Source organism: Peromyscus leucopus, chromosome 10, assembly GCF_004664715.2.
Source record: "Peromyscus leucopus breed LL Stock chromosome 10, UCI_PerLeu_2.1, whole genome shotgun sequence".
In the NCBI taxonomy this organism is placed as follows: Eukaryota; Metazoa; Chordata; class Mammalia; order Rodentia; family Cricetidae; genus Peromyscus; species Peromyscus leucopus.
Window position 1 is genome coordinate 15,117,832 of NC_051071.1, and position 144,179 is coordinate 15,262,010.

Below are 144,179 nucleotides of genomic sequence, written 5' to 3' on the forward strand. Positions count from 1 at the left end.
CCTGCTGTTCACCTGACACGCCCTGGCATCATCCCTGTTAGATCCCCAGGAAGCCTCGCACTCACATGCAACGTGACTACAGCTCTGACCAAAGACAGGTCACGAGCAGAGGGCCGGGAGAATGTTCATTAACCGAATTTTCCATTAATCATGAGGGAAATCTACTGGGCAACTGCCAAGCATATTTTTCAAACTCAGATATGTGTTTGAGTGTCTGAATTTTACCAGGGCAGCATACACTGGCAGCCTGTCTTCTTTGAATTATTAGACTCACTTTACTAATTTTTTTAAATTAAGAATTTTTTTTTTTGTCTCCGAGACAGGGTTTTTCTATGTAACAGCTCTGGCTGTCCTGGAACTTGATCTGTAAGCCAGGCTGGCCTCGAACACACAGAGACCTGCCTGCCTCTGCCTCTCAAATACTAGTATTAAAGGCGTGTGCCATCACCGCCATTGGAAAAAAAATTTTTTTGAGACAAGTCTCACTCTATGTAGTGAGACCTCCAACTGGCTGGCCCCAAACTCACAGAAATCCACTTGCCTCTGCCTCCTAAGTGCTGGAATTAAGGGTGGGTGCCACCCTGTCTGGCACGGAGGAGCAGTATGTTTTGTGCTGGGGAATGTACCCATTTCCTAGACACACTAGCTGAGGCCTACCTCGAGCTACGTCCCCACCACTGCAGTCTGCATGCACTTGGCTCTCTCTGTCATTAGTTCCTGTGACTTTGGATCAGAGAGCTGAAGAGAAGAAAGCACTTTGGAAATCACTCAGCTCATCACATCCACAGTCAGACATAAAGCACTCATTGTTCCTGGAGGAAAGGTGAGCAGGGTCAAAGACAACTCAACCATTAAAGAGATTAGCACCAGCGCAGGGAAACCTGGCCTTCTGCACTGAGACCACAGGAGGCTGTCTTGAAGGCAAACCACGCCCTTCGGAGGTTCCATCCTGTGCCTCTCCAAGTCTCCTTCAAGGGAGAGTCAGCTGAAGAGGCTCTTTGAGCCTCAAAAGCAGTTGCCCCAGAAGGCGTTTCCCCAGAGCTGGCACACAGAAGCCGCAGTCTGGGGGTGGCGGGTACAGGGCTGCTCCACCCCAGGCTGGCTGCAGAGCTTGGCAGTGCAAGACAGGAAAGATGCAAGACTGAGAGGTCGTGCAAAGCGCGCTGAGGCCAGACACTGTGTGGCAGGGTCGGGTCCCTTCGTTTCAAGCACCTGGTTTAGGCCTCAACTCATGGGGGCTAGGATGGGGCTGTGGGAGCTCAGTATGTAGAAGGCCCTAGGTTTGAGCTCCAGAACTCCCAAAACAGGAAAACAAAGGCCACCATCTCATTCCAAAAGGCCTGCAGTGAAAAAAAACGCCTGTAGCCGAGGGTGTTTTCACAAGCTCTGGTGTCCGTTTACAAGCCTGCTTGCATTCCATGACAAATAGCAAACTGCCCCTCCGGACCCCTTAAACAAAGCTTCACAGCCCATGCTTTTCCTCTGGAAATGGACTAATTTTGGGGATAGATGTCCACCACTGGGGGAGGGGGAGCAGTGGCGACCTCACTGGAAGAACATCACGGAAGAGGAGCAGAGGCCTGGCTTGGGGGAGAGCACCCCAGAGTCCACACAAATGTCCTGAGTTCTGGCAGACAGGGCTCTGAAGCTGGGCAAGTATCTTTGAGCTGGGACCAGCTCTCTCCACAGAACGGCTTAGACAGAGGCACTCACTGCCTTTTTCCACGTTGCACATTCTGGCTGCTCAGAATCCAGCCAGCTGTGAACCTCTGCAGGCAGTAGCTGTATACCTCTATGGGCAGCAGCTGGCTGTTCGGGTATTTGGAAGGGTAACCAAACTGAGAATTGTAGTTAGAAAAAGAAGGACCGAGTAAGTTGCCGATGGACTTACAAAATGCCCGCCACATGCTTCGGCCTTGGGTGCCTTGAAGCAAGCGAAGTGGCCTTTTCCAGTGGCTGATCTTCCCTCAAGGCCCAAAACAAACAAGGAACCAAGGAAGTCATTTGCCTCCCGTGGATCACATTACGGAATCACCACGGAGGGCACGGGTAACAGTACCCGTTGTCAAGCCAGAGTTCACACTCTGTCTCACCTCACCTGGCCCATTTTCCACAAGTAGGCTGAGGTTTGTTTTCTTTGGGCAGCCACTCCTTCAGCCTCCACGTGGAATGGACGGAGCAGAAAGGGGAAACCAGTCAGGGAGATGGCCCCAGGAAATAGCGACCTGTTCTGAGATTTGCAGGGGTACAGAGCATCTTGTGACTCGTTGATGAGGACTGGGTGTGTCTCTACTCACAGACCTCCACTGTGAGAAGGCCCCTGCTAGCCGGCACTCCCGTTCTATGTAAATCTTTCCTGTAGGCTTCCTGGAAGGCTGGCTTTGAGCTCAGGTTGCCTTGAACTCACTATACAAGCCGACATTGAACTCAAAGCAATCCTCCTGTCTCAGACTTTTTTTTTTTTTTTTTCTTTCCAAGACAGAGTAAGAAGGGGGCTGGAGAGATGGTTCAGAGGTTAAGAGCACTGGCTGCTCTTCCAGAGGACCTGAGTTCAATTCCCAGCAACCACATGTGGCTCACAACCATCTGTAATGAGATCTGGTGCCCTCTTCTGGCATGCAGGCATACAGACAGAACACTGTATACATAATAAATAAATCTTTTTTTTTTTTTTTTTTTTTTTATTTAAAGAGTGATCTTTCACATGGGTGGGTGTTAGGAACCGAAGCGGGGTCCTCTGTGAAAGCAGCAAGCGCTGTTGACCTGAGTGGGGTTTTGTTGTTGTTGTGTTTTTTTTTTTTTTTTTGTTTTTTGTCATCTTTGCCTCAACGCATTGTCTCAAGTTTAAGGCTCAATAATTGTCAGTCACTTTAAAGGTAAGTGTTTTGCATCACTGAATAAATTCAACTAAGTGGGAGGGGCAGAAATGATGATGGGTTAAAAAGGTGGCTGAGTGCCTTTCCATAGAGTGTAGTTCAGTTTCCCGGCACCCAGGCTGGGTGGCTCACAACTACTTGTAACTCTAGCTCCAGGGCATCCGATACTCTCTTCTGGTCTCCAGGGACACTTGCATATATTTACATCAATACATAAGTAAAAATAAAAAATAAATAAATAAAACTTCAAGCATAAATATGAAACTTTAAAAAAAGTTAAGGTGCTATGTTTTGTGGTACAAAATTGTTCCAGCTCCACTTCCTTGACAGGCCAGCTCTGTAGATTTAGAACCCCAGTTCTGGTAGGGTTTTGTCTCCCTTGGGGGTGGGGGGGGGAGAACAAGGGATTGGATTGAATACTGTAACAGTTATGCTAGAAGAAACTGAGAAGAGTAGTCATCTGCCTGAGGACAAGTGGCTGGTGATGGCAGACTACTGTGACCAGGTGACATCACATATGTGGGCCTCCTTCTTCGTGTGGCGTGAGCATGAATGTTTCATTTTGTGGAGGCTAAAGGCGAGATTCATAGCCAGCCTCGTTCCTGGTACTGAACTCCTGTGTCATTCCTGAGGCAGTCTGGGCGGGTGGCCTAGTCACTCCGAGGTTCACTTTCCAAGCAGGGAGGGACCCAGAAGCTTGGGACAAGGCCCTTTAAGAACTTGGCGTTTGTCCCTAGGCAGCCTGGCCAGGCCCTGCCGTGAGACTATGGAGTCACCTTAGTTTCCATTCTCACAAAGAAGGTCAAGAGAGGCCTTACGATGTTTCCCCCACACCGGCTCACCCGGGGTGACTGGGGCACCCCCTTTCTTGGGAACGTTAGAAAAAGAAAGGAGTGGCGGGGGGGGTGGGTGGTCTGTACACCTCTTTACCATTCTATGGAGAAGCCTCTTTTCTTCTGTAACCCTCAAAAGAGCTATTTTATCTTCTCCTGGGGACCGCCTCGTAGCTTTGTGGCATCCAAAAGATCCATTTGGAAAGTGGGCCTGGAACCATTGTCGGCTGAGAACTGTCCCCACCCCCCTTCCCTCTGCCTGGGCTTCAGCAGGGACAGTGGAAAACAGCTCAGAGAAAGGAGAGCCTCTCTGAGGCGTGCTTGTGGGGAAGAACCTCATAAAGACAGATCCATGGCCCCCTCCCATCCTTCGTGAGGACCCCAGTCAGACAAAACACCCACAGCCAAGGGTCTGATAGGTTGTGTTTATATTTACACGGTACATCTTAAAGCAATGGCTATGTTGGTCATACATATTAGAAACCATAAAAAAAGTTAAGAACTAAAATGTACATCATACACTTGTACATATATATATATATTTATATATATATTTTTTACAGAGGTAAAAAGGCTTATTATAAAAAAATCAATACAACAGGGGTTTTAGTATACAGGTGAATGAATTATGCTCAGGCACTTTAATTTGTTAATGTGAGCAAATAGCTTGGGGAGTTAGGGAAACTTCAGAACAGGAAATCTTTTGGCTAAGTTTTGTTACCACGGATATAAAAATAAAATCTGAATAATTTCTCTCAAATGATTGACGTCAGCACGGCAAAGCTGACTGGGAAAATACTAGACACTGTTCAGCCGCAGTGTGGCAATTAAACGTATTTACATAAATGTCCTCATGGCTGTCTTTGTGCCCTTAACCGCTGCCTTCACAAACCAAAAACGATGTGCGGAGTAAGACTGACTAGCAGAACTCTTAAGAAGGGTGGAAAGGAGAGGGGCAGGGGCAGAGCCAAGGCAGGAACCGGAAGCAACCGAGACGCGGGTTCTCACCGAAATAAATAGGGGCACTTGAACTGAGGTCTGAGGAGACGGAGATTAGTGTTGTGCTTTGTAGAGAGGCGACTTGGAGAAAGTCCCTCGGGCCGGGGACAGGCAGTCTCTCCACAGCACTGGAGGCTGGCTGGAGGCAGTCCGGATGGTCTCCTGGAACGGAGAACCCCCCTTCGACAACGATGGTAGCTCTCTGCACCTTTTCTACAATAGATAGCCCCCCCACGCAGTCATCCTAACAAAGGAAACCGTCTACCAACTAACTCATTATCTACACTGATGATCTGTCTAAAGAAACCTGGCAGGCTGTCACGGCGAGCAGAAAACTTTGCCACTAAGGTAAGCATGGCTAGCATTTTCCCAGTATGGCCGACACACTGGAAAAAAGTCCTTTTCCTTGAAGACTGATGTCCTGTGTGCAATAGGGGGGAGGGGAAAAGGGAGAAGGGGCTGAGCCTGCCTTCCGCTGGGAATTACCACGGAAAGGTCTCGGTGGGAAGAACAGTCAATGGTGACAAGCATGGCCCCTACGGTCCCCGCGAAGTTCTGATTGTACTATGCTAGGTACAGGTAACCACTTCCACTTTCTTCTTCAAGATTTGGCTAGTCCTTGCAACATATTTTTAAAAATGTTCTTTTTCCTCCTCTAGCAAATCAGAAGCCTTTTCTGTGGCTCAGCCACAGGTCGAGTCAGTTGGTGATCTACCCTTATCTGTGCACCCCAAGCGGCAAGTCTGGGTGCGGAGTTGCAAGAGAAAAGACACTTAGGCATTGGAAGGGTTTTTATATATGGCCTTGTTTTTTCCTAAGTATAAATGAATTGAGCCCTAAATTAAAACAGAAACATAAGCCTAAACAAAATGCAAGCCACCACTAATTTATGGTATTTAAAATTCCCCCTGAATGATATAAAATAGTTGCAGGGGGGCGGGAAACAGCTACAGTTTTATTCACAATTTTTAGTGTTTTTCAACTGGAACTTGCTCCCAAAACACTGGTTTGCGCTTGAATAAATCCACTTGGTTTTCAAAATAATGAGTGAAATTTACTTCACAATTCTAATATTGCTAGGATTTTAGAAGTGGCAACACAATTCTAAAAAAAAGTCCTATCTATCGTAGGGGTAAACTGGGCAGGCTCATAAAAACCCAAAATCCCCTTTCTAACCCTGGTCCGAGAGGATGCAATGCAATTTGAGGAGTTTTTCCTGATTTTCACACGTTAATCTGAAGTTAAGGCTCAATTCAAGTCATTTTAAAGGTAACTGCTTTGCATCAGCGAATGAATTCCACAGGTTGGGGGTGGGGTGGGGGGGGAGACGATGATGAGCTGAAGACAGAAACTGCAGCCAAGGAGGGAAGTCTGGCTTTAGGAGTTAAAGCCCTATTGTTCTGTGGTAACATTGTTCATCCAGCCCACCTCCTTGAGAGACAACAACACGCTGCACACTACAATACTTAGGGTTTCACCATTAGGTCACATCTCCGAGGAACCCGTGCTTATGGGTGACAGGCAGGGTCCACCCGGAGAAAAATAGTCTCCGGGGGGAAAAATCAACTCTAAACCCCTCCGGATCTAAAAGCTTCTACTGCAGATTCCTTAGGACTGGGAAGGGGTGGGGAGGAGGGACAGGAGATGAACACGGGGTTGAGACAGCATGATCACAGGCTGGTAAAATACACGCGTCTACGCAGAAGGCTCCTTTCTTCAAAACACTGCGAGAGTACGGGTACGGGCTGACACAGGGTGGCAGCTTACCAGGGTTTGGAATGATGTCGCAAGGGACCAGGGAGCCTGGGAGAAGACGGGGGAGGGGGGACGGGGAGGGGTAATGCAAGAGACAAGTTCCCCGTGGCTGTGGGTGGAAGAGGGGTCAAGTGGGAAACTGAGTCACACGGCGGCTTTGTGCTTCCCGCCGCAGCACCTGCACATCACTCCACAGTGGTAACAGGCCCGAAGGGGAAGGTAACAGCACATACAGGGGGCCAAGAAGGACAAGGCAACGAGCGCCAACCACCGGAGGCAAAATTTCTCGTCGCTGGTGTCGCACGAGCAAGGGTCCGTGTAGTCTCCCTCGGGGTCCGACATGCAGTGGTAGAGCATACTGTCCGCGCACCACATACAGCTCACGCGCCTTATACAAGTTCTCACAGCATCCGGCGCATCCTGGCAGTGGCCCCTACGGTTCTCCTCGTGGTTGAACATGTCCCTGCAATACACGCACCGCGAGCGCTCGCCGTCCTCCTTGCGCCGTCGGGACTTGCCCCTGGCTGGCTGCGTCTTGATCACACTGCTACCATGGCTTTTAGGATCCTCGCCGAAGCCAAAGTCTGAGGAGTCTACATAAGGGTAATTATAGTCGTGCTTGGGGACCTCGCCCTTGGCGAAGCGCACGTAGGAGTCCGCGTCCTCCGCGGTATCCAGGTATTTGCTGCGCACTGGAGCGTGCCGGTAATCCTCATAGCCGCTGGTCATCCAGATCTTCTCCCGCGGGTTAATGCGGACGATTTCCTCGTCATCCTCTGGGAAGGTGACCTGGGGGTAGGACCGCGGCATCCGCTGTCCAGGGAAAAACCAGATACTGTTACAGCCCCGGGACTCCATGGACAGCTGCCAAAGAAAAGATCTGCTGGCCCTTCCTTCAAAGACTCGCCGAAGAAAAGATCTGCCGGCTCTTCCTTCCAAGATTTGTAGGAAGAGCTGACAATCTTTTCCGGACAGCTTGTCACTCCCAGATGCTTTTCACATTGTGAGCCTCAATTATGCGAGCCCAGTTTAGCAGTTTTGCCGTTTTCGTTGGAAGGTCTGCCCATCTTAAGAGCAGGTTGAACTCAGATGGTGAATTCTTGCCAAGCAAGTAGGAAGTCCTGAAGTCAATCAGTCCCCTGCATCCCATTGCCCAGGCGCCACCCTCGCCTGGAACCCCAGCAGTTGGGAGATGGAGGCAGATTAGTACATTCAATGTCTTTCTCTGCTACCCTGGGCTAAGGAAGACCCTTGCCTCAAAGGGGAGTATGCCCACATGCTTTTAATCCCAGGCAGAGGCAGGCAGATCTCTGTGAGTTCAAGGCTAGCCTGATCTACAAAACAGGACAGGCTCCAAAGCTGCACAGAGAAACCCGTCTGGGAAAAAAACAAACAAACAAACAAACAAAAAAAGTAGTACAGTTGGTTAAGTCCAGCATTCTCACATGAAGAGCAAAAACAGGTCCTGCCTCACTTGCAATCTCCACCTTCTGTGTGCCTCAGGTCTGCTGCACTCAGGTCGCCCTGTGCTGAGCCAACCTCTAACAGGGTACTGCAGTTCTGTACAGTTTTTATATAGTATGCACTCATCGGTACAAACACCAGCTGTGTATTTATTTAGAGACAGGGTCTCACTGTCAAGCCTGGATGTCCTGGAACTCACAGAGATCTGTCTGCTTCTGCCTCAGCCTCCTGGGTGCTAGGATTAAAGGTGTGAGCCACCACTCCCAGGGAGGAAAAAAAAAAGAGCGAGTACACAAGGTCCCCTAGTCCGTGTTGTAACTATAATCTGATTGAAAAGATAGATGTATTAATGTGAGAAAGATAAGAAGCTTCCAGATGCTGATCTTAATCCTACAAGCATCCTTGATGGTTAATCCACTGGTCAACTTGACGAATCATTAGGAAGACAGCCTTGTAGGGGATTATCTTCTTTTTTTCTTTCTTTTTCTTTTGGTTTTTCAGGACAGGGTTTCTCTGTCTAACAGCCCTGGCTGTCCTGGAACTCACTCTGCAGACCAGGCTGGCTTCGAACTCACGGAGATCCGATCCCCACCCCCCACCCCCCACCCCGCCAGTGCTGGGGTTAAAGGTGTGTGTCATCACCACCCAGCTGGGGGATTATCTTGATTAAGGTAATTGAGGTAGGAAGACACACCCACTGTGGGAAGAGAGATTCGCTGGGCTGGAATCCTGGACTGTATAAAAAGGCGAGCGTGAGCTGGGCACAAGCCTTCTCCTGGCTGCTGATACAACGTGGCCAGGTGCCTCAAGCTTCTGCTGCCGTGACTTTATCCACCAAGAGGATGGGCTGTGAGGGCCCTTGGACGCTGCCCCCCCCAACACACACTTTAAGGTGTTTGTGTCACATAGCAACAAGCTGCCAAGCGTGGGGATTGCAGGCCTGGTTTAAAATCAAGTATTTTGTTGTTGAGTTTTTCTGTTTGTTTAAGATGGCTCTCACTTTTGCCCAAATTAGTCTGGAACTCACCATGTAGCCCAGGCTGGCCTACCTCAGCCTCCCAAACTTAGGATTACAGGTGTATGCCACCATGCCCAGCTCAAAAATGAACATTCTAGTGTCACAATATGAGGAAGCACACAGTAAAACCATCTTAAAACAGCAACAAAACCCAAACAAAATCTCCCTGCCCAGTACTTGCTGCTTCTCAAGTCAGCCAGGAGGCCACATAATCTACAGAGGCGCTAGTCTATTCCCCACGATTTGGGAACCTGTTCCACAAACAGCCACTCAGTAAATATTTGTTGAATGACTGAATTCAGACTGCAGTTACATGCATCCCCTTGAGCAAGACTGGGCCTGCAGCCCGCATGGAAGGGATGCAAGCCAAGGGTGCAGCATTCCTGGACTGGGGGCCCTGGGCTTTCACAGCCACGAGGCCCTCTGGATAGAGGAACAGGGAGGCCTGGCCCCCTGTGCAAGGACTGTGGGCCTGGACCTCCTTCCCCCGGGCATTCCACAGCTCTACCACGTTCTCATCTGTAAACTAGGGATGCCAACGCCCTGCCTCACGGAGTGATTGGATAAAAGCAGGCAGAGCATACACAGGGGTGAGGCAAGGGGCCGTGGGAGGCTGAGCTGGGACCACCAGAAAACCTCCACCGTGGCTGTGGGGAAAGTGGCTGGGCCTGGGGAGCGGGGAGAAGGCCATACACAGCTGTCCTTATGTCCCCAGAGGGATGAAGTCCCCTGCTCACCTGGTCGGGGTGGTAATGGTCCATGGGGTATGGGTCAAGGGTGTAAATCCTCCGGTGCTCACACGATGTGGGGGAGGAGATTGTCCTCGTATGCTGCTCCCTCTTCTGAGAGGAATTAGAAGAACTGTCTGTGGCTGTCTGTTTGGAGAGAAGCAATGAAGAGTTCATTTAAAGAGAAAACAAGACCAAGAACCCACAGGGCGTGCCCGACGCTCAGGCTCAGGAGGTGAGAACGCTTTGCTGTGCAAGTCTTGACCACCTGACCTCACCTCCTAGTACCCGTGGCAGGAGGGAAGTGACTTCCAAAAGCTGTCCTCTGTCTTCCTCATTTGCCATGGCACACACAAGTACACACGGGCATGAACTCACGCTCACAAATAAGTAAACAACCACAAAACACACAAGCTCTACCATGCACTATCCAAACACCACCTGTTCTTCCTGGACCTTCCAATCCCTGTTTATTTTTAATGATTTTTTTTTTTTTTTGGACGGGGTCTGGTTATATAGCCCTGGCCTGCCTGGAACTCATCATACAGCCCAGGCCTGCCTCTGCCTCTCCAGCATTGGATTAAAAGTGTGCGTTGGGACAGCTCCACTGCCTGTGACTCCAATTCTAGGGACCTGATGTCCTCTTCTGGCCTCCACGGGCACTTCTATGGATGTGGTGCACATGAAACAAGCAGGTATATGCACATACACACAAAATAATTTAAAAATAGAAACATAAAAAGGTGCGCGCCACCACATCTCACTTATTTCATTTTTAATAATGTGCATGTGAGTGCAGGTGCCCCTGGAGGCCAGAAGGGGGCACTGGACCCGCAGAGCTTTCAGGGAGTTGGAGGCACCTGAGCTGGGCGCTACGAGCAGTTAATGACGCTTTTAACCTTTAAGGCGTCTCTAATCCCAGCGGATTCTTCTTTGTTTTTGGATACACACAAACAAACCCAGGGTGGCTTGAACTTCTGACTCTACCCCTTGCTGTAGGGTATTTGTTCACCGTGTGAAGATAGAGTGCTGTGGTTGGCTTAATAAAGAGCTGAATGGCCAATGGCTAGGCAGGAGGTACAGGCAGGCTTTCTCCAAGGAGAAGGAAGTAGAAAAAGGAATCTAGGTGTGTGGGGATGCCAGGGGACATGGAGAGGAAACAGGAGGTGCAAGATGGAAGAGAGGTAACACCATGTAATAGAATGTAGATTAATATAAATGCGTTAAGTTATAAGAGCTAGTGAGGAACAAGCCTAAGCTATCGGCCAAGCTTTCCTAATTAATAAGAGATACACATTAATGAGAGATCAGTACCAGCGATCGCTCCGTGATCTCTTGCAGAAGAAGTGGAATCTCTTCACAGTGAGAACACAGAGCTGGCCCATGGGAGACAGGCTATACTTTGCATGTGCAGTAGGACTTGGCAAATAGTCTGCAAGCACCGTCCAGGTAGAACTGGTTTTGAAGGTGTGAGGTTGTCATGGAGAGTAGCTGAAGCTTGGTATGGCGGGCAGTCATCAGAGGGGCCACTGGTGAAAGGCAGCCTCAGCTGTGATGGAGACCCCGGGATACCAGAGACGGACACCAGGAGAGCAGCAGGTGTTAGCGGAGCCAGTTTCAACTCCGGGACAAGCTGTGCTTGCTGCCGATGGCGGGGCTGGACAAGTGGGACCCCCTAAGCCGGCTAGAGCCAGAAAGCTACACAATGAGGGAGTTCCAGATGCCAGACATCAAGCTACAGGATTTCTGACGGTCACTGCTGGGTTTTGTTTTTGTTTTGATCTAATCATTTTTATGGCCTGGTTCTTCCCTTTTGGAATAAATATGAAACTTATTTTTAGTTTTATAGGGTCCCAGAGTTAAGAGACTGGGTTTGTAAAGCTGGAGTACATTTATATTGTGATATTAACACAAGCTCTTGAGACAAGGCTACGGTTTAAAGTGACATGTTTCTCTGTCAGGTTGACAAGTGTTGAGCGTCCCAGTTAGCGTTAACTGTCAACTTTAGAGTCCAGTCACCTGAAAAAGGAGTCTCGATTGAGGGACTGTCCAGACTGGACTGGCCTGTGGCCATGAATGTGGGCGACTGTTAACTGATATGAGCACCCAGCCCACCGTGGGTGACACTGTTCCCTGGGCAGGTGAGCCTGTGAGCCTTTGTGGTTTCTGCTCCAAATCTTGCTTGTATACTCCTTCCCTGATTTTCCCCAACGATGGACCGTGATGAGGAAACGTGAGCCAAATAAATCTTTCCACTGTGTAAACGGCTTTCGGTCACGGCATTTATCACAGAAACAGAATGGGGACTAGAATACAAGGAATGCAAGAGAGGTGGGGAAGGTCAGAATTTATTTCAGGTCTGTGCTAGCAGACAAATCTTGCAAAGTGCCGATATGTATGACAGAGACATGTACCTGGGAAGAGGTTCACCCATTATCCTGTGGTTTCCAGAGGGCAGGGTAAGTGTCACACAAGGCGCGCGCGCATGCATACACACACACACACACACAAGTCAGCAAGACCCTGAAGTATTCCGGTGACTCTGCCAACTTCAACTCCAAGACCTGACCGCCGAGGCTGTTTTTAATCTGCCTTGCTCTGGGAGAGGTTTCACTAGACGAACTTCAGGGCTCCGCACTCGAGAACAAAAGTGAAGTTCTCTCTTAATTACTCTGGGCCTGGGACCCGAACTCTTAGGAGAGGCGGCTTCTCCAACAGGCCTCCCAGTGAGTGAGCGGAGGCAGCGTTGGGGTTAGAGCCACCTCACCAATGCCGCCGGCTGTACCCGGAAAGCTGGGACTGGGCACGGCAGACTCCTCTGGACCCGTAAGCCTCTGAATGATTATTTTATAAGCAGCTGCGGGACCTCGGGTGGAGAGACTCCTCTGGACCTCGGGCTGGACAGGAGCGGAGGAACTTCAGGCTCCACTCCTCAATGCAGGAAGCACAGCCCTGGGCACTGAACCACAGTGGACTATGATGCTGACAGTAGTGGGTTTCGGGTTTTTTTTTTTCTTTTGGCTCAGGTAGGCTGGATTTCAGTGATTCTCTACGCATTAGTAGGTAGAAGTTGACCTCTTAGTCAAGCTGACTTCTTAACTCCAGTTTTTACATTTGTAAAATGGGGCTAAAATCCTCAAAGTTATTTTAAAAATGAAACAAGGCTTAAAATGTCTGTATTAGTTATCCTTCTATGGCTGTGACAAAACACAGGGACCAAGGTAACTTATAAAAAAACAAGAACAGCTTAGCGCTCACATCCCAAACTGAAGGCAGAACCCAGAGACTGAGTGGCTCCTGAGACCTGAAAGCCCAGCCCCACCCCCACCCCGACACACTTCCTCAGCAATGCCACACACGCCTCCTCAGATTTCACAAACTTCCCACCACCTGGGGACCAAGTGTTCAAAAGCTCAAGACTTACAGGGGATTTCCTATCCCAACTTGCCCATTCCACTTCCTGGCCCCATAGACTCATGGCCATATCATAACATAAAATGCATTTAGTCCAACTTCAAAGTCCCCAGTCTTTTGGTCTCAACATTGTTTAAAAGTCTGAATTTCAAGCCGGGCATGGTGGCACATGCTTCTAACAACAGCACTTGGGAGGCAGAGGCAGGCAGATCTCTGTGAGTTCGAGGCCAGCCTGGTCTACAGAGCGAGTTCCAGGACAGCCAGGGCTTATGTAGAGAGGCACCATCTCAAAACAAAACAATAACAATGAAGTACAAAGTTCAAATCTCTTCCAATCAAGGCAACCTCTTAACTGTAACATCAAAAGCGAATCACACACTTCCAACATACAATGGCACAGAATACATCACCATTCCAAAAGGGAGGAGTTAGGGAACGGAGAGGGAGCACTGGACCAAACAAGACCCCAATCCGGCAGGACAGACTCAAACTCCTGTAGCTCTATGTTCAGCCTTACATGGCTCTGTCTTCTAGCTCTGCTGCCCACAACACACGTGTCTCTCTCAGGCTAGCTCTACCCTCTGTGTGAGCACGGCTCCGGCACCGCTAACATCTTGGGGTCTCCAGTTCGATTCTGGCTTTGTTTTCGTGGCTTTATACAATGGCCTCTCAGGGACCACCCTGCTACACACTGCCTGGCCTTGGTGGCTCTCCTTCACCACAGAGGACGATTCCACAGACCCTTTACTCCTGTATACCCTGCAGGATTCTAAAGCCAGGACCACGTGGACGACACTGCCAAGTGCAGCCGCCCGCCTGGGATAGAGCCCCAACCCCGATTTACATCCGCCTTCCCTTTGTTGCTGTTCAGGAACAGAATTTCTTTGGCTCTTTCCTTTCACAAATGAGAAGCACCTTCCCTTTGCTCCACTGCACATCGGGCCTCTACCTATCTGGTTTCTTTCAGCACCAGCCTGGTCTTTCCCCCAAGTGTATTTCTGCATTTCTTTCTGCCCATTTGATCGTTTTTAATTGTAGACCTGCATAAGAGTGATTATGAGTGACCAAGTGACAGAGTCAGTATTAGGCTTTCTTGAAATCTCTTTTGCCAAAGAAATTAGTCCATTGCCTTTTTAACTCTAGCCTCAGGCAAGTTCTTCAGACAATGGCATAAAGCAGCTACATTCTTTGCCAAAATATCCCAAGAATCGTCTCCAGCTGTCTTAATTTGGCTTTCTGTTTCTGTGAACAGACACCATGGCAACTGTTATAAAGGAAAACATTTCATTGAGGCTGGCTTACAGTTTAGAAGTGTAGTCCATTATCATCATGGCGGGAAACATGGCAGCCTGCAGGCAGACATGGTGCTGGAGAGGGAGCTGAGCGTTCTGCATCTTGATGCACAGGGAGCAGGAGACTGCCATACTAGGCTTAGCTTAAGCATATGGGACTCCATAGCCCACCCCCACAGTGACACACTTCCTCCAACAAGGCCACACCCCCGAGCAGTGCCTCTTCTTATGGGCCAAGCACTCAAACACATGAGTCTACAGGGCCATTCCTTACTAGAAAACTTACTAGAAAAACACCAAATAAATCTACTCCATCCACCACACAGGGCTCAACTTGTTTTATCTTCAGGGCTCTGTATTTTGCTTCTGCAAACTGATGATTACAAAATTCAAGAAGCTTACTGAATCAAAACTGAAAAGCAGCACCATTTACAAATACTCAAAAGCCCAACCAGGACAAAGCAAAGCTGTATCTCCTGGGGTAGGTGGGAGGGGGCCGAGAAATCCTAAGGGGCAGCTGCGGTAAACAGCCAGCAAGTCATAACCTGCTAGCAAAAACCAGGATGTTACAGGTTCAAGCACAGGGCCTGAGGGTGGACTGTTTTCCAGTCTGGGGAAAACATGGACAGAAGTGGAGTCTGCTGGGGAAAAACAAAGGGTCATATTTCCCGTGTGAAGGGAGAAACCTAAGGGCCCAGGAACACCAAAGCACACACACGCTGTTCGTTCGCTCCTGCTGGTCTCTGGTGCCGACGCCTCACAAGGCACGGGACCTCTCGGTTCAGGGAAGACCAGTCCACTGTGGGTGCCCTTCTGAGCACGCAGGGGAGACGCAGATGTGCCAGCATCCACCGCTCTGCTTGCTGTTGCCTTTGCTTCTTGCTCTCCAGTACATTCATCCTGTTGCAGCTGCTGCCATGCATCGGAACCCAGCCTCTCTGCCCTCTAATGTAAACTAAGGACCAGCAGGCCTCTGAGCATCCTCCAGACCTCAAGCACCAGACTGGGACTACGGTAAGATGTGCAGCTACCCAGTTCTCAGCAAGGAGTGGTGGGTAGCTCCTGCCGGGCTACCCAGCCCACAGTGTGTAAACCAATCTAATAAATTTATGATTGATAGTCACCCCATTAGCTGTGTTCCCCTAGAGGACCACGAGGAACACGGTGTGGTAGGCCTCCCTGTGGTCCAGCCTTCGGTAACGGTTTTCAGATTTCAAGGGTATAACATTCACTGTAGCAGGTCTTGAGCCCACCACAGGACCAGGATATGAGGAATCACTGACCAATGCTTATCTCTTTCTAAATAACTAGAGTCCAAGACAATGTTCAAACACGACTCTTGGATTTGGTGGTTATTTAAAAGATGGAGTGGCTGCTGCCTGTGGCAGTGCACGCCTGTGATCCCAGTATTTGACAGACGGAGGGAAAAAGACCAGCAGAGTTCAGGGCCATCCTCAGCGATACAGCAGCTCAAGGTACCCAGCCTGAGGTTCCCGGCTATGTGAGACAATGTCTCAGAAAACGAGGGCCCGGCGTGGTAGCTCATGTTTTTAATCTTAGCACTCAGGAGGCAGAGGCAGGAGGAGTTCTGTGAGTTCAAGGCCAGCCAGGTGTACATATCGACAGGCAGCCCTACAAAGAGAAACCTTTATCTCACACAAAACAAAACAGTAACAACAACAATAACAAAATAAACTTAATTATTCAATCAAGGAAGAGAACAGCACTAGCGACTGGAAGGGTTACTAGGTAGTACTGGTTGCTCGTCCACCATGAACCAGCTGTGTGACCTTATGTAAACTACCCATCTGAACCCTGGATCCTCCTATCAGTAAAATCATACACAACTACTTTATTTCCCAGAAACAAGGTGGCTAGAGCAGATGAATTCACCATCCTCTGCAATCAAGATCTGGCTGAGGCAGAGGTAGAGGCATATGCCTACAGCTCTACACATCTCTGAGTTAGTGCCTATCACTTATCTATCCATCCCCACCCCCAGACAGGGTTTCTTTGTGTAGCCCTGGCTGTCCTGGAACTTGCTCTGTAGACCAGGCTGGCCTCAAACTCGAGATCTGACTGCCTCTGCCTCCTGAGTGCTGGGATTAAAGGCGTGCGCCACCACACCGGGCTCACTCATCTACTTTTAATGTGCTATTATTTATTTATTTGGTGGCTGTGGTGGTTTGAATGAAAATGGTCCCCATAGGCCCACAGCGATTGGCACCATTGGGAGGTGTGGCCTTGTTGGGGTTTCAGATGCTCAAGCCAGGTCCAGTGTTACCTCTTTTCCTGCTGCCCGCCAATCCAGACACAGAACTGGCTTCTTCATTGCCATGTCGGCCTGCACACTGCCATGCTTCCCGCCATGCTGACTGTGGACTAAACCTTTGAACCTAGAAGCCAGCCCCAATGAAATGTTTTCCTGTATAAGAATTGACCTGGTCATGGTGTCTCTTCACAGCAATAAAACCCAAACTAAAACAGTGGCCACACAGTGGACCCCCTGAAGGCACAGGTTCTACATTTATGGATTCAATCAACTGCTACTGTGATCACGGGCACCTTGGCTTACACATCTGAATAGTCTCGCTGAGTGAGACCTTGTCTCAACACCACACCACACCACACCACACCCCCCACCACAGTAAAAAACAACCCAAGAATTAGAATAAATAACAAAAACTCATACAGAGCAGTAGCTATTCAAGAATTTCTGGTGGGGGCCCTGACAGGAGAGACGCGGACAGGCACAGGCTCGGGTAAAGAAACGGAGGGGACAGGCTTGGGAGGAGTGGGGGACAGGGAGAGCGGACAACAACGTTGGCAGATGACAAGAATGTAGACAGGGACCTTCCCACAGGAAGACAGTCCTGTTTCTCATTTGGAGAAGTGACTAGGACAAGCTGATTCCAAGGGACCACTGTGACCGTTTGAAAAGTGTCCGGGCAGCGGCAGCCACTGCTCTGTGAGCCCACGAGGTCACACGAGCACTCCACAGAACGGCATTACTCTCCTCTGGGGGGGAGCGTCCTCAGGGACCTAACCCCTCCTCGCAGGCCCCATTTCTGAAAGACTCCGCCAACTACCAACACCGTCACATTGGGGACTGAGCTGCCACACGTGAAATCTCGGTGTCCCCAGGGCGAAGTTCAGCCATGTGCGGGCTCTCAAGCACCCCGTGTCCCCCAAATCCCAAGGAATCCTGAGAACTAGGGAAACCTCTGGCTCCAACGGCAGAGATAGAAAACACACACGCCTGACATCTCCGCTCACAACTCTGAGGGCTCCAAATGCAAGCGGTAACCTCTGAAAACAGCTGTAATTCTCAAGAATCAGAAGAGGGGGGCGCTCAGCAGCGTTCACACCCTTTCTGACAGGAATTCCAAGTTCTAAACATTTGTCTTCCGAACCCAGTTTGAGAGCATTTTACCCACTTGGGAAGCGTGGGGCTCAGGCTGTGAAGTGGCCGCCCGCTTCCTTGGCTCACACTCCGTTACTGCCTTGGGATGGAATGTCTAGTTACAGTGCGCTGGTCAACGAACAGGAATGCGGCATGTCTGCACCCCCCCCCCATTTTCCCACAGCCAACAGCCTGGGAATTAATATGGGCCTTTCCTGGGGAAGGGAGGTTCTGTTATAAATAGGCCCGTGTTTGTAAACAGGCAAGTGACCCTCTATGCCAGGTCTACACGGAATGCAGTCTGTCGAGGGCACCTTTAACCCAGTGTCAGCCGTTCCCAGAGGGAGGCTTCCAGGACGAAACCGAGAGGATTCAGGTTTCTATCACCCGGTCCCTTCTCACCCCGCCTCCCCGGTCTATAAATCACTTCTGGCAGGTAGCTGGGAAGCAGCTGCGAATTACGATTCTGCTCCGGCTCACAGGAAGCCACCTTTAACCTCCCTGCTGTTGTCCGTCTCCCCAAACGTGACAAAAGCACAGATGTGAGCACATGCCAACTGCTGAGAGGCTCTGCCTGTTCGGCCAGTCTACCAGCCGCTCCAAGGAAGGCCGACCGCGTCATTCCTGACGGTCCCACTACACGGCCTTTCTGCGACGTCTGCGACGTCCGGACCACGACACCCCACAGCCTCCGCTCCTCCGGCAGGCTTCGCCCCAGAGCTCCCTAGACTAGATCCCTTTCCAAAATGCTGCGCAGAAGCCAGGGAAGGCACCCCTCCCAGTGAAGTGTTTTCCGACCCCTGACCCCTGCCTTCCGTGCAGACGGCACCACCTTCCACCGTCTGCCTTCTGCCCGTTCTCAGGCTTCCTGTGGGTCACACTCATCTCTGCAAGCCCTACCATTGGTTCTGTGACTGCTGGTGCCTTGGCTTACACACCTGCATAGTCCCAAAGCGGTGTCTTTCACACCAATGGCCACAAACCATAAGTGCAGAGAAATGATTTAATCAATTACTCCCCATGTTTTAAAATGTGAGACTGAAACAAATAAACAACAGCTTACAAAAGGCAGTCTCAGGGGCAACTGGGTAATTATTAAGGAGATATTAGACAACGTTCTAAAATTTTAGTGCTTTATGTAGAGGAGGCCTCGTTATAGTTAAATACCTTCATTCAACTTTATTTCCTATTTTATTTTAGGTTTACAAACAAAACTGAGCTAAAGGTACTGAGATTCCCTGTACATTCTTTGCCTCAAACCATGCAGCTCTCCTATTAGCAATACTGCCCGCCCACCATACTATGTATTTGTTAAAAATCAATGAACTGCCCAGGTGTGCTGGTGCCCTCAATTAATCTCAGCACTAGGGAGGCAGAGACAGACGAATCTGTGAGTTCAAGGCTAGCCTAGTCTACAAAGCAAGTTCCAGGTCAGTCAGGGCTACCCAGTGAAATCCTTTTTCAAAACAAAACAAAAACCCAACTACAACCCACAAATAATCCAGACTCTCAGATCCTATGGGTTGGGATAGCTGTACAATGACATGTGTCTACTATCAGAGCATCAGAACAGATCAGCCACCCTAAAAGTCCTCTGTGATTGCTTTTTATGGGGATGCATGCTAAAGACATTAAGAGATGGGCTGGGATGGGTCAGTGGGTAAGAGCACTTGCTGCTCTTCCAGAGGAAGTGAGTGTGGGTCCAGCATCACGCTGGGTGGCTCACAACCCCTTTAACTACAGCTCCAGGTGATAGGATCCCCCTTCCTGGCATCCACGGGCACCAATTACAAGTAGTGTACATGCATGGGCACACATACACGCAAGCATATATACACAAAAATCAACCAAGCAATAAAGAAGAAAATTAGAGGAATTTACACTGAACTGGATTAGTTAAAAAAAAAAAACAAAAAAAAAAAAAACTCTCTCTCTGTATGTGTATTAAGACACACTGGCACTCTTATGGCCAACTCATTGTTGGCCCGTGAGATAACTGTCTTCCAGAGAAGTGCTTGCCATGAAGCCTGGAGACCCAGGTTTGATCCCTCAGAGCCCACGTAAAGGTCGTGGGAGAGAACAGATACCACGTAGAACACCGTGGCACACACGCCCCCCGCCACGTCATACGCAGACACAAACACAAACACAATAAATATAAAGGTAAAGTATTAACTGTCAACCTGACAGGCTCTAATCAGAGACTAACTGTACCTACTAGTACTTAGACTCGGTTATCCTCTGGCTGTGCCTGTGAAGCTTTATCCTGATGAGGCTAATGAGAAAGGAAGATCCACCTGAGTGTGGGCAGCGCCATTTCCTGGCTGGGGTCCTGCACTCACACTGAGTAACAGGATGACGGCGATGTCTAGGGAGCAGCAGCATCCATGGTTGGTTGCAGATACAGCGTGATCTGCTGTCTCAAGCTCCTGCTGTAATGACTACCCTGCCACGCTGGCCTGTAACAACCACGCACCGTGAGCCAGAAGAACCCTGTCTTCCTCAAGTCTCGTTTGTTAGGACACTTTAGGGGAGTCACAGGAACATAACTAGCAAGTCTACCGAGTCTAGGTGCTGTATACAAACAGTCGCCATGACAATTCTTTACATTTTCCATGAAAAAACAAAAAAACAGGAACGGAATCAGACGAAACCAAAGTACAGTATGAAGGTTAGCTTTCAGGTGTCCACTGACGTGTATACGCCTGCTGGGTCACAATAATGCCCTTTTCATTGTGGGTCAAGGTGCTCAGCTTCAAACGCCGCTTGACACCCACTCACCACGACTCCAAGCATGGTGGACGGGGGTCGGGGGAAGGGGAGTGTGGGGAGTCGGGGGTGGTGGTGGCCTTATTCCTTTGGCACCAGTGTGTTCGTAGAAGATTGTGAGGAAAAGGGCCAACTGTCCTGGTCTACCTGGGACTGTCCTGGGCAAACCAGAGCAGCTGGCCCCTGAATGTGCCTGTAGCCCTTAGGAGCTGAACTTTGATGGTGTGGGCTGCACAGTGGGCCGTATCACTGCAAGTCTGAGCAAGGAGGTCAAGACCAGAACGTGAAACACTGGGAGGACAGAGTCTCCTCTAACAGCAGCCGCAAAGCAACTTCAATGCCACATTGTCCTGAACGGGCAACTTCTCCGATACTCATCTAATATGGGGAGTAAAAGGACAAAGGAAACTTACTGTAAAAACGTCATCATCGCCAAGCTCGGCTTCGTTATGAATAGTGGAAGATGAGGTTGTCGAACCTAAGAAGACAAGAATGTAATTAAATCAGTCAAGTTGTGGATGACTGACCTCAATCATCTAAAAGTGTGAAGTGTGGTGGCCGGTTTTTGTTCTGTTTTCCTTGAGTGCTGAGGACTGAACCCAGGACTTTGTGCCTGCTAAGCGGGTCACATCTACCTGAGTCACACCCCCAGTCTTTGAAAGCGTATTTTGTCTTTCTTCCTTTCTTTATTTTGACAGTACTAGGGCCGACCTAGGGCCTCGTGTACATCAGAGGCACTCACCACTGAACTACTGTCCCCAGATGTTATCTTTTGCACTGGAGGGGGCCATGGAGGAGGTGAAGAGAGCCTGCCTACTCCTCTGAAAGGTTTGAATCAGGCCCAGGCTCTCGGTGACCTCAGAGTCTCAGCGGAGTAGGGGAAACACCAAAGATGTCTCAATTAGACCTACCCAGCCTCAGAGAAGCTGGGCTTCCATTTCCCTGATCTTCTTTCACTTCCTGTTGAGGAAGTCTTAATCCCCCCCTGCACTCCCTGGCCACATTACAGGAGCTGTGTTGTGAGCAGATGCTAAGAGTCCCAACAACTTGGGCTTTGCTTTTTCCAGGGCAAAACTAAGTTTTCTGCTAGAAATCCAGCTAATCCCATCATGAAATGATCTGGTGGTTCAAGTTCAACTTTCTTGTTCACCTCTTTATCCAGTCTGCGCATGAGTACAGCACCCACCCCTAACCTCATCCCCAGCTCTCCCACCAACAGGAGCCAGGAATGTGGAGGTCAATTCAATAGATGCACCTAAAGAGAAACAGTGTTTATGAAAACACATAAAATATGTGTGTGTGTGTGTGTGTGTGTGTGTGTGTGTGTGTGTGTGTGTGTGTGTAAGAGAGAGAGAACAAGAATGCCATGGCATTCCTTGGTAAGAGGACAACCTGTGGAAACTGGTCATTTCCTTCCACCACGTGGGTCCCAGGAATCAAACTCCGGTACCGAGGCTTGGTGGGAATCCTGACTTTGGTGTTACCATGCCTCAGGGTCCCAGTACCTTAAATACTGATCTGTAACTGAATTGTGCAGAAGTGGAGAGTCTGAATGTTTGTGGCCTAAGGCCTTTCCAGGCCGGTCGCGGGGCACCTCCTGCATACAGGGCAGCGAGGGTCCTTTCGATCTGCAGCAGACCCACTGTGCTGTCTCTGCACGGTCCCTAACAGTTAAAAACGGGCTGAATTACCACGTCATGACGTCAGCGGTTCACTATCTTCTTTTCCTCAAACTTTTTGTTTTTTTTTTATGTCTATGGAGTGTTTTGCCTACATGGTTGCATACTAACTGTGCATTTGGTGTCCTGGGAGGCCAGACGAGGATCCCCTGAAACAATGTGGGTGCTGGGAATCAAACCCTGATGCCAGTGGAGGGCAACCAGTGCCCTAAACCACTGAGCCATCTCTCCAGCTCCATTTCACTACCTTCTAGTCACTGCCATAAACTCAGTAATAAAACGCTCTCTTTCTTAAAGTATTTCTCCTGTATAAAACAATTCATTACTATTAGTAATATCTGGAGGCCATTGATAACTGTAAATATATTTCAAAGCACTTTCTTTAAATAATAAAAAAAAGCACCTTCTACTTTGACTTTTGTTAACTTTTGCTCTATTTATTATTAGCATGTATGTGAGCATGTGCAGGCATGCCTATAGCACAGAGATTGCATATGGAGGTCAGACGGTCAGTTACGGGAGTCCCTCCTGCCCCGACTGCAGGTTCCAGGGAGGGTCCCCCCTCCCCGTCTGCGGGCTCCAGGGATGGGGGGTCCCTTCCCTCCCCCCCCTGCGGGCTCCAGGGATGGGGTCCCTCCACTCCCCCTCTGCGGGCTCCAGGGAGGGTTGTGAGGCCGCACATCAAGTGCTCTGACTGCTAGGGAGCCCCACTTCATGCTTCTCTTTTTGTTTTTCAGACAGGGTCTCTCTACAGAGTCCTGGCTCCTGGCTATCAGTGGGAACTTGTTATGGAGACTAGACTGGCCTCAAACTCACAAAGATCTTCCTGTCTGTGCCTCCTGAGTGCGGGGATTAAAGGTGAGTGCTATAATATCTAGCACTTCACACATTTAAAAATTTTTAATATTAACTTGAAATAGTGTAAGAATCCCGTTCGTAAAAATAAAACCCAAAGGAAAAAAGGAATCTGACTGTTTATGTGCATTTGCACACAAGAGAAGTAATTTATTCTTGCTGTGGAGTTCTAGCCTGTTAACCTAGGTTTCAAATGAAGTATTTGGCTTAGATTCTTTTTTCTTTTCTATCGTCCTCCCAGCCCCCAAGACAGGTTTCTCTGTGTAACAGCCCTGGCTGTCCTGAAACTCACTTTGTAGACCAGGCTGGCCTTGAACTCACAGAGATCCACCTGCCTCTGCCTCCCAAGTACTGGGATTAAAGGTGTGCGCCACCACTTGGCTTAGTTTCTTTTAAAATTTAAAAAACAAACAACAAACAAACTACATGTACGGGTGTTTTGCATGTAAGTCTGTGTACCACATGTGTGTAAGTGCCTGTGGGGGCTTCCTTGGAACTTGGGTTACTGGTGGTCATTAGCCAACTTTTAGGTGCTGGGAGGGAGTGCTGGAAACCTAACCTGGATCCTCTGCAAGAGCAGCCACAGCCTTTAATGGCTAAGCCACCTCTCCAGCTTAGGTTCTTCCAACGGACTCCTTTGTGCTACACACCAGCGACCCACGTCACACAGCAAACAATCTCCGGAGCAGGCACATCCCTTGCGGTGGTCAGCACCGGTGAAGGGGTGAGCCCCACACCCACACGGGAAGCCAGAGCTGCCGGCTGGTTTCCCAGCACACGCTCAGACAGCTGGGCCACGCACTCCGAACCCTCGCCTTTCCCCTTAGCTGACTCCAACTGTTCGCCTGGGGTGTTCTGAAAGTTTCGACATCTCACGATCTTCCAATGGTCCCAAACCCTGCTATAAACACGCCACGGATGTAAGCTGGCAGACCGCGGGAATGAAAAAGAACCTGGGACATCCCACAGTCCCTCTAAGGGTGCAGTGACAATCCAGTACCTTCTATCAGGTCCTCAATGGCTTTTCTCACACCCCTGTCAAAGGCTCGTGCGTCCGCAGGGCTCTGGAAGGTAAGACCAAACTTCCTATCGTCGACCTTCCAATGATGAAATGTCGGGTTGGCTTTGGTGTAGACCAAGTCCTTTCTGACGTAGCACTCCAATACCACCTACAGGGTTGAAAACACAGGCTGGTTACATGTGGGACAGCCATGGTGGTGTCCGCTGTAAGCCTCACTGAGAACCACCGTGGACGGGAACTAACCAAAGGACACCGGCCCCCGGTGTGTGCCTCTCTACTGGGGGAAAGAGTTGCTTCCTGCTGACCAACCACCTTCTCTGGTCCCTGCACTCGGGTTCTGCTAAGTTCCACTGTCCTGGCTGTCTTCCTGCACATGCTCCTCTTCCTCCTGCTCCCAATGGGGGCTTCTGTTGTCTGTTTGCCTCCCCTCCTGGTCCCCACGGGTGTCTCCTTGTGTCCGTGAACTCAACAAGCTGAACATGACTTAGTCTCTCCCAACTTCTTCATATCTATCCGGCAATGCCCACACTTGTCTGTTCATTTGCTCTGGCTCAAAACGTCTGGTTATCTTTGCCGCCTGCTTCTCTGTCCCTCTAGGCCGTGAGTCACCGGGTCCACTTCCTGTGCACACGGCCCCCATTTCGGTTCTAATCTGGTGGAGTCACTACTAACTGTACATTAGGATTATTTGCACACTCTCCACATTCCTAATGAATAAATCTAAGGAATGGCTTTTGGTCTTTGCATCAAACCCAGTCCTGTTTACCTAAGACGGAAAACACCTCCAATGTTATCAGCAAGAATGTGGTCTGAAAACACTGAAAAACCGAACAGCGTCGTCACATGGACTCCCCAGGTCACCTCAAATTCTACTCGCTACATTCACAATTAATTCTGTACCTGATCCAATAGTCTCTAACAGTTTCTTATGCATTAACCTTATTCCCCTAGTTAGATGGCAAGATGTGTTATAGCGCAACTGCCCTTCTAATGCAGCTCTCGATGACAGACACGAACGTTTAGTTCATGTCACAGAAGTTTTGCAACCAAGCAGACATCAACTTCATGTTCTCATTAATAAAAATCCCAAACTATTTAACAGCTTTATCACAAACAGCAAAGTGACTCTGCTGGGTTTTCATAGCCTTGACCTCGTTTTGCAAAGCCCTGCCATTAACACAATGTGAGATTGTTAATCTAGGCCAAATGAAGGGCAAGAATAAAAGTCTACCTAAATTAGGGTAAATCTAAATTTAAGAATAAATTTCAAGAATATGTCAAAGCAATAAGAAATAAAATACTGCTCACTAAATGTTCCCTAAATTAATAACAATAGTCAAATTGGCATATTAATAGCAGCACTGAATGGTAATTTTATAACATCGTATTGAAGAGGACAGCCTCTTATAATTCTATTTATGATTAAATTGCTTATCATGGTCATTTTCCCCTAAGAATAGCACAATGACTAAATGCCAGCCCAGCTTCATTCCAAATTGGGGAAGTCCAAATAATCAAGGCTTTAACTAACAAATGTCATCCAATTCAGAATCCAAAGGCTTCAATTCAAAGTCTCAAGTTATTATTGCTTATTTTTTTCTTTGCCAAAACAAAGAGACTCAATTTTCCTGTATTTTTAGAATGAAAAAAAAAAAAAATCAGCCTTTGGTTATCATTGTCGAACCATTTCTTTTTGGTAGCTTTGATCTCTCCATGTATTTGAAGATGACCTTCCAAATCCTCCTCCATGCTGGGATTACAGGTTGTGTTATCATGCCCAGTTCAAACCATGCTGGAGACGGAACCCATGGCTTTGTGCATGTTAGGCAAGCACCCTAACAACTGAGCCCCTGGCCCAGCCTTTGAGTTAGGAGATTTACGTGAATGCCGGAAGGGCTCCAGCCTTGTTTCCCACGGTCACGGTGGGCACAGCCCTGGCCCCTTGCTCCTTCTTTACATATGTACAGAAATTTGTAGTTCAGCAGAACCATTTCTATCAATTGATTCTGCAACTTGTCTTTTGTTTTCCTTAAAAGTATGTCTGGGGGGGCGGCTGCAGAGATGGATCAGCTGTTAAGAACAATTGTTGATCTTCCAGAGGACCCAGATTCACTTCCCAGCACCCACATGGTGATGGCTCACAATTATCTGCAACTCCAGTTCTAGGGGATCAAAGATCCTCTTCTGACTTCCATGGACACTAGGCACGCATGCAGGATGCATACAAGCAAACAGCAAAACATTCATACACATAAAAAAAAATTTAAAAAGCATGTCTTAGGGAGCATGTGTGCATCCGTCTACGCAGCGTAGCGGAAGAGCATGTGCTTTTAACATGCCCAAAGCCCTGGATTTGATTTCTAGCATGGGTGTGTGTGTGTGTGCGCGCGTGGCATGCACGCGTGTAAAAACCAACCAAAGACCCTTAACACCCTAGAGACAGGAGTTAATAACGGTTCTTCTCAGAGGCTGTGTGATAGATGTTTCCCTGTACAGATATGGATTTATTTAACCAGGGTCCACACAAATGGCTCCTCTCACAAACAACACTACCACCTACACTCTCACATATAAATAGTTTCCCAAATTTGATCTGTGGGCTTCCGAGAGCCTTCTTAATCTCCAGCCCCTTTCTGGCCTTCTGAAGTGGGAGTATCACAGTACCATTTCTGCCATCTCCACTCTGTGGAGACATTTCTGCAGGAAAGAGAGGGCAATGTAACGGCCTCACGGCAGCATGGATATGGCATCATGGCAGCAATGAGCTACTAACAGCCATCACCACACGCAACACCAGCTTTATTTACTCAGGGACGTCCTTAACCCTCTGCATCACGGCGTGATCTGAAGTACACACTACCGGATCCTCACATTAGCTTCTCTATACTCAGCGTTCGCTAACATGCTGCTTTGGTCGGTAACAGTGGCGAAGAAAGGCCGGCTTGGACAGATGCACAGTCGGAACAGGGCAGGGCTCCTACGCCTCTCCTCTTCTGATCAAGGAAGCAGGGCGACTGTCACTGGGCGGCTGGTATGACGACCTCATTGGTGAGCTGGGCTCTTTCATAGGCTGAATCAACTTTTTTCATTTCCCCTCCTTTTTGGACAGGGTCTCTCATGTAGCCCAAGATGGCCTTAGATTTGATAAACAGCTGAGGCTGGCTCAAATTCCTGCTCTCCCTGCCTCCACACTCCAGGCGCTGGGACTGCGGCGCGCCCTCAGGCAGCTGTAATCGCACGCGCACTCTCTCTGTGAATCATCATTGTTATTAAAAGATCAACCAGTAGACCAGGTATGGCAGACTGGGTATTTGGCAGAGATTTTCTTGGAAATGAGCTAACTGAGCTTGCTGCCTCACAGAGGAAATAACTGGAGTCTCCCTAATGATAAAATCTGAACTTACAAGTTTAAAGATAAAAAATCAGAGTTCTGGACAGTTTACCAATAATTAAACACTCTCTTTTGTTTCGATTATTGTTTTCCCTTATGTGTATGGGTGTTTTGTGTACATGTCATGTCTGTGCACCCTGTGAATGTCTGGGGTCTGTGGAGGCCAGAAGACAGCGTCAGATCCTCTGGGACGGGCGTTACAGATGGTGATGAACTACCCTGTGGGCTTTGGGAATTGAACCCGGGTCCTCTCTGCTGACCCACCTGTCCTCTGACTTGCATTTAAAAAAAAAAAAAAAAAAAAGATTTTATTTTTTTTAAAGTGCACTGGTGTTTTGTCCACGTGTATGTTGGTGTGAAGGGGCCAGATTCACCGGAATTAGAACTACAGACAGTTGTGAGCTGCCACGTGGGTGCTGAGAATTGAACTCGGATCCTCTGGAAGAGCATCTCTTAACTGCTGAGCCATCTCTCCAGGCCTGTCCTCTGACTTTCAAATACCCATTGTGGTATGTATGCATGCACCATGCACATGTGTGTGTGCAAGAGCACACACACAATGCCATTAAATAAATAACAAGAGGAGGGGGCTGTGGACTGGGGGTGTGGAGCAGAAATGGTAGCACATGACTGTCATCTAGCACCAGGGGGGCTGATCCAGGAGGACTGCAAGGTCAAGGCCAGGAAGGGCTCCGTACTGACAGCTTGTCTCAAAGAAGAAAGGGCTGGGGCTCTAACTCAACCCCTGTGCCTTCCGAGCCACCAAGAACACAAAGCTAAAAGAAACCTTTTTTTATACAGTATGTGTCACCATCCGGAAGACTGGCCTAATCCCAGCAAACCCCACGTTCGCTTCTCCAGGCAACCAATTCATGATGCTACAGAATCAGGCCTGAGTAAGACATTCACTCAAGGTGAAGGATTAAACAGTTTCACGGAAGGCAGCATGGAAGGAAGGTGTGGGCTGGAACGCAGCTTCGTCTGAAGGAGGCTTTCCTATCATCCAAGAAGCCCCGGGTCCCCAGCATCAGATAAACTGGGCACAGTGGCACATGCCTGTACTCTTGGGAGACGGAGGCAGGAGGATCAGAAGGTCAAGGTCACCCTCACCTAAGAGCTTGGGCCAGCCTGGACTACCTGAATCCCTGTCTTAAAAACCAAGGCCGCCAGAGACCCGCCACACAGTGGTGGCACACACCTTTAATCCCAGGGCTTGGGTGGCAGAGCCTGGTGAGCCTCTCTAGACAGCCAGGACTACAGAGAGAAACCCTGTCTCCAAAAACCAAACCGAACCAAAAAACAAAGGAAAGAAAGACCATGTGACCGGCTGGGTTCTGACAAACACCCTAGGGAGAACACCACAATCATAAGGAAAGGGGCAGGTGTGGGGGCACAGACCTGTGATCTCAACACCGTTTCTTATCCAAGCATTTGGGGGGGTGGAGCGAGGATGATCAAGCCTGGGGCTGAGGTCAGCCTGGACCACAGCGTGAGTTTTGGGCCAGCAGAGATGCCAAGTGTGAGTTTACATATAATTTCTCAGGACAACTTGATTTTCCCTATTACCAAAAATTCTTTGACAGCTTATGAATGGGTATGTGTAGGAACAATGTCAGTTAAACTCACAGGCTCCAATACAGAGTGCTCTGCATGAGCGTGCATGCGCGCACACACACACACACACACACACACACACACACACACACACACTCAAAATGTGCTGACTTCTAGAACTCTATTACCTGGAACAACTCCCCACACACTCCTATGAAAAAGCACCTCGTGCCCCGCTGAAATACGGGGAATTAGGGCCTCCATGTCAGGCTCAGCCAAGCACCACCTCAGAGTCCCCTCACCTTTAAAGGACTTCCTCCAGCCACCCACCCCCTTTCAGAACTCCCCCAAGCTCATGGGCTCCAGCGGGCAGAAGCATCGCCTTACGGAGCAGGGAGATCACAGAGATGCCGCTGTATCTGCAAACCGTGTGGGGGTGGGGGTGGAACCCAGAATTTCCCAGAGTGAAAGGGACAACGTGGGGGTTAGAAAAGCACAAGCAGGTGTACGGGCGTGTCATTTAAACGCCACCGGGTACCCAAGGCCAGAGTGACAGCAAAGGGAGCAGAAGAGGGATGGAGAGATGCAGAAACGGACGGTGGGTAAAGGTACACCTGGAAGGTGGCACCATCCCATCATCTGACGGCATCCTCAGAAGCCATCAGAGGCTGGCCCACAATTCCATGGGAGGTGGATACGGACAAGTGGCCCATGCTGGACTCGGGAAGCAATGCACTACTGTAATGTGGAGACAGTTTCTTCCCCTTTCAGATGAGGCATGAATATAACGGAGGTTTCCTGGACAAAAAGGGAAACGTTTGTAGTTACTATGTATAAGTCACTGGGAAGACACAAATTCATAATGCAGTTTGAAAGGCAGGCGCTGGGGCTGACAATCCCACCATTTTAAAGCTGGGTGTGGTGGCCCACGCCTGTAATCCCAGAACCTGGGAGGAGGAGATTAGGAGTTCAAGGTCATCCTTGGCTACAAAGCCAGAAATGGAGACCATTCCAGGTTGACAATCTACAACAAATCAGAAATAGCCCTAAGGGTACAGAACCCTTCACGTGAAGACAGTCTCCAAGCAGACTAGAAAGGGGGGTACAAAGGGAAGACTCTCTACCCAAGTTCTGCAGAATAAGAATACCGATGCAAGCGGAAAAAGACAAGAAACAGATTATTAAAATCTATTATCGGTAAAGAAGGCAGGTAAGGAGAGGGCAGGACACACATGAAGAGTAAGTTCCAGTCGGTCAATACGAAAAGGACCCTGGCAGATAACTCGGTTCCGATGAAGCAGAAGAGAACCACACTTCTTTTTGTCTGTGCCTGTGTGTGAGGCATGGAGGTCAGAGGAGAATCTACAGGAGTCTGCTCTCTCCTACTCTGCAGGTCCCAGGGATTGAACTCAGGCCATTGGGCTGAGCTGCTTGTGCCCGCAGACACTGAGCCATCCGGCTGCCTGACTGCCGGTTACACTTTTTTAATAAGCAGGAAAACACGAGGTCATTCATAAGTAATCAATGGAGACCACTGCCATTCTATCAAAATGACAGAGATTTAAAACATATGACTTCAAAATGTTAAAGGAAAATCTCACATAGCAGCACCCCTAGGCACTAAAGGTTGTGAAAATCAGACTACAAATTCATTCATTCATTCATTCATTCATTTCTTTCATTCATTCATTCATTCATCTCTTCCTTTTTTTTTTAAAAACAGGGTTTCTCTGAGTAGTTCTGGTTGTCCTTGAACTCAGAACTCAAAGATACACCTGCTTCTGCCTCCAGAGTGCTGGGATTAAAGGCATGCACCACCACTGCCCGGCTCCAAATTATTTCTTAAAAAACATGAAATGTGGAAAATGCAGTTAAATGTGTCTTCCTAATACTACGGTGATGGGGGCGGGGGGGAGACGGACAGGGACGGGGGACTGGACGCTAAGGAGATGGTCTAATATCACATCACATTAGTGTGAGCAAGATGGGAACGTTCTTAAAGAGAATGTAGGTGACAGGTAAGTGAGACGCAAAGCTCTTTACAAACTGACAAAAGGCAAGTGAAGATATGCTGTGTGTTGTGACTCTGCTTTGGTTTGGGGATCTGTGTACTGCTGTATCAAATACGGTCCTCAAGAACAAGAAATCATTCCCAGGGCATCACCTAACTAATGGGCTAACCCTGTGCCAGCTAGAAGTACATGCCGGCACACAGTAGCAAGCCACTTTTTTCTAAACTCTTTTTTTTCTTGTGTGTGTGTGTGTGTGTGTGTGTGTGTGTGTGAGAGAGAGAGAGAGAGAGAGAGAGAGAGAGAGAGAGAGAGAGAGACAGACAGACAAACAGACAGAGAGAGAGAGACAGAGAGACAGAGACAGAGACAGACAGACAGACAGAGACAGTGAGAGAAAGGGTCTCACTATACAGACTGGCCTGGAGCTTGCTGTGTAAATCAGGCTGGCCTTGAACTTACAGAGATCTGCCTGCCTGCCTGCCTGAGCCTCCCAAGTGCTAGGATTAAAGGTGTGTACCACCACACACCTGGCACTTCGTTTTCTTTATTGTGTGGTCACACTGCCTACACTGGGAGAAATTTTAGGAATGAATTAAGTGTAAAGTGGCATTTCAGTTCATTTATTTGTGATATTTACAAACTATTCTGTCTTATCTATTTGGTAATTCTCTTCAACCACAATAAGTGGTTGAAAAAAAAAAAAAAAAACAAAAAAATAGTATCTACACATTTCACACATAAAATCTGTGTTCAATCTTGAGCAGAGAGTAAGGAAAGGTGAGTAGCTTGGACGGGGGGTGGGTGTGTGTGTGTGTGTGGGGGGGGTTCAGTGTTAAAGCACATGCTTAGCATGCATGAGGTCCTAGGTGTGAGCTCTGGCACCCCGCAAAAAGAATAACCTGGACTTGGATGGTCCACATTCCTCCCTATCATAAACCGTGGTGTGACTGGCCATCCAGGTTCCTCCGGGAGACTTCATGGAATCCCACCCTTGGGTAAGACTCACTTTCCCATGGACTTGTTTCCAAAGCTGCTGTTCTTCGTGATTTTCCTCCACCACAGATGCTTTCCTAATTACTCACGAGATAAAAGCTGGACGTGTTTGTGTGGTGTATGTACACTTTTGTGAGTGGAGGCCAGAGGAGGACATCAGGGACCCTGCTTCCCCACCCTTCATCTTGTTCCTCTGAGATGGGGTGCCTCACTGATCCTGGAGCCAAGGCCGGGTCTGGAAGCCCTGGTGATCCTCCTGTCTCGGTCTCCCACAGTGCTGGGGTCACAGGCCTGCACGGCCACCATGATTTATGTGGCTACAGGAACCCAAACTCAGGTATCCACGCTGGCCTAGCAAACACTCTGGGCCACCTCCCTCAGCCCAGGCTCCGGTATCTTTCAGACAAAGGTTTATTTAGGAGGAATAGGTGATGCTGTCTCACATGTTAACTTCCTCCCACCCACGCCTCACATGGAAAACCCCGATTCCGCAGTGTGTTGTTATATGACTTGTAATAATAAAGAACAGGCTTTTGCTTTACACACCTGTTACAAGGGCACACCTTAATTAATGAAAGATGGCAAACAAGACAGCCAAACACCCTTGTGACATGCATTCTGTATGTGGCCGAGGGGCTGCACTGGAAAGGGAAGGCTACATTAAAACTATGAAAGGGGGGGAAAAGGGCTGTAACTTATATAAAGAAATCAGTCACTGCTACGTTAACTCCCGCGGTGTGTGTCTGTCATTACCAGTTTGTCTTTCTGTCGTTCACCATGGATGAGAAAGCCGCTTCGTCCATTGCCTTCAGGGTGCATGACCTTACACACCCCCACGCGACTGATCCCGCCTCCTTCCTGTGGGAACCATCCCCCGCTGGAGTCATCTCTGGTCATAACCACAGCCTTGACGCGCACAATATAGCTGTCACTAAAACGACAACAAGAAGGGGCATGACAACAGTCTGGCAGCCGCAGAGCATGCTTCCCGGGGCAAGACACTACTCTTGGTTGGTGCGCAGAAATATGGCTGACATCAGCCCGGAATGCGAGCCCATCTTGACATTTAGTAAAGCAACATGTAATACAATATAAAAGTCCATCTTCAGAGAGACACCCACTAATTACCACATTTTACTTCCGAGTCTCTTGAAGATACACACGGGCATACTATTCTCCAGTTTCTGGGTGATAAATATTCACTGAATGAATAAGCTAATCTCTAGAATGTGACATCAGTCGGAAAGTCAGGCCTAGTAACTTAAAAGGATGTTACGACTTTAATCATTTAAACTCAGTTTACAATAAATGACCAAGCTTTAACATTTTATGAAGAATCCTATTCAGCAAGCAATATAATAATCCACTTCTGCATTACAAAGTCCCCATCCCATTCACCACTTCAGTAGGCGGGAGACATTAACTCACCTCTCCACACCCGTAACCTCTGCTTATGACTTCCTTTTCCTCTGTCTAAATACATGATTTCGCCCTAAGCTCTACTGTACTGTTGACAAAAATTGTTTTTTCTCCAAAGACTGACTTCAGTTCCTTTTCATTGTTGGTTTGAGGGAAATTAAATTCTCACTTGGTATTTTCCTTCTTTGCATACAGTTCTTTGTTTGACCCATTAGAGCACACATTCCCATCTTCTGTATGTCAGGCAGGCACTGTGCCAGAGTTGAGGGGAGCAATCACAACAGTTGGGGAGTCCCTTTGTTCTCGAGTTCCACCTCAGCACTCAGGGACAGACGCCACAATCTCAGAGACACCCTGTCTCCTGTTCACCTCTCACCCAGACGTTCTGTGACCTGCTGCTGTGACTTCACTGCCTTCCCACACCCAGGCAAGGCCTCCTCCCACACAGAAGTCCCTTTGGCGGAGGATCGCTCAGGCAAACCCATCCTTGCCCCAGTCTGTGGGAGACGTGTGTGTTGTTAGTCCGTTCCCTACCTGCCTTCAGTTTTCTTCAACTCGGGGTTCTGCACCCCACCCCCCATTCCATGAAGACTTTACCAGTCAGGCAAACCACCCCACCCCTCTGCACACAGCCCAGTTCCGTCCCCAATGCCCCCGAGGAGGATTGTTCCGATCCTCTGCGCATCTTGCTTCTGGGACTCTTCTCTACAATGTCTTTGCACCCAACCACAGCTCTCCATGCCCAGCACACCAAGTCAACCCCGGAGCTTACCAGCAACACGGGCACTACCTCCAAACCTCCCTTACTTTCTTCTTTCGGACAGTCTCACGAAGCCTTGGTTGATCTCATACCACACAGACGAGGCCGGTTCTGTTTCCATAGCCTCGATTACATACAGGCGTGAGCCATCGCCAACATCAACATCACCAGCATCTGCTCTCCAACCACCACTGACTGCTCTCCCAGCTCCCTCCTCCAGGCTCTAGAGCTCTTCTCCCCACCGGGGCCAGGGGTCTGCTGCGGACTAGCTCTTCCTGCCCTAGCTCTCCCTGCCCCGCTCTCTACACCCCTGTACTCCACTCTCGACCTCTCTACTCAGGCTGCTGCATTCGGTCAAAGGGAAACCCCAGCGCACTCTGTTCACAGGGCTTGTTCTGAGCCGCAGTCACAGACCGTAAGTGGAGCACTCCGCTACGTCTGCCCTCTGCCCAGACGACTTCAGAGAGCCTCCCGCTTCCCGGTTCTAAGGTGATGGATGTCTTCGTGTGGTTGGGAAAACCCACCCAGTCAGCTGGGATCTGCCCCCATGGCTGTCATGTCTGCACAGCCTCTCCTGTCACACTGTCTGAACCGCTCCCCATTCCTCCACCTCAACAGGGCTCTACGCCAACAATGCCTGTGTTCACACTTTTACCTCCCACCTACCAAGATCGAGACCAATGACAACAGCGGATGATGACATGTCTCTGCTTACATGTCTAAGCCATCTCAAGCAATACATGTTAGGTAGAACTCTTCCTTCCCAAGGTCTTCCCACCCTTTTGGGGTTCTCCCTTCTTATGGCCAGATACCTCTTTTATTACCCCATTGTCTCTATGCTGACCCGACTGGTCATCCCTTGTCCTGAGGCTACTGCAGTGGTGCCCTGCAGCAGGAATCTTAGAAGGTACTTATTAATAAAATCAAACCTGAGGCCAGTTATTGGGGTGAATGCTGGAGGACCAGAGAAGTAGAACAAGCCACAGCTACCTCATCTTGCCAGTTCCTCAGCTGGTCCTGTTTCCTCAGACTGGAAGCCTCTGAGTCCTCATCCAAATGAATCTCAGCTGAACTGCTGCTAGAAGCCTGAAAGCTTAACCAGCCAAATGCTTCTAGTTTCTGGTCTCCACGACTTATATACCTTTCTGTTTTTGCCTTCACTCCCTGGGGTTAAAAGGCTCACTTCTTGGGATTAAAGGCGTGTGCACCATGCCTGGCTGTTTCCAATGTGGCCTTGAACTCTCAGGGATCCAGAGGGATTTCTGCCTCTGGAATGCTGGGATTAAAGGTGTGTGCCACCACTGCCTATCCTCTGTGTTTAATACTGTGGCTGTCCTGTTCTGGGCCCTGATTGGCATCCTATGTCCACGTTTATCCACCTTCCCCCAAAACAGAAAGGTTAGTCAGACTTCATCGTGTGTACTAACAGCTCAGATCCATAGCCTACGACTGACCTCCTGAATGCATCCTTGCTTCCCACCCACATGCCTGCTTCAGGGCCTTGCAGCTGACCTTTCTTCTCATCTCACTTCTCACCTTTCTCTCCACATATCAATCATGCATATCCTGTTTCGCTTGGGTCTCTGCACAACATATTCCATTAGAGAGTTCTTTCCTGACCTCTGTATAGGCAACCCCCAACCCCACCTCTCCCAAATCTCCTCACACTACTGGCCCTGTAACCATTTGCCCACCAGGGTAAAACTAGGTAAGGGGGGGGGTGGGGACTTTGCCATTTTCCCCACCACTACATCCCTAGGACCCACAATGGTATCTAGCTTGTCAATAGGTTGTAGGATCAATGGACTGAATATGGAATATAAATAGGTTTTTAAAAAAATCAAAACCAGCAAAGTCCTTCTATCGATTCTCATTTGCTTATAAACCACAATAGCTTAACTGAGATATGACAGGAAGGAAGGAAGGACGGAAGGAAGGAAGGAAGGAAGGAAGGAAGGAAGGACGGAAGGAAGGAAGGAAGGAAGGAAGGAAGGAAGGAAGGAAGGAAGGAAGGAAGGAAGGGCTCCCCAAAATGGCAATTATTGCAGCATGTGCAGGAAAAGACCAATGACACTGAGCCAAACTTGCCAGACTGGGGACCTTCCCATTTAAACGTGGTTTCTTAAGAAAAACCCCTTACGATCCCAACATGCTAACTAGTTTGTCCTACAACCCCTCAAAATGAAAAGCAGGCAGGTACCAACCTATGGCAGGATTAGAATGCAAAGAAAACAATTTCAAAATGGCCATGGCGATTTTACTCAGACTTGGAGCAGGCCAGAAGTAAACAAAGGAACTCCAGGAAGTTGTGACGAGCTGCTCCTTGTCCTGTGGAGGATGTGTGCTCCCAGGCCAGGCTGGTCAGCACTGGCGGACCTCCCTCAGTCGCTGAGGACACTTCTTTGCATTTCACTGTTTTTTTAAAAAAAGGAAGACAGAACCCACCCTGCCGGTTAAAGGCAGTGATAGAGGCCACGTGTCAGAGCCACAGTGGCTTGGGAAGCTGCAGCTCACTGCTTTCGCTGGAAGGCTCGCTTTAATCACAAAGGTGGAGTAAGTTTGCAGAGAGTGGGTCTTGCCAGCTGTCAGGCACCTTAGGGGACAGCACCTGAGACCACCAGCCTCAGCAGCAGACAGGGTCATAAAAAACCAGGATGGATGGTGCTGCGGCACACCTGCAGAGGGAAAGGTTCCGCCTGCCATCTGTGACCCTCTGCCCGCCCCCTCTTCCTACAGGGATGGAGCCAATTTCATACCCCCATAAATCCTTCCCAGCACACCCCATGGCCAGCCCTCATCTGATCACACAGCTGCTGTATCTCTCCATCACGCTAAACATCAGGCTCACTCCTCCAGCCCCTTTACCTCTCCCCCAGACCTAGGGAGGGATTAGCCAGGTCTCAGACTCCCCAGCCCACTTCCCAGATGCCAGCCGAGCCAAAACACCAGCCTCTCCCGGAGCCAGGCACACTTACTTTAATCACAGCCCTTTGCCCTAGTAGCCCCCCTTTGTGCCTACAGATTGACAAAGGCACTTAGATTTCACCAAATTGCCCATATATGTGTATGTTTATGGTGCATGCCTAGTGAGTTCTGTAAAATTAATCAGCAAGATACTGTGGCAAAGGTAAATACGTTGAGAAGCCAAGGTGCTGGTCATCGCCCACTGGCATTGCGCTTTCAAGTGTTCATCGTAAGTGCCAATTACTTAAGAATTCATAAAAGATGGCTGCCCTGGTTTTTAAAAAATCATATATTCTGAACTTGATGGGTGAGAAAAGTTACCCATGTGGTTTTATGCAAGGCGGCTACATGGTTTGCTGCTCTGTACTAGCCATCCAAGGCATGTTTAAATGCATGGGGAACAGGGGCTCCAGATTAATGACTTAAGCTCGTACTACGTGCATGGTCAGTTAGCCTACTATGGAAAACAGTATTAACCCTCCGGATGATTCAGTCGCAAAGATGCCATTTCTGGCAGGGTTAGTGAGTCTGGAAGGGCAGCAGCTCTCCCTTCAAGACACCCACAGGCAGGCTTGGTGAAGGGGTCCTGGTCCTTTCTGAACTGTTTGCTTCCCAAGAGCAATGGCGTCACCAGTGTTGGTTAGGGAAGCCGAGAAGTGGGCTCCAGTCACTTCAGAAAAAGGCTGGCCGGAAGGTGTTTCTGACCAGTGCAGCTGACTACAAAATGGAATTCAGGAGTCATCTATGAAATCGCCCATCCCCGTACCTGGGATTAAAAGGACTCTTGAACAGGTCCAGTCCTTTGGCTGGGGCTCAGTGCCAAGGGACAGAGCCTTCCTGAGACAAAGCAGGCTCCGTGTCCACGTCACTGTGCTCCTGAGCCTCTAAAACCTCTCCTGTCAACCGTGCCCACTCGGAACTTCCGACCCACCACCCCAGGGGTTCCAACATAGCTCTGACAACTTGCATCTTCACTATGCATGTGGGCATTTTTTAAAAAAAATTGTACAACGTTTTTAGAACCCCCAAGTATCTTTTACTCAGACAATTAGGCCAAGAGGTCTCTCGCTTATATGTAGGAACTCCAGCTCCTCTGGGGTATAGGTACCAGGCAGAGTACCATTCCCAGGCTGGTGTACCAGGCAGAGCACCATTCCCAGGTTGGAGTACCAGACAGAGCACCATTCCCAGGCTGGGGTACCAGGCAGAGTATCATTCCCCAGGTTGGAGTACCAGGCAGAGCACCATTCCCATAGTTGGGGTACCAGGCAAAGTATCATTCCCAGGTTAGAGTGCTGCGGGCCGCAGGAATATCATAAGAACTCAGCTGGTTATGGCAAAGTCACTACCTGGAGGGATCAGGGAATTCCTCCAGAGGAAGCCAAATCCCAAGGAGTTTTTGGTGTTACTTGGCTTGTTATATATCAGCTGTATTCTGTTATGAAAATCATGTGTGCCTTCATAGTTTTCCCAATTGATTTTTCCCTAAAAAGGGCTAACAATGTGGACTGATCACTCTCTGGACCTACACATTCCAGGCATTTGGAGAACAGCCTCAGGAAAGGCTTTCTCTGGAATCAGATATCTCCCTTGGCTACTTTCAGGGACTAGCAGTAATAACAGTCCACATGAAAGTCTCCTGATTTAAGATAAATTCCACAAGGAGACACCACCTAGGTCAGGTGGATGTTAAGTAATAGCTTTACACAATTCAGCTCGGACCCTCCTTTCTTACAGCCTTACCAACTTTATAGACCTCTAACTCCTTACTTAACCACTTCTAGGAATATTTATATAACCTTCTTCACTGACAGCTATGCTCAGCCAGAACTCCCAGTTCAAGCCTCACTGTAATTATCATTATTGGCAGCATCCGGCCAGGTCCATCACTGGATGGAGGAAAGTACCTTATCAGAGATACCTCTGTACTCTCTAAGAACAGACTTAAGCATCCAGGCTACCTGTTTGAGAAGGCCTGGCGGATGTGCCAATTAAGCCTTACTTCCTCCTTTCCCAAACCTTACCTCTAGTTCCAGATCTCCCTTTAACTATCACCAGAGGCATCTAGCTGTACACGGGTTGCCTAGCGACTGAGCACACTTTCCCCCACCCTGCAGAAAAACAGCAGATAGCTTGGACAGATAGGAGCTACAGGAAAAAAGAAGACAGTTTTATTTTCTCCCATTGACCTAGCAACTTATAGATTCTTAACACTTTCTACCAACCACATTTAAGATTATAGTTGAGCACATAAGAGCCCTCTTCTTAGATATTACCTGAATTTAGCCTTTAGTTAATTCATTTCCCCATTGGTCACTTCCCTTTGGGGTTGCAAGTGATAATTAAGGGTTATTGCCTCTCTATGTGATTCTTATCACCCCTCCTTTTGACCCTGGAAGCCTGGCTTTGCACTGCTAAGGATTACTGCTTGTAAGTGTATATATACCAGGACTCCCAGGGCACTGGAAGACGGAGAAGAGAAAAGAAAATGGAAGAACTAGATGGGTAAGAACTTGAGAGGAACAAACTGAGATGGGGAAGAAGTAGATTGAAGGGCTACAAGAGAGGACTAGAGGAACGAGATGGAAGAGGAGGAAGAGCCAGATGGGGAAGAACAAGATGAGGTAGAACGAGAAGAGGAGAGAAAAGATGGGAGAGGAGATGATATGGGAAGGAAAAAGATGGATGAGAACCTAGAAGGGACAGAACTAGATGAAGGAATTAAGATAGAACCTAGAGGGGGTCGCAGACAAGTGTAGAGAGAAATCAGGCTAAAGATGACCTAAATATGAGAGCAGAATATAAGCTTGTAACTGACACAGAATAATAAAGTATATGGACTAAGGAGTTTCGTGTACATACATTCATTTCTTCCCATTAAAGATTAATTATCAGCTGGTTGTAGATTCTTCCCGGACCCTGGGAGGGGACTATCGAGGGGCTGGACCCCCATAGTCCTCGATATTAGAGTACCAGGCAGAGCACCATTCCCAGGTCAGGGCACCAGACAGAGCACCATTCCCAGACTGGGGTACCAGACAGAGCACCATTCCCAGGTTGGGGTACCAGGCAGAGTACCATTCCCCAGTCCAGTTTTTCCTCTTAGCTGCTATGTGCTGTGGCCCATATTGGCCAAGAGGCGTCAACAAAGCCAAAGTAATCAAAACTGGAAGTGAACCCAGGGAGCCTTAGGAGACTGAAGCAGCCTGGGGTGGGGCAGGGGTGGGGTGGGGCAGCGGTGGGGGCAGACACTGGGGACCCTGCAAGTGTTAATGGAGGCCCCTAGTGAGCTGGGAGATCTATGGCCCAGGCGGTTTTGAGTTTTCTGCTGTCAGAGTGCCAGTTCCGGAGTGAATTCACACGCACTGAGCGTGGAAAGTGTGGCAGTGTGGACTCACCCTGGGCGTCCCCTCATGAAATGCCAGTCTGGGCTACTTCGCAGCAGTTCACAGAGCTGCGTTACTTAACCTGACTCCACTGTATTGCATTTAACATGAATTTGTTAATTTCACACCTACACATGTATCTCTTATATCCTGTTCTGCCGAGCTATCTCAAACCATAACACACCCTGGCCAGTAGAAAATGATGGTGAAGAACCTGGTCTGGAGAGGACGGGTTATCAAAAGCACATCTTTGCTGGGCAGTGGTGGCGCACGCCTTTAATCCAAGCACTGGGGAGGCAGGGACAGGCGGATCTCTGAGTTGGAGACCAGCATGGACTACAAAGGGAGTTCCCGGACAGCCAGGGCTACACAGAGAGACTCTGTCTTGAAAAACACAAAACCAAACCAAAAGCAAAACACCCAATCCCCAGAGAGGTGCATCTTTGACTCAGCACCTGAAAAGCAATTTTAGATGTGCTAAGGCAAGTGACCTAAGATGCTCTTGGGCCACTCTGTCAGTGTGGCCTTCCTAAGCACCCTCCAGAGGTGAGTAACGGGGGGGACGAAAGCAGTGTTCAGGGGACTTCTTTGTTCCTACTGCTTTATTTTGGGGGAGCCTGGTGCTTTCCTGAATATGCTGCATGCACCATCAGCAGGGAAGGGAGACCCTTCTTTTGAAAATTCGAAGAGACTCTTTGCTTCAATCTTCACAGCTGAAAGTTCATCTCTCCACTCAGGGCCGCAGGGAGCAGGGACTCTGGGCACAGGCCTCTCCCACTAAGGGGTCCCGGTCAGTTAAGGGTGCCCCCTGTCCTGCAACTGCCACACCTCTCTGCTGTAGGCTGGGGACTGCACCTGTAATTAGAGGATTCGAGAACACCAGCTCCAGGAAGTTAAGCTTGTGATGCCTCTGGCAACAAGAACAGATCCATCAGATTCAAAAGCACATGCAAACCACATTTTTAAAAGTAATAATTATAAGGAATCCAAATTCTTAAAAAAGGGGGGTTGGGGTTGAGGGTTGGCTGGGGAGACGGCTCAGCAGTCAAGAACAATGGCTGCTCTTCCAGAGGACCCGGGTTCAATTCCCAGCATCCACAGGGCGGCTCACAACTGTCTGTAACTCCAGTTCCAGGGGATCTGACACCCACGGCAAAACACCAAAGCACATAAAATAAAAGTTAACTTAAAAAGGAAAGGAAAAGAAATTCTTTTTCGAAACTGAGCACACGCTAGTTCTGCGCCCACCTGAGGTGGGGATTACAGGTACAAGATGAGGTCACGCCAAGCTTCCGCCTTGCTGCAGGGCCCTCTCTGCTCCACCCCTTGCTCACTGGGATGCACCAGCCACTGGCCAGAGACTCCAGGAGCACAAAAACGATATGCATCTGTGGTGTCCGCCATGATGTTAACTCCACAGCATTCTATGCAGCTTTTTAAAATGCTAACGCTGCTGCTTTCAGGAAACCACAGAAATATTTTATTCTAATAGTCTGTTAACATTCCAAACACCAACTGGAGGTAGCCCAGACTTTTTGTCCAAAATTCACTAAAACGAAACAACTTTGACATCAGTAGTTTTGGAAATAAGCTTAATTTTATTTAGTTTTTTTTTTTTTTTTTTTTTTTTTTAAATAAAGCAAATGTGTCTAATTCTTACAGACTAAGTATGTGCCCTAGAGGGCTGAGTTTCAGGGTGACTACTTGGCAAAAAGTAGGGACCAGAGAGCTCTGGCAGGTAAAGAGCCAAAGCTGAGCTGAGGTTTAGGGCCCTGTCTGCTCTGTGAGTCTGGGGTCAGCAGAGTTCATAATTAGCCAAGATTTAAGGGATTTCCATCTTGAGACAGACAAACTGACTGTTTTCACCTGAAAGGAATCACGCTTTCCCTTCGCTCTTCCGTAAACGATGTTGGGGCCCCCGTTCAAACCCCAGGCTAGTTAACAGAGACACGGCGAGTCACTGAACAGAAGGAAGCCCCACCACATTAAATCACACCAGCAACAAAACAACACCAGTTTTTAAAACCACAAACGGCAGAGGGAGTTCTTAAAGTTAACCATCTCCAAGCCAGGACGGACAGACCCACAGCCACTGAACTTGTGTGTCTCCCCTTTTCGCTCTCGCCTCGTTATCCGTGAAAGCAATGAAGTGCCATGTCAGCAGGAAACCAGCCGACAGGGCAGCGAGTGTGAACTCTGGGTCTATACGCGGTCAATACTGCCCTGAAGTCTGGCTCCTCCCGTCCTGTCCACAGATGTATTTATTTCCCGCTACCCTGCCCTTCTCCCACAGTCAAAAGGTCAGGAAATTACTTTACCAGTTTTACCAAATTCAACACCTACAAAACCTTTTACAGGCCAGTCCTTCTTAAGATCTGTTCCAAACAAAAGGTGATAATTTAGCCCACAGGAAGGAAGGAGTGCCAAGGCCCACAAGCCACAGGCAGGCTTTTATGAGCCTCACTTTATATTCTAGAGAGAGCCACCCCACGGGTGTCCTTTCAGGTGGCACGAGTTAGCGATTCGCTTAGTTCCTTTTCACCCAGGGTTCCGGCACCTCCTTCACTAGGGAGGGGAGATGCTGCAAACGGAACTTGTTCAAGGTATCTGCTCTCAGAGGTGGGCGTGGAATCTCTACACCCCAGCAGACGCTGGCCAGGAGGCAGCCCAGAGGAGGGCAGGCCTCCAGTCACGTGATGAAGACATCGAGCAAGTGAATTCCACACCTCTTAGGCTAGAAAGACCTGGAGCAGCTGCATAAGACCCTCATTCAGACGGAAAAGGGATTGTTCAAGGTCGCTGACCCGGGACAGATGAAGGGTGGTTACCCGTTACTCCCCACACTGTTTACAAACAAGGGCTCTCTCTGTGCTGTGGGAAAAGGCCCCCCCGATTGGTGCTGTTGGGATCTTAAGGTTTCCTGGCTTAGGTAACACTATGAAGGAATTTAGAGAAAAGAGAATTACCCACAGCACAGCTCCATCCAGGACGGAGCAACAGCTGGAGGGTGGGGTGGGACCATCTTGGCTGTCTCTCCCGAACAGAGGTCATTCCATTTGGGATTTATTAGTAGAACTAGACCTATCCTGTAACACACCCCCTTCTCACAATTGGGTGGGACACTCCAAGTCTACTACTGAGCCACAGACTCTTCACAGGCAAGGCGAGGGCTTCTGAGGTCTCTTTTCAACTTTTGGATTTTTAAAAAATTGGCTTTCTAGTCCTTTAGAGTTGCCAAGGGCTTTAGCAAACACATGCTACTGAAACATTCCGCAGAAGCGGAAAAACTTCTGGTAGTAAAATGCGACAGAATACCTTTCATAGAAAAGGACCAGAAGCCACCAAGACCCACGACCACAACAAAGGCGCAGCCCCGTCACTTCAACATTAGTTACTACGCAATCATAAAATTCCCAGAGCAAGGCATGTTTACTGAAGTCTTTTGAAAAAGGAAGAAAATAGGCCTGGAAATGTAGCTCAGCGGCAGGGTGCCCACCGAAGACACACAAGGCTGGAGTTCGATCCCTAGTTTGTTACACACACACACACACACACACACACACACACACACACACACACACACAGAGAAACGACTATACTATTCTTTCTATTTATATTGTTGTCCAAATGCATCAGTCAAAGTCATGGAAACAGAAAGCAGAATGGTGGTTACCCTGGGCTGGGCTGGGGCAGAGGGGGTAAGGGAGAGTCAATTATCATGTGTGGTGTTCAGGTTTTGCAAGGTGAAAATGTTCTAGAGATCCAGCATGCATATAATCACGGTTACTGTGCTATACACTAAAAAGCAGCTACAGTGATAAGCTCTAAGTTTTGGGGTTAAAGAGCATTTATTTGTGTGTATGGGGGGTTTACAGGCCACGCCGCCTATGTGGTCACGGGACAGCCCCCACGGGTGGGTTCTCCTCCCGCTGCCGAGTGGGTCCTCAGGCTCGGCCGCCCAGCGCCTTTGCTTGCTGAACCATCTCACTGGACCTGCATCCTGGGTTCCGCCGCAGAGACAAGAGGTACCTGGAGAGGTAAGGGATCCACTTGAACTGGGTTCCGAAAGTCTGGGTTGAGCTGAGGAACATCCCCCAAAGTCTTTAAAGAGGGAACCTCACCACTGTGACAAAGGAAACACTTAGCACATTCGCAGGACCGATTCCAAGGCCAAGGCCAAGGTTGCCTTTGCTCTGCTCCTCCGTGTGCAAGGCAGGCCACACACACACTCCAACTTGTTAAGTAGTGACTTTAAATGACATGAGCACTAACACATTCCTCTAAGCTCTTAAACATCAACATTCTAAAAAAAAAAAAAGAAATAAAGATTTACTTATTTTTATTTTATGACTATGTGAGTGTCTGCATGTATGTATGTATACCACATGTGTGCCCAGTGTCCACAGAGGTGTCAGATCCCTTGGTACTGGAGTTCCAGGAGGTTGAGATGTTGTGGAATATTAGTTGAAGATGTGTTACATTTGTTTATGCTGTGGAACATTTGTTTAATGATGCAAAGATGTGTTGCATTCTTTTATTAATTATTATTATTATTTTTGTTTTGTTTTGTTTTTGTTTTTCGAGACAGGGTTTCTCTGTGTAGTTTTGGAGTCTTTTCCTGGAACTCATTCTGTAGCCCAGGCTGGCCTCAAACTCACAGAGATCTGCCTGCCTCTGCCTCCCGAGTACCGGGATTATCGGCCTGTGCCACCACGGCCGGCTTCTTTTATGTTTTTTTGTTTAACTCTGTGAAGCTGTGTTACTTTGCCTGCCTAAAACACCTGATTGATCTAATAAAGAGCTGAACAGCCAATAGCAAGGTGGGAGAAAGGCTAGGCGGGGCTGCAGGAAGAAAGAATAAACAGGAGGAGATTTCTGGGGAGAGAAGCTCAAGGAACAAGAAAAGGAGAAGAGGAGGACGTCAGGGTCAGCCACCCAGCTACACAACCAGCTATGGAGAAAGAAGTACAGAAAGGTATATAGAACAGAGAAAGATAAAAACCCAGAGATAAGAGGTAAGTGGGATAATTTAAGAAAAGCTGGCTAGAAATAAGCCAAGCTAAGGCTGGGAATTCATTATAAAGAATAAGACTCCGTGTGATTTATTTGGGAGCTGAGTAGCGGGTCCCCCAAAGGGCCAAAGAGTAATAAAAGCAACCAACTACATTGTGAGTCGCCATGTGAGTGCTGGGAACTGAACCCAGGTCCTCTGCAAGAGCAGCCAGTGCTCTAAACCACTGAGCCATCTCCCCAGCCTTGACAATAGTGTTCACAACAAACATTTACCATGTCTATAATGCAATCGACAGGAGCCCCCGCCCCCAGACATCTTTATGATTAGACCCTTTTTATTTCTTCTAATCTCAGTTTAAAGATTACTAAACACAATTACAAGAATTTTCTAACGCTTTCCTTTCTTCTCCATGGGAGCTAGCTGTGTTTTTAATATTACTCAAGGCAGGAAAAAAAAAAAGGGACTGGCTTGATTTCTCTTTGGAACAAGTTCCTGCCAGATTCTGCACACTGCAGCTCTTTGGCGATGTGATGAGAACACATGCCCACCCACAGACACTAACTTTGCTCATCGCCCTCCCCGAGCAGCCCGTGACACATGCTGTTTGTGCTCATCTAATGGAATTCAAGAGGCCTAGTCAAGCAGCAGGGCCCACAGGGCCAGAGCAATGGCAGGCGACCGAGGAGTGTTGAGAAGGATAGAGGGGATGAGAAGGAGGGATGGATGGATGGATAGAGGGAGACAGAAAGAGAGAGAATTTCCATTCTTTACATCTGCATGAGTTAACACCGCAATCAACGTAGTTATCTCTTGGGCTGATTCTGAAGACAGCATCTCACGGAAATTCTTCCACAAGAGTCCCAGCACCACGCTCAGAGGGTGTAGCAAGGAAGGCTCCTCTTGCAATCCAAGCCAAAAGCTCTTCCTGAGAGAGCTAAGGTACCGGCCTCCGTCTGAAGGATTGGCTACATGTGTCCATATCCACCCCAAGACAGTCTGGGTGGCCAATGCAACCAACCGACAGCAAACTTCTGACTGAGAGAGTGCCCAGGAAAAGCCATCGTCCACAGTGGCATGTACCCCACTTATACGCTCTTCAGAGTGGAGCTTGCGCCTTAAGAACCCCACACTATGCTTGTCTCTGGCCTGAGCTACACAGAAAACCATTTTTTTAAAAAAATGGCTTGGATTTGCCTCCAAGTGTGTGTGTGCAGGACACGTGCTCCAGATGTAGGACGAGTGTGACGACACAACACAGACAACGCACAGGTGAACCTCCGGTAGGAGCCAGGCATGTTCTCAGCACACACTCATACATGGGAACAGCAGGGGCAGACTGCAGACACAGGACTCTCCAAAGCACGTGAGTATTTTTAAATGTTGGCAGCCAGTCTATAGTGATTTTAAATTAGCTTGTTTTTATGAAATAGTTACTGAATTCATATCGCTTTAAGTGTGAATATAACTTTAATAGATCCTAAAAAGGAGGGGAGTCTTCCAACCAGTAAAGACTGGGAAGCTATCTGTCCCACTAAGATACCTTGGACACTGTGATCTCGTAGAATAAATGCTCTCCCTGGCTGCCACCTCCTAAGAAACAGCAGGGGAAAAAACATCTTTTGTCCAGTTATGTCACTGGACTTGGCTGAGAAAACATGGCCCCCAAACCACCATCAAGTGGATTTTGGAGTGGAGCTGAAGACAGGACAGAGCTGAGCCTGGGGGTCAGTGCTTACACACGTGACTGCCCAGCACTTGCCTCTCAACACGGGCAGCAAGCTCGGTCACACCCACTGACCACTTCTAAGCCACACGATAAGACCTTTGGTACCGGCTGCGGCTTTGTATTATTCTCAGAACTCTAAAGGCCATGCTCGCCCTGGGCTGACGGCTCACAGCACTCAACAGCAATGGAACCTCTGGGAGCGACAGCCACAGTCATGTGCAGAACTGGACGGCACCTGGGCTAGTCCCAGTGAGACAAAGAATGGGAAAACAGGATATTTTCATAGAAAACACCAATAAATCAAGAGATTTAAAAGAAGTGCTTGGGGCTCAGAGTCCTTTTCCTCAGGCCTTGAGGGTGTGCGTGTGTGAGACCTAACTGAACCTTACGTTTCCATGAGCTTAGATGAAGATGAGCTATTCCTCTGCAAGACAGAAAAACAGTATTATTAAATATAATTATTCTTTGAGACACAGTCTCATTGTGTAGCCTTGGCCAGCCTGGAACTTGCTATGCAGACCAGGCTGACCTTGAACTCATAGAGATCCATCTGCTCTGCCTCTTTTTTAAAGAAAGACAGAGTCTTACACTGTAGCCCAGGCTAGGCTGGAATTTACAGCAGTCCTCCTACTTCAACCTCCTGAATGCTGAAATTACAGGCAAGAGCCACCATACTTGAACTTTGGACAAAGTGAACCCCAAACTGAGGCAAGCTTTCACTCAAACGCTAGAGGACCTCATTTACTCTACGGCTACCAGAAATATGAACTCTGGTCAAGTTAACATGTTCGGAACAGCTTCCCTAACTTTGAAACAAAGTCTTCATGAGAAGGAAAAGGGATCCCAGTTTGAATCTGAAACATTTTCAATATCACCAAATGCTACCATTAACTGTGTACTATATATATATACACACACATATGCACACAAAAATAAGCACTACAGATGTGGGCAGGAAATTCTTAGCCAGACCCCACATACCCCAAACACTGTTCTTCCTCATTATCGCCCCTGACCATAATTAGCAAGTTACGACATAACAGGTGGTTTTCATTTATAGAATGTAAAATTAATGAAATTTAACGGCAGTCTGTCTTGAAAAACAAGCTGGCCATTCTTGAAGGAAGGAGAGAGAGAGAGAGAGAGAGAGAGAGAGAGAGAGAGAGAGAGAAAGGAAAAACACATGCTTTAATCTACAAACAGAACATACCAAGCAAACTCCTTCCAAAATATAAGGATTGCTGAATGTCCTGAAAACTAATAAATGAAATATATTTACCAAAAGTTTAAAATTCATATACTTAAAAAAAAAAAAAGAAAAGAAAGAAAAGAAAAAAAAAAGAAAAAAGAAAAAAAAAGCACAAGACAACATTATAAAGAAATTACAATAAAGAAAACAGGAACAAAGCCTGCCTCGCTCTCCAGCCTGGTAACTCCAGATCTGTTTGATACTCTCCAAGTGACAGCAGAATTTACATCACAAAGGGAACTATGCGGCCAATACCATCCTAGGCAAATCTGTGGACAGCAGTATTATAGGTCCTGACCCAACCAGTGTGGACAGACCGACCAGCAAGGCAGACATAACACAGACACAGACTAACTACAGCAACTGTCCCTAATAAGTAGGACTTTAAAAGTGTCCTTTAAAAATACGAGGAGACACTGAACATTCTGTCAACACACACAGGAATGTTTAATATACTCAAATAAACGAGGCATGTGCCTTCACGAGCCGGGCATTGTTTAAATTTAGTGAGTGAAGAAAGAGAGAAGGTCGGACAGGCAGCCACAGCCTCTCAATTATGTGGAATGATCCTTCAGGTCATGTGTAAGCTATAATTAAATGTTGCTACCAAATCCCCACTCCCTTTTCCTCTGCCTTGGAAAAGTTAATGCACAGTCTCAGTATGAGCAAATTGTGATCTGCAAAAAATAAACATTATCCACTCAGGAAGGGGATAAAGTTTTTTTGCATGAAGCCACACACTGGGTGGCGGGAGGGACAAACAGACCGATAACAAAAGAGATCCATAATTAAACTCCGGATAATACCCTTCAGCTGCCCCCTCTGCTTATTCATTGTTTCAGTATCCTAAGCTACCCACCTAGAAGGTTTGCAGTCCCTGCAAGGCGTTTCCAAGCAGCATCTTTAAAACTTATTAATATAAAAGGATGGGTGAAAGCCATTTTTATCTGATTCAGAATAGAAGCTCTGTCCACCAGAAGATCAGTGGTTACCTATCCTTGCATGGGGGCGAGCACATGCACACACGTGCTCACACACACACACACACACACACACACACACACACACACACACACACACAAGTATTCTCACGCTCACTGGTTCTTGAGAATAATTTTTCTCCCTTACGAACGTGTTACAAGCAAACACCGGAAAGATAAAACATGGAGAGGGGAGCAAGGAGAAATGAGACCTGAAGCAAACCGTCAGCACGTACCTGCCCGGAGATGCCATTTCCGCTACATGGTGGAGTCCGAGTGCGGGCTAATAGCATCATCACTACTCTAGAGCTTCCGATAAAAATGGAACCTCTCCGGCTGACCTGAGAACCAGCTGGCTGCCTGAGAAGTAGTTTCCCCCATCCATGATTCAGTCTCCTTGACAAATATACTGCATTGTGCCGGATGAGTCATCCGAGGGCTAGAGTCCGCATTTTACAGACCTGTTGTGTGTGTCACTGATCACATTCAACATCCTGCTTCTGAAAAGTGGGCATGGGGAGCCGGAGCTGACAGATGCCTTTTCCAATTAAAACACTGTTTAAAAAAAATTCCTGTAAGTTACAACCATCAATCATTGACAAAAGTTGGAAATGCCCACAAAGCCAAGCTCATCCATGGCTCACTCGCTGAGATGTCTGCCTTAGACCCACGAGTGTGAGCTCATCACCGCCCTCCCAAACCAAGTAACTGTTCCGATCAAGAATGGGGAAGGAACCATCTCTGAAGCTAGTGGCTGAACCAGGACGGGTTGGGACTCTGTGGATGCCTGCATTGTTTTTGTGACCAGCTCTCGCTGTTCAGTCTAGGCTGGCCTCAAACTCACCATTCTCCTGCCTCAGCTTCCCTAATGCTGGTATTACAGGTGTACGTGACCATACCCAGCTCGATTCTGACACTATAATGTTACTAATTACAAGAATTATCAAAACCTATACATAATAATTTTGGAGGTAGACACAACAACACACTCCTGTGATTCTTCAGCCCTTGGGAGGCTGATGTAGGAGAGCCAAGAGCCTGGGGTTTGGGTTATACAGTAAGATCTTTTCTCAAAAATAAGTAAATAAACAATGATTTTGTTAGCTGGGATCGTGCCTCCGTTGGTGGGGTGCTTACACAGGATGCACCAGCCCTGGCTCAGTTCCCCACACTGCACAAACCTGGGAAGGGTGGCACATTTCTCAGCAGTAGGAAGGCGGAGGCAGAAGGACCAGGAGTTAGTTCAAGGTCAACCTCAGCTGCAAAGCGCTGGAGGTCACCTTGGGCTATCTGAGACCCTGTCTCAAAAATTAAACAGACTAACTGACTATGTTAGTAGCTGGGCAGCGGTGGCATACTCCTTTAACCCCAGCACCCGAGAGACAGAGGCAGGCGGATCTCTGTGAGTTCGAGGCCAGCCTGGTCTACAGAGTGAGTTTCCAGGACAGTCAAAGCTACACAGAGAAACCCTGTCTCAACAACAACAAAAACAAAACAAAGAAGAAAGTATGTTATTGGCGTATGTTAGGGGTAACATGAAATGATACACGATAAGTTATAGGCATTTTAGTCATCCACCCCCATACAAGTGGTAGAAAGGCAGGGGGTAAAGAAATACCCAGAAACCTGGATAAATTGCTATATCTGGTACCTTTCTCTCACCTAGTTATCTTCAAAAGTTCTCATGGAATGTTTATACACATGTTTTTCCAGTCCCTAGGACGGAACCTGAACCAGAACGAGGCACTGTTACTAAGGCATGAAGCTTCCATGTGAATGGGGGGAGGAGGAGACATCTGCCACCGACACCCTGTGGGTGTGGGAGCTGAGGCTGAGGAAGTCTTCCAGCTGGGATAACCCACATATCCTCAGGCCACTGTGAAGGCTCCATCAAGCCCCTGAATGAATACCTGGTGCCGCTTCTTCCCAAGGCCAGCTAGGGAGCTTCCTTGTGCTCTCAAGCCCTGTTCACGAGCTCCGTGCTCACGAAGACTGTGGGGGAGAGGCGCCCATCCCCAGCTTCCCCGTACGGCTTTGGCAATGTGCCCCGAGTGCTTATGTAAGTCGCATCCTTAGTGCCTTATACCAACAAAGTCCTATGGAAGGTGGCAGCATTGGCTCCACTTGCTCAAACGGGATGACTTAACCCGTCTGGAGACAGGGCTTTGATTTCGTAGCTGAGAAAAGGTTTGGTTTAGCATGCTAACAGAAACCACTGATGACACGTGACGTCACTTCCCAAACCCTCCCTGCTGATGCCTGTGAAAGCAGGACAAGTCACTTTGGGAACACAGGTCTCACGAACCTCTGCAGGGTCTCTTCACGTCCTGAAACGGACAGTCGCCTCAGCCCACAACTCCTCGTCACGAAGGACGTTGTCGAACGGACTGCCCACTGGCTACAGGTGGCAGGGACAGCCCCATCATCCACTCTCACTGATCCAGAATGACTAGGATGGCGTGTGGGACCGAAATGAGAGCAGCAAGCTCCAGGACTTAGCCAAACACTCCGTCACAATCCCCGAGTTTCTATACCCCGGTCATCACGTGGAGGCGGATACCTCTCTAGCACACAGTTTCAAAGAAATAAACCTATAGCTTACCCGAGAGTCCTGTCAGGGCCTGAGAATGCAGCTGAGCTGGACGAGTGCTTGCCCAGCATACACAAGAGCCCTGGGTTCAATCCCCAGCAACGTGTCAAGTAAGCTAACCCCAGCACCCAAAAAGTGGAAGCGGGAAAATCAGAAGTTCAAGACCATCTTCAGCTACACAGTGAGTCTGAGGCTAGCCTGGGCTACATGACACACTAGTCAACCAAAAAAACCTTGTAAGTCAGGGTTTCACTGATTAAAAATGCAAAACAGGGGTAGGAATACCGCTTGGTTGAGGATCTTAGTTCCGCACACAGAACCCTTCCTTCAGCCACACACCCACACCTGTTACAATCCCGATTCACTTGAGGCAGGAACTGTGAGAAACAGCGGGCAGTGGCAGGGTGTGGGGCACTCACACTGTTTTCCATTCTCTTGGGTGTACATACAGCCTCTGCCCTGGGCATGGCACACACGCGGTGGGCAAGAGGGCTCACTGTGGAACGGGTCCCGCCTGCCTCTCTAAGGGCTCCAAGGTCGACCTCAGGTGGCCAGGTTTGCGCCGTGAGCAGTTCTAACTCTCTATGGCTCATGGACACTTTAACAATGATTTTTACTCAGTGTTCTTCAGAGTACAGTTTAACGTCTTTAAAAGAATTTTTTTAATGTGTGTATTGCCTGTGTGCATGGATGTGCACTGTGTCCACACCTGGTGACTGCAGAGGTTAGAAAGGGTGTCGGATCCTTCAGGACTGGCTTCAGTGCGCTACTACCGGGGTGTTAGGAACCGAACCGGGGTCCTCTGTAAGAGCAACAAGTGCTCTCAGCGGCTGAGCCATCTCTCCAGCCCCCGTTTCTACCAAAACAAAAGTCATCCGAAACTTGGTTCCTGCCATCTTTAGTGGGCATTTCTACTGGGTGGATCTGCTTGCTATAACTACCATTAGTCAGAAACCAACTCTACTCAATTTTCCTGTCTCATCTGACCATCTAGAGTGGCCTCTGCCACCAAGACAGCTGGGGGCCCTGAGCCCATGAGGAGGAGGGTGGGGTGGGTAGGAGATGCTCTCCGTTGGCTTGGTTCCTGGAGCACTTGGTCCCCGGTGGGCGGTGCTGTTTGGGAAGGTTACAGGAATGGAAATATGAAGCCAGTGTCCAGCTACAAATGCCTGCTGTCATGCCTTCCTTGCCGTTACCAGCTCCCCCTCCAGACCCAAAGGCCAACATGAACTTTTCTGTAATTTGTTTTTGGTCAGGGTATTTTATCACAGCAACAACAAAAACTAATCCAGGTCAGGGCTGGCCTTTCTGACAAGAGTGGACCGGCCCCAGTGTGGCCATCCTAAGGTGCAGGAGTTCTCTTTGGCACGGAGAACTGGATCTAGGACCATGGAAATCATGTGACTCTCATGTCTTCACGTGTTCATTTTCAAGCATGGATGGGAAGAAGCCAAACCAGTCAGAAGCATAGCAAATCAGGCCCTGGTTTCTTACACATTTCTAATAGACTTCTTTTCTTTTTTTTTTTAAAAAAAGGATTTACTTTCGAGTGTACTAGTGTTGAAGCTCATGTCCGTCCGTCCGTCCGTCCGTGTGTGTGTGTGTGTGTGTGTGTGTGTGTGTGTGTGCAGTGTGTGTGTGTGTGTGTGTGTGTGTGTGTGTGTGTGTGTGTATGTGCGCAGTGCCAGCGGAGGCCCTAAGAGGGTGTGGCATCCCTCGGAACTGGACTTACAGTGGTTATGAGCCACCGTGTGGGTGCTGGGAATAACGGGGTCCTTTCAAGTGCTCTTGACTGCTGCGCCAACTCTCCAACCCACAGACTTAGTTTAAGGTTCTCGCCTTGTCTGAATTTGTTAAGATTTTTTTTTTTTCTTTGAAGCAGTTAAAAACCCAAACCCAAGTCAATGTCACGATCTGAAAGCGTTCACGGAGAGCAATGCACCGTAAGTTAGAACTACAGTAAGAACAAAACGGACCTGGACCCCAGGTTTCTGGGCTCAAAATCCAGGCTTGCTCGGATTTTCCTGAACCTCTACCGCCTTACAGTAAAATGAGTTTACATTATGGATAACCTCATAAAGCCATCCTTTCTCAGATAAAATGTTGTGTTCATTTAAAACTTAATTCCTAGCCTAGTGTGGTGGCACAGCTATAACCCCAACACTTAGGAGGCTGAGGCAGGATGATCAGGAGTCAAGGTCATCTTGTCTTGAAGTTCAAGTTTGAGGTCTCAAAAGAGGGGAGTGGACTAGGAGAAGAAACTCACCAAGCAACTAAAATCAAACCTTATTTTCATTCTGAGTACGAAAAATACAAACTCTATAAAAATGTTCATTTTATTTTGTAGTTCACAAATATACTAAACAGTATATTTGTTTAATATAATTAATAAGTTTAATAAACTTAAATGCATATATTTATTCAGGAAAGAACCACATAGGGAAAAAATTCATTTTTGGGGGGAGGAAGGCTTGGGCAAAGTTGGTAATGAACCACTGTTAACAGTCACTACACACTGAAACCAAGGTGCTTAACAGACTGCCTGCACAAAATGTTACAGAAGCAAACCCGGGGTATTTACCTGATGTGGGGACGAGTAGGGATCAGAAGACAGAAAGAGGGTTCTCTTGCCAAAACATGCAGCCGCTGAAGAACTCTGACTTTCTCACCCCAAACAGTTCTGAACGGGATGAATGGGTGCACTTCCGTTAGTACTGGCTGTAGAGACAGACGTCAACACTCAGCACAGGGCCTGGCTGTAGAGACAGAAGGCCCCTCGGTTCCCACACACAGTGTGAGGATGTTGGTAGTGTGTGGATTTCTCTCTCGGGGTGGGCAAACTGCAGCCAGCCACCTCACTCATCTGCTCATATACTGTGTTCCAGAGGTACAAAGGCAGAGTTGGGCAGCTGCGACAGACGAGATTCTCACAGCTAAGACTCTGACGACTCCTGCAACAACCAGGCATGTGTGCGTGTGTGCATTCACGCGTGTGCACCTTATCTTTTCTCTGTAAAGGGTGTCTTGTCAGTCATTGGTTCCTTGTTTCTTAACATTTCAATTTGGAATCCGATATGCAAGCGTTAATTTTGGTCCCCCAGATGCCAGGAGCCATTGCTTACAACAGAAACAGCTCACTCTGCCTTACGACAGGGCAGAACCCAAAGCCTGCGGCTCTTGCACCCTGACTTGCCTGCTTGGAGAAAGTGCCCTCCCCACCTCAGAGTTTAGTCCACCAGCTGCAGTGTGCAAGGCCACAGCCACGCCTCCCTCCCCCACGCACATCTGTGTAGTACGCAGAAACCACATGTGTCCTCGGAGCGTGAAGCAAGAGGTGAAAGATGAACGGAAAGGAACCTTCAAGAAACCGAGCGGCAAACAGAAATGAAGGATGCTTTCGGGGAGGCTGGACGACCATGTAAAGCATTAATTAAGAAAGCTGTCAAGGGCCTTAGGCCTGCACAACACTATTGCCCATAGCAAAAAAAAAAAAAGGACCCCATAAGGAGACAGGGGCCGACTCAGGGAATGAAAGGCATGACTCCAAAGAAGGCCCCAAGACAGCTCTGTGTCCAATCAGGATGCGCATTTTCTTTGGCAGGAAAACTTGTTTATTGGGGGGAAAATGAATCCAGAGTATTAATGGATAATGCAGGTGAAGGGACCCCCGGGACTGGCCTCTGGGAAGGGAAATCTGAACAAAAGAAACCATTCTCTTGCCTTCACTTATGTTCTCTTGAAAACAAAGTCTTGGCCAGCTGCTAGGACAGATGAGATCTGGGGTGTGTGAGGATAGCTGTCTTTCTGCTGCTTTCCCGACAGACATCAACATCTTTGGAAAGTCGATCCAACAAGAATGGCCAGGACAGCCCAGGGGCAGGGATGCCAGCTAGAGGAGCTAGATTTCTACTGTTACCCTGAGACAAGAATCTCAGATACAGAAGCACAGTGACGAACCAACCACCTCAGGCGAATTTAGTATGCTGTGGTACTGACCCTGTCTAACTGTGCTGATCAGATAGATGCATAGGGGCTATTGTCCTGAAGACTTGTGTTTCGTGAGACCCTATTTTGGAGGCAGAACTGTGGACTCAGCCCAGGTTTCCTTAGGAAAGGGCAAAGAGAAGCCCCATTTATCCCATGTCCACTCTATGGTGTGCTAGCAACTCGCTCATGAATTCCTGGTCAGCATGGCACAGACATGGGCTGCACTGGTGCATTGATGCCCTCTACAGGGTCTGTGGCACAGCACATTATACAGACTGGCCCTGGCAGGAGAGGAGAGAGAAAATGAACGCTAATAGCTCGGGCAGGTCACTCTGGAAAGCCACAGGAAGAGCCAAGGCCTGGGTTAGCAAAGAAAAGGGAAAAGTCAGTATTCAAAGTGCTGGTTTGAGAACGCAACTGGGGGTCAGGTATCTAAGGGAACCAATCTTCCCTTCAAGCCTAGAGCAGGCAGGTGGAGGGCCATTCAGACCCAGGTCTGACTCCTGCCGAGGACCCAAGCTAAAGAGAAACCAGACCTACCTACACCTAGGGCTGGAATATCAAGTTAAAGGTATGGGGCAGAGGACGGTGGTGGCGCATGCCTTCAATCCCAGCACTTGGGAGGTAGAGCCAGGTGGATTTCTGAGTTGGAGGCCAGCCTGGTCTACAGAGCAAGTTCCAGGACAGCCAGGACAGAGAAACCTTGTCTCCAAAACAAAAACAAACAAAAGGTACTGGGTGTGTGTGTGTGTGTGTGTGTGTGTGTGTGTGTGTGTGCGTGCGCGCGCACACGCGCGCGCGCAGGGGGTGTGGCTCAAGCCCTGGAAAGGCACATGGATGTGCCAGGGGATGGGTACTCCATGTGTTTGGTACCTTAGAGTGATCTCAAACCACAGTGATCACCGGCTGGTGATGTGCCAAACACCATTCTGATCAGCCCAGCCCACTCCATGCTTTCACTCCGGGTCATGAGGACCCCTGAATCTGCTCGTGAGCAGGACGGTTCTAGGAACAGGACTGGTGGAATGGATCACAGAGTGGGGGTGCCGCCGCCAAGTCCAACAGCCTGAGCTTGGTCCCCAGGACTCATACAGGAAGGAGAGAAGTGATTCCTCAAAGCTGTCCCCTGACCGACACACACGTCCCCTCCTTCAAAAGGGCGGGGACAGTCGTGGTGGTGGTGCACACCTTTAATCCAGCACTGGAGATGCAGAGGCAGGCAGACCTCTGGATTTGGGGCCAGCCTGGTCTACATAGCAAGTTCCAGGCCAACCAGGGCTACATGATGACACCAAACAAGGCTTTCCCCTCCTGGAGGGAAGTCTACTGCCCCCTTTGAGGTCAGTCACTGTAAAACTTCATCTAAGACTCAGATGGCTTCCTAACCAAACCCTCCACGGGGAAGCCATCTTGGTCAAATGGCCAGACAGACATTTATTTGGCTGGCAGTGCACATCTCTTCTGAGAATTCTCAGCAATGCTCCTTAATAATTTATCCGCATCAATTCATGGAATCAGAAATCCTGCAAGTTCATCCTTTCAGAGGCAGCACTTTGTCACTGGGTGAGGGAGGACACCAAAGCGAGGTGGGGGCGGGGCGGGAGCACAGATGGGAGAGTGGTGTTCCGACATCACAGAAGTCAATAATGGACAACAACCCTGAATTAGGGGGTGCACGTCTGCAACCCCCAGTCTCAGGAGAGCTACCTCCAATTTGAGGACAGCCCGGACAACACAGCGAGTTCGGGCCATCCTTGGCTAAAGAAAAACCAACATCAGGCTGGCTGTGATGTGATGGCCAATGCCTTTAATTCCAGTATATCAGAGGCAGAGGCAGGCGGATAGAGCTCTGAGTTCAAACTCCACCCCCTAAAAGAACCCAAGAGTGGCTGACAAGCTGGTTCAGCAGGTAAATGCCCTTGCTGCCAAGCATAACCACCTGATTCCAACCCCCAGGAAACACATGGTGGCTGGAGAGAGGCAACTCCTTGCAAGTTCTGTCTTCTGACCTCCACACATGCCCACGCCACTCCCTACCTATAAATAGGTAAGAAGCAAATAACCAACAAAACAAAGAAACCTGTTGGGACGGGAGATGATGAAGCTCCGTGGTCGATGGCTGGGATAATGTATGTAGTTCTGGGGACTCCGAGCACAAGAAGGAAGGTAAGGAAGTCAGGAGAGAGGCATCGTGCCCAGTGTGGTAATCAAGATGGGTGCCTTCTGGAGCTGACGTGCAGATTTCACACACTCAGCAGGAGAACAAGAGCCCGAAGACAGTCAAGTGCGGGCCGTGTCTTGCCACACCTGACGATGTGACCTTGACCTTGCAGAGGAAGGTGCAGCGCAAACTCATCATCCAGCAACGGCTCCTCAACACTGCTCTCCTCCTACTCCATCTGAGCTCCGTCACCGGTCTTTCTCAGCACCCCAAGAAGTGTGACTGCTTATTCCGATGCGGCAGCCGCCAACAAGGTGATTTTCACTGTGTGTGTGTGCAACTCTATACAAACGAGGCTGGCCGTGCTGGGAGGGAGAACAAGTCCCTCACCTGATCAGCACACACTCAGAACCTACCCACCGCGGCACTTATTCAAGAACTGAAGGCGGGAGGCAGTTCACCCACTCTGTGCCATTTACAAAGACAGCCTCGAGCTTCATTAACATAAATACCAGGTACTAAGCAGGAACGGAAGGGAGAGCGGGCAACACTTGCCGCTCCATCCACGCAGGCTAAGCCGCGGACACCGGAGCACGGATGAATACATTACAGGAAGTTATTTCTGTGGCAGGACTGAGTGTGCTTGAATTTGTCTTCCAGAACACTTCTGAGGAAGGCTCACTCCCAGATGTTCTTTGTTTCCGATGCCCGAAGATCCTCTCCGCTCTTCGCCTCTGCTCAGGAGGGAGGAAGGCTTCCGTGGATTTCATTTGTTTGCCTCCTGTGATCTCTGCTGCTAAGAATGAACCCAGTGTGAAGGACAAGTCTCAACATCTGAACATTCCAAACTACCAGGGTGGGACCCATTTCTGCTGCCGCCACTCCGAAGCTGGAACAAACCCAGACACACTATCAATCTGGTGGACAAGATGCCAACAGATAAGCCGCCAGGCAGTCCCAAGGCAAAGGCAGCCACGGGGCCGTCTTCAGAAAACAGTTCTGTGCCTTCCCTGTCCCCCAGAGTCAAGCTCCAGATGTTGCTGGCTCAGTTTATGTTTCAGGGCGAGGAAGGGAAAAGCCTGAGGGCTTAAGAACAGAACTGAGTATTTATCATCTGTGGCCGGGCAAGGCATTGTAGGAAGAATAGGAGTCACATTCCACTGACTGATAGGCTAGCATCCACACTGGGGTCACAGCAAGGCAGATTCTGGGATGTTTTAGCAAGCAATGGTCAGGACTTAGAACACAGATTAGCTGGGACATAATAAAGCCACCAATTTATCTGACAATGTAAATACAGATGGACTCTTTTAGCTGACTGTTGTCTGATTCATAAGTCAAAGTATAAAAAGGTGTATTCTACCACATCACATAATCTTAGCCCTTTCCCACCCGACAAGAATGTAGGAGCCATCTTTTAAGTCTTTTTTGGCAGGCTAGGATGTAGCTTGGTTGGTAAAGTATCTCAAGAGCAAGCAAGAAGCTCTGGAATGATCTTCTCCAGCATAGCATAAAGCCGGGTGTAGCAGCACATGCCTGTGGTCCCAGCATGGGCTGGGGCAGGGAGGTTTATGAAAATATACCCCCTGGAAAAGTGGCATACTTTTTATAGTCTTTGGACCTTGGCTTTTTAAAAGTTTATTGTTTTATGTGGTATGGATGCTTTGCCTGCCTGCATCTCTGTGCCTAGGGAGGAGGCCAGAAGTTGTTGTTGGATTCCCTGGAACAGGAGTAATAGATGGGTGTGACCCACCATGTTCGTGCTGGGAAGTGAACCTGGGTCCTGTGGAAGAGCAGCCAATATTCATAACCACTGAGCCATCTCTCCAGCCCCTGAACCTTGATTTTTATCTCCTTGATCTTTATATACTGGAACACAGACAACTCCGTCTTTTTTTTTTTTTTCACATCCGCACATTATTTTTATAAGGATAAACTGTGATTTTGTTTAGTGATTGTTATTTTTGTGGCACTAGAGGTTATCAGACCTAGAACCTTTGCAGGTTCAGGGCAAGTGCTCCACCAGTGAGCTACAACCCCAGTTCCACGTTATCTAAGAGCATTTGGGTTTTCCTACCCTTCTTGCAAGATCAGTCATGAGATGAATAATGTTAGAGGTGGTGTTTTGTTTTTTCTGAGCGCTGTCTTAAATTGTCCAGACGTGTGCTTACTGCTGTTAGCCACCCACCTGACTGTGATTCAGAGGGGAGGAAAGAAAGAACCTGTACCTGCAATTCCATCATGACCCAAGACCGCCCAGCCCCAGCAGGGCGACACAGGAGAGTGTGATTTGCTAGAGAGTGTGCCGAAGACACTCCACAGAACTTTGAGGAAGGAGTAAGAGCCCAGTCAATCAGGGTATCTGCTCTCCGACCTCGTCTTTACTTCTTCCTGCTGACCCCACCTCACCCCAATCCCGTTCAATGGAGTTATCTATTCGACAGCTGTCACTTTAAAAAGTACTATCTAGATGTGGTGGGGACACAGACCAGCCATCTCAGCACTCAGTAGGGAAATTCGGGAGCACAGTGAGTTAAAGGCTGGTCCAAGTTACACAAGAAGACCCTATCTAACAACAGCAAAGGAACAAATGAACTTCACAAAGAAAGACACGGTGACAAGTCTGGTGCCGGCAGTGGTCATCACGTCAGTGGTTATCACGTGGACCTGACTCCAGAGACCCAGCTGGAGGTCAATTCCCCACAAAGCCACCCCAGGGGCAGCAAGGCTGGGCTGCCCCTCCCTCCACAGGAGCACAGTGCCAGAGCCTCCTGGGGGAACTGTCAAACCAGGACCACTCAACAGAGCCCAGGAAACGGTCCCTTAGCTACAGCGTCCAGCAAAGGAGCTTGTAAACGGTCCACAGAATGCCTCCCAAGTACGGGGACCACCCGTATGCCTGGGTTATGGAATGCTGGGGATCGAGGGAACGTAGGTAGACTTCCTGCACATTAGGCAGGCACTCTGACAACTGAGCCACAGATGCCCAATCCAAGCCCAATCTTTCCTCCGGCATCCTTACAGTATCGTGAACTCACCCAAGGAGCCTGCCTTCCGGCAGAAGTGCTGTGCAGACCCCCCAGCTGGTGCCACAAAGAGCCTTTCCTCTAGAACAGCAGAGCTCCAGCGGGGGGGGGGGGGGGGGGGGGGGGGGGGGGGGTGGGGGGCGGGGGGCGGGGTATCGAAAGACCCTTCCACAGTGGTCACACATCAGATAGCCTGCTGCCTCTCAGAGACCTACAGTACAATTCCTAACAGTAGCAAAGAAAAAATCTTATGGTCGGGGCCACCACAACATGAGGAACTGTATTAAAGGGTTGCAGCATTAGGAAGGTTGAGAACCACTGCCCTAGAAGCTGGCAAGGGCCTGCGAAGGCCTCAGGAGACGAGACCATCCTGTAAACATCAGTTAGGCCAGGTGCCATAGACACCTCTTCCCAGATGTGCACACCCACCATCCCCTGTGTGTACACAATTACAGTGTCCTTACCCCACAGTCAGTCCAGTTACTGAAGTGAGTTATATTTGTTTGGGCCCTCATTAGAAAAAACAAGTATCGTGAAGGCAGTTTTAGACCAACTGGAGAAAACGGAACACAGACTTGTTATTCATTTCCTTAGGTGTGATGGATGGTACAATGTCTCTCATGTAGATTCTTATCTCGTAGGGATACACACAGAAGTATTTATGTATGAAATATCTGGGCTTCACTTTAAAATGTCTACCCACTCTTAGGAGCACACACTCATCAGATAGGCCCCCTGGGGAGACACTTCCCTGGATGATCCAAAGATGACAGAGTTAGTCGGGATGCTACCATAGTCTCTCCCACCAACGAAACCACTAGCTCGTAAACTTGGCTGCACACGGGGTGGTATATGAGGTTTCCGCTGTTCTTAAGCGGTGTGCAGTTTGTCTGGGGTGCAGCCGGGATCCCCGTCTTTCTCAAAGCTCCCAGGTAATTCTGATGTACGGCGCGGTTTGGGTATCAGTGTGTAAGAACCTGTCGCAGTGCTCAGGAAGAAGGTCAGGGTGAAGGCACTGGCAGCTGGACACTGGCCTTCCTGAGGCCAGAGCCCCGCGGTTGGGATCCAGGCCTGCTACCCTGAATTACTGACGCCATCAAGGATAACTCCAGAGCTCGGTACAACCTAGGGAGCTGCCCAACTTGACCAAAGCCAGGCTTCAGGCCTACTTGACATCCACATTCCACTGGCTCCACGCTCCTCTTGCTTACGAGGGCATAAGTGTCCATGTGCCTCTGGCGGAGACTGGCCCATGCCGGGACAGACGGAGTCCGGTTTTAACTGGCTGAAGGGCCACAGCAGCCTAACAGCTGGCCTTACTCAAGTAGAGAGGAGCCAGCAATGCCCCCAGATGTGCCAGCCTCACCTCACAAGAGACCGAGAGAAGCCCCTGTGGGTAACATGGTTTGATGGGCAGCCTGAGCCTCCGCCCACTTTCTTTAGTTAAGTCTGGTGTCCTTCTAGGGGCTTTGGAGAGATGTGGGGTCCGTATCTCCTGAGGTCCCTTCTATGTTAGCTGACTGCCCCTCACAACAACCCCGAAGTGTGAGAATGTCCCCACCCTCCCCACCCCACCCCCTTTACAGAGAGGAGTGAGGCCGGCCTTGGTTACTATGACGGAGAGGCTGGAACCGGATCCAGCCAAACAGCAAAACCCCATGCTTTCACAGCCATATCCCCCAAAACATCTCAGGATAATCTGAACACGTCACCTCTTTCCACTCACAGGAAAGACCCCCAAGTCTGCTTGGTCACCCCACCCTCCTACGTGACCCTAGAGGCACAGCCCTCGAACTTGCCCTCACGGGTCTCCACGGCTGGCTCTGCACTCGCCTGGCTGTGCTGCTCAGGAACTGTCCAGCTGTGGCGTCGTTGAATCCGAGGTTAGCGCCTGTCACTCACAACTCTAATTCTTATTTTGTGTGGTGCTGAGAATCAAACCCAGGGCCTTGTGCATGCTAGGTCAATGTTCTACTCCTGCGCCACAACCACTGCCCCTGTAGAGAACGGAACCTTACCAGGTGAGACCCCAGCACTGAGAACTAACTCTAAACACAAAGGCGTATATATGTCTAGATGCACAGGCACACGCTTTGGTCATGTTTCCTTTAAACAGAAACACATTCAGACCATAACTCCACATTGCATCGCTGTGATCCATCACGTGCCACTGAAGACCATCATTATGAAGGTCAGTTGACATTTACCTGAGGTGCCAAATACACTGTCTGTCTTCGTCCCCTTAACTTCCCACAGATCTCTTAGTGTTCCCATTTGAGAGATGAAGAAAACTGGCACACAGAAGAAGATCCCAACATACCAGGCCAAGGAGAAGGAGAAGCCAAGAGCTGACGCCAGAGCACACGGCTCACATCCTAAACCTTGCTGGGTGAGCGGGCTGGCCCGTTTCCACAGTCGCCGCCACAGGGCACCCTAGAAGTCACATCACCCCCTTTCACACAGCCCTCAGCCCTCCACGGGAACACAGCAACCCTATGGGTCACTCCTGTAGCTCAGAGCACCGAGTCACGCCAAGCCAGGCACACTGGCTCAGACTGGTGATCCCAGCACCTGGGAGGCAGAGGCAGCGGACTGCTACGAGTTCAAAGCCCGACCAAACTACGGATCGAGACTCTATCTCAAAAACAAACCAACAACACCAAAGAAACAAAAAGCAAAAGGAAATGGCAACTTTTTCAAAAGGAGTGACAGAAATCATCCTCCCAGCAAAGCTAAACTGTCCTCCATCCTCAGCTCAGACGGTCCAGGGAGCCCTGAAGCTAATCTGCCTGTGGTATCCAGCCTCCGCCTGTACCTCCACCTGACATCTTCGCACAGAACAATTGTCGGGGCGAATGAAACCAGGCCAACTCAAGCTGGACTGTGAGCCACACACTGGCAAGAGCCAAGTCCCGGGCTTGAATTAGCCCTAACTATCCACCCAACACCAATCTCATCACAGGGCGACTCATTTCATCTTTCTGAGCTATGAACAGGTGCTCCATCTACAAACAGGGAAGTAAGGTTGGCCACTCGGGGACCTCGGCGTTTGCTCTGTTAATTAACTTTCCAGCGCCTGACTATACCAAACATTCATTAATTCAACACATGCCTACTCCCATACAGGTTAAAAAAATGATTCAATATAAAAATAGACAGCAAGCTGAGCAGTGGTGGTCCACGCCTTTAGTCCCAGCACTCGGGAGGCAGAGGCAGGCGGATCTGTGGGTCTGAGGCCAGCCCGGTATACAGAGAGCGCTCTGGGACAACCAGGGCTACACAAAGAAACCCTGTCTCAAAAAACCAAAGAAAACAGACAGCAGAGTGGGCAGATGTGGTCAGTACAGGGGTACTGTGCTGGCCGGTACAGAAGGAGTTCCTCCAGGCCTGCAAATGCAACTGTCCAGTTAAACATGTCCTTCCTGGACCTCTGGGTCAACAGAAACGCTTCCCTGCAGCAAGGAACTATCTGGGGCTTCGGCCAGCAGCAGACTTCCCCTTGTCCCTGAAATGCCAGCACACTGAGGTGAGCGGGGGGGGGTGGGGGGTGAGGTGGGGGGATGGGGGAGTATACTTCTGCACTCCCAAATCAGGACTTTCCCAGACTTCATTCATATCCACCTTGTGCTTCCACGGCAATGCTCACCCTTGACAGCCCGCTGCAAAGGCAGCAGGCGGGGACGGCACAGCACGGCGATGTGGGCGGACATGACCCACTCTGAGACAGCGGCTTCGGTTCGGACAACCAACCTGCCAGCAGTGACGGGATTAAAGGCAACCAGCCACTGGGGTCTAACCTAGGGGCAAGAGGGCAGGAAGAGTGCTGGATCTGAAAAAACGGTTTCCAGGAAGGAGGCTGGTCAGCAAGGCAGACTAGGGAGAAAATAACAAAACCGTGTGTGTGTGTGTGTGTGTGTGTGTGTGTGTGTGTGTGTGTGTGTGTTGCTTATTAAGTGATTAACTGTCTGCCTAAATGAACCGCTGTCCCAACCACTGCCCTCGGGAAGTCTAGGGTTAGGGCTGGGTCACCACTCAGCTCGGCCAACAGGGAGACCAGCTCTGGAGACTGTGAGCCTGGGAACTCACCACAGCAAATTAACAACACAGAGACGTAATGCAAGCCATATTCACAATCTGAAGTTTTTCCACAGAGTTGACATAACTTAGTGTGTCTAAAATACCTTTGTTTACATGAGTAATCGAAACAAAATAATTACTAATGAGACAGCTAGCTCTCCTTTGTGATGAGGCGACAGAATCCAATCCACTCTTGGCACTGACCCCACCCGCCAGCGCACCCTGGCTTGTTTCAAGGGCTCAGAACCCACGTGACTAGTGGCTATAGTACTGGACAGTGGCCTGGGGACAGTCATTCCCAACGGTGCCACCTGGATCTCTAGGCAGGCGGGGTGAAGCCATGTGGTGGTGGCTTTTAAGAAACTGTGGCATCCCGGCCCCACTTAAGAAGGTCTCAATGACAGGCAGAGGGCTCCCCTCCAAGTGGCTCAAGCTGCCACCCACACAGCCAGGTCACCTCAGCCTCTGTCTTAAGACTCGGCTTACATTTTACAGTACTCACTAGGAGAAGCAAGGGGGACTCCTCGGGCAAGTGGGTGGGGCCCATGACCTAAAACCTCCCTGCCTACTGAACCAGCTTGGCTATTTGTCCCCCGGCTCTAAACTTGACCAAACTGTGGCTTGCTTTCTGCGTGCAGCCACTCTGACTTCCTGTCTCTGAAGGCAGATGTCCTGCTCACAGTTCAGAGGCTTTGGGGGCAGTGTCCAATAAGGAACACAGCTCTTGAGAAGAGCTCAGCTGTGGTATCCACTGGGGACACTGGAACCCTCCTCACGTAGGGTCCTCTGAAGTTGTTGCTTTCCTGTCTCTGGGATTCTGTCCCCAAAGAAGCACCTTTGACCTGGGAGGTGGACAGGACATGCACATCAAAACACTAAATGGAGCCAGACGATGGTGGCACACGCCTGTCATCCCAGCACCCGGGAGGCAGAGGCAGGTGATTCTCTGTGAGTCTGAGGCCAGCCTGGTCTACAGGGTGAGTTCCAGGAGAGCCAGGGCTACACAGAGAAATTCTGTCTCTAAAAACCAAAACCAAACAAACAAACAAGAAAACACAAAACGAGCTAGAAGATGGTTTATCTGGTGGTAAGGGTGCTAGTCACCATGCTTGATGACCTAAGTTTGATCCCCAGGACCCACACAGTCCAAGGAGAGAACCAACTCACCATTTCCACTTTCCCTCTGACCTCTATATGTATCGTCTCTCTCTCTCTCTCTCTCTCTCTCTCTCTCTCTCTCTCTCTCTCTCTCTCTCTCACACACACACACACACACACACACACACACACACACACCGTAAACAAACAAAACCACAAGCAGCGATGGTCGCTCCCGCCACTACCCGGGTCTCCTCTGCCCTGGCTTGAGCCTTCGAGCCAGGGATTCCCAACTGAAAACCTCTCAAACGCTGACACACCAGGATGGAAAAATTCTCTTATCATTTGGAGAAATGATTGCGGGCCGTGTGGATAAACATGTACAGGAAATACTTCTACAGAGGTCCTGATCCTCTGAAGGTTAATACCCACGGCACAGGAGACCAGCCTCAAACTCAGAGGAAATAGGCAAGTTATAAAAACAGGAAGAGCAGGAAGTTTATTTTTGGATGAGTATTTGTTCCAGCGACGCTCCTGATGCTGACAGAAACCTTGATCTGCAGGTCATCCACTGCAGCTGAGCAGCTGCGCTCCGTGTGTCCGCACACAGCCCCTCCCAAGATTTCCGAGTCTTTTTGGAAAGCGCCTCGCCCCGACGTCTGCCTCGTTGCCACCGGCTCAGGACTCCTTTCTCCAGCAGCCCTGCTAGCCAGTGAGATCTCTAGCTCAGCCAGAACCCCCACCCTGACCCCCAGCAGCCCCCTTCCCTTCCACCCCTACACTCCACACAGACCGTCTCCACCAGACCTGCAAATGAACTGCTGTTGGTACTCGCCCAGTGTGGCAGCCTGACGTCCTCGGTTGCCCTCCGTGGACTGACAGCGTCCCCATTTCCACTGGGTCTTCTACCACCCCATCATAGAACCTTCCACGGTTCCCCACTGCCTATAGAATAAAGCCAAATGATCTCAGTCATGCCAGAACTCTTCAGTCACACCCAACCACCCATCTCACACCCCCATCTTGACCTACAGTACCACGTGATTTACAGGGTCTACGGCAAGGTGGGGGCAAAGCTCACGGGTGTGTGTGGGTGTGTGTGTGTGTGCTTACCTAGCGTGTGTAAGGCTCAGAGTTTGAGCCCCAACACAAAAAAATAAGAACTTCAAAAAATCACAAAAGAGCATCAAACCAGGCGCAGGGCTGAATGTGCTGGCACAGAGCAGCCAGGGCCTCACCATGCCTCCCTCCAACGGGGCCACTGTCCTAAGCCTTCCCTATTTACCCATCATGCTTCATTAGACGCCCCTGCTCCTTGTCCATCTCTCTTAGCCATTTCTGTGCCTTCTTTTCCACCTGCCAAAAAACACCAGGCACACAGCAGGGCTCGCTGGGATTTCTACTGAATGGTCAGGAGGAATTTAGCTCTCCACCTCTCACACCTGTGGACTCGCCTAGGACCCTGGCGGGTAACCTGTGACAGAAAGTCAGACTCTATCAGAGAGCTTCCTTTCACTGAGGAGGAAAAGCCTTGTGTGCTGGAGCAGTGGAGGTCTCCAAAGGGAACCCTTCCCATCAGTCACCGCAGCGAAGCCAGCTGCCAGATGCTAACTGCCCCGTGGTCTCAGGGAGCGGCTTTGCAGGTGGCCAGGGCAGCGCAGTGGGGTGGAAAGAGGGGGATGAAGAGCTAGTACTGCTTCTCTGTCCTTCTTCCTGTGTGACAGCGTGCTGACCTCTTGGAGACGAGCTTCAGTTCATGATGGATTTCTTTCCCCTCCGCATTCAAAGCAGGACAAGTGCCGGGCAGTCGCGGTGCAGGTCTTTAATCCCAGCACTCAGGAGGCAGAGGCAGGCGGATCTCTGTGAGTTCAAGGCCAGCCTGGGCTACAAAACGAGTTCCAGGACAGGCACCAAAGTGACACAGAGAAACCCTGTCTGGGGGGGGGGGGGGCCTGAAGAGGGGGAAAAAGCAGGACAAGTATCTGCAAACTTCAGTGAACTTTCATCTTGCCAGTGGGTGAGCTTTGCTGGGAATATGCTTCTTCTGAGCAGAGGCAGGAAGGGAGAAGAGGAAGAGCCCAGATGAGCGTCTGCCTCACGGTTAGCATTAGTCTAGGGTGCAGCTTGAACCCAATCCGAAGCACTAGCTGGCCTTGAACTTGCAGTGATCTTTCTGCTTTCTGAGGGCTAGAATTACAGGTATTGTCCCCACACAAGGCTTGCTTCATTATTTGTTTAAGAGAAAGAAAAACATTGGAGGTTCCAAATAGCTTCCTAACAATGTAGGCAACGTTGATTTTTCCAGGACTTCATTGAGTATGGATTGTCCCCAGGTCAGATGGCGAGGGACGGTATCAGGTCTTCATCACACTGAATGAAGGACCCTTCTGACCTCAACAGGCACCCTGTAACAATAATAGCAGCTGACATCCGAGGAGTCAGAGTGACCGGGTCGGGGCCAGGTGACGTACTCTGTCTTCTCTCAAAGCACTTGTCAAGGTACTTTTCTTACCCATCTATTTCCATGCTCACTTCAGAGTCTCCCTTTAAAAAATCAGGTCAAGATCAAAAGCCATGCTGCCAAACTGTTGAGCTGGTATTTGTCAAGTATTTAGCAACTTTATCCTTACAGCACGGTTCCCATCTTACAGAAGAGAAAGCCTGGGCCTTGTCTGGCCCATCTACCTGAGGAAGGGAGGTTTCAGCTCCAGACTATGGCTTCGGCACCATGGCCTGCCTGCCAGAGACGTCTCATTTCCATGGCTAGTGACCAAAGGGCCTAACTCAGTCGCTAGCTTTTGTACAAAATAATGGTAAGCCCACCCAGTTCTCAGTTTATATAATGGAGAGTGACAGGTAGACACGTTCAATTTTAAGGCCTATAAATGAAAAAATAGCATGAGAAATTTAAAACATACCATAAATGCTTCTAAGTTATTTCTGAAGCCAACAGAATCTCATGGAAAGCTTAAGCAATTGTGTTCCTATTAAAGTGAGTGGAGGGAAAGACAGTACTTGGTTAAAACATATTCAGAAATATCTAAATGCAAATGTATTTCCCATCTAGATCTAGGCTGTCAAACTAAAAGTTAGTACATCCACAGATACTTCACTAATATCGAAAAGCTAGGAATAGCAAGTATCTAAACACACCAATTATGATTCACCCATGAGGCTCGTGCCTCACAGGTTAGCACATTACACTTCTAAGACCCAGGCGAGTGTTTCAATCACTTACTTTAATACAAAGCTTACGAAACTCCATCTGAGCCCTCAGGTAGAGCCTGTGTGTCTCCCATTAGGGGCAGGGCCAAAGACATTACTGGTGTCCAACAAATGATGGTGAGGAAATGCCACCCTGTGGGCCAGACTGCTTCTGCCAGTCCTGGGTCTGTAACATGGCCAAGGTCCGCAGGTGATTTCTTGAGCCTCCAAGAGTAGAGAAAGGAGCCCATGTGTCCGCTGTGCTATGGGCATTGTTCACGAAGGAGGCAGCCAGTGGTCCCTCAGCTGAAGGGCTTATGTCAGGGGCTGTTAAGAGTGGGACAGTCTCTCGGTCCTCAATAACGACTATACCAGTACAGAGGTAGGAGTGATTTGTCTCTGGCACGCGGACACACTCACACATGTGTCAACATACTCTCACTGGACTCCTGACCATTTCCTGGGTACCGAAAGCAAGAATCGGCTCCTGAGTATACGCTCCTACTCTGGATTTCTTGCAAGCAGTCTTCCTCGGTCTACCCCACCTAGGCTTAGGGGTAAAGTGCCCTCCTGGACAGTCGTACAAGCCACCGTCTACAGACAAAGCAGAGCACCCGCTACCACGGGCAGGCTCGGCAGCTGGGGTGCGAGGCTCACTCCGCACTTCTGCTGCCTTGTGGAACTGTGCACTGGCCACTGTGACTCTAGCTCTCCTGGCTTGCCCTGCCTATCCACATGGCCTATTAACGGAAGCTCTGGTTTCTGAGGCCCCAGTGCCCTGCCCCTGAAGGAGGGAAGCCGTTCACTTTATAACTGCTCTAGCTAAGGAAATCCACCTGTCTGCAATCCAGTTCCCGCTTCACTCTGCTCCCCCAGAGGCGGCAACGTAACGATGCACTACAGCGCCCCTTCCCTTTCCCTCCTGTCCACTTCTGTTCTCTCCCTCCCCACTTTCTTAAACACCCCGCCTTCATTCCAAGGACGTCCTACACACCTGACTTACTTCTTGTACATTTGCACAAGAATTTGCTTTTTCAACACCATTTTTTTTCCCTCACCAGCCCATTAAAGTGTGTAATGGGGGAGAGAGGGTTCCACATCCGCTTAAGAGAAACGCTGATCGTTCTGCACTATTGGAAGATGCAACTTCAGCTTTGATTTAAACGGAACAGCATCCACAAGACAGTACCCACACGTCAATCTTATCAGATGGAGATCTCAGACTCTCTCAGACCTAGGGGAAAATGCAGGAGCCAGCCAGATGGCCCAGCCCCTGCCTCCAAGCCTATCACCCTGAGTTTGGTCCCTTGAGGCCCACATGGTGGAAGGAGAGAGCAGATTCTCACAGGCTGTCCTCCGACATCCACACGCAATCTGTGGCACGTACCTGCTTTCTGCCTTGCCCCACCCCCATTAAAAAAGGAAAAAAAATGGGGTTTTAGGCCTCCACCTCCCTACTGAGGAATGCAGTGCTCTCCCATTTCATTAATGTGAAAGAAAGAAAAGAAGAAGAAAAAAAACCAGTACAGGCGATTAAGCAGACTCTGGCACTGTCCCCAGCAAGGTACAAGTTCAGACAGCTGCTGGAAGTATTTCTTTTTGATACAGAAATGGAATTGCTCTAACTTGAACCACAGGAAGATCTTTGCCACACACGGATTTTTGAAGAAACTAGAAAATCTGCAGTGGGAGTAAAACTTCATTAGATATACTTTTAAATCCTGTTAAGCAAAGCAAGTTTATTAAAGAAATGATGTGTCAAACTTAGGGGAGGCCGCGGGTGTGTGGTTCAGTGATACAACATTTGCTTAGCATGTATGGGGGCCGGGGCCAGGGTCCCAGGACTGCTAAAACCAAATTAAAAGAAAAAAAAAAAAAAAACAAAACATCAACTACTCAGTCAAAGAGTAAACAAAAAGAATAGGCCCAGGTGCCATATAGAAACTCAAGGGTCTGAAACTTTTATTTTTCAAAGAAGAAAATTCAAAACTCAGTATGCTCCAAAAATCAGAAACTCTGAGCACTGATGGGCACCCACAGTGGAAAGTTGTAAAGATAAAATTATTATTGTCGCTGTTTGTTTGGGAATGGATTTCATGTGGTACAGGTTGGCTTGAAACTTCCATGGAGCCAAGGGTGACCTTGGACTTGTGATCCTCCTAGCTCCAACTCCCGAGTGCTGGGATTATAGGTGTGTGCCATCATGCCCTGCTTACTGTAGAAAATGTTACATAAATCAGCCTGCAGGCTATGGGTATACCGTACCATAGTATGTGGAACAACTTCATTCTGGGTTTAGATCTGGGTGCCATCCCCAAGATCTCCTTATACAGGCACAAAATTCTTCACAGACAGTAAGCACTTCCAATCCCAAGCATTGGGGTGACAATATATTATCATGGGGATCTCAGTTGAACAAAGGCCTCTGAGGGTGGATACCCCGATCCTGTCCCCCGCTTTCCATGCTTGGGTTTTCTCCTAAATTCTGGGATCTAGAAGCCTCTTGCAGGATCACAAACCTACAGAAGTGTCTGGTGGTCCTGGCAGAAGAGCTTCGAGGTGGCCAAGGAGCCATTCTCGGCAAAACAAAGGAAAAGGTGAAGTGCTTTCAGCACCTGGACCCCGCCACAAGCCCGGGTTACAAAGCTAAAAGTGCTCTGTAGACCCAGAGGCCACGGGTTCCACCGCGGGTTCCACCATGGGTTCCACCGCGGGTTCCTCGCTGTCAAGGTCAAAGTTTTCCCAGCCACACAGTGGAGCGGTGAAGCGGCAGTGGGAACAGCCCGGTCAGGTCAGTAGCCTGGCACGGGCAGTAATGACGCTGCCGTTCACAAGATGAACAGAACCAAATGTCGGCGCTCTGTAAAGATGGAAGTGGTGCTGTAACAGCCTGGACACTAGATCCAGACTGCCTGAGTTCAAATCCCTCCTCTGCCACGAGCTGTGTGATCCCGAGTGAACTGCTGTCTCTTTAAGATCTGCAAATGAAGGAGGTGTCACGGGGCCTTCTTCCAGGAGTGTGATCCGATCACACCAAAGGCATTCAGAGCAGTGTGGATCACATGTGGGCACTAGTTAAGATTCTGCACTGGTTCCCCCTAGTCTCTCTAAAAGAAAGCATTCATCTCATTATTACAAAAGTTAATGCAATCCCAACTAGGCCCTACGACCTTGTTACTTCTGGGTAGCTTGGCTCTTCTTGCTAAGTGGCAAAAACCTCATCTCAACACACACACACACACACACACACACACACACACACACAATCCCTCCAACACCACACTCAGATGATGATGGCCAGTGCTAACAGTATATCCCACAGATGCTTTTGTTACACACATTTTAGGTTAAAATGCAGACCTTCACATAGGAGAGGTCTGTATCTTCTTTTCACCCAATATTGTATTTCTGTATTATTAGCAATTCCCCCAAAGAGCTAAAGAGATGTCGCAGCTGTTAAGGGCACAAACTGCTCTCAGAAAGGACCAGGGTTTAGTTCCCAGCACCTACTTCTAGTGGCTTACAACTGTTGTTAATCCCAACTCCAGGGGATCCAGTGCCCTCTTCTGACCTCTGTATGTATTACTCTCTATGTGCATAAACTCACACAGAGACATACAAATAATTAACACTGGAAACAAAATCCTTAAAAAAAGCCAGGGGGTGGTGGTGGTGGTGGCGCATGCCTTTAATCCCAGCACTCGGGAGGCAGAGGCAGGCGGATCTCTGTGAGTTCGAGGCCAGCCTGGACTACCAAGTGAGTTCCAGGAAAGGCGCAAAGCTACACACAGAAACCCTGTCTCTAAAAACAAAAACAAAAACAAACAAACAAAAATCCTTAAAAAAAAAAAAACACCCCAGCAGGATGTAGTGGCACATACCTTCAATCCCAGCACTCTGAAGGCAGCATGTGGATGTCTGAGAGTTCAAGGCCAGCCTGGTCTACATAGTAAGTTGCAGGCCAGTCAGGGCTACAGAGTGAGACCTTGTCTCAAACCACAAAGCAAAACACAACACTACATCACAGCACGCTCCACCAGTTCCTCGACAGCTCTGTTTTTCACGGCTGCTCCATGTAACCGAACTATTCTGCTTGGCTCTTATCAACATCGTCATTCACAAAACTGGAAACAAACGCCATTGCCCACAAGTGTGTTTTCATCCGATTTTATCTTTACACTTCTACAAGAGTTTCTCGTGGCGGAGGAGAGGATGGAGAGGACACACAATTCGACATCCAGCAACTGTGCAGGGAAAATATTTCTTGCCCAAGCTACAACCACCTTACACTATTTTCCTATTGGACAGCAAGCTGAAAAACTCCTGTTTCATTACGCAGTTTCATAATTTGTGGGTTAGCTATTTGGTTTTAGCTAGGTTTACCTCTTTTAATCAGTTAGCCTTGCCGTTAAAAAAGTAAGAAGAAGAACTGTCAGGGCCTGGGAGATGGCTCAGCAGGTCAAATCACCAGCCGTGCAAGCAAGGTTGACAGCCTTACTTGTTCAGAATCTGTTTTATGAAGCCAGGTGTAGTGGCGTGCGCCCCAATCCTAGCGCTGCTACTGTGAGTCGGGCTGTCGATGGAGGAGACCTGCCTGCAGCCTGGGAGCTTGCAGACCAGCCGGCCTGGGTTGTCCACTGACTTCCGCGTGCACTCTGTAGCCTGTGGGCACCTGCACTCACACGTGCACACAAGCAAAAACCGAAAAAGGGACTGTTTGTTTTATTATTAGCAGTCTAATGTCTCTTTTGCAATTCCCCAAATTTATAATTTTATATTAGCTCTTCAGCACTGTACCTAAAATCTGCACCTTCTCTTCACACGCTTGTTAAGTTTCTCTGTGATAGTGTATATATAAAGTCAAGCTTGGAAACTCAAGGGATTCCTCTGTGAGTTTTTTTTTTTTTTTTCTGATACTTTTATGTACAGACAATTCTGCTTCCTTCCAAGCTGAGTTAAAATAGTCACCCATGAGTTCTGTAGTTTTACTCTAAAGAAAATACGAGGGGAGGTTCCCCATCCGAAGGAAATCCTAAGTTCACGGTACAGTGTGCTGTGTTGAAATGAGGACGCTGCCACCAGTCAAATCCCCAGGATGTGAACTAGAGGTCTCCGTGAGGCCCACCCTCGGGAAGGAGGCAGCTCGTTAAAACGCTGTGCTGGACAGCCAGGAGCAGTCAAGTTATCCTCCTCTGAAGTGTTTTCTAGTGGATTGCTGGGCGTCGAGTGGAAAGATGAGCGATGTGAGCCTGGGCAGCCCTGAAGGGTCCCCGGTGTCGCTCGGACCTCCGTGAGGGAGGCGACTCTACCGGCCTGACTCCTTCTCGAAAGGCATAGATCACAGTGATTGCAAGAGAGATAAAACACAAAGTATAAAAACCACCCTACACAGAACTTGTAACCACCTTTAAATCAAGCACATTTTAAATTATATACTCAGGGTATGGACATGGTCAGGGGACAACTGCAGGACCTCTTTCTCTCCTTCCACCTTTCTCTGAGGTTCCCCTCAAGTTCCCAGGACACTGAGCCACCTCACCAGCCCACTGGCACTTTAGAGCCCTTCCCGTGGATAAACGCTACCACGGAAATACAACACCTCTTCTCTAGCTCACCCCCCTTCCATCTCCGACCCCTCCCCTTTTTCCAAACCCCAAGCTGAGGGGTAGAGTTTTATGCAGAACCTATTTGTTGACTAATCTTTTAACCTTGACATTAACAGTGATCATACAGAGACTGGCAGAAATAAGGAAGCTTTACTGGTGCCTCCTCGTCTACGGTTCCCTTTTTCAAAGGTATTTGAGAATATCTCAAATATTCTCTCAGAATAGGGAAGATACAAAGCACAGTCATCTGTCAGCAATGGAGACAGGAGCTAAGAACTGTTCTGGGAAAAGACTTTCTTCTTGAAAAGACGTCATAGAGCGTGTACGTCCCCGTGGTCCCCCAGTCTGCATACTTCTCTGTGTGACTGGCACTAGAAATTTTTCAACTACACCATAATCTCAGTGATCACTGCCACGCACGGGCCCATCGGTGATGGGAATCCGGTATGTGACATAGTCCCTCTTGCCGCCTCCCTTCACCCGCCCGTTCCTCTGATCCACTATCGGCGCACTCCAGATAATGAAGCAGAAAGGCATGGCGTCGTGTGGGGTCAAGCTTTGTCACTTTCTGAGCCTGTGTGGACAGGGATGAACGTATACAAGCAAAAAGTGTGAGGAATGTTTGAGGACAAGCAAGAATAGGTGAAAGTTACAACTGAGAAAACCGATTTCAAAAAAAGGCAGTAGGGGCGGCTGATGGCTGATGGTCAAGAACACTGGCTCCAAGATCACAGAAGACCCAGGTTCCACTGCCAGCACCCACGTGGTGGCTCACAACCATCTGTAACTCCCCCAATGCGCTTTTCTGGCTCTGTGGACACTGCATGCCATGGCACACAGGCATACACGTAGGCAAAACACCATACACAACATTTTAAAAACAAAACAATTTTTTAGGTATATATATATCAACAAATAAAGCTGCTTCCGGGAAAAAGCTCTTGCCATGTCTTACACACTTAAAGACAAGATGCTTCCCTCATAGGAACCATTTGTGGTTGGTTTTTTCCCCCTGGAAGTGCATCAAATGCTGGCTGGCCATGGCAGGCTAATCCCAGTGCTTGGGGAGGCTGACGCAGGTTTGAGGCTGGTCTGGACTACACTTAGGTAAGGCCCTGTCTCTTCCCAAAAGTGCAGCAGATAATTAAAATTCTCATTTCCTCTCAGGCAGCCTCTCAGCTAGAAACACCAACAAGATGAACCACAGCTCTGCCACCGAGCTGCCTCAGAGGCGGATGATGTAGAAGCAGCAGCTAGCTTCATCCCAGGGGTCCAGCTTTCAGAGCCTTGCTGGTGCCCTGCCGGGGGCCACTGTCTTGACTGAAAGCTGGAGGCAGCTATGAATGGACAGCAACAAGGCTTAATGGACCTTCCCTTTCAGAGACCTCCTTTAGATGCAAAGGCTGAGAAGTGCCTCCGGGCCTTTCTTATCTGTATCAGCTTCTCGATCAACCTTCACCTAACCCCTGGGGAATTTAAAGACCAACCCTCCCTTCCCGAAGCCAGCCCAGGCCTTACAGAGTCCCGGGGATGATGATGAAGACCTCCCCACTTCTGCCTGGCTTCTACCCTGAAATCCCCTGGACCCCAGCAGATCTATGTCTCAGGCTGACACACAGAGACTCCAAGATGCACAATACAATGAGTCGGATGAATCCAGGCACCAGCTAGAACAGGGGAAAATTCAAAAAACACACACTAGGTTTTCACATGACCCGACTTCTGTCTTTCTCAGGAGTCTCTCTGTGACAATGAAAACGATGGGCCTGGCTTTTGGTGGCAGTGGCGATGGATTTTGTTTTGTTTTGTTGTTTTGTTTGAGACAGGGTTTCTTGCATTGGAAGTCCTGGAACTAGCTCTGTAGACCAGGCTGGCCTCAAATTCAGAGATCCACCTGCCTCCCAAGTACTGGAATTAAAGTGGGATTAAAGGCATGCATTGTTGTTTTCAGACAGGGCATTGTGTACCCTGGTGGGCCTGGAGCAGCCAAAGACGACCTTGAACTCATATTCCTGACTCCACTTCCCTAGGCTGGGCTGCAGTCACGTGTCACCATGGCTGGTTTATGCTGGAAAAGTCAAACTCAAGTGCTTAAACAGATGCTAGGCAAGAATTAAGCCAGACCAGGAGCCAAAACTGTAGTGACTTTCAATCGTTTTCTTAATGAGGGAAACGGGAGACTGTCTCAGGCTGCTGGTTAGCTCCTAGAGACAAAGTTAGCTGTACAGAGATGTCCAGGGACCCAGTCGATCCTGTCCTTCAGCCCCACCTGTCCCTCCGCTACAGCTCCAGTGTGTTTCCCAAATGTCAGCTCTCGGACACGCAACTCCCAGAGTCGCATGCTGGTGTGTTTGAAGGTAGGGAATGGATGCAGTTATGGGAATGGGACCCTGGGCTGCGTTAGTAGATCTATGAAAGCAGGGGAGACCTGAGCTAGTGATCTCTGTCTTGACATGTGGTGCCGTGCTGACCTGCAGCCATAAAAAGGTCCTTCCCAGATGCGGTCATCCAATCCTGAAGCTTTCAGTCTTCAGAACTATGAATAAATAAACCTTTATTCTTTGGCTACAGCAAGAAAAAAAAAAAAATGGACTCCAACACCCTGTGTGACCTCTATGCCTCTATCCAGCCTTGAATTGGAGTGTTCGGTAATTTCCAGGGAATCCCTGTCTTTGCCCTAGCCATCACACACATTTTCTCTCTAAAGGTGAACCCTGCATAGATTTCTCCATCGCTGTAAGTTCCGCTCTGACAAATGCCCGTAGCAAGTCTTCAGTCCGACCTGTGAGGAGGACTCTGCCCTGTGCAGAGGGGACGAAGGAGAGGACTTCTCCCTCCTTCCAACACCAGCACCCTACAGGGTGGAGACGGCAGCCTCTGCCATCGGACTCCCCCAGTCTCCTCCGATGCATCCCAGGCCTCTCCCATCCCTCCCTCTCCTTCACTATCTCTTAGGGATTTCTCCAGGATTTGTTTTTGACCTCAAGTTCACCTCAAACAGCAATACTTAGTTTACACTAGCAAGTCTACCCTCTCTACACTCACTAACATCCATGAACAGGTACGGGGAGGGGGGGGGGGTATCCACACCACCTACCCCACAGGTTGTTGCAGGAAAAGCGGAGTTTGGGTGCCAGGCTCTGGGACAGTGTCTGGCACGTAGTGATGAACTTTGAGTTTTACTGCTGTGGCTACATCACACCCCATTAAAAACTTCCAATGGCTTCCTGAAGCTTCCAGAGTAATTTACTCCGCACTCAGGCTCCTACTCATCTGTCCCAAACCACATTTTTTCCTGAACTTTATTCTTCAATTACTCCTTTCCCCTTCAAGGAACCATTTGCTCTAGCAAAAAAAAAAAAAAAAAAAAAAAAAAAAAAAAAAAAAAAAAAGCCTTAGAGGCGGAAAACCCTGAGATGTGAAGTCAGACTACCTTGGGTTGTAAATGTTCCAGAACTTAGCTGGTTTTTCCCTCCAATAGGAAAAAAGTTACTAAGAGGATTAAATGGGATGATGTGAGTGGGTCCTCGGACAAGGAACTGGTGTACATGTAACTATGCAGTGTGAACCACTCTTCTCTCTATCACCTGGGTCTGTATCCTGTGCCTGCAGCATCTCTCTCTCCACCAGGACTTACCTACCCGAGGCCCACCCCGCTAACTAACCTCCAACCCCACCCCCCACGAAATGCCTACAGCCACTCTGGCTACCGCTAGGCAGTGCCTGCCCACCTCCGGCCTCAACTGTTTCTGTTAGAAAGGAGAGAAAGTCACGTCTTCTTTAACTTTTCTGAGAGCTTCCACTAGATTTGTCCAACAGTCCTTACTTAAAACTAAAACAACTAGATTTGTCGAACAGTCTTTACTTAAAAGAAGCCCTTGACACACGGGTCTTGACACCTGACTGCCACCAGCTGTGGACATACCCAAATCGGATGCATCTTTGCACTTTGCACGGCCCTGCATGTGGCAGAAACTCCGTAAACATGAGCTAAGCAAAACCACAACTTTCTGTAGCAAAGATACGAGGCAGTTCCAAGTTTTGAACACCAAAGAACCAGCACGACCATGCGGCTGAGCCTCCGGACAGAGATGGATCTGTGCAGGGCCACACTGGAGAAGTAAAGGATTTTGTATTCCAAAGGCGCACTGAAGCCAAACTACACAACACTGAAATAAAGTCAGTCTTCTCCTGTGCGCTCCAAGCGAGGCATGGGTGTCTTTCCAGAGCCAACGGTGGTGGCTTTCAGACAAATAAGTCCCAGACCTCTGGTGCAAACAGCCCTTGATGCCGAGGAGGTCCTGAGGAGAGACTCTTGCATACCACGTACTTGAAAAATTAGGTCTCCGAGCCCAAGAGGCTGCCTATTCTAGACTCTTCTCCACGTGTGCCTGCGTAGCAGGCCTGGTAGCAAGCGCAGCTGCATTTTCTAATCATTCACACCCCACAGTCCACTAAAGATAGCTTGAAGAGGTCTGCCATGTGCCAAAGGCTTCCTTTAAATACGAATGCAAGAACTGTTCAGGCAAGAAAATTTTAGTCACAGCCCTCAGAAAAGTGAGAGAGGAAAAACCCGTGACTCTTGTCTCCTTGTTTTGAACACAAACAGTGGGGAGATGCATGCCACCATTTGGCATCAGGCTGAAACGGTGCTGAAGCCCCCCCGGCCAACAGCCCCAGCATTTACCCGTGAACACCCTGAAAATGACCCGAACCTATCAGAAACTGGCCAAGACAGCAACAAGTAATGACTCTGGCCTTCATAACCTAAGCAGTGCCAACTTTCCTCACTAGCAACTGGAGCGGATGTGACTTAGGGCTCGTCTCTTTTTTTACTAACCCCTCCTCGTTACCTATGGGGAGAGTCAATTCTCTGCTCTTCTGTGGAGGTGTTTTTAGCTGCTTAAACCAAGATGAACTTTCCAGTTCCCACATCGAGCTTGGCCAGCACTGGGGGAGGGGCCGCTTTGGTCGCAAGGTAATCCGCACTTCCATTCACAGACCAGCTTTTCCTAAGTGTGACACCGGCTTCCAACAGAGACAGCCTCTCAGCCAGACCTCTTCACACACATCACCTTCCCACAGCATCTGACAGAGCTGATCTCTCCCGGCCACTGCAGGTAAATCAAGGAAAAACCATGTACCCAAGTTCTGACATCAAACGTGGCTGTGAGCTTGCCGACACTCAGCTCCCCTCTGTCACCCTGGCCCCTTCACAATGCTTTTTGGGCTTTCTTAAACAGTTCCATGAAGGGCTCTAGCTTACGTAGGGCACTTGCCTGGCATGCACAAGACCCAGGTTTGACTCCCAGCATCACCAAGAACTTAGACTAGTTAAATAGACACTTGTTGCGTAACTAGGTAGAGCTCACCTTGGGATACAGTTACTTTCATTCTTCTGAGGTTTTTACTTTTATTTTTTTCCAATTAAAAATTGTGATGGACATGGTAGTACATGCCTGTAATCCCAGGACTTGGGAGGAACAGACAGGAAAATCGATAGTTCAAGGGTAGTCTCCTACCGCCATCCCAAGCAAAAAAAAAAAAAAGGTCAGACTGAAGGTATACCTCAGTGGTTGAGTGCTTACCTAGTCTGTGAGAGGCCCTGGGTTAGACTCTCAGAACTCGGAAAAATAAATAAATTGCTGTTTCCCATGATGAATTATTACTTAATCCACAAACTGGACCACAGATGGCTGGCACATCCCGTGATTTGGGTCAAAAGCATCCTCTGCTGTTCATGCTAATCCTTCTAAGACTACTGGTCCTCTACCCTAGACCGGCTGTGGAGCTCAGGGAGCGTTCCTCCCTCCTGTGTGGGATTCTATTTCGGTTCATTCTCTTCCTCCTGCGGGCCATTGTTTTGGGTTCGGCACTACATACTCAACTCCAGCCGTCTGGCATCCGTAACAAATTCCCATCAAACCATCCCAAGCTTTGCAAGGCCCACCTGGCAGACAGGGAGGCAGGCAGGCTGCATGCAGGCACTGACACTCCATCTTGAAAAATCTGCTTGCTATCTTGTTTCTGGGGGTGAGGGTGAGTTTACACTGTTTTTGTTCCTGTCATTTTACTAGAGTTCTGGGAGGGAGCAGACTCAGCCATTTGTTTAGTTTTACTACCTTTAACGAGATGTCAGAGTCACTGTTTACAAAAGAAGCACAAAGCCAGCGCTGGGTCCCTCAGGCCTGCCTCTTAGTACCAAGTAGCAGACTTACAGTGAACTGGCCACAGTGGCCAGCAGTTTTGTTAATTACATGGTGAACAGTTACACCAAGGCTAATAGAGCCTGCAGGACAACCGGAACAGCATTTGTTCTTAGGTGACTAAGGGGGCATGGGCTTCACAGAAACCGGAACATCTCAAAAAGGATCAGGGACTTTAAGCAGCTGGTCCTGGCCGGGAGGGCCTCCGGGACTCACATTCTCTGGAAATGGTTTCTTTACGATGCACAAACCTCCTCGAGGAGTAACACACTGCTCAACTCTTTGTCAAAAAGGAGAGGATGAAGTGAGGACAGGACTCTAGACTTCCTTATGTACGAGACAAAGCCAATCCCTTCACCAGACGTCCATTCTACTACATCCAGGGACCTTCTGAGCTCAAACACACAAAAGATGCTCCTGCTCAGATAAAGAGCAACCGACCATGAACACGTAAGCCAACAGGCCAGACACACTTAAAATGGCATAAGAGAGGGTGACTAGGGTCGGCAAGTGTACCTGAGAGGGGTTGATCAGGCAATAGAGAAACAGAGGAACGGACAACATGAGGATCCTGAGGCCAGGGAGACCCTGACCGCGGAAGAGAGTGTGTGTGACACAAGCCGAGGAAGATCAGGAGTGAGTGGACACGGCCAGGAGGCTGAGTCCCATGGGAAATGATTCCCCGCCCCCTTTTAAATGAGAGGTGAGCAATGTGATTTCCATAAAGATTCTTGGAGTCCAGTCTGCAAAAAAAGCATGCAGCGACAAGAATGAGGTGTCACCCCAGGGCTATGGCACAGCTCACACGGGACTTCAGAGCCTGGCCAAGGAGAGCCATTGGCAAGGAAAGCAATCTGTGGTGTGTGGAGGAGGAACAAGATGGATGAGGATGTAGCTAGGCAAACAGTGCCTAGTGTGTCCAACCAAGGCCCTGGGTTCAATCCCCAGCATAGCAACTCAGGGTGTGTGGGTGGGTGTGGGGTCAAAGACACTAGGGATTTGGGACCTGGGTAGCAGTAAAGTGTGGGTGGATTTTTTTGGATTCACCAGCCAGTTCCAAATAACCATTCAGGATGTGTACAAAATAAGGTAACAAGCCATGAGCCACGTGGCAACAAGTAAAAGAATAAAAATGAGTTGATTTAAAATGTAAGAGCTAGTTAGTAACAAGCCTAAGCTATTGGCCAAGCATTTGTAATTAATGAGTCTGTATGGTTATTTGGGAAGTGGCTGGCAAAACAGAGCTATCACAGTCCCAATGAAAAACTCTACTGTGGTGATATATTGTGTACCCTAATAAACTTTGGCTGAAGATCAGAGAACAGAACAAACCACAATATTAAACATAGAGATCAAGCAGTGGTGGCACACACTTTTAATCTTAGAATCTGGGAGGCAGAAATCTGTCTGGATTTCTGTGAGTTCAAAGCCACTCTAGACTACATGAGACTGACTCAGTCTAGGAGAGAAACAGAGCCAGGCAGTGGTAGTACATACCTTTAATTCTAGCGCTTGAGATCTCCTATCTCTGCTTGGGAAGCACACACCCCTTTAAACCCAGGAAGTGATGGCTGGGCCAAAAAGGGTATATAAGGTGACGAGACAGAAACTAGAAGTTTTTCAGGCTGAGGAGTCCTAGAGGTTAAGATGTTGGCAGTGGCTTGTTCCTTTGTCTCTCTGATCTTTCAGCATTTACCCCAATATCTGGTCCCAGGTTTTAAAAGACCTTTTAAAAATTGGAGCAAACTCCACCTACAGTGGAGAATGGCTGTGCAATCTGCCAGGGCTGTGAAGTTAGATGGAACATCTCTTTCGAACAGTTAAGTTCGAGTGCTTCTTACATGACCACGTGGAGTCACCGACAGACACCTTGAGACCTGGGGAAGGACAAACTGGAGAAATCAGCCTGAAGGTCACTGGCATAGTCAGTGACGTTGGTGGCCTAGGTGCCACCCAGGCCAGCCTATACAGACTGGGGCGGAAGGGACAGGTCAAGTCCTGGGGTGGAGTGTTCTTACAGTCCCTACAGAGTCGAAGTAATAAAAAAAGACAGTAATAACCATCAGGTTTCACGACAAAACTGCAGTGTCTTGACATTAACTAGAGTTAAGTTCACATCTATATTGCTGTGTAAATTAGATAAATGAAATTCCACAAAACATCTGTATCCACAGAAATCAGAAATTAGTAAAACCCAACAGGCACGCAAACACACAAGAGTGCTTTCATTCTGCTGCACCACAGAAGCTGTGCTTTACTGTGGAACCACAGGGGTTAGCTGGGCACAGTGGCACACACTTGAGGCCGAGACAGGACGATTCCCAAGTTCAAGGCAGTTTAGTGAGATCCTGCCACCAGCCCAGCCCCCCCAAAAAAACAAAAAAAATCGACACAGAGTGACACACAACTCCAGTAACCCCAGCACTCCAGAGGTGGAGGCAGCAGGAAGATTCCAAGCTTGAGTCTAGCCTGGGCTACAGAACTTGACCCAGTGGACAGCAGGGAAAGCTGGGAATGTAGCTCAGTGGTGGGGCACTTGCCCAGCATCAGGAAGCAAGGGGTTCGATCCTCAGCACTGTAACAAAAAGGGCGCGAGGAGAGGTGGGCTGGACAACAATGAGAGCTGCTGAGCACACTGAGCAGCAGACACGGATCTTCCCACACTCAGCTTCTCTCACGGCAAGAACTTCGGTACAATGTCCTTTGTGTGATGCTCAACCTAGTGACATGGACTCACATCCAAAAGCCAAAACGCAAACTCCCAGAGGCAAAGAGAGCTTCAGACTGCCCTGAGTCCATGGGGACAGGAAACACCCAAGCTCTAGGAGCCACTGCAGAAAAGCATGGCGGCACCACAGTAACCACAGGCAAACCGGGCAACCCTCCTCAGTAGACAACTATTTTCAGGAAGGATTAGGTACGCTGGACTTCTTGAGAGTACCAAGAAAACCCTCAAGACACTGAAAACAAATTCAAGTGTGAAATCCTGAAACAAGACTCCAGGACATCAGTGAGAGCAGAGACCAAGAATTTATTAGGAGCAGAACCTTGACCTGCCACCCAGCTATGCTGAAGAGGAAGTGGCAATACCCCTGTGATAAGCGCGGCCGAGGGAGGCCTAGACATCAGATCGATCACCTGCTGTCACTGATGGGTACCACTGTACTGAGTAGATGGGTTGCCATGTGACATAGGACATTGCATTCCAGAAGCTGCTCCAAGGCCCTCCCTGGGGTGGCTTCCTAGCGTGAGCGCACACACACACATACCACAACACACACACACACACACACACACACACACACACACACGAGCCAATAACCAGGAAATGCTCATGCCAATAGTGTTTCCTTTGATATTTGTTTGATTTCTGACCTGGGGATCCAACCCAGAACTTTAGCACATGTAAAACACAACTTTTAACCGTTTTTAAGAACTGTATGGGCGGGGGGGGGGCACGCTTAATCCAGCACTCGGACAGAGCAGGCGATCTCTGTGAGTTCGAGCAGCCTGGCTACCAAGTGAGTTCAGAAAGAAAATACACAGAGAACCCTTAAGAACTGTATGGGCAAGCTGGCCATGTTAAGTTAAAATCTGTAGTCAAATACCCTCACAAAGCTAAATGTATTAAATTTATTATTGGGGCTGGAGAGATGGCTCAGCAGTTAAGAGCAAGTACTGCTTTTGCAGAGGACCTGAGCTTGGTTCTCAGCAAATCACAACTATCCCAGAACTCCAGCTCCAGGAGATCCAGCGCCCTCTTCTGGACTCCACTGGTACCTGCACTCTTGTGCACACACCCCACACTAACATGTACAGGATTAAAATAAAACTTTAATGAAATGCATGGCAACCAGATATAGACAAGTTTACAGTATTTGTCTACAACCAAACTGCATTGTTTTTTAAATGTCTTAACTCTTTATAATGAGTTTCTTGAGTTTTCTCAAGGAACATGTATAATTTAACTTTGATGTTTATTCCTATTATACCTCATTCATCCACCATTCACCCATCAGGCATTTCTTGAGACCTAGACACACAACACAGCACAGCAATGACTCAAGAGGCAGATACTTGGCCCTCCATGGGGGTCTCTGGTAGCTGGAGCACACAGATCCTGAACCTGGGGGCACAGGCCAGGAAGAAGCCACCCTGCACGTAATTGTACAGGCTGTAGGTGTGGACCACGAAGCCGAGGCGGCAGGAGGATCTCGGGTTTTGAGGCCAGCGTGGGACAGAGGCACAGGATGGTTTTATCTCAAAATAAGATGCATGCCCAGTTCTTACCAAGAACAGCCCAGCTCTGCCTGTCGGCACCACTTGCCGCAGCATAAACACATCTTCCCTTCTGCCAAATGCCCCTCTCCAACAGGTCACGGCGGCCCAAACGTGGACCAGCCTCGCTTCGCTCTCGACACCCGCTGCCCACCACACTGCCCATTCCTCACTCTTCCCCATTACCTGTCTCTGTGAATGTGATCATGCTAGACAGCTTTCTAATACCCTTGTGTGCCAAGCGATACACCGTAACAAACACATCAGCCCACTTTTCAGAAGAGAAAACTAAAGCTCGTGGTTCTCCTAACTGGCCCGAGTCACGTGACTAACAAACGGTGGACTCGGCAAACTGCCTGCCCTCTCACGCTATTTCCCAGCTTGATGGAGAGAAAGTCGGCACAAAGGCACACTGATGGAGGAAGTTGATTTCCACGGAGTTATAACAATGTCCTTCAAACAGCAGTTAACGGGGTCAGTGGTGAGGCGCCCTCTTGCATTCCCTCTGGATCTTTACTCTGACCCAAGTATTCTTAGCTAAAATGCTGAACCCTGCTTCCACTTCCCCCTCCAGACACTTGCTACAGATGCAAAGTAACTGTGAGTGAGTGTCCAAGTGAGCACGACGAAAACTCCCCCAATTAAGTCCGGTACACACACCTGAACTTAACGGGATCCAACACCCCCCACCCCACCCCCAGATTAATCAGCGGCACAGGGCTCCGGGAACACAAAGGCTATTTCGTGGGAGTGCAGCAGCCTCGAAATCCTTTTCTGTGATTACACCTCATTGTATAACAATGTTCAGACATTCGGTTTGAGCAAGCATAGTAATTACATTTCTCACTTTGAACTAATTTAAGCAGCTACATCTGAGTTCCTCCACAAGCCCTCGGGCTGATCCACCCTCCACCTCCCACCCGGAGCACTCCAGGCTGAGAAGACCGGGGCTTCTGCTAAATGACTGTCCCTCTGTGTCACACACTCTTGGTAATTCAGAAGCCCCTTCAAGCTGACCTCCAGCAGTGGGCAGCACACATACCTTCCTTCCTCAAGGGGCCCAAGAGGAAAACGGGCCAGGCAGACTCTCCAACCATGTGACCTGAGTTTAGATCCCCAGACCTCAATGTCCTCATTTTTAAAACTGTTCTGTGGGAGCTGGAGAGATGGGTGAGCAGTCAGGAGTGCTTGCCGCCTGCTCTTAGTTCAATTCCCACAGCTAAAGGCTCATAACTGCCTCTACCTCCAGGTCCAGCTCCCTCTTTGGGTCTCTGCAGGGACATACGCACAAGCTAACCCACAGACACACACATGCAAAAGTAAAAATGAAAAGGTTTTTTAAACCTTAAAATGGCGCTATGGGGCCATGCGTTGGCTCAGCAAGTAAAGGTACCAGCTGTGCCAAGTGCGACAACCTGGATTTGATCCTCAGGACCCTCACAGCGGAAGGACGGAACGGATTCCCTCAGGTTATCTTGGGACCTCCACATTTGCACTGTGGCCTGTGTGCGCACCCATACACGCACCCTTTTTTGTTTTTGCTTTTTGAAACAGGGCCTATCTGTATAGCCCTGGCTGTCCTGGAACCCAGAGTTCTCCCCACCTCTGCCTCCCAAGTGTCGGGATTAAAGACGTGCACCACCGCCACCGCCGCCGCCCAGCCGAAAACCCAAATTTTGTAATGGCACTACAGCCCGCATTTAATGGGGGGAGTGTCCTTCTAGCTGCCAGTGCTACCCAGAGGTTAGCAAAGCAAATCCTGCCAGGTCTTCGAAGTTAACAGTTTCACAGATGTCCAAAATCTGAACCCCGGCCCCCATGGGCCCAATTTCGTATGAAAATCCTACACCCTTTCCTGAATAGAAAATGCCAACAATGATGCTTTCTTTTCCTTTTCTTCCTTCCCTCCCTCTCTTCCTTTCTTTTGAGATAAAAACCTTGCTATCTAGCCTCAGGCCGTTCTGGAGCTCGCAGTGAGCCTCCAGCCTCAGGTTCCTCGCTGGAATGGCAGGGTGTGCTACCACATCTAGCTCAAAACAGGAATGCTAATACTCCCCACCTCAACCCTCCACCCATGAAACTGCAATCTTCCAGCCCTTAAAAACCACCCCTCGAGGCAGTCAGGAGCAATGGAGTGAAACGTTAAAGAAGGAAAGGAAAAGGAAAAGAAATCAGGGCTCGAGAGACAGCTCGGAGTTGGTTAATAGGACTTCAGTTTCCTTGCAGAGGACCCAGGTTCAATTCCCAGCACCCAGATGGTGGCTTACAACCTCTCTTATATCCAGTTCCAGGGGATCCAATGCCCTCTTCTGGCTCCTGAGGCACCAGGCCACACGTTATACAAACATACATGCAAGCAGAGCAAGCACACACATAAAATAAAAACCAGTACATCTTAGAAAAGCAAGCAAGCAACACCACCTGCCCCATCTACCCCTGCAACCAACAGCTTGACTGTGCTAGCTGTGACCCACCCGCTTGCCCCAGGCCTTGCTGAAGCACCAAAGTTTTATCTCCAAGACTGAGAAAGGCAGAGACAGTATCCCATCGCACTCCCGACATTTTACGTCTGAGGAGAGGTAGGGGAGGAGCTGGTGACAGGTAACATCACGTAGGTCACTTTCCTTCCGGTTGGCAGGACACCCCACTCTGCAGCCCATAGGGACAGGTCACAGTTCATACCAAGCTTTCCTTCCCCCGTTGCTGGGAGCTAACCTGCTCCACCCGAAGGGCCTGATAAAGGGAAGGGAAGTACCACTTCCTTAGAGGCAGGATGCCCCAGACCAGAAGGCTTGGGAGTTGGGCAAGGCCACCCCAGCTTCTGGTCCCATGGCTTGATGCTACACGAGGCAGTAGAAAAATCTAACGCCTTTCTCAAATGGGACATTTAGTTCCTTCACTCTTGGGTCCATAACTTGCCATGGTTGTTCTTGTTTTGAGCAGAGTCTTGTGTAGCCTCGGGCTGACCTTGGAACTCTCTCCTGCCTAGATGGCAATGGTTCGTGCCACCACACCTGGCTCACGGTAACTTCTTAACCAGGAACTGGAGGCGGTTGTGTGAGTGTTCATGTGGGGTGGGGTGTGCTTAACGCTGGTGACTGAGTTCAAGGATAAGATAAACAGCAGACGCGCAACAAGACGCTTCTCAAGCCACTGAAATTGTCCGTATCTTCTAGATGTGTGGCAGGATGAAGCTCCCGCCCATCGACACACAGCCAGATTTGAGAGGTGCAGGCGAAAGATGTGTTGCATGACATGCGCTTCCCCTCTGTGACATGCCACATGGCATGCTCTTCCCCTCCGTGTGGGGTGGGCAGGAGGCACAGCAGATACGAAGCCAGGCTGAGTCAGCCCACAGCAAACACATCCCATCCACCCATCCACCCATCCACCCATCTACCAGCTTTGCAGACCTACATTTTGGTCTCTAGTTGTTTGAATCAAAGACCAAACATCACGAAGTGCGGGGGCTCGCACTTGTACCTTCAGACGGATGTAGGCAGACAGCTTCAATGTCAGGGCCAGCCAGAGCCACAGCGTAAGACCCTGTCTGAAAGGGGGAAAGGGGTTATCGCAAAGCCCCACCCCTTCCTGGGATCTGCAGACATTTGCTGGGGAAGGGAGAGACATTTTCTTGAGTGATGGTTGCCTCTGATAAGTCGCTGGGACCTCTGTAAACAGCCCTAACTAGGCCAGGGGTGATGGGGCATGCCTTGAATCCCAGCACTCGGGGGCAGAAGTTAAGCAGCTCTCTCTGAGTTCCAGGCCAGCCAGCAAGGGCTACCTAATGAGAGCTTGACATAAAACAACAAGAACCCAATCAACTGTATCCATTCTCACTGGATGAGTAACACACGGGGGGAGGGGGGGGACACCACGGGACACTCCTCGTCTCTGCTGTGCCTTGTGTGAAAAGAGCACAGGAGGGCAAACCGATAACCTTCCCAGAGTTTGGCTTTGAGGACAATGCTGCCCTGAGCTCCCGGAGAGTCTCCCGCCACGAGAGACGAGGGTGCTGTGGGCACTTCCACGTTCCAGGACAGACAGCAATGGAGGGAAACTATGTGGAAACAGAGGACAACAGGGGGCGGAGAAGAGAAAGTCAAAATGACCCTAAGGGGCTGGGGAGATCTCTCAGAGGGCGAGCGAGAGCGCTTAACCGGAGCGCCCGTCCCCAGCACCCACGCTGGCACGGCCACGTGTGCACCTGTGAGGAGCAGAAGGCAGGACGATGGCCGGGGCTCGCTGGCCACAAGCTCCACGGTCGGTGAGACCCCATGTCCAGCATATAAGGAAGGTGATAATGGACACCCAATGTTCTGATCAGGTCAGACTCTCGTAAGTTCTCTTGTCCCGTCTCTTTCCTGGAGTTTCCTCGACACTCGGTGCAGTCATAAATCTTTAGCAGACATGCCAGATGTGGTGGCTCACACCTGTAATCCCAACGCTTCAGAGGCTGAAGCAAGTGTATGTCGAACATCGGAAAGAGCCAATATGGAGCCAGGTGTGTGACTCATACCTGCCATCCCAGCACTTCAAGGTCATCCTCGGCCAAGTTCAGAGACAGAGGGCAACATGAGATCCTGTCTCCAGCCACAATAAACAGCCAAAGCACAGGTCTGTGAAAATGGGAAGTTTATAGGTAGCCACTGTCTCTGGGTAGGGTTCTCAGTGTAAGATGCACGGCTGCCATCTGGATCCGGGAGGGGCCGCTAGCCGGACCTAAGATCGACTACTGATAAGGACTGCGCTGTGGACAGCCCACCAGTCAATCTCATGGCTAGTTTTCAGCTCTCCTGTTCTTCCCATCTACTGCTGCCTCTCTTAACGGCTCATTTCCCATGTACCAGGCACTCTTTCACTGAAGCCCACAGTAATCCTTTGAGGACTGAGGGGAAGCTTTGAAAGGAGGCAGCCTGGCTCTCCTCCTCTTCCTCCCTACCACTAAGGATGCTTCTGCCGCACACAGTGGAGGTCGAGTTAGGGAACATGTCCCACGCGGCCTGGCTTCACAGCGTCACTCCCACGGGATGACGCGGCAAAGGGCACTTCTGCCTGTGTGTTATAATGGGCCAGCAGTGCATGGGTTATGAGAAGTACCTGGCGTGAAGGAGCTCGGAAAAGCAAGTTCCAGCCGAGGACAGGCGTGGAGGGTGGAACGTTGGCCTTAACTGGCATCCATCTTAGTGCTAATTGGCTTGGAGTTAAGGACCTTTCATACAACCCTAGGGAAGGTGACCTTTGGAGCGGCCGGTGACTTGGTGGGTAAATATGTCTTTATGGACTTCATAAAATGCAGTCTGTGTAAACACACACTCCAGAACTGTTAAGAGCACTGAGTGGCTGGAGTGTGGCACAAAGGTGGCCTTTAAGATTGTGGCATGCTCCGTGATGAGACATTTAAGAAAATGAACATGGGGATGTAACTTCAGTTTAGGAAGTGGATCCCAAACTGGCTTGCAAGCAGAGGAACCACCTTTGGGCCACATAAAAAATGCAGGTTAGGGCTGGGGGTGCAGCTTAATAGGTAAAGTGTTCCTCAGCAAGCATAAAACCTGGGGCTCCTTGCGCGTGTGCGCACACTTTAATCCAGCACTCGGAAGCAGACAGCGATCTCTGTGATTCGAGCAGCTGCTACAATGATCAGAAAGCGCAAACCTACACAGAGAAACCCTGGTTCGAAAAACAAACAAACAAAAAAAAAAAAAAACCTTGGGCTCCATCCAGCACCACACAGAACTGGGCACGGTGGTGCGTATGGGGGAGGTGGGGTCAGGAAGCTCAGAAATTCAAGGATAGCCTCGGCTACACAGCATGTCTGAGGCTAGCCTGGACTACACGAGGCCCTACATACACCCCTCCACACACACACACAAGCATATTGCAGCACACACTACCTGTAATCCCAGGACCCAGAAACAGAAGTCATAGGACTGAGCGTATACTCGCTGTGGACCACACAGTGAGTATAAGGTTAGCTTGGGCTACACACACAGAAACTCTCATCTCAAAAAACAGGAGAGAGAGAAGGGAGAAGGGAGAAAGAGGGGGCAGAGAAACGGAAGCACCAGAGCCCTGCTGTAAGGCTGTCTGGGCTCTTCCTCGGAGGCCCAAGCCCCCGTCAAGACGACCTTGTCATGATTATTTTTTTACAGGCTTGGCAAATTTGGGGGCCCTTAATTACAAGATGCTCGACCTGGGCATTTCTGGCCAATTTCAAAGTTCATCTTCCTCAAACTTCTCTGAAGGGAGAACAGAGGTAAAGGTGGAGAGGGCAGGCAGAAGAGGGGAACGGGTACTAGGAAAGGATGGACTGAGAGCTAGAAACCAGTGAACAGGGAGAGAGACAGGAGTCTGGGCTCGGAAGAGCACAAGTGAACTCAGGAGTCCACCTTCCACCCTCTCGTGAGACCTCTCATGGAGCCCATGCCATGGCTGAGTCTGGCCTTGAACTCCTGATCCTCCTTTAGAGGAAGTAGGTCTCCTTCTGAATGCCGGGATTATAGATAGATGTAAGCCAACCGTGACTAGCTCAAGTTCCATTTCTTGGAACAGAAGCATTTCTGGAGCTCCGATCAAGCTGTGGTTGACACTGTCCTACTCAAAGATCATCGGGACCGGGGAGATGTCTCTCTCAACAGGCCACCTGCCACACAAGCTGCCGGCCTGAGTTCCACCCCTGGGAGGCAGGCAAACACTGGGTAAAATGGCACACGTGTAAACACAACATTCTTACAAGATGGGAGGTGGAGTCAGGAGTGGGGGAGGGGAGAGAAAAGGCAGAGAGGAAAAGGAAGGATCCAGGCAAGTTGGCTGGCAAGGCACGGTGTCACAGAGCTGTAATCCTCGCACCCAGGAAGCTTAGGCAGAAGAAGTGCTGTGACTTTTAGGTTAACCAGGGGTGTTTAAAAAAACAACAAGGAAAAATGACGTTCCTCCGGGAGGCCACGCTTCCCTCCTTCTCTTTGCTGTAACAGCGTGCGGTTGGCACAACAATGTACCTAAACTACCACCCATCCCAGCCTGGCATCCACTGCCCTCCACCCCCGAGACCAGCGTATCAGATATTCCTTCCTGCTGTGTGTGGCCACCCAGCCTTGGCAGGAAACATCAAAAGCACACAGCAGCGTAGAGAGTCTGAGCTTGGAAGCAAGAGAAAACCATAGGTAGCCACAGAAACTTTCCTTCCGTAGCCCAGATGCAAAATCCTGGGAACTTTTTATGCATTTCAACTGCTTGAGGGCTTGGCTCCTCTCTCCCAGGACGGCCATCTGGAGGCCGCTTGCCTCCGCTCCCAAACTTCCTGTACCCTCCTGCCAAGCCACGGGCGACACACACAGGAACAGCATTTGGAAGCTCATCTGTCTCACCCTTGCACAGCATGTGACCGAGGCTAGCAATCTGTTTGTGTTGATGGTTCAACATCTCCGTGGGCCACATGGATCTGAACGGATGCTGTCTCCACCTTCTTCCTGTCTCCTGAGGCTTTTGACAACTCAGAGCTAATGAAAGTCTCAAATGTTTAATATAAAAAACCCCAAATGGGATGCAACCAAGACCAGATGATAGCTCCCTTACATAGCTCAAACGACATCACAGCTGAATAACCTGAAGCTGCCTTGCTAGTCTACAATTTATGCGTCAAAGAAGGGACCCAAGCTCATCATTCCCCAGCATCTTCTCCAGCTCGAAAGATGCTGTGGTGAGTGGCAGAGAAAGGGTGATTGATGCACCTGCCTTTTCTAACAGCGAGTGGGTTGAGATGAGGCAGCAATATGAGATCTAACAGACCAGAAGCCCTCCCAGGGGTTCTAAGGAGGATGCCTGACCGTCAAAGCAGGTTGCTTTACCGTTGTGAACCTGCCCTGAGTACTTGCCGACAAACACGCCCACGGCCTCTGGTGAACGTAGGTTTCTCCATCACACCCTCAGTGCTCAGCTAAAGCCAAACAGAACAGTCCTATCAGCCACGTCAGACAAGTGGCCTCCTTGACTCCAGCGTAGTCCACGCCCTCCAACTAGTTTTACATTTCCAACTTATCTGCTTGTTCGGAAGTCTTAAACAGCTCCTTCCTGCTTCAAGAACAAAAGTCCAAATACCGACGCGGTGGGCCCAGCACTCAGCAACCTCCAAACTTAGTCTCTGAAAGACACCACTGCTTTTCTCTAGCCTCACCAGGCATGAACTTGCAGATGGGGTGTCTTGCTTGTGGTGGGAGCCTATGGGCGAGAGCTGGCCCTCCCCAGCCTGTCTGGTCTTCCTCTCCTACAAATGCACTAGCACCCTTGTAGGAATCTGCCAACACTCAACTCAAGACCAACTCACAGAATACCAACTCTGCCCAGCTGGTCTGATCATAAAAAAAAAAAAAATTAGTTTATTTTTCTTTGTCTTTTCTATTTAAGAGAAAAAATAGTAGAGCCAAAGTTTATTGGGGTTTTCTGCTTTCATTTTTCAACTTTTAAAACAAAGTCTCATCATGTAGCTTTGGCTGGTCTAGAACTCTCTCTGTAGACCAGGCTGGCCTCAGACTCACAGAGATGCACCTGCCTCTGCCTCCTGAGTGCTGAGATTATGGTATTTGCATGGGCATGGGGCTTATTTTTATTTATTTACTATTTATTTTTGTTGCTGTTGTTTTTGAGACAGGGTCTCACTATTACATAGCTCTGGATGTCCTAGAACTCGCTATGTAGATCAGGCTAGCCTCAAACTCATAATCCTCCTGCCTCTGCCTCCTATACCCCCATGCTTGGCTTTACACACTTTTGTTTATTATGAACAAGGGATCAAACCCAGGGCTTTGTGCATGCTAGGCAAGTGCTCTATCACTGAGTTATATTCCCAACCAAAAGGTTTCTATCTTTTTAAAGATTTATTTATTTGTGTGTGTCCCTGCATGAGTTTACGTGATTTATAATAAATGCTTGCAGGAGCCCCAGGAGGCCAGAAGAAGGAATAAGATCCCCTGGAACTATAGTTACAGACAGAGGTTAAATATGTGGGTGCTGGGAACTGAACCTGGGTCCTCTGCAATAACAGTGATGCATTCTTAACCCAAAGCTATCTCTCCAGTCCTAGTTTTTGTTTTTTTAAAAGCAATAGGATCTCGTTATAACACCTGCCTCTAGAAGAGTCCTGCAATGCTATTTTATTGTCTAAGGACACACACTATCACGCCTAAGGTCACACAGCATGTTAGTGGCAAAAAGAATCTAAGTGTCCCGAACCCCAGAACTCAGTACATACGGCAACCTGTCTTCTTTGCTATTTAGAATCCATTAAGGCATTTAGCGTTGGGGCAGCCTCTCTGCCATAGAGAGGACTACACAGAAAAGGCATTCTGTTCAATGCCTGCAAGCATGACGGGCGGAGCTCGGCGATGCGGGATTCACTCCTAATTCCTCCTGCTTTAAGAAGTGCTGTGGAGGCCACCTGGTCTACAGAGTGAGTTCCAGGACAGGCTCCAAAGCTACAGAGAGACCCTGTCTCAAAAAAAAAAAAAAAAAAAAAAAAAAAAAAAAAGTGATGTGGAATATTCCTTTACACTGTGTGAATATATGCCGCTATGATTGGTTTAACAAACGAGCTGACTGGCCAATAGCTGAACAGGATAAAGTTAGGCACGAAAGTGAAACTGAGAATGATGGGATGAGGAAGGGCAGAAGAGCCACCAGCCATACGCAGAAACAGGAGATGAAACTGCCATGCTAATACTGCCACGTGGTAGAGCACAAATAAGGAATATGGGTTAACTTAAAAGGTAAGGGCTAGTTAGTAACAAGCCTGAGCTATTGGCCGAGCATTTGTTATTACTATTAAGCCTCAGAGTGATTATTTGGGACCAGGCAGTTGGGACAGAAAATGTCCAATTACAAAGGAGATCTAACTTTATGCCTTGTCTGTAGGAAAAAAAGTACTGACTCATGGTTAACACCATGGCCATGGCTCATGGTCAACACCACATTCTCCACCCAAGTTTGACCACTGCTCTCCTTCAGAGCATCACATAATCCATCTCAGATCTGGAAGCTGACCCCTAACTTTCTAACTACATGAATGAAGAAACTCAAGGACCTCCCCAGAGAGTACAGTTGTATTTCCTAATGACCCTTGAATTGAGAAAAATAAGACAAACATCCACTATCACTTCAGTAGTATCTATGGAAGCTGTATTTTATTATAGAATGAATACTGCTATGTGCATTGAGAAAAACCACATACACATATATGTATGTAGGTAATACTGCAGACTCAGTTCATAAGCCACATTTAGATGACATAAGGGATACCAGTTACTTGTGAACTACTGGGTAGTCAGTCAATTCAAGACTTGCAGATCAGGGCTGGTCAGTTGGCTACTAGGTAAAGTTGCCTGCTCCCCAGTCTCATGACCTCAGTTGGATCCCTGGGACCCACACGGGTCAAACAAGAAATCAACTCCCAAAAGTTGTCCTCTGACTACCGGACCCACACTGTGGTGCACACATGTCCACAGATAGGCACACACAAAACCAAAAACAATTAAAAAGACCCACACCAACTGGAGAGATAGCTGTTAGGACCCAAGATCATTTCCCAGCACCCAAGCTAAGTTGCTCACAACTCCAGCTCCAGGGGATAGCACCCCCTTCTGGCCTCCTCAGGAACCTGCACTCACATGCACATACCCACAAACATATATACACAGTTTTAAAAAAAATACACAATCTTTAAAAAAAAAGTCTTAAAAGAGACTTCCTGGGAATGGACCTTAGGCCTTACTCACAATCCTCTCAAAGAAAAATATGGCAGACTGATAAACCACAGGGTCCCAACCTCCCTGCAGAAGAACCGCAGGCTTGCATATTTTTAGTACTTCTTTTGGGGGAGACAAAGAATTTCTCACTTATTTTAGCCTTCTGCTCTATTCTTAGCTCCCCAGCAGCCAGGCCCAAGTACAGCCCTCCCTATTCCAACTCATACTCCAGTCTCTTTGCATTGCTCACCAGGAATTATCTCCAAAGAGTAAGAACTGACAAGTGATGGATAATTTACATTTTAACCCTATTCAGATTTAGGTAAATGGTTTAATACGCATGCTAATATTCCATCATTATTCCAATTAAGGAAACTATTATGTTAAAGTGTTTAATCAGGAGAATTAAGGAGAACTGCAGACACCTAAAATTAACCTCTAATAGTCTTGACAGTCATCCCATTTAAATGCTTGGCTATAAGCAACTCTCACTTAAGATTTCTGCTTAGGCACACAGGGATTCCTGATAAGACCTAAAAGCAATTCATTTCCTAGCAAGATTGCTGTCTTGAAAGAATAAACTAAAAGGGCCACAATTTAAATACAATCAAAGCCCCAAGCAGTCACATGGCAGGGGATTTAAACATCATCATCTTGATCCCCAGGAACAATGCTCTTCGCATCAGAAACAACACAACCACTTCCTCTTTCTCTGACCTTCTCTGTTTAATTATTTCCTGTGATTTCTTCTAGGGCTGAGCGTGCCTGCCTCCCAGGGCCAGCAGGCTTTCCGTACATGACTGATTTCTCTGGACGGTGCAGAGTGCCAGCTGCCTGTTAGGCACTGAACAGTTGGAGGACTTCGCATACCTAAGGGGTGCATTTCTTGAGGTTCCTGGCATTCAAAAAGAATTTTTTGGGTTTTTTTTTGTTTGTTTGGTTGCTATTTTTTTTGAGACTGGGTTTCTCTGTGTAGCCCTGGTTGTCCTGAACTCAGAGAGCTGCCTGCCTCTGCTCCCTGAATGCTGGGATTAAGGGCATGGACCATCACACCAGGTTTCTTTCTTTTCTTTTCTTTTCTTTTTAATGCCAGAAGAAAATACAAAGGTTTCCTCAACTCATTCTAAAGTCAAACAGGAAACCATCCTGCCAGGGATGGGGAAAGATGTCCTTGGTATTACGTCCCAGGGTATAAGTACCACCTTGTCCAGACAGTCTCGACAAATGAATTACTAATACCAACTACGTTTCATCATATATCTTAAATCATACACATAAAATAAAAACTTTTAAATCTTTCTGAAAACACACATCATCTCAGGCCCCACAGAGTCAGGATCCCGCCATCCCTATACGAGCCCAGTCCTAGGGGCATTTTTGAGAGTTCCTAATCCAAGTCCAGGTCCAGGGGAAGTGTGTGCACTGTCAGCCATTTTGTTCAGACACACTTTGCATCGGGTACAGCAGCTTGTTCTAAGTCTTACACCGCTCATACTGCAGGCAGAGGAAGCCACCTTAGGGGCTGAGGACAGCTCACCGGCAGAGCCTGTGTCCAGCGGACCTACACGAGGACCTAGGTTCAATCCACAACGAGAAAGGAAGGAAGGACTGGCGAAGAGACGTCACCTCACACTACAACACTTACAAGACTGAGTGCAGCCGGGCAGTGGTGGCGCACGCCTTTAATCCCAGCACTGGGGAGGCAGAGGCAGGGGATCTCTGAATTGGAGCCCAGCCTAATCTACAGAGCAAGTTCTAGGGTGGCCAGGGCCACACAGAGAAACCATGTGTCGATGATAATAATAATAATAATAATAATAATAAAAAAACAACTAACGTCCCCCTAGGTCTGGTGGGTCACACTTGTAGTCCCAGCACTGAGGACACTAAGGCAGGATGATTCCCGGGAGTGTGAGGCCAGCCTAGGCTACAAAATGAGACTTTATTTAAAACAAAACGAAACAGCATAAATCCTGCTGTGATGAAACAAGATAAAAAAAATTTAATTTATCAGCATTATTACTTTGTGTGTGTGGTGTAGAGATGAAGACTAGAGGGCTCTGCACACGCCAGCCACATATTCTCCTAATGCTAACTTTTCAAAATCTCTCCCTCACCTACAGCACGGAGAGGCTGGAGGGTCAGACATCGTCCACCCACAGGCACTTATGTACAAGACAACCGCCACACGCCTTAAGAACAACTCAAAGAGCCTGCCTGCTAGGCACGCCTGACGACGACGTCGATCCTAAAACACGCTCAGTCTGGAGTGTCGGCGACACAATCAGGGAAGCCCAACCACAGGTTAGCAGGCAAGAAAGGGAAAAACCACGTAACCATCAGTCACCGGTGAAGACAAGTCTGGCCTCATACCCTTAAGGCACAAGAAAGTGTCTAACACCCTAGAACGTCAGTCCCCCAAGGGCAGGGACTGCCTGAGTCACAGCTCTAACAAGCGGGTGGATTAGCCGTAGGTGTTAGTTAGGTGCTCTGTATCCAGTGACAGGCAGGAGCTAAGCCGGTCCCTCCGTCCCTCCGGCGGCACCCGGAGCTGCTCATTTCATGCAGTACAGTAATTCATACATGGTGTCGCAATTAGGGCCCAAGAACAGGCATGAGAATCTACATCTACCGCACACAATGTCAACACCTGCTCTCTAGTGCTCCCTAACTTCCTGGAGGACGAAAAACATCTAAGAAAGCACAGCAAGGCCTCAAAACGGGTAAACAAACAGGAGATCCCTACTCTGAAACCTGGTGCTTGAGGAAAAAACCAGGCTTGACTTAATCTTTAAGCAATGGGTAACTATATTAAGACTGTTTACATGTATAGCTTCAAAAGGGCTGCAATACGAACCAAACTGTTGGAATGTCGGCTACGTTAAACTGGCCCGGCACTATATTTGTTTCCTGGGTTGGAAATATAACATGAAATACCAATATGGCACTCAAGCAGACAAAACACAAGCCAACGCTCTCCTAGGAGAACCCTGAGCCTGACCCGACCCCTTCAAGCCCACTCACTGATGTTTCAGAACCACAGAAAGCTGTTGGCAGTAAGATTTTCAGACCACACAGATGACTGCCAAGGGTTATAAAGGAAGGAGAAATCTGAGTGTAAGAAAGCAGAAAAGCTCTGAAAACCAGAAACTCCATAAGCAGTCTGGTGCATGCCTCTAATCCCGCAACTGAGAAGGCCGATGCAGGAGGATTACCACAGGTCAGAGACCAGGCCAGTCAGGTACATACCATGACCCTGTCTCAAAACGAAACAAAGAGACTGGCAGCTGGCCACCATTACTGATACTACAGAAAAGAATTGTTTTATTCTAGAGCATTCTACCAGGACATCAGAGAGGCAAAGAAACAGTCGGGACCTAGCGTTTAGGCCCTAGCTTTCCTTTCATGAGCTCCGAGGAACACTGAGCAATTACTCCACTTTCAAGTGAGAATAAGCAGTGAATACTTGACACTGTGAATTATGAAAAGACAAGACATCTTGTCACACAAGAAGCCACAGCAGATGTGAAGGAGTCCAGTGAATTCCCGACATTAGGTGTCTGCTAAAAAAGCTTTGCCCAGGCTACCACACTTCCTACTTAGTGAGAGCCTGGTCTAGACCAGCTCGACACAATGAACTTCTTTCTGTATGCAATCCAGAGCTCCTGAGTCAGAAAGCGGACAGAGGCAGGATCTGTCCAGAGCCGTACTCAGTCCACTACCATCACGGCCCCCTTCCTCTTGGTGGTCCTGAAAGGAAGTGCTCTCAAGCTAGAGGTGGCATGTCTGTAATTAGGTAATTAGAGGTGGCAGCTCATGTCTGTAATTCTACTACATGGCAAGTTGAGACAAGAGGATGTGACTTTGAAGTTTTTCTGGGTTACACCGAGTTCTAGGCTAGTCTGGGCTACATACAGAGCAAGAACCAGTCTTAAAAAAAAAAGAAAAATAAGGGGCCAGCTGGTGGTGACGCACGCCTTTAATTCCAGCACTCGGGAGGCAGAGGCAGGCAGATCTCTGTGAGTTCGAGGCCAGCCTGGTCTACAGAGAGAGTTCCAGGACAGGCACCAAAACTACACAGAGTAACCCTGTCTCAAAAAACAAAGAGAGAGAGAGAGAGAAACATGTCTTTTCTAATATCTTCAATCAAAAATACTTAATACAGCCAAGTGTGGTGGCACACACCTTTAACCCCGGCACTCAGCAGTTAAGAGGTAGATCTCTATGAATTTTTGAGGCCAGCCTGGTCTATATAGTGAGTTCCAGGCTAGCTTTGGCTATAAAGTGAGACCCTCTATCAAAATACAAAACAAAAGTACTAAACACTAAGATAAAAATCAAACTTACTTCTCTACCTCTATCCACCAAGCACAAAGAAAGAAGACTGTTTCAGTCAGATACGCTGTGTACATATGTAAAGTGTGCATATGAAAGGCCACGTGAATGTGCTGTTAATAAAGATCAGCTAAGAAAGGGAACTGACATGTCATGAAACAGTTGCCCTTTAGTTGAGCGGGCTCTTTATCCAGTCAGTATCAAGTATTTTATTAATCCTAGCCTGTTTTCTTTCCATGACCCGGGATCCTGTCAGGTCATTTAAGTATGTGCCTACTCAGGGCAAGCATGCAGAAAACACACCTTGTCCCCACACGCCCATGCAAACCTTAATGAAATGCAGGACACACACACACACACACACACACACACACACACACACACACACACCACCTCTACATAGTTCCAAATGCAGTTCCATGACAAACTGTAAGGGTTCCCTCAGAGCATAGTGAGTTGCTCAGAGACAGGTTTAGAAATATCCTAAGCTAACCAAGTGCCACAGTTATAATTACTACATTAGTCCATAGGAACAGAACGAACAGCAAGTAGGAGGAGAGGGAGGGGGAGGGGGAGGGGAGGGGGGAGAGGAGAGACTCAACAGGAAAAAGGATGAGAGGATGGCAGCCCCCTCCCGCGCGCATGCAGGTGTGTGTGTGTGTGTGTGTGTGTGTGTATGTGTGTGTGTTAATGAACAAAGCACATCATGTGTATGAACGTATGAAATTTGAAAGAATAAATTAAAAACATACACACTCTGCCACACAGGGCACTGTGTGCATCCCAGAAAACGAGGGCAGAAGCGCTAGAACGCACCCCCAAATCACCAATGTATTATCTTTAAGGCCTTAAAGTCAGTCTAATTTCCTTCAGAGAAAACGAGCCAAAACAAACAACCACACGTATCCACACTTCCTGCTCTGCCTCCCTTAGCTCTCCTCCGCTTCTGAGGCTCTGCTGTCGAGTGTGTGTTTGTGTTCACTCTGCTGTCGAGTGTGTTTGTGTTCTTCAGCCAGTCATGTCGGACCTACGCCAGTATTGGAGTTCATCAGCACAGCTGTCTCCAACGTCAAGTGAGAAGACTCCACCAGAATCCTGCAGCTACTGCAAATTGTTAATATTGTGATTTCTACAGACTTCCCTGCAGGGGCAGAAACACAGACCCCATCCTACTACGCAGGAGATTTACTTCGAAGCTGGAAAACGCGCCAGCCCAGTGACACAATGCTGCAGTCCAGGCTCCTTGGGAATGTAGAGGCAGGAGGATTGCCAGAGTTCAGAGTTTAATGCCAGCCTGGGTAACACAGTGAGACCTACTAACCGCCACCTCTAAAAATCAACCAATCAAAACAACAATAAACTCTGGCTGAGCCACCTCTCCAGCCCCTGGGGTCTCTTTTGTTTGATGCTATGTATGCCAGGCTACATGACCCACAGACTTCTTCTGGGGATTCCTGTCTAGGCCTCCTATTTGCCAACAGGAGCACTGAGATTCCCAATGTGCACTACCGTGTCCAGCTTATACGGGTTCTGGGGATTCCAATTCAGGTCCTTGCATACTTTTATCTATTGAGCAATCTCCCCAGGCCCAAAACAGCATCTGAAATAATTCTATCATATTGCTCTCTTTGGTACACATTTATTACGCAAGTACAACGTCCTCGATGGCACTGGGCCAACAGTAGAAAGCTAAGCAGTGGAATTACTAAGCAGTAACCCTGAATCCAAAGAGCCCGTGGTCTGACGCAGAATCTAGCTAGGAAGCAGCCCAGCTATGTGGTATAAACTGCCTGGCAGATCACGAGGAAAAAGACACAGCCAGGAGAAGTGGGGTGGGGAAGTCGAGGAAAACCTCCCAAAAGGATAGCTCAGGGCTAGCTGGAAGGACGAGTCACACTCACCTACAGACGCAAAGCAAAACAGAATCCCAGAATGAAGGGAAACGGTGAACTCGGAATTCATCCCAATCCAACACTCATGAGTTCAAGGCCATCCTCAGCTACACGGTAAATTCACGGTTAGCCTGGGTTACACCGTATTTCAAACAAGTAACACAAAAACACACTCACAAAGGCAGCAAGAGCAAGCACGCTGTTGGGGCACAGTAGTCGTGGCAGGTCTTCCTGCAGCGTTCCTGAGAGGTTTTACTGGTTCAGGCGGCAGGAACGTGAGACTTGTTGCAGCCACAAAAAAGGTAGCATTTTCTAATGACCAGACCAAGATTCTAATTTCACACGGACAACTCATATTTTCAACGTCAAGAGTTCTATTCGTAAAGATTTCCCTGGCTCAGGGTTCCAAACCTGTGAGCTCTACGCCAGCCAGTACCACACAGCAAAAGCTGCTCAAAACATAAAAAGAACCTGCTTACACAGAATGGAACCGGTACTCCCAGCCCCAGGAGGCAGAGGCAGGGGGATCACTGCAGACTTAAGGGTAGCCCAATATATGTAGGTAAGTCTCAGGTAAGCTGGGGCTGCGTAGTGAGACCCTGTCTCAAACAGACAGACAGACGACAGACAAACGAATGCTAAGACAGTCGGCTAAGTGATCCAAACCTGTACACAATCTCCGATACTCGGGGGACTAAAACAGGATTTTTAAATTCAAGACAGCCTGGACTACAGAGTGAGTTCAAGGCCAGTCAGGGTAATGCAGTAAGACACTGTTCCAAAATTTAAGAGTTTCTGAAAAATAGAAAGAAAAAACAAAGCAAAACAAAAGCATCTGGAGAGCCGGCTCAGTGATGAAGGGCGTTTGCTGCAGGCCGGGCGTGGTGTCCACACCTCCAATCCCAGCACTCGGAGGCAGAGGCAGGCGGGTCTCTGTGAGTTTGAGGCCAGGCTGCGCTACAGAGTTCAGGACAGCCAAGGCCACACAGAGAAACCCTGTCTCAAAAGAAGGAGAAAAAAAAGGAAAGAAACAGTATTCGCTGCTCTTCCGGAGGACTGGAGTGTGAATCTCAGCATTCAGATTGGGCGGCTCACAACTGCCTATAACCCTAAATCTAGGGGATCCAGCGCTCTCTTTTACACTTCACAGGCACTACACTCATGTGCACAGATGCACACCCAAACAAACGGTACAGAAATAAAAACGTCTTTTGTCGGGTGTGGTATCAAATAACTGTAACCCCAGCATTTAGAAGGTAGACACGGGGGGATCAGGGAGGCATTCAGAGCTAGCCTGGCTGCACAATGAGTCTGAGGCTAGCCTGAGCTCCTGACACCCTGTCTCGGGGCCCTGTGGGGCCAGGGGATGGCTCATCAGGTAAAGTGTTGCCGCACAAACGGATGACCAAACCGGATGACCCAAGTTTGATCCCCAGGACCCACATGAAGGTGAAAGGAGAGAAAGAACTCCACAAAGTTGCCCTCTGACCTCCACAGCAGCAACATGGCACGTGCGTGTATACACAGACACATACACCATACACACTGTACATACACACCAGAAATAAACTTTTAAAAAGACAAAAAAATGTGCATGGCTCACCATTGCCTGCACTGGGTTTCATGCACTCCAGTCATAATACTCTGGGCCTCCATCACCAATGCTGAGGAGAATTAGAGCGCTCCCAGCCCCAGGTTCCTTTCACTTCACTTTAACCTGATGTGCTCCTCAGACTTCACAGCAGTTTTCAAAGAAGAAAAACCATGGCAACGGCAGATTGTCACCGATTTAGAATAATTAGGAACCAACAGAATGACTGACAGAAACGTGGTGAACATGGCCAGGAGACAGGGCTACGGCTGTGGTGAAGCGCCCGCCTGGCCTGCACGCGGCCAGGTTGACTAAGGCTGGCCATCACCCTGCAGATACCAGCTGGGAACACAGCGCTCTTCCCGGACCAGGCTGTTGAGTGACTCTCCATTTCTTCAGTCACTAAATGGGTGGTCCTGGGCAAACTACTTAAATTCTCCTCAGTTTCCCCAAATAAAAAACAGAGACAGTACCACAGTGAGTTCCACATAGTTCATTGCCATGGCAGTCATACTAAGTAACTCCAGAGCCAGTACTCAGGAAGCTGAGACAGGAGGATCTCTCTAAGTTAGAGATCCTCCTCACGGAAAGTCCCAAGCCAGCCAGGAGACTCATAGTGAAGCCCTATCTCAGAGACCATAACATCCAGAAAGTCTTTTCAACAGTGGTAAAGATTCTAGGCCTTCTCGTCCTCTAGAACTAGAGCCCACCTGTAATATCTACAGTCTCAATAGAATATTTTTTTTTTTTTTTTGAGTCAGGGTCTTACTCTCAGCCCAAGCTGGCTGGTCTCAAACTCCTGCTTCAGCCTCCAGTTGCTGGGATAACAGGTGTGAGCCACCAATTTCAACAAGACTTCTGACAGTGGTAAACCCCATCTCTCCCCAGGACTGGATGAAAAGGGATTCACTTAATGCTGGTCCCCACCTGAAATCCTTTCGCGGAGGCTAGCAAATGGGGAAGGATGCAAAGCTGGCCTGCTGCTAGATGCCACAAGCCAGACCTGCACTCCCAGTGGGAGGAACCAAGGAACCCAGGGCACAGCGGGCAAAGGTCTCCAAGAACCCCCGACAGCACAGGTACACTGTCCTCACTGCTCCTCCGCGCAAGCACAAACAGGGCCCAGAAAGATAGGATCGTCTATTGGCCAAGTTCCAAAAGAGGAAGGCCTAGCAGATACTCCGTTCCCTCCATATTTCAACATTAAAACTCCCAACTTTCTTCCACTTTGTGATTTCAATGACAGGTATAGGAAGGCAAGGTAAAAATGTCTAAAATAGACCAACACAGGCTGCGGGGCTTGCAGAGCAGGTGAGGACCCCTCCTGGGACAGGTGTCTTGGCAGATTAGGGTTACTGCAGTCACAGCTCCCTGGGGACACACGGAAGGAAATTCCCTTTCCAGAGCATCAGCTTCCTTCCACCCAGCCTGACAATGGACGCCAAAGGATAAAGGGCCACTTAAAAACAAACAGTGGGCTTGCTAGTCTGGGTGTGTCAGGCCCTGGGTGCAAACTCCAGCACCGAAAACAAAGAAAAAAAAAAAGTGGGATTTCTTACAGTGGAACACAGCGTTCTGCCGCCTGCTACAGGAGCCCTTTAAGCCTCCCGGTCGCCCAGCCCCGTCACTTCCCTTCTTTGCACTCTAGTGTCCACGGGGGTGTGGGGGTGGGACGACACAAAAAAGCAAAAGGCCTGAGGTTTGGAAGCTCGTCTCCAACCACCCCCACTCCACCGCCCCAGGTCTCCCTCCCTCTCTGCGTCCGCGAGGCTGCTGACCCGCTCTGGAGTCCAAGCAGGCGCCGCTACTACCTTGGCTAATGGCAGCACTGAATGAAAGGAGCCGAGGCAGGCTTAGGATTTATGAATGTGCAGGGGAGGAGGGATATCATGTGACAATAAAGGAGAACGTCTTATTCACAAAAAAAAAAAGAAAAAAAGTGGCTGGTGGCGAGCACCGTCGCTGAACAGCGGTCGCAGAGCCGGGACCGCTCGGACCCTAGACGGCCCCGCCCCCAGAGCCCCGCGAGGGAAACGCCTCGGACCCAAGAGCGGGGACCCAACCCAACACGCGACTAAGGCGGGAGGCAGCTGCCACTTAGCCCGGAGACAGTGACAGCCCCGGGTCTCCTGGAGGGGCGGCCCGGGAGCACCTCCGACTAAGCACCGAGAGCTTTGTTCCCCTCGGGCCCGCGGGCCGGGCACACGCACGGGCACGCGCTCTCCCTCACATCCACGCCTGGAGCGCGCTTCCCCGCACGCTCTCTCCCGCCCTCGCTGCACACGCTTCGGATCCGCCCCCAGAGCTGCCCCGACACCGCGGGGCGCGTGTACCGGCCCACACGCGCGTGCACACACTCACGCGCACCGGGACTCCGCGGGCTGCTCCCGCGCTCCGGCTGCTGCGCGGACCCAGGCGCACGGACCCTGTGCCGAGCCGAGCCGGGCCGGCCCTCCCCCAACTCCTTGGTGTTTTTATGAATGAAAATGTGGTATGCAAATGAGAGCGATTCAAGAAAAACGAAATGGCGGAGCCGGGCCCCAGAGGGCTCGGGAGAGGACTGGAGGGCAGGCAGCCGAGTCGGGAGTCACAAAGTCACCATGCACACATACCCATCGACCCCGGGATGCCCCGCGTGGAGGGCGTCAGAGCTTCCGCTCGCGCAGTGCGGGAGACCGCCCCGAGGTCATTCGCGCGCCCTTGGCCCCGGCTGCGACCCAGACTCGCAGACCCTAGGCGGTTCCTGCAGCCTCCCCCAGCCAGGCTGGAGAGCCTTACGCACAGCCCCGACAGCCAGCAGCACCCCACGCCAAGTTCCCCCGACGAGCCCCCCGCCTGCGTCCTTGGCGGCGGCCCCCACGCCGCCCCGCCGGGCACCCGTGTCCCACCCGCGGCGAACTTACTCGTCCGGGTGTGTTTCTTCGGTCATTTTCCTGTTCACCTAGACGCCTGTCCCGCGGCGGGCAGCCTGGCTCCCTTCATCTTCCTGTGCGCTCGCCCCCCTTCTTCACATCTCCGACATCTCCTGATTTGGTGGTGGAGGGGGGGAGCTAGAGATGAAGGGGGCGCCGAGGCAGGCGGGGAAACGGGGCTCCCCGAGCGCAGGGCGAGGTCTGGGAAGGGGTGCACCGGGCAGCGGACGCCCCCGGCCGGCCGGGCGCGGCCCCCGGGCTCCGAACGGGCGCAGGGGCGAGATTTGGGAAGGGGACCCGGAGGGGGAGAGCAGCAGAAAAACAAGCACGCTCGGGGCGGCGGGCGGGCGGCCGGCTGCGGTGGGGCCGGGCCGGGGTCGCCCCCGGGGACCGGGCCAATCAGGGTTCCGGGTAGCGCTTGGCGGCCGGGGGAGGTGCGCCTGGGAGGCGGTGCAGGGCGCCCCGTCCGAACCCCATCTCGCGACTCCACCGATTTACTCCATATTGGATTCTCAGCGCCGCCAACAGGAGGAGGAAGTAGGGCGGAAGCGATGACGTCTTCCCAGCGGCCAGAGGTGGTGGAGTGCAAAAAGCTTCCTACTTGCGACCCAAAAAAAAAAAAAAAGAAAAAAGAAAAAGAGAGAGCGAACGAGCGAAAAGGGAGAGAGCGAGAGAGACGAAAACACACACACACACCACTTTGTCCCGCCTCCTGAGAGTGCTCCGCTCTTACTCCCCCCTCCCGCTTAGCTTCCAGTCCGGGAGGAGCCGTGGAACGTGGTTCGGGAGCCAGGCGTTTGTCTGGCTCCGAATCCTTGTCTCCGGGGCTCCGGGTTTTAGGAAGCCCTAGAGGGAGGGAGGCGGGAGCCGAGGACGAGAACACATCTGGCTCCCGTTTTGTCCCCTCCCTCCTCCCAAACCTTTGGATTAAAAATCAAGTGGGGAGGTGGCGGGGGGCGGAGATGGGGCGGAGTTAAACTGCAGCCCGAGAGTTCGGGCTCGGAGGAACACTGCAGGGTGCCGTGTGGGGGCGGTGCAGGTGGCCAGCGCTGGCCTCAACCTCTCAACTCTGATAGAAACCCGGCAAAGAGGGGGTGGACTTTGCCAGTGTCCTGAGTGGCAGAGGAGGTACAGTTTCACGAGAATCTTGCAATCTTTTTTGTCGACAGACCGCAAGTGTTTTTCTAGCCTGTTTTTCAGAGTGGCTTCGAACTTGTTTTGTAGCCGAGGTTGCCTTTGAACTCTTGATCCTTTTGCCTCAGCATTCCAGGTGATGGGATTCTTGTTGTACACCACCATGCCCACCCAGAGCGGGCATTTTTAAAAATTGTAATTTGTACACAGAAAACAAAAGGTACATGGGACCCAGCTGAGAAACTTTTGTATTGAAGGCAGAAATGGAGTTTAAAGGTAACACCAAAATATATGAAATTACCCAGTAGTCTCTTTCCTGTTGGTGAATAGTATCTCTTGTCGCCAGCTCTTTAAGCCCATAGTTAGCAGAAGGGAGACCCGGGAACTCCCCATTACTCCACCGGGGCTGTCTTTTTATTTTTATTTTTTTAAGAATGTGTTGGGGGTGGGAGGAGGCAGCGTGCATGTGTGTCTGTGCACCACATGTGAGCTGAGGCTGAGGCCAGAAGATGTTGGATCTCCTGGAACTGAAGTTGTAGCTGGTTGTTAGCCTCCACAAGGGTGCTAGGAATTGAACTAAGGTCCTCTGGAATGTCAGCCAATACTCTTAACTACTTACTGAGCCATCTCTTCCCATCTCTCTGAATTTTTCTTGCCTTGGCCTAGAGCCTGCCTGAGGTTTTCTGAGTGGACTCACGCAACATCTGAACAACGAACAGGACTGCCCCCAGGACTTTAGTTTGTGTATTTGCCTGGGATCTGAACTTGTGGTATTGAAATCCTTTACAATTTCCGAAGGGAATGCCATGTTTTCACTTTGCACTGGATCCCACCAATTTCAGAGTCATTGAGGTCCTGCCAGGGAGCAAGAGACATAGTCCCTGTCCCGGTCGGCTCCTGAAGACTAATGGACATTTCCTATCTTCCTCAATATGCCATGAGAGACATTTCCATAGAGATTTTAACTAAATAGGATTTTAACTAAACAAACTAGGAGCTTAAATATTTACCTCAAAAATAGAAAGGTGCTGGACTGGATAATCCCGTTCAAAGAAGACTGAAGCAGGAGGATTGATACAAGTTCAGGTTCAGCCTAGTTTACACAGGGAATCCCAGGCCAACCAGTGCTATTAAGCAAGATCCAGTCTCAGACAAAACCACAAAAAGAAAAACAGTCAGGCATGGTGGGTCATGTCTGTGATTCTAGCATTCTGGAGGCAAAAAGGCAGGTGCACCTCTGATTTTGAGGCCAGTCTGGTCTACATAGTGAGTTTCAGGCCAACCATAATGGTGAGATCCCAGATCAGAATAATAATAATAAAAACCAGCAGCGACAACTGAAACAAAACCCCTGCACAAAACAAAAATAGACTCTCTTAGAGGTGTATGCATAGAGAGAGATCTGCAAGGGCTTGAAAAATGAGAGTTTCACTTCTGAGTCAGGTAGAAACTGGAGGGTTTTTTGCTCTCCACAACCATGATCTTTGTGGACACAGCCTGAGGTTCCGTACTCGATTCTGAGTGCTGGTACATGTAGCAGTAAGGACACTAGACCTCATGAATACTTGCATTTTGTTTTTCTCTTAGAAGACCTGAGACCCTGAAAGTGAGGTTTCTACTAATTCTTCAGCTTTCACTGGGATAATAAGCAAACCCCATCTTTCTTGTTTTTGTTTTTTGAGGTCATGAAGACTATGAGACATGCTGGGTGTGGTGGGAGAAACCATTAATCCTGGCATTCTGGACATAGAGGCAAGTGGATCGCTGAGTTCAAGGCCATACTGGTCTACATATTGAGTTCCAGGCCAGCTAGGGCTAAATAGTCCTTTTCTTAAAGGGGGTGGGGGGTGGGGTGGGAGGGGGGAGAAGACAATGATTGTAGAGATGGATGGCCCAGTGGTTAAGAGCACTGATTGCTCTTCTAGAGGGCCTAGGTTTGATTCCCATTACCCACATGTCCCCTCACGACTGTCTATAACTCCTTCTTCTGGCTTCCAAGGGCACCAGGCACCCAAGTCGTACACAGTTCCACATACAGACAAAACACCTATACACGTAAAAAAAAAAAAAAATCAAACAAAGAAAAAGGAAAACGTTCGAGGCTTGGAGGAGAGGTTAATATAATGCTTGCCTTGCCCTTCAAGGACCTGTGCTCCATCCTAAGCATCCGAATTTGGTGGCCTGTGTATGTAGTCCCAACACTGTGGAGGTGGAGGCAGGCAAAGTCCCCAGGGCTCACTAGTCACTCCTAACTGGCAAGTCCCAGATTCCAGTAGAACACTGCCTTAAAAAGCAAGATGGGGGTTGGGGATTTAGCTCAGTGGTAGAGCGCTTGCCTAGAAAGTGCAAGGCCCTGGGTTCGGTCCTCAGCTCCAGGAAAAAAAGGAAAAAAAAAAAAAAAAAAAAAAAAAAACAAGATGGATGGCTCCCCAGGAAAAATACCCAGGATTTACCCAGCTCCCCTCCCCCACCACCCCAGCACCTACATGGTGCTTGCACCTACATGGGCACACAATGAATGAGACAGCTGCTGTCAACAGGGCCTTTGAGACTATGAGAACTCATGAGTACAAACTATCTGGAAAGGGCATCGGGTTTGTTTTTTTTGCCTGTATAGAAAATGCAAGCTAGAAGCCAGGTGGTGGTGGTGGCACATGCCCTTAATCCCAGCACTTGGGAGGCAGAGCCCTGTAGTCTCTGTGAGTTCAAGGCCTGCCTGGTCTACGGAGTGAGACCCAGGACAAGCACCAAAACTACACAGAGAAACCCTGTCTCCAAAAAACAACAACAACAACAAAAAAATGCAAGCTAGAATTCTGAGTCTGTACATAGAGACTTCAAGAGAACCAAGCTAAATATTGGCTCTCTGATGAGCATGATTGTAGACATTCTTGAGTTGGGTGTGAAATCTATAGGCTTTGACTAGTCATCTGTTCTTGATGACTAGCCCTTGCGTTTAGACGTGAAGTTGGGGGGTTTTGTTGCGTGGCCTGGACCATGCAGCATGCCCTGGAAGATGGCTGCTTACCCACCATGACGGTGCCTTATGAACAACTGGCATCATGCCAATCTATTTCTAAAATTGACTGTAACGTCTCAGGAAATATTTGTATTTGTGTTGATTTGTTCCATAGATGTCTTATTCTTTTCTCATTCTCTCTGCCACTCCCATAAACTATAATAAAATCATGTTCCTTCTCAAAAAAAAAAAAAAGGGTTGGAGACATTTGAAAATAAGTATTATTTTGTGCTGATTTTGAAATTTTCAGTTCGGAAGCATCATCAGTCTGAAAGTACCGGGCGTGGCGGCATCATCTGTATTCCCGATTCTTGAGAGCCTGAGGCAAGATAATCACTGTGAGTTGGAGCACATCGTTCCAAGCTAGCGTGACCTAGAGTGAGATCCTGCCTCAAACGAAAACAAACAACAACAACAAAAAAACCCAACAACAACAACAACAAAAAAAAAAGTGGGAGCATGCTCTTGTATCCCAGGAGGCAGGAGGGTTAGAAGTTCAAGGTCATTGCGTTCCAGGACAAGCTGATCTATTTGAGACTCCGTTGGTCTTTTAAAATAAAGGGTTGACTCAGTGAGATGGTAAAACTTCAAAAGTACTGTAAATCTGCTCACAACTTCGCAGAAACCCAGCGCGGCTGCCAGCCTCTTAACTCGACGGGGGGGGGGGGGGGGGGACGGGACGGGACGGGACGGGACGACTCGGCAGCTCTTTCTTTCCCCGGGGGCTGCGGGAAAGCCTGGAGCACCCCTGGGCGGCGGCGGACAGCCAGGCCCAGTAGCCGGGCAGATCCTGCTTTTCGAGCAAGCGGCCCGGGGTCGCAGCACGAAGCATGCATTAGGCTTCCCCCGCGGCCCGCTCTCCCCACCCGGGGAAGGGCTGCGCTGCACGTGGGATCGCAGGCCTCGAGCTCGGCCCCAGAGCTGTCCTCGCCTCACCCCACTCTGCCCCTTCGGTATTTCTCAATGACCGGCGCTCGAGGACACTTCCGACGCGGGGGGGAGGGGTGCCACTCGCGTGGTTTATCAGTTCCTTCCGGCCACGCCCCAGCTCCTGCAGCGCCTACATCTCTGCTCCAGCAAGCAGCCACGGGTACCCACCCGCTGTGCCAAAGGAGTCCCGGACCGTGTGCAGACTTGGTGAGAGACGCCACGGCCCTGCGGGGTGAATGGCTTGGGCCCATTGCACAATCTCCGGTATAATTAGCCAAGGGCGGCACTCCCGGGTCATTTTCCCTTTCGGTTGCATAGCCAGGATTTTATTAAATAGAGATGAAAGGCCCCCGCCCTGCCTCCCTCCACGCGGGTTCAGTTATTATGAACGAAACGCAAACCCTGTTGCTTCTGAGGCGTCACTTCAGATAGGATGGTGGCTGGACGTGTGCTCAGTGGCTCACCAAAGGCTCCCGTGTGCCTTTGCTATGGAGAGACTGAATGCAGGAAGTAACCGAGGCAGCAGCGGAGAAGGAAGCATTCTTTGTGTAAAAACGTAGCCGCCAGGGTTTGCCCCAAGTTTCAGTTTACTCACTGTACAAGCCTCAGCCAATTTAAGAATGGGTTATGCAAAGGGTCTTTCACCTGTGACTGCTCTTTTCTAGTAGGCCCCTGCTGGGTGGGAAGAAAGAAAAAAAAAGAGAGAAAGAAATCCTAGCACTTGGGAAGGATCAGAATTTCAAAGTTGGGCTGGATATGTGGCTTATAGCATTGAGTCTGCATGAAGTCCTGGGTTCGATTTCCCAGCGCTGCATTAATCTGGCCATGAAGTTGTGCATAGACCTGTAACCTATAATGCCAAAAATTCAGTCATTCTTACCTACGCAGTTCGAGGGACACTTGGGATCCCATGAGGTTCTCACAGAGGAAAAAAACAAATGAAGATTAATTCTGAAACTATGATGACTGAAACCGAATCGGTGGGTAAAATTTTATAACCATCGTGTTTGTGAATGAACTTTTTTTGGTTGTTTTTTCAAGACAGGGTATGTATGTGTAACAGTATTTCTTGGCTGTCTTGGAACTCACTTTGTGAAAACAGGCTGGTCTTGAACCCACAAAGATTCACCTTTGCCCCCCAAGAGCTGGGATTAAAGATGTGCACCACCACCGCCCGGCTGAATGAACTTTTTGAAACCAAAAGGATATACTTTATTAGCTCCCCAATTCAACTTTTTCCGTCTCCTGTACAGTTTTGGTTCCATGTAGTCGCCCAGTCCTTTGGCAAGCAACACTTTGTACTCAGCAGGCGCGTCTCCTTGGATAGTGGAGGGTTTGCAGATGCGCTGCTGGTGGTCACCGTCCGGAAAGGGATGCGCCACAGCATTCGTGGCCACACCCCGTACACGTGTTTCGTCTTTGCCCTGTACTTGCCTTTAAGATGGGTTTGTCAATTCTGCCCCCGCGTTCGGAACCCCTCCATCAGTTCTGGACTCTGAAGGCAGCTTTCACTCGGATCATCTTGGAATGAGGTCGTGACAGCTTGCCCTTGCTCTCGCCAGGCCTCTTCTTCAGACAACGATGCCCACGCGCAAAACATGTCGATTTTCAGCTGGGCCTTCTTGCCGCGGTACACGAACTATCCAATGTGAATTACCCCTGCGGCAACCAACAGCTGCTCTGTCCCCTTCTTAAATCGGTAGAGATCATGAAAGATCATTTTCCTGAGGGGAGTGTCACAATCGGGGTCATGAACGCCTTTACGATGCCCTGAGAAAGGCTCGCAGCACCCGTATCACATTTCACGTGCGCGGCGCCCTTTCAGATCACATGGCTCATGGCGAGTCTATTGGCAAGCCAGTTGAATGAATTTAAAATCTTACTTGTAGTGTGTTTAAGAACCATGTGAAGGAATCGTCGTTGCCAGCCCCCCTTCCCACTTTGTGGCTCTTACTATCTCGAACTCAACCTGCCTCTGACTCCTGAGTGCTGGGATTAAAGTTGTGTGCCATGTGCAATTTAATTTCCCTTTTCTTTTTTCTTTTAGAACATTGCCCATGACACCATCACTTTCTATTTTAGAACATCGCTGTCTTCAGTTTTATACACATATATAATGTATGGTGATTACATTCCACCTTATTTTTTAAATGAACATAATGTTTTCAATTGTAACCATTTTTAAGTTCTCCATCTTGAGATAACATTTAATCTTTCTGTCTCTATGAATTTGTATATTCTATATATTTCATATAATACAATTTTATAGTATTTTTCCTTTTTTTAATGTAAAAACATTTTATGTACAACTGCAGAAAAATAATACACAGATAACTTGAACATAAAAACAGGTTATAATTTAAAATTCCAGGGTTATTTGAAACTGGAAAGTATTTTCTCTGTAGAGAATAGTAAAAATTATAACATTTCCCAATAAGCCCTTTTAAACCAAATGAATAGCTGAATTACACATATAAATATTGATTAGATTCTGGGATACAGAAGAAACCTATCTTCATCTGTTCAGAGAGCTATGTTTTACTTAAGTTGTGTGTGAGATTCTATTCATCTTCCCCTTCACTGTTTGATTTACAGCAGACATTTTTCTATAAGCTAATCCATAATCTAAAAAGATTTTAGCCTCCCCTCCTGAAAGTACAGCCAGCATATCCTTTCATCAGCTTGATATAGTACAAATTCTTATCTTAGTAGTGAAATGTTTCACTAAAGCTTGCCCAGTGATTGGGCAAACCCAAAACTTATTATAAGCCACAGTCATCCTTGGGCCCCCCCTGCTAGGTAGCCTCCCTGGATCTGTGGGTTGCTTTATATCTAGTATCCACTTATGAGTGAGTACATACCATGTTTGTCCTTCTGAGTCTGGGTTACCTCACTCAGGATGATATTTTCTAGTTCCATCCATTTGCCTGCAAATTTCATGATATCATTGTTTTTCTCTGCTGAGTAGTACTCCATTGTGTATATGTGGTACATATATACATATATACTTATGTACCACATTTTCTTACTCCTTATCCTCTCCAACATAGACAGTCATTAGTGTTTTTGATCATAACCATTCTGACAGGTGTAAGGTGGTATCTCAGAGTTGTTTTGATTTTTTTTTTTAAAGGCGTATGCCACCTGCAGTTGAATTTCTTTTTGTCAGGTATGAGGTAGGATGTTTGTGGAAACTAAACACATGTCTAGCTCGCCAGACCAGCATTCTACCACCACCAAGCAATGTTTCTAGTTTCTCCTATGCACTAAAATTTTCACAAATGGATTTTTAGTGTGTGGAAGTCAATAGTCTTTTTTTTTTTTTTTTCCCCCAGAGCTGAGGACCAAACCCAGGGCCTTGCACTTGCTAGGCAAACACTCTACCACTGAGCTAAATCCCAACCCCAGGAAGTCAATAGTCAAGACACTTACTTTTCATATCCTCTTAAGGCTTGAGGTATTCCATGAAGCCACAGGGATACCAAGGCAAATGAACCCAGGTTCCTGCCTTCTAGGATTTGGGTTGTGTGTACCAGGCGTCTGAAGAACAGGTTAGGATTGTGGCCGGTGGTTGGTGCTTGTGCAAATGGAGGTAAGCCTAAAGGAAGCCGAGGCTGAGAAAGGCTGCCCAGGGGGAGTCTTGGAGGATGGTGTGAAGACAGGGTTGTGGATAAACAACAGGAAGGGGTGGTGGAAGGAGACAGGTGACCACAGAGGCCCAGGTACCAGCCGGTGTCAGAGGCCGAAGAGAAGATAACAGAAGACCAAAGGACAGAAACGGGCCGGCGGGCGAGGGGGCCGCATGGTCTGAGCTAAAGGTTAGATTGCATTTTGAAGTCATGAACCTTCCTTAGCCAATTCACAACTAATCTTTGTTCAGTCCCGGGTCCCTGCTACTGTGATTTTAGTTATGCAAATGTAGGGCAAGAGGAGTCCATTGTTCTGGGATTAGTGAATAAAACCAAAGACTCCCGGGCAGGGGCAGGCTCTCAGACAAGTTTGGTTTTGACTGCCTTTCAATTTTTTTTCTAAGTAAAACTGAGCTTTAAATGAGAATATTTTATATATAAAACTTGAGAGATCCTCAGTGCCTCCTGGAGGAAAAAAAAAAAGGAAAAGCAAAGATTTGCACCTGTGAGTGCCAAGCCCTAGTTAGTAAAAATGGTTGAGTAGTAGCTGTCTGCTGGCCCCCGGAGACATTTGAGCTTTTGACCCTCGGAATAAAAGAACATTTTGAGACTAGATCCAACCTCCCATTCCTTGCTCCAGGTAGCTAGAGATTGTTACTGAGTAAAGCAGTTTGCCCGGGAGGAAAGACACTGACCCCCACCCCCTTCCCCAGAAGTCTGCATTATGGGTGGGCAAGCCATGCAGGGTGCTTTCAAGAGGGCTTGGTCACAGCCCAGTGACAGAGAACAGTGAGGCTCCTAACACAACAGCTAATGCCTGTCCCAGTTCAGGCTCAGTTTCTAAGATAACCTGGCCATCTGCCACTCAGCAGGGGGGTTCAAGTGACCTATTGAAGAAAAGTCACCAAAACGAATTCTGCTTGTACCCCACATTTTCAGAGCAGGCTGTACAAGTCATCTACCCAGATATTTTAAGCAGGGAACACAGGTCTCAGATTTTACAATTCTAAGAGATTTGATTACCCCAGGCACAGTAGATAGTTTGAGGTGAGCAAAGTCAAAACTAGTTAGGTAGACATTTTCTTCCAAGAACAGAAATACAGTGCATGACAAAGCACGGTGGCTGTGGCCATGAAGACGGATAATTAATTCCCACAACACAAGAATGGTAGACATGGCTTGTCTTTGTGATCTGTGAGATGGGACTCAGGAGAAGGTCTGGGATAATTCCTGATTTCTAACTTGTGCCTTGTGGTCCTCCTAAAAAAAGCAGGATAATCATCTGAAGAGAAGGAAAGCAGAGCCTTGTAATAGGCAACTACTACCACGTAGGCTGGGACACAGGAAACAGGCCAGGCCAGAGGGAAGCGGACCCCTTGCAGACCAGGCTAAGCTCCTTCAACTCACAGAGATCTGTCTACCTCTGCTAGGTAGGATTAAAGGCATGGGCCATCATGCCTGGCTGTAATTAAATCTGGCTCATGGGCTGGATAAGACCCTCAGAGAAGGTTTTGATTGCTTTTTAATTTTTTCTTAAGTAAAACTAAGTTTAAAACGAGAATATTTGCCAGGCAGTAGTGGCACATGCCTTTAACCCCAGCAGCCAGGAAGCATAGTGGTGTGCACACTTACAATCTCAGCTCTCAGGAGGCAGAGGCAGGCAGATTTCTGTGCATTACAGACCAGCTTGGGCTACACAGTGAAACCCTGTCAAAAAAAATTTAGTTCTCAACTGAATTCTTGGAAAAGTAAATAATTATGTCTTAATTGTTTATTCTGTCACCTCATAATGAGAGGGGTGAAGGGCGTTGAAAAGGGGGTGTGGTGTAGCGTGAGGTGTCTACGGGCCAGGAAGGGGGGCACCCCTCACCAGGCCCCATGTGGAGTCACTTCCTCCCGGCAGCCATTCTCACTTCCCCTTTGTGAGGCCGGTGAGCTCAGTGTGCCCTCTCTGTCTCTGCCTTCTTCTTTCCACACCTTTGGCTGTTCATCTGCCTTTTTTTTAATGAATAAGAAAAAAAGAAAAAGGACACAAAGTTAGGGAAGGTGAGGGTGAACCTGGATGAAGTTCAGGCAAATATGGTCAAAATACATTATATGAAATTCCCAAAGAGTTAGTAAAATAGAGTTTTGAGTTGTGTGTGTGTGTGTGTGTGTGTGTGTGCGCGCGCTGGCATGTGTGCACCACTGTGTGCAGGTGTTAAGGTCTCGGGACAATTTACAGGAGTTGGCTTTTCCTTCCACCTCGTGGATCCTAGAAACTCAGATCTTCAGGCTTGAGGGCAGGCACATTGACCTGCTGGGCCATCTCTCTGGCTTATCCACATTGCTTCCCTCTGATTATAAAACTCGAGGCAGTAGAAGCTGTATTTCATTCCCTTTGGTGCTAAGTCACCCTTACCACCCACAGATCAAGTAAACAACCACAATGCTTGCACTCTTTTATCTCTTTAAAGTGTATTATAACAAAACAAACAAAAAAGTTGGGTGTGGTGTTCATGCCTGTAATCCCAGCCCTAAGAAGGCAGGGCAATGGATCCTCATAATTCCAAGACCAGCCTGGTCTACAGATGAGTTCCAGGCTAGCCATGAAAATGACAGTGTGTCTTTACAAAAAGAAAAAGCGCCTTGGGACTTGGGGGAGTGCTCAGTCCGTAGAGCACTGACCTAAGATTTGGGAAACCCTGGCTTTGGTCCCCAACATTACTTAAAATGTCCCTGGTGGTGTATGTCTACCATCCCAGTGCTCAGGAAACAGACAGGAGGATCAGAATTTCAAGGTAATTTCCAGACACACACACACACACATACACACACACACACACACACAGCTCATCTAGTAAAGGCAAGTTGTTCTCTGACCTAATGAGCTCTGTGGCATGTTTCACCCCAGTACCTCCCCCTCTAATAAATAATGATATAGAAATAAGAATTTCCAGATAAGCCTTGGCTCATAGGGAGTTCAAGTTCAGCTTGGGCTACACAAGACTCTGTCATAAATAAATAAATAAATCTTGTCCCATGACATCAGTGAATGTGTACTGAGTCACATTTTTAGTGTCCCCATCATGGTGCCGGATAAGTAGCTGGGCAGGTCCTGTAAACTGAACTGTGCTATAGTCATGGAGTCCCAAAGTCCAAAGGACATTGAGGAACCATCTGTTTTAAGGTCAAGAAGCAGGCCCAGATAAGCTAAGTGACTCACCGTAGACCACACAGATAGTAAGGATCAAATCCACAACTGTCAATCAGGGATTCAAAGTCCAGACTCTGTAACCAAGGTGCCTTAGTTATAACCAGGCAGGGTGCACTCAGACGTCTGCGGTGCCAACGGAAGGCAAGGCTGCACTGCTTATCAGGGTTGTAACTCATTCATAACAGAGTTAACGAGGACTTCCTCTTCCCTCAGCAAAGAGGGACTCCGAACAGGAGAGTGGCTCACACCTGTAATCCCAATCCTACGAAGGTGTACCGGAAGGATCTTCATGCATTACAGCCTGGCCCAAGCTACGTAAGACGACACTATCTCAAAACACAAAAACAAACACCAAACTGAAATAAACATCAGTGACAAAAAGACGGCACTGTGATGGTAGACACATAGACATATGGCACATGTTTGTGGCTGACATGAAATCCCGGTGGCCACTGCCAATCTCGGGTAATAGTTCTTTAAGGGTGGCTGGCTTTTTTCTTTTTCTTTTTTTTTAGTAAGGTCTTATACATTCCAGGTTACAAGGATGACCTTGAACTTCTGATGTCTGATCCTCAGACCTCTACCTCTCAACCACTGAAATTCCACGTGTGGGCCACGAAGCCGCTGTATGTGGTGGGGGACTGAAACCCAGGGCTTCGTGCATGCCAGGCAAGCGCTCTACCAAATGAGCTGCATCCCCAGCCATTTATTTTTGAGACGGGTTTTACTCTGTAGCTCAGGCTGAACTAGATCTCACTGTGTTCTCAAACTCCCAACCAATCTTGTCTCAGCTTCCCAAATGCTGGGATTACAGGTACAGGTCATGATGTCATCTCTAAGTTAGCTTTAGTCCAAGCTTTGTTGTTTTCAGCTAAACTAAGTGATGCAGACTAGTTTAATTCCTTGTGTGCACAGCACAGGAGTCTTGTCCTGTTGTGTTCTTAAGTCCTGTGCTCTCTCTCCAGTCCCCAAAGAGAGCACGTATATGTAATAAGATAATATATAGTGGATCCTAGTAGGATGGGATCATCCTAAACATTTCACTTGAGCCCCTTCCTTAAAAGCTGCTTCTAAAGACGTTTTTTCAAACTTGTCAATGTTTTATGCACATTTCCAGATAACATTTAGGGCTCGAAGCATTCTCTGTTTGATTTTTTTTTGAGACTCTGTGGCCAAAGATGAGCTGAAACTCGCTGCATATATCAGGCTGGTCTCAAACTATAAATAGTCCTGCTTTAGCCTCCGAGTTCCTGGATTATAGGCATATACCACCACATCTGTTTTTTTCTGGTCTTGCTGTCAAACATATAGAGCTCTTTAAAAAAAAAAAAAAATGGCAAAATACTTTCCTATAACTTTTTTTGAGGCAGGCTCTCACATCCCAGGCTGGCTCCTGCTGTGTATATAGATGGCTTGGTCTCGCCTCCATCTCCTACATGCTGGAATTACAGCGTGTCTCACTGTACCTAGTTTTTGTGGTGAATCAACCTGGAACTTCGGGCATGCCAGGCAAGCAGTCTACCAGCGGCCTACATCCTCAGCCCCTTAGTTCATTCTTTTGCACCCTCATGGTGACTCATCTAAACTCCCACTTTGGCTTCTTGAACAAATGGTGAACTTGTTTTGGTTTGGTTGTTTTTTGTTTTTGTTTTTGTTTTTTGAGACAGGGTTTCACTTGTGTTCCTGGCTGTCCTGGAACTCACTCTGTAGACCAGGCTGGCCTCATACTCACAGATCTGTCTGCCTCTGCCTCCAAGTGCTGGGATTAAAGGCGTGCGCCACCACCACTCAACTTTAACTAGCTTTCTTTACCAATTAAATTATAAATTCCTGAAGTGAGCAGAGAAGAAAAAATGATCGAATTAAGGTTTATGCCTTAGTTTATGCTAAGTGTACAGAGTATTCCGATAATGTCTCGGAATGAACGGGAAATGTGCTTATACTGTTTTTTTTTTTTTTTGCAGTGGTAACACCTACACTGTAGGTAAGTTGACACTGTTGTCTCCGGAGGAATTCCCCCATCAAGCTGACGAGGCTCACTCTGAGATCACAGGTCACAAAGGATTTTATCAGTGGCCGCATCACACCTGTTTCATTATCAGAAATATCTCACAGATAGAGTGGTAGACCTTTGATCGGAGACCCCAGGGCTCAAGTCTTTATTTGGGCATCTTTTGGGCCAGCCTGCGCTAGCTGCATGAGAGAAACCCCTCTTTCAAAATAAATAATATCATCTTCCACCAGTTCTGGGGCTTCCAGATTTCCCTTCTACTTCTGAACTGAAATCTTAATTTTGGAATTTTAGCCAATACCAGACAGTTCAAAGAGAAATGGAAGAGTCCTTACATACCCGATATTTCCTTTACTTATTTACTTACGTATTTATTTATTTATTTATTTATTTGGTTTTTCGAGACAGGATTTCATCGTGTAGCTTTGGCTTTCCTGGAACTTGCTCTGTAGCCCAGGCTGTCCTGGAGCTCACACAGATCTACCTGCCTCTGCCTCCCGTGCACTGCGAGACTAAAGGTGTGCATGCACCTCCACTGCCCAGCCTGGTACTTCAGTATGCCTCTTATTTCTGATGAACTGCTGTGAAACATTCAGGTAGGGAACCAGATCCTGATACTTGCTGGATGTTAGCTATAGCCTCTCACCCTAGCCCAGGCTGGTCTAGAATTCACTGTGTAGCCCAGGATGGCTCAGAACTTGAGGCATTCCTCCTTCCTTGGCCTTCTAAGTGTGTAGCTTTGTTCTTTTTTCTTTTTTTCTCCTGAAGCACCGCAGAGCACCTGGCTTCACTTCACATCAGGTCCTCTTGGGTCAGGTCACTCATCTGCTGGCCCCATCTGCAGTCTTTCTGTGAAGACTGGTCACTTACCAAAGCTGTCTGCTTCCCACGTTTTGGGATTTGCAGAAGTTACTCTGGTTCTCTTCCTGTTTATTGATCCAAGCTTTTCTTTTTCCTTTTCCTTTTTTATTTATTTATTTTTATGAGCTCTGGTTGGTGTTTTGCCTGCATGTATGCCTGTGTGAGGGTGTTGGATCCCCTGAAACTGGAGCTACAGACAGTTGTGAGCTGCCATGTGGATGCTGGGAATTGAACCTGGGTCCTCTGGAAGAGCAGCCAGTGCTCTGAACTGCTGAGCCATCTCTCCAGCCCTGTGATCCAAGCTTCTCACTTTACCTTTTGGCAGTGCTGGGAAACAAAGCAAGGGCTGTATATGTGCCAGGGAAGCCTTCGCCAGGGAAGCCTTCACCAGGGAGCTACACTCTGTAGCCTAAGCTGGCCTTGAACTTGTGACTCTTCTGCCTGCCTTCTAAGTGCTGTGATTACAGGTGAACACCACCCAGCCTGGCTTGGCAAACCTTTAAGGAAGAAGATGGTAAAATGTTCCATTCTGCATGCCATGTGGTCTGTGTCTCAACCACTCAACCAAGGTGGCTACAGGCAATATTTAAATAAATGTGTGTGTCTGTATTTCAATAAAACTTTATTTATGAAGTATAGCCTAGGAGCTATAGTCTGTTTTTTTTTGAGACAGGGTCTTACTCTGGCCCCGGTTGACCTGGAACTCATTCTGTAGCCCAGGATAGCCTTGATCTCATGGGTATCCTCATGCCTCAGCCTCTCAAGTTGTGACATTACAAGTGTGAACCACAATGATCGGCATTTTTGTTCTTTTGAGATAGGGACACATGTACTCCGTGCTGGCCTCAAATTCACTATGTAGCCAGGGATGACCTTGAACTCTCATCCTCCTGCCTACATCTCTGGATTACTGAAACTGCAGTATGTGCCACCAAGCACAGCCTGGTCTGTTTGAATAAAAATACATGCTCAATAAATGCTTGATCTCCTAAGATAGGAACAACTTGAATTTCCATTTTACAAAAAAGGAAGCTGAAACACAGAGGTTTAGTAGCTGGACAACACCATCTGACGAGAACTAAATCCAAGACCTGAGCCTACTTGGTCTCACTGCCCTGCAGGGTTGACACAGACAGAGGCATCAGCTGCTCCCAGGGAGCTGGGAGAGGGTATTTTAGCTGGATCTTGAAAAATGAAGAATCCGATGAGAGATAGAGGGAGAAGCTTTGAACTCTAAGCCACAGGGTACTAGATCTAGAAACAGATGCTACCACATGGCATCACAGCCCACTGCAGGGAAGGAAGCAGCTTCCTCGGAGAATGCCTTCGCTTCCCAGTATCTGGTCGGGTCTGGACATAGGGTCCGAGCTAAAGAACGGTGGATATAAGACTGAAGAACTATGTGGAGCCCTTTCATGACACGCACTCATTTGGATTTTAACTTGGTGGCAGATGGACTACTGAAGTGTTTTGAGCTTGGGAGAGAATGACCATATTTGCATTTTAGGTCAATTTTTAAAATTACGTTTTATTTTAAAACGAGATGTTCCATGCATATTGTACAATCGTCGAAAGCTGAAAAGATCTCCCTCCTGCCTGCCAGCCTTTCATTTTTATTTTTTAAATTTTATTTGAGACAGAGTCTCACTCTGTAGCTCTGGCTGTCTGGGAACTCACTATGTGGACCAGGCTCACAGCTCGGACTCTGCTTCCCCCGAGTGCTGGGATCACAGGTGTGGGCCTTTATACCCGGCCCCCCTGCCACATTTCAACCATCATTCCCTGACCCGGGGGCACTCACCGCTGTCAGTTAGAAAGGTTTGCAAAGTGTTACAGCACAGGCCTGTAATATCCTAGCACTTGGAAGGTTGAGGCAGGGAGGATCAGGAATTGAAGGTCATCTTTAGATATGTAGGGAGTTTGAGGCCAACCTGAGCTGCTGAGATCCTATCAGTCAGTCAATCTTACTAGATTAGGTTGGGCTAGTTGAGTGTCTTAACTCATTTTCATTACCTGACCTGAAGGTCACAATTCCTGTCATAGTCCTCTTCACTCAGCAACTCAGCTGCCTGACTCTTCCCTTGATCCTCTGGGCCTTTAGGTGGAACCTTCATGTCCCACTCCAGTGGACTGCCTTGTGCTGGCAGTTTCTCTACCTTCTCAAAAAGTGTTATTATTCTCAATGTGACATTAACAGGTCAGGGGACGTGGTTGGTCGCAATCTTAGGAATTAAAATGGGCCCTTAAAATACAACTTTACTCAACAAAATAATTTTTTTTTTCGAGACAGGATTTCTCTGTGTAGTTTTTTGGTGCCTGTCCTGGATCTCACTCTGTAGACCAGGCCGGCCTCAAACTCACAGAGATCTGCCTGGCTTTGCCTCCTGAGTGCTGGGATTAAAGGCGTGTGCCACCACCGCCTGGCACAACAAAATAATTTTTATTATTAAAAATTTTAATTTTCATTTTTATGCGTGTGTGTGTGTGTGTGTGTGTGTGTAAGTGAATGTGTGTGAGTGTCCTTGAAAGCCAGAGGGCATATTGGATCCCTTGAACTGAAGTTAAGGCAACTGTAAGCCACCTGATGTGGATACTGGCTAGACTAAACTCATGATTTGAGCTGTCTCTGCACCTCTCAACACAATCTTACCGGTTAGAGAAATTTATTATAAGTTAGGATTCCTTTCTTAGGATGAGTAGTAATGAGTAAAGGTTAAGCTGGGTGTGGTGAGACATGCCTGTAATCTGAGCATTCAGGAGGTTAGAGACAGACCAATAGTGAGTTTGAGGCCAGCCTGGGCTACGTACTGAGTTCAAGACCTAGCAAGCCCCTGTCTCAAAAACAGAAATTAAACAAAACAGATTGAAAAGCACTATCTTGCTTGGTGTGGTCACTCACCTCTGTAATCCCAGGACTCAGGAGGCTGAGGCCAGAGCATCAGCGTGAATTCAAGACTGATCTGGCAGTGTAGTGAGACCCCCCCATCCTAAAAACGCAGAGAACAGAACCCTACAGTTTTATGCTTGATCCCAGCTGGAGGTCTGAAAAGCAGTGTTCTGTCCTTTTAAAAGTCACCTCTGTAAGAAACTCTGCTGCCTTCCGAGCCCCCTGTTGCCTTGGGTACCTCAATCCATGCCTGTCGCCCCATGACCCCAAGCTGGTAACATTGCCAAGTGGAGCCCTCCCTTTTCTCTTCCCTTGGCCACTCCAGACTTCTCTCGCCTTCCCAGGAAGCCACACCCACATCTCTGGTAGAGTCCCCACACGCTTCTTTGGGGTGTTCCTCCTCCATAGGGTACGCACATTCCACCTTTTCAGAGCTTGTACCGATTGCTGTGCAGGAAGGATTCTGCCCCTCCCTCTGCACGTGACCTTCTCCTCCCTCTGGCCTCCAACCCCCTCTTCTAAGAACCCGCACTGACTGCTCACTCTGCAGCTAGAGCAGCCGCCCTTTCCTCCCTCTCAAGCTCAAAGCCCACCGTCCCAGGACTCTCAGAGGGCCGGCTAGCTCTGCAGAACCCTCGCCTACCCTGCCTCCAGCACTCCACCACTATTTAAGAACTGTGCGGAAAACCCACGCACCCCACAGGTCAGAGAGTGCACCCCATCACCCCGACGACGGCACCCCATCTCTGCTAACGAAGCACAGGCTTTGTGAGGGCAGATGCTGAGCCTTCCCCAAGCTGGGCTGGTGTCCCCCCTCAGCCACTCTGTCCACAGATCTGCTGTGTGGCCTCAGCTGTAAGCATCCCCCAGCTGATCCAGGTCAGAGTGACTGCAGATCCGAACACCCACTCGGGACAGCAGTCAGAAACCCATACCAAAAGACAACCGACAACCTAACTCCACACCCCAGGTCCAGCTGCAAAAACACAAGCAACACCAAAACAACCAAGATAGTTTGTCACCCCCAAACCTCACCAATCCTGTAGTTAATAGTCTCCACCATGAATAACTTGAATGTAAGTTAAGATGTGAAATATATCTGTTTATCTATTTATTTATTTATCTATCTATTTATTTATTTATTTTCCTGAGACAGGGTTTCTCTGTGTAACAGTCCTAGCTGCCCTGGAACTCGCTCTATAGACCAGGCTGGCCTCAAATTCACAGAGATCCGCCTGCCTCTGCCTCCTGAGTGCTGGCATTAGAGGCAATCGCCACCACTGCCCAACTGATAAATTATTTATTTATTCTATTTATTTATTTATTTATTTATTTATTTATTTATTTATTTATTATGTATACAGTATTCTGCTTATGCACCAGAAGAGGGCACCAGATCAAATTACAGATGGTTGTGAGCCACCATGTGGTTGCTGGGAATTGAACTCAGGACCTCAGGAAGAGCAGCCAGTGCTCTTAACCTCTGAGCCATCTCTCTAGCCCAAATTATTTTTTAATTCATGAAGCAGAAAGAACATGGAGGATCTGAGGGACCCCATGAAAAGACCAAATCTACAAATTATGGGCACAGAAAAAGAAGAACACCAGGTCAAAGGCATAGAATAATAGTTTCGAGAAACAGCCGGGCGGTGGTGGCACGTGCCTTTAATCCCAGCACTCGGGAGGCAGAGCCAGGCAGATCTCTTGAATTCAAGGCCAGCCTGGGCTACAGAACGAGAGCCAAGACAGACTCCACGGCTACACAGAGAAATCTTGTCTCGGGGGGAAAAAAATTTAAGTAAAATATTCGCTTCAAAAGGGAAGAACCAGGGCACAGTCACAATCTGAATAAAGCAAAACCAAACTCCAACAGTGTAAATGACTCAATGTCCAGTTATCTGGAATTGACTCACGATCTTCTGGGCTCCTCCAAGGGGAGTGGGTCACTTCTCTGGCTCCGTCCTCTGCAGCACACACAGTTTATCAGAAGAAAGGCTCTGACTGCTCCCCTCCACTGCTGCTGCCATTCTTGGTGGTCATCCCACGGCACTGGCATCTCCAGAATGCTGGGGTCCTCTGCTGCAACCAGAATGCACATTCACAAATACTTTCCCATGGGCTCTCCTCATGGTGCAAAACCTCAACTTCTCTGCATGACTCCCTCAATTCCGGGCCTTAACTGAGGCTGCACCCTCACCAATGGCCTCCCTGGCCTCTCACAGTGCCAAGCCTCAGCTGCTCTCCATGACCCCTTCATGCCTTCAAAACCAGCAATACCTGGGTGGCTCATACACTAGTTTGGCTGTCAGTGGAAGGGATAACCTTGGCCGTGTCTGGAACAGAGACTCTGGGTGTTGACTCTCAGGAAATACCTCCCAAAGGGCTTCACCTCAATAATGCTGGTGTCTTCTTAATCACCGTTAATTTCTCAGCTCCAGCTGCCACAGCATTCATTGTCCCAGTAAAGCCAAAGTTTTACTTTAGTAGTTCTGTTCTCTTGTTAATTGCAGCTGATTCTTCAGCTCCGGCTGGCCAGACACCTCAGATTCTTCACACAAATGGCCAGGTAGAGTCTTTACTTCCCTCTGAAACTTCACCAGCCAGGCCTCCGTCTTCTGCATGGCTCTCAACATTCTTACCTTCCAAGTTCCTACAGAACAGCTCACAGAGCTCTCAACACTCAGTGTCTTTTCTAGCTTGGAGTTCCAAAGTTCTCCCACAGTCCTCCCCAAAGCGTGGTCAGGTCTGTCACAGTTCTACCCCACTACGCTCATACCAACTCATCTCAGTTAGGGTTACTGTGGCTGTAATGAAACACCATGATCAAAGGCAATTTGGGACGGAAAGGGCTTATTTCACTCACGGTTCCATGGTAACAGTTCATCATCAAAGCAGAGAGGGCAGGAACTCAAGCAGGGCAGGAACCTGATGCAGAGGCCATGGAGGGGTGCTGTTTACTGGCTTGTTCCTCATGGCTTGCACAGCCTGCTTTCTTATAGAACCCAAGACCACCAGCCAAGGGATGGCACCACCTAAAATAGGCTGGGCCCTCCCCCATCAATCACTAATTAAGAAAATGTCTTACAGGTTTGCCTACAGCCCTATCCTATAGAGGCCTGCCTTCCTTCCTTCCTTCCTTCCTTCCTTCCTTCCTTCCTTCCTTCCTTCCTTCCTTCCTTCCTTCCTTCCTTCCTTTTCTCCCTCCCTCCCTTTCTTTTTTGTTTTTTCTGTGTAACAGCTGTGGCTGTCTTGGAACTTACTTTGTAGACCAGGCTGACCTCGAACTCAGAGATCTTCCTGCTTCTGCCTCCCAGGTGCTGGGATTAAAGGTGTGTGCCACCATGCCTGGTTTAGAGGCATTTTCTCTCTTTCTTTCTTTCTTTCTTTCTTTCTTTCTTTCTTTCTTTCTTTCTTTCTTTCTTTCTTTCTTTCTTTCTTTCAGATTTATTTATTACATATACAGTGTTCTGCCTGCATGTATCCCTGCAGGCCAGATGAGGGCACCAGTTGTCATTACAGATGATGTGAGCCACTATGTGGTTGCTGGGAATTGAACTCAGGACCTCTGGAAGCGCAGTCAGTGCTCTTAACCTCTGAGCCAACTCTCCAGCCCCTAGAGGCATTTTCTTAATTGAGATTCTCTCCTTTAGCTTATGTCAAGCTGACATAAAACTATCCAGCACACTGAATGAATTATAAAACAAAATAGAATACAAGGAGTTATTTCAGTTTTTCTATATTTGCTGAGATTTGCTTTGTCTCCATATGTGGTTCGCTTAGAGAAGCTTCCCCAGGCTCCTGCACCAGTGTCTTGTACATGTCAGCAGAGATGGAGGTGTGTCATGGGGGTCAATGGAGTGCAGACTCTGGCCTGTAGAGTAAGTTTGTCTCTACAAGAAACACACTGTACCTCCGAGGATGGCTACTACTTTACAGTAAAAGAATAGAAAAGATTATTCCAAGTAAATAGGGAAACAATCAGGTTTATCTGATAAAATAGACTTCAAGCTCAAACTATCAGAAGAGATAAATGTTCTGATCAAGAGAAAAATCCACCAAGAGGACATTATAACCCCAAACATATATGCACCAAGCTTGGGTGCACTTGGTTTCATACAAGCACAGTCACAGTAGTGACTCCAACTCCCTACTTCCACCCAGACAAAAACGTAAAGGGGGCTGGTTAAGAGCATGGGCATTCACACGGAGACCCCGAGTTCAGGTCTCAGCACCCACGTGGGGCAGCTCATTCAGATGACTCCCAACAGCCTGTACAACTCCTGTTCCGGGGGATCCCATTCCCGCTTGTGGGCTTCATGGACGTCTGTGTTCACATGCACACACCCACACACGTGTATATAAAGTAAAATAAATCTTTTCTCCATCATAATATTTTTATTGATTATTTGGGGGCTTCACATCATGAACCCCAATCCCACTCACCTCCCAGTTCTCCCAGGTCTCCTTCTCCACCCTTGTGGCCTACCTGCCACAAAAAAGAACAATTAAAAAAAGAAAAAGAAGCCGGGCAGTGGTGGCACACGCCTTTAATCCCAGCACTCGGGAGGCGGAGCCAGGCGGATCTCTGTGAGTTCGAGGCCAGCCTGGGCTACCAAGTGAGTCCCAGGAAAGGCACAAAGCTACACAGAGAAACCCTGTCTCGAAAAACCAAAAAAAAAAAAAAAGAAGAAGAAGAAAGTCAGGCGGTGGTGTCATGTGCCTTTAATCCCAGCACTCGGGAGGCAGAGGCAGGCGGATCTCTGTGAGTTTGAGGCCAGCCTGGTCCACAGAGCGAGATCCAGGACAGGCGCCAAAGCTACACAGAGAAACCCTGTCTCGAAAAACCAAGAAAGAAAAAGAAAAAAGAAAAACAAAAAAGTCAAAACAAGTCCTGTTGGGAGCTGTGCGGCCCAGATTCAGACTAGTTTATGAGTTCAACAGGTCTCCAGATGAGGCAGAGCCCACTGGGACAGTCTCCCTCCGCAAAGACCTCGAAAGACTTCGGCACAGAGCAGAATACTGTTGGACCGCATGGCCTGCACACTCTCTTTTCTCTCATAATATTGATGATTCTCTTGGAGGTTTTTAGTGTCACTTTGTCAGTCACACACAGGACAGATGTCATCATTCCTGGAAAGCCCAGTTTTTCTCAAATATCTTCCCCTAAAATTCTTTGGGAGCTGATGCTTCTCAGGTTTCCTGTCAGGGGAAGGCAGCTGTCACTCCAGACCCCGGGAGCTGTTCTGATTCAGTGCTCAGCAGTCGGGAGCACTGACTGTTCTTCCCGAGGACAGGGGTTCAGTCCTCAGCACCCACATGGCAGCTCACTACTGTCTGTAACTCCAGGATCCAACACCCTCACACAGACATACATGCAGGCAAAATGCCAATAAAATAAAAATAATTAAAAAAAAAAAACTGGGGCGGTGGTGGCGCACGCCTTTAATCCCAGCACTCGGGAGGCAGAGCCAGGCGGATCTCTGTGAGTTCGAGGCCTGGTCTACAGAGTGAGTTCCAGGAAAGGTGCAAAGCTACACAGGGAAACCCTGTCTCGAAAAACCAAACCAAAAAAAAAAGAGAAAAGAAAAGAAAGAAAGGATTTGGGGTTGGGGATTTAGCTCAGTGGTAGAGCACTTGCCTAGCAAGCACAAGGCCCTGGGTTTGGTCCTCAGCTCCGGAAAAAAAATGAAAACTGAGTCCTACTCCACCCCGAACTCCTGCCAGAAGCCATCAGTTGTGGAGAGCTGCACTTCGGCATCCTTATCACAATTTTAAGAGTTCTCTTCGGTGGTCTTCTGCCTACACTGTTCTTTTTGTGGGGAGTCGGGGGAGTGGGCCTAGGGCTGCCACAGAAGCCTTCAAACTCACGCTTTCTCAACGGTGAGTTTGCAGTCATTGATGCCACGGCAAGAGCAGCTCCCCAGCCCTTTACAGTCAGCAGCAGTACAGACCACGGACATCCACATGATCTCCGGTGGCAGTACAGACCACGGGCATGCACATGGTCTCCAGTGGCAGTACAGACCACGGACATCCACATGGCCTCCGGTGACAGTACAGACCACGGGCATGCACATGGTCTCCGGTGACAGTACAGACCACGGACATCCACATGGCCTCCGGTGACAGTACAGACCACGGACATCCACATGGCCTCCGGTGGCAGTACAGACCACGGACATCCACATGGTCTCCGGTGGCAGTACAGACCACGGGCATCCACATGATCTCCGGTGGCAGTACAGACCATGGGAATCCACATGGCCTCTGGCAGTACAGACCACGAATCCACATGGCCTCTGGTGGCAGTACAGACCATGGACATCCACATGGTCTCCAATGGCAGTACAGACCACGGGCATGCACATGGTTTCCAGTGGTAGTACAGACCACAGGCATCCACATGGTCTCCGGTGGCAGTACAGACCATAACACATTCCAACAGTACAGACCACGAGCACATGTTTCAGTAGTAGTACAGACCACATCCACATGGTCTCCAGTGGCAGTACAGACCATGGGAATCCACATGGCCTCTGCTGCAGCACAGACACCATCATAGGCCTCAGAGGCAGCGCAGGCCAAGGATGTCAGCATGGCCTCTGGGGCAACACTGGCCATGGACACCAGTGTGGTCTCCAGAGGGAGTCTGGACCTCGGACGTCAACATGATCACAGATGGCATTACTGACCAGGGACATCTGCCTGGCCCTTGGTGGTAAAAAATGAAAAGAAACTTCAGAGTTAAATGACATCATTGAACAAACAGACAACATATCTAGAATGAATATTCTATCAAAACTAGACAGAAAACAGTCTTCTCAGCAGCCCATGGATGTTTCTCTAAAATAGGCCATATATTGGGCAGAAAAAAATTTCAACAAATAAAGGACAATTGAAATAACTCCTGGTCTTCTGTGTGACCACAGTGGAACAATGCTGGAAGTTAACAGCAAAGGAAACTACAGAAAATATACAAATTCATCAGATTGAACAACACACTTTGGAATGATGAATGGGTTATCGAGGAAATCAAGAATGAAATCAAAATTTCTTAGAATGAAATGAAAATAAAGCCCAACAAAACCTTTGGAATACAATGAAAGCAGTCCTAAAGGGGAGTTTATGCCTCCAAGTGTCTAAAAAAAATCAGAAAGAGGCCAGGCGGTGTGGTGCAGAGATGCAGGTATAATTCAACATACACAAAATGATAAGGGTAATAACTCATATAAATTGCCTGAAAGACAGAAATCACACAATCATCTCAGTAGATACCAGCACCTGTGTTGGGTAAATCACAAACACCTGTAATTTCAGCTCCAGGGGATCCAACACCCTCTTCCAGCCTTCCTGGCCCTGAATGCATATGGTGTAGATAAACACACACACACACACACACACACACACACACACACACACACACATTATATATTAAATAATATATATAAAATATATGTATATATATATATATTTAAAATAACTTTAAAACTTAAAGCATTAGAAAGGAGATCCTGATTGGCTGTACAATGCTCTCCTGGAAGCCATGGGTTATTAAAGAAGAACCCCAATGCCAGGTGTTGACATCTCCTTTTTGGTTGTTGGTCAGGGAGCATCTAACTCAGGGCCTCACACTTATGTGGCAGGTACTTACAGACTGAGCTATCTCCCTGTCCTATTTTTTTAGGAACCCTGGACTAGCCTCAAACTCAATATATAACTAAGGATGACCTTGCATGTCCAGCTCATCTGCCTCCATCTTCCAAATGCTGGGATTATAGGCACATGCCACACGTTCAGATATAAGATTCTTGTGTTGATTGTTTCTCAGCATCATATCTCAGTGAGAAAAGAGCTGTGGATTCCCTGGCTGGTTACATGCTAATGGGACAATGCCTCCTGGGTTCGTATTTGCCGGAGATCTTCCTTTGGCATTGTGTAAGTTTCTTCTCCTGTTGCTGTGATATAAAAGCAAACAAATAAACACAAACAAAGGAAAAACAAGATGGGCCGCTTAAGAGAGAAAGGGTTGGTGCCCCCGCCATCTTTCCAGCTCCAGTCAGACAGGCATGAAGACTCTTCTGGTAGGATGCCGTGATGGCCCCTCAGGGAGAGCCACAGGTCCAGTTCAAGCTTGTCCTGGTGGGCCATGGTAGTGAATGCGCCACTTGACTGGCGAGTTCGAGAAGTATGTAACCACCCTGGGTATGGAGATGACAAGCTCATCTTCCATACCAACGTAAGACCCATCAAGTTCAATGTGTGGGACACAGCCAGGAGAAGTTTGGGGGGCCTGCACGATGGCTACTACATCCAAGCCCAGTGTGCCATTATGTTTGATGTAACATCAAGAGTCACGTACAAGAATGTACCTAACTGACATAGAGATCTGGTACGTGTGTGTGCAAACATCCCCATTGTATTGTGTGGCAACAAAATGGATATTAAGGACAGAAAAATGAAGGCAAAATCTATTGTCTTCCACGGAAAGAAGAATCTTCAGTACTATGACATTTCTGCCCAAAGTAACCACAACTTTGAAAAGCCTTCCCTCGGGTTTGCCAGGAAGCTCATCGGAGGCCCTCATTTGGAGTTTGTTGCCACGCCTGCTCTTGCCCCACCTGCGGTGGTCATGGGCCCAGCTTTGGCAGCACAGCACGAGCCTGATATCGAGGTTGCTCAAACGACTGTCCTCCCAGACGAGGATGCTGACCTGTGCGAACGTGAAGCTGGAGCCCTGAGCCAGAAGTCTAGTTTTATAGGTCACTGTCCTGTGACGTCAGCGGTGCAGCGTGTGCTGCCTTGTTTAGCTAAACTAAGCAGATCGTGTGCTTGATTGGGATGCTGAAGGAGATGAATGGGCTTTGGAGTGAATGTGGCAGTTAAAACATACCTTCTTTTATTTTTTTGGACTTGCATATTTAGCTGTTTGGAACACAGTTGTTTCCATCCTGAATTTCAAAAATAAGACAGCTACAGTTCCATCACACTATTCAGTCAGTGATAAAATCTTATTTGTTACTGTCATTCCCATTCTTTTTGTTTAGAATCAGAATAAAGTTGTATTTTAAATAAAAAAAATTTCATAAGAAGAGACAGGGTTTATTTAACTGACAGTTCCATGTCCATCACTATTAGGACAACGCAGTGTAGGATATTGAAGCAGCTAGTCACTATATGCCTGCGATCAGAAGAAGGGACAATGACTGCATGTACGCTGATGCTTGGCTTGCTTTACCTACCCATATATAGCTCAGGATTCACCTCCTAAGGAATGACGCCACCCACAGTGGGCAGGTCTTCCCACCCCAATGAATATAATCAAGATAATCCCTAGCAGACATGCTCAGAGGCCCATCTTCCATATGGCATGTGTTCTGCTCTCTGTATCTGACTTTTGGACCCAAGGTGAAGGGATGAGATTGTGGGAAGCATGGCTTTTCTAAGCTGAGTTGACTTTTCCCAACACAGTTACAGCATGGGTAACCAATTTCCCAACAGCATTGTGCAGGAATTTTGGAACAGCTAGATGCAGATTTACATATACACTTCACACTCCATTCCAAAGATAAGCATGATTTCTTATAGGCAACACAAGCTACTAGGAATAAGAAAGGACACTTGGTATGGTAGCCTATACTTGTAGTCAAAGCTCTTTGGAGGCTGAGATAGGAGGATCGCATGTGTTTGAGGCAGCCTTAGGCTATATATCAGGTACCAGGCCACTTGGAACTACATAGTAAGGCTGTTTTAGCTGGGTATGGTGGTGTATGCCTGTAATACTAATTCTTAGGAGGCAGAGGCAGGGGGATTTGTTGCAAGTTTGGGGTCAGCCTGGTTTACATAGTAAGTTCAGGAAAGTCAGGGCTACATAGTAAGACACTGTCTTAAATAAATATCTCCAAAACTTTAAATAAATATTTAAAATTAAGCAAAAGAAAAGGAAGAGGTGATGTACCTTTTTAAAAAATGTTTTTACCCAGTCGTGGTGACACACGCCTTTGATCCTAGCACTCAGGAGGCAGAGGCAGGTGGGTTCAAGGCCAGTCTGGTCTACAAAGAGAGTTCCAGGACAGCCAGGGCTGATACACAGAGAAACCTTTGTTTCTCAAAAAACCAAACCAAAACAAAAATAAAAAACAAGTAAGGACTCCTAGAGAAGGATGGTTCTGAGCAATGAAGCTAATCCAGGAGGGATATTGAGGTGTGGCGATGCCCCAGGGGCTAAAGAGCTTGCTCTGCAGGTGTGAAGACCGGAGTCCAGATCTCTAGGACCCACATAAAAGCTGGGGGAGGCAGCACATGTCTGCGATCCCACACTAGTGGGTCAGAGTCAGGCAGGTCTCTGGAGCTCACCAGCCAGCCAGGCCAGCCAAGGCAAATGGGCTGGGGATAGCTCAGTGGGAAAGAGCACGCGCAGAGTTTGGATTCCAGCACCCATGGAAAAAGCAAGGCGTGGCTGTAAGAGGCTCTAATCCAGTTCCATGGGGACAGAGACAGGAGCATCAGTGTAAGGCCAAAAGTGATAAGGCAGGGTACCCAACATCCTTCCTGGCCCTTAATGCACCCCCTTCTCTCTCAGACACACACGGATACACACACACACACACACACACACACACACACACACACTAATAAAAGAAGGGATATCAGATAATAATGTGACACAAATCAGAAAAACACATAAATGTCTGAAGTTGAAACAATGAACAGAGAAAGGAGATTTAATAAATGTGTTGAGGAAGTTTACTGGTCCATGTATACAATGAATAGCACCTGACCTTGCTTTTTAGTAACCACTTAAACTGCAGCTAGAATTCAAGAGAGTTAGGATACAGCTCACCTGGGAGCAGTTCTGGGCCAGCCCAGGCTGCTTACTGAGATGCTGTCTCAAGCAAAAGGAACAAGCAAATCCCACAAAAGCCTGAACAAGTTTCTTCCCTTTGCCTTCCCACCATGCCGCTTGGTCCTCGGCCACTAGGCAGGCAGAACAAGATGGGGGTTTGCAGTTTGGGGGTGGGAGTTGGTGGCGAGGTATGCCCCCCACACACACACACAAAGAGACAAAGCTCCCTGAGTCCCCACTCTACACCCCAGAGAAGAAGAGGGTGTGCACCAGTGGAGGAGAGCTTCCTCGGAGCGCGGCTTCCTGCTGCTGGTCCCAAGGACTCCTTGTTTAAGGAGGTCATAGAATCCCTCTTCCTTTTCCTGTGGTGCGATACTTCTAGTGAAGACGCACCCCTCACATCTACTTCCCCGAGCTGAAAGCCTTCTCATTCACTGTAGAGCTGTGCTCCTGACACTCAGCAGAGCAGATGGTTCCTCCCTCCCTGTACGCAGGCGGCCATCTGGTGAGGGGGCATTTGGCTCTGGCTTGGGGAGGGAAGCAAGCCACCCAAGAATTCTACCTTATGCTCGAAATGCCATCATCCGTGATCGTAACTAATGTTTATTGAGCACTTACTATGTGCCAGGCCCTGTTCGAAGTGTGTCACATGGATCACAGTAACTCACTTACCATGAGACATAGGACTATTAATAGCAAACCTTTAGGGATGGGGGAAACTAGGTATAGAAAGATTAATTACTGACTTGGCATGTAGTTCAGTGGTAGAGCACTTACCTACACATGAGACTCTGAGTTCAGTTCATAGCAGAGAGAGAGGGAGGGAGGGAGGGAGGGAGGAAGGGAGGGAGGGAGGGAGAGAATGACTGCCTAGCTGGGTTTGAGTGGAGGCAGGCTGACTGCCGATATTTCACAGCCATCCTGATCTACACAGTGAGTCTCAGGCAGCCGGGACTACATAGTGAGATCCTGCCTCTGAACATCAAAATCAATGAAACCAACAAAAAGGTTAAATTACTTTCTCTCTGTGTTAATTAGGGTGAAAGCAGAGTCTAAACTCGGGCAGCCTTGCTCTGGGGTCAGAACAAGACTCACTCTACTCTATGTTCCTGGTATTTAGATAAGCGCTGACGATCTCTCTCTATGTCTGTCTGTCTGCCTCTGTCTGTCACTGACTCCGTCTCTTTGCCACCCACACTATCTACATTAAGCAGCTGAAGGAAAATCTATTTGAGTCATTGACAGTGCTGTGTAAATGAGACCCTTGGATGATTTCCTGTCCACTTAGCAGCAGGTCACCCGGACTCTGGAAGTCTGACATTGAGGAAGAAGCATTTCATGCATGGATTTACCAACCACTGGACACCACTGGAGTCTGATGTGTGCTATTTTATATGATTTTATTTTTCATAGACATAAACGCTCTCATAGATAAAAATGCCCATTTTACATATGGATAGAAAAGGAAAAATCCTAAGGCAGCTATGATGATGTGTAGAACCCCAGTACTTGGGAGTAGGAGATCACGTCACCTCAGCAGTTAGGATCGGAGCCTGGACCCCTGAAGTCCTAGCAAGCCAGGTTTGACCACTGGTCCTCAATAAGCCGATTAAAGAGATAAATAATAATGACAAGTAGAGACGGGGGCGCATTCACATTGGGATGTGCTTTTCTCTGCTCCAAGTTTATCTTTGGGATCCAGACTGAGATTTCGGTTTAAATGAGTGCGAGAGGTATGTATAGCTAAGCAATTCTGATTCAGTGTGTTTGTGTCTACCACTGACCCAGCATTGTCCAGCTGCAGTACCTCCTGCAAGGGGATTTGATGAGTTATCAGAACTGCAGAGACAGGTCCTCCCCACCCCACCCCACCCCACCCCCATTGTCACCAGGATTCAGAGTTCTCCTTCTCCCAGTGTGAGATTCCTGGGGACATTTCAATCCACTGGGGTCCATTGGTTCAGTAGTCTGATAGCTAAAGGGAAAAACCAGGTGTCTCTAGAATGTCTTCATTCTTGTCAGGGCAGGTACAGCAGGATGATGGGGAAGGCCAGCCTGGCCTACATAGCACATACATTTGAGGACAGCCTGAGCTACATGGGACCCTATCTCAGAAATAACAGCAACAACAGAACAAACCCACATATGATTGTACGTGACTAAAACACAGGAGTGTAAAGAGGTATGAAGTTGGGCCAGGGACGTAGCTGAGTTGGTAGAGTCCTTGTCTGACCATATACAAAGGCCTGGGTTGAATTCCCATCAATGTATTAACCGAGCATGGCAGTTCAGCCCACGGCCTCGCACTTATGAGGTGGGCATGAGAACCAGGCATCTAAAGTCATCCTCAGATATATAGAGTTTTAGGGCAGCCCAGGCTAAATGAGATCCTGTCTCAAAACAACAATATAATCCAACAATAAGAATTAAGATTTAATTGAATTATTTATGCTTTTTAATCTCAGGAAAAAGACTTCATCTTTCTTAAATCAAGTCTTCTAATTTTTACTTCTGAAAACCTGAATTCAGGGTTGTCCAAGAGACTCCCAAACATTGCAGCCTATTGCTATTGTTCTTGGTTCCAGTCCTCCCCGGCTATGACGCTTATGAATCACAATACTTACCAGCATGGCATGACAACCTTAAGGGTCCACAGTGGCAGGTGTACCCTGGTGGTAACCAACAGCTCTCTTTGGACTGAAGGCCTACTCAACAAGAGGGAAATCGTGCCTGGTACTGGAAACCTACCTAACGACCCATGGCTAGGGAAGTCACGGATTGTATAGGAGAACCTACATGTGCCTCTTTACTAAACCAGCACAAACTCAACTATTTCTAAATATTTGTCTTTATGCCCAGACATAGGTACAGTCCTCACCCCTTATCAAGGAAACTTCCCTTTGCAACAGATGGAGGCCATTTTAGAAAACCGCAGCCAATCAAAACACGGAGCTGTGGAGCCCAGTCCAATGGCCACATCTACAAAGAACTAAGGCTCAGTGGACATTGCAGGAGAGGGGTGGTGGGGAGAAGCTGTAAGAGCCAGATGATCAGGGAATTCACTGTGGGATTATGTCTCCTAGCAATGTCAGAATCTACACCAATGAAGTCCTGCCAAGATGACTGCCTGAACATAAGCCGAATAAGGATGACAACAGACATGCCCAAGTGGATGGGTGAAGGATCACGAGGCTTCAACTCGACCCGAGGAACTATAGGCCACGGAGGAACGCTGAGACGAGGAGAAAGTCTTCCCCAGGGAAAAGCACATCAATTGGTCATCCAATACCAGATGGCCAGCCCTGAAAACACCCATGCAAGTAACATCATACAGACCGAGCAGGTAATATTTAGGTGTATATGTGTATCTACATATATACAAATGCATGTAACAACAAAGAGGCCATGAACTTGAAAGAGAGCAAGGAGGGGTATATAGGAAGGTTTGGAAGGAGGAAAGAGAAGGGGGAATGATATAATTATATTATAATCTCAAAAATAAAAGAAATTATTATTATTACTATTATCTTAATGTTTGTTTGTTTGTTTGTTTGTTTATGTATAAATTTGGTTTTTGAGACAAGGTTTCTCTGTGTAGTTTTGGTGCCTGTCCTGGATCTCGCTCTGTAGACCAGGCTGGCCTCGAATTCACAGCAGAGATCCACCTGGCTCTGCCTCCCAGAGCGCTGGGATTAAAGGCCTGAGCCACCGCCACCCAGCTTATTTATTTATTGAGAATTTTGAGACAGGGTTTCTCTATGTAGCACTGGCTATCCTGGACTTGCTCTGTAGACCAGGCTGGCCTTGAACTCAAGAGATCCACCTGACTCTGCTTCCCAAGTGCTCGGATTAAAGGTGTGTGCCACCAGCCAGCAAGAAATAATTTTTAAAAATCGGAATAACTGGCTGGAGAGATGACTCAGCATGTAAAAGCACAGGCTGCTCTTGCAGAGGTCCCAGGTTCAAAGTCCCAGGACCCACATGGTAGCTCAAAAACCATCTGAAACTCCAGTTCTGGAGGACCTGACGTCCTCTCCTGGCTTCCACAGGCACTCACTGCACACATGTGGTACACTTACATACATGCATAAAAATAGTCAGATACATAAAAATAATAATTAAAAAACACTTGAGTAACTCTGTAACAGGCATCACTTCTCCTAATATGAGTATATAGAAATGTAACTCCCGGCAACAGTAACTTTCCTAATCTTCAGTCTGTGTCAAATCTCATTATGATGTGGTATTTTCAAGAAAACCTACATTCATTGTAAAAGGTAAGACACCAATCTAAGGATACGAGACAGGGAACTAAGGGTACACAGTAAACCACGCTGCAGAGGTGACTTACAGAGAAGCTCTTGGGGGAGCTTGGGCTCAACCCTCTGGGTAAAGCAGTGACCTGAAAAGAGCATTGGTAGGAAGATCACTCTTGAAACACTGCAGATTTCATTGACAGTTTTAAAGTCACTCATGCCAGTTAGCAAAACGACTTCTTCTGAGAAAGGATCTCAGGTGGCCAGGCTAGACTTGAACTCTTAACCCCCTTCACCTCTCAAGTGCTGAGTTCACAGGCATGCAGGATCCTATCTGGAGAGCATTTTGTTTTTTTAAACCTTATTAGTGAAACAAGAGCAGGCAGCTTTCAGAATTTCACCGTGCTTGTGAGAGCTTCTCTGGCCCCATCAGCTGCCCCTCTTGGAACAGGCTGTCCATTTGAAGGCTCCATCTCCGGCTGTTCTGAAATGCGAAGGGTCTGGTTGACAAGCACAGGGACCTGGGGCGTTCCTGTCTGACCAGAGACCACACGAGGAACCCTTCTTTCTCGTGACCCCTCCAGAAGCAAACACCTCCACGTGGCCACACCGCTGCTCTTCCTCCCACCGATAGACCCGTTTCCACGTCATGTCTCTGACAGGCTGGCACGTGTTGTTTTATAGAGCCTTCCTCAGGGCTCCTCAGAGTAGGGATTTTTACACAACTCTACCTTTGTTGTATAGTGGCTTCCTCCAAGATTAAAACCTTCCATTTTGGAGGGAAGCACCTCATGACAGGATGTCAAGGGTCAGGTGAAATGACAGGAGAGTCTCAGGCTGGTGAAACATTCTATTCTGCTGGGACTATCAGGAAGGAAACAACTCCGTGGCTTCAGGAAGTCCCTGAAACTGACCAGATTTACTAGGTTCCTCCTTCCCCAAGCATGCAGAAGGGGTAAGGACTGTTGAGAGTCACTCTGAGACAAGCTGAGCTGCCTGGAAGAAACAAAGACCAGTCAAGCTGCCGGAGGAGGACGCTCTCCAATCTGCCATGCTGCCTACAGGCTGTGCTGTGTGCTCCAGGTTTCCAGCTCTGTGAGCTGGGGTGGACTTGGGTGATACATCTGTCTGTGAGTCATTTCTGCTCCTGTAAGTGACTCCTCACCCACATTCCTGTGGGTGACCCCAATAAAACTCACTGGTTCATCAAGTTGGACTTTGGTGGTGTCTATACTTTGTCAGGTGCGGTTCCCCAGTTTGGATGAGTAGATGTTTGCCCGTATCACCCAGGAATATTATCACATGTGAGCCTTGTATGTGTGGGGCTCCTAGTGAGTATCCTGTGAAACCACGTGGCACATACATGCACGTGCAGACCAATGTTGAGAACCACCAGCAGAGACTTATTTCATACTTATTCTGGTCACTATGGGAAGCCATTAAGTCACTTATAGATAAGATGACATTCAGATGGACATCTTGTGCTCCCAGGATGCTTGCATGTACACCCATAATTACCAACATGAGTCTAGGCATGGGGACACGTGCCTGTAATCCCAGCACCAGGGAGAATGAAGCCAGAGGCCTCCTGCAAATTTGAGGCCAGCCTGAACTACGCAGCAAGTACACATGAAATAAAAATAAAAATATCGAGGGTACTAGAGAGATGGCTCAGAGGTTGAGAACACTGCCTGTTCTTCCAGAGGACCTGGGTTCAATTCCCAGCACCCAGATGGCAGCTCACAACTGTTCGTAACTCTAAGATCTGGCACCCTCACAAAACAGACAAAAAAAAAAAAAAAAAAAAAAAAAAAAAAAAATACACAGACATACATGCAGGCAAAACACCAATGCACATAAAATAAGAATAAACTATTAAATAAAAAATATCCAAATAAACAACTCAATACAATTCTTTCAATGTATTAGCCACCATCAAGACAATTCCATACACACCAGGAAGCTGTACACACCCAGAGAAAGACTATGGTCTTTGAATGGTTGGTTTGCTGGTGTCTGTTGTTGTTGTTTTGTTTCGTTTCTTTCTTTCTTTCTTTTTTTTTTTTTTTCGAGACAGGGTTTCTCTGTGAAACAGCCCTGGCTGTCCTGGAACTCACTCTGTAGCCCAGGCTGGCCTCAAACTCACAGAGATCCTCCTATCTCTGCCTCCCAAGTGCTGGGATTCAAGGTGTGCACCACCATGGCCCGGCTTGCCTGATGGTTGAGATAGGGTATCACCAGATAGCCTAGGCTGGACTAGAACTAAACTATGTAACTCAAGATTGCTTCAAGTTTGCAAATCTTCTAACTCAGGCTCCCTAGTACTGGGATTACAGGTGTGAGCTACTACATCTGGATACGAAACATTAGTAATATTTAAGAAAAATGCCATTTAGAAAGAATGGGTTGGCTCACCCATACAATCCCAGCACTTGAGAGGCTGAGGCAGGGGACTGTGTCAGTTTGCTCACTTGCCTGACATGCTTAAGGCTCAGGTCTTCCATACCTGAACAGTCTCCTGAGTCCCAGCTCCTCTCATTTAAAAAACCCCAGATACCCAGAGACAGGAAGTGCAGGGCTAGACCTAATATCTGCTTTCACATCACTCAGTCATCCAAGTTTCTGAACCATCAATGAACTCCAAGTCAACTCGGCCGGGTTTGCTAGTCTCAGTGGGGCAGGACACTTTGGACACAGCTCTCTATTATCTCCTGGCAGACAGCATAAGCCTCTCCGCAGACGAGGATCAAAGGGCATCAGACGATTTTCTCCTTCCCACAGATAAGGAAACAGTGCTTAAGTGACTTCCTTGGATAGCTTTTTTTAAAAACAGCCTCAGAGCTAAGAGGGGGAAGTCACCGCCTCCTGGCTTCCACACACAGCTCCTCCATTAGGCATGATGATTCATCTTTAAAGACCTGAGGTGACAAAACGTCCTGAATGATGGGTTTATGGCTTCTAGCCATGGAACTCAAGGTTAAAAGCTGTGTTTGTAGGTCTCTTCTCTCTCTCTCTCTCTCTCTCTCTCTCTCTCTCTCTCTCTCTCTCTCAGCACCATACCAGAATGTAGGCTGCTGAATCACTAAAAAAGCGATCCTCTTTGGGCATGTACCTGTACAGCCTGTAACCTCAACATATGGGAGCCTGAGGTAGGAGGGTTGGGAGTTGAAGGCCAACCTGGGTCACTGACATAGCAAAACTCTGTCTCAGGAAACAAAAGCAAAAGCAGTCCCACAGGGTCCGCAGCCTGTTGGTGTTTTTCTCCGGGAAATGAGTCGAGCGCGCGGCCTTGCAAGCCGACTTCCTTCCCTCTCGGTTCTCTTCCTATGTTGTCATGCTGTCAACCGGGGATGCACGAAACATCCTTGCAGTTAATAAGAGGATGTTGAAATAGGTAAAAATAGTAACAGACAGATATAATGCTTACTGCATGTCTACATAGCTTCACATGCTGGGCACGGTGGCTCAGTGCACAGGAGGATTGCCATGTGTTTGAGGTCATCCTGGGCCATATATAATTCCATGCCAGCCTGTGCTACAAAGAGAGCTGTCTCTGTGGGAAAAAAAATAGGGAGAGGCTAGAAAGATGGCTCAGCAGCTAAGAACTCTTCCTGATCTTCCAAAGGACTCAAGTTCAGTTCCCAGCACCCACACCTGGTAGCTCACAACTGCCTGTACCTCCAGCTCCAAGGGATCTGACTCAGTCTCCAACCTCTGTGGGCACAGCACTCACGTGTACAAATCCACACATAAATGTCCCTGGCCCTTTCCCAAGGCTCAGGGAGAATAGGGAGGAACGCTGTGAGATGCTGCCTCTGGACATACAATCCTGAACTCACTGCAACTATGATTAGCTGCACAAATGTTAGCTGCACACGATTGCTCAACATTCCAACTGGCATCAATAATTGGACACAGCGGGCTACAAAAAAAGAAAGAAAGAAAGAAGAAAAGAAAGAAAAAGGGAGAAGATATGAAGGTAGGAGAGAGATGTATTATAGTGGATATAATCACAATACATCGTTTACATGTTTGAAATTGTCAAATAATAAAAGGTAGTCTATAAAGACTTACATTTGTTATTATGTGTGTATGATGTGTATGTGGGATGGTTTGTGTGCCATGATGGGCATGTGGAGGTCAGAGGACAACTCTGA

General features: G+C 48.4%; 1 protein-coding gene and 1 pseudogene across 2 annotated transcripts; one reads left to right on the top strand and one right to left on the bottom strand.

Moving 5' to 3' along the window:
• Positions 1 to 4,119: 4,119 nt before the first annotated feature.
• Spred2 (sprouty related EVH1 domain containing 2) lies at positions 4,120 to 107,329 on the bottom strand. 2 transcript variants are annotated; one of them, XM_028884541.2, is made up of 6 exons: positions 49,791 to 50,489; positions 32,810 to 32,987; positions 24,086 to 24,254; positions 20,965 to 21,029; positions 9,683 to 9,820; positions 4,120 to 7,276 (listed from the first exon to the last, which is right to left on the bottom strand). In XM_028884541.2, exons 1-6 carry the CDS (start codon positions 49,805 to 49,807, stop codon positions 6,608 to 6,610), a joined length of 1,236 nt encoding a protein of 411 aa, XP_028740374.1. In that variant the 5' UTR covers positions 49,808 to 50,489; the 3' UTR covers positions 4,120 to 6,607. The 2 variants fall into 2 exon arrangements, with proteins under 2 accessions (XP_028740374.1, XP_028740373.1); XM_028884540.2 differs by lacking the exon at positions 49,791 to 50,489 and adding an exon at positions 107,248 to 107,329 and having other exon boundaries at positions 4,121 to 7,276.
• Positions 107,330 to 132,686: 25,357 nt separating this feature from the next.
• Positions 132,687 to 133,941, top strand: LOC114703693 (annotated as a pseudogene).
• Positions 133,942 to 144,179: the final 10,238 nt, after the last annotated feature.

Excerpts from the sequence above, each read along its gene's own strand:
- Spred2 (XM_028884540.2), bottom strand. The coding sequence starts at position 107,273 with ATGACCGAAGAAACACACCCGGACGA. Across the intron at positions 32,988-107,247 it reads GAAGAAACACACCCGGACGA|TGACAGCTATATTGTGCGCG; the intron begins GTAAGTTCGCCG and ends TTGTCGTTTTAG. Across the intron at positions 24,255-32,809 it reads AACGACAGAAAGACAAACTG|GTGGTATTGGAGTGCTACGT; the intron begins GTAATGACAGAC and ends TCAACCCTGTAG.